This window comes from Euleptes europaea, chromosome 12 (genome assembly GCF_029931775.1).
Source record: "Euleptes europaea isolate rEulEur1 chromosome 12, rEulEur1.hap1, whole genome shotgun sequence".
NCBI classification, from domain to species: domain Eukaryota; kingdom Metazoa; phylum Chordata; class Lepidosauria; order Squamata; family Sphaerodactylidae; genus Euleptes; species Euleptes europaea.
The window spans coordinates 62,069,680-62,181,629 of record NC_079323.1 but is presented as its reverse complement, the minus strand read 5'-3'; the positions used below and the strand labels follow the sequence as shown (position 1 = coordinate 62,181,629).

Genomic DNA, 111,950 nt, shown 5'->3' with positions numbered 1-111,950 from the left:
AATCCTGCCAATCCACCGGGCTGCCCGGTGGATTGAGGGCCGGCAGGCAACGCGTGCACGCACGCCTGCCTGATGCGCTCATGTCACTTCTGGTTTTACCCGGAAGTGACACGGACGCTCTAGCAACCTTCACCGGAACTCTATGGAAACCATAGAGTTTCGGCAGAGATTGATAGAGCGTCTGCGTAACTTCCGAGTAAATACGGAAGTGACGTAGGCGCGTTGCATGGGTCGCATGCGCGTTGCGCAAGGCAGTCACACACATCGCGTGCTGCTGAAGAGCTCCCGCTGGTGGAGCAAAGGTACCTGGTAAACCTATTCTCAAGCTATGCAATATCCTTTTTTAGGTGTGGTGACCAGAACTGTACATAGTATTCCAAGTGTGGTCTCACCATATATTTGTACTAGGGCAGTATGATAACAGCAGTTTTATTCTCTAGTCCTTGTCTAATTATGGCCAGCATGGAATTTGCCTTTTTCATAGCAGCCGCACAATGGGTTGACATCTTCATCGAGTGATCCACTACCACCCCAAGATCCCTTTCTTGGTCTGTCGCTGCCAGCACAGATTCCATCAGTGTATATGTGAAGTTGGGATTTTTTGCCCAATATGCATCACTTTGCACTTGCTCACATTGAATCTCATTTGCCATTTTAATGGCCATTTTTCCAGTTTGAAGAGATCTTTTTGGAGCTCTTCACAGTCCAATTTTGTTTTAAGCACCCTAAATAATTTGGTGTCATCTGCAAACTTGGTCACCTCGCTGTTCACCACCAACTCCAAGTCATTGATGAACAGGATGAAAAGCCCCGGTCCCAACACAGATTCCTGAGGGACCCCCCAGCTCACATTCCTCCATTGGGAGAACTGACCATTGATGTGTTTAGTGATATGTCCCTCAAAATCTTTTTTTTTTTGCATTTCTAATTGTTTCCTTGCATTTCCTTTGGGCAAGTTTGTGTTTGCTTTTGTTTGCCTTGTTTGAACAATATTTCCAGTTTCTGAAGGAAGCCTTTTTTCCCCTCTAATAGCTTCCTTCACCTTACCCTTTAGCCATGGTGGTGACCTCTTGGACTTATTACCACCTTTCCTGACCTGCGGTATACAATCTAGCTCAGCCTCTAGTAATGTGGACTTGAATAACCCCCAGGCCCTTTCCAGAGATTTAACCTTCCTGACTGTTCTTTTCAACTTTTCTTTCTTTTCAACTGTTCTTTTCTTTACCAGGTTTCTCATTTTAGAGAAGTTCCCTCTTTTAAAGTCAAAGATAATTATGTGAGATTTCCCAGGCACTTTCCCACATACATATAAATTAAATTTGATGCCATCGTGGTCACTATTGCCAACTGGCTCAACCACATCCCGCACTAAGTCACTGGCAGCTCCACAGAGTATTAAGTCCAGGATTGCCTCCCTTCTGGTTGGGTCCACAAGCAACTGTTTGAGGGCACAGTCATTCAGGATGTCTAATTTTTTTATCTCTTTGGCTTGACTGGAGCATGCATCTATCCATTCAATATGACGGCAGTTAAAATCTCTCATTATTACTACTTCATCACCTTTGGATGCTTTCCTGATTTCATTCTCCATCTCTTGATCACCCTGAGCCTTTTGGTCAGGGGGCTAATAGAACGTCCCCAATACTAAATTACCTTTGGAGCCTGGAATTGTCACCCACAAGGATTCTGTGGCCCTTTTTATTGTTTATTGTTTAGTAGATACTATGCCTTCCGTGATATACATAGCAACACACCCTTCCCTGTCATTTAAAGTTTGTAAGCAGGGATGACTGTATTCCACTTGTTCTCTCCCCTCCACCAGGTTTCTGTAATGCTCACTATATCTATATTTCCCTTAAAATCATGCACTCTAACTCCCCCATTTTCGCTTGGAGGCTTCTAGCATTAGCATAGAAACACCTCCACACTGTCTCTCTCTTTCAACTTGACTAGCATATGCCCTTGGGCATCTTTAAGTGGCTATCCTGCTTTATTTTACCATCCCCTTTCATGTCTATGCCATTCCTGTGTGGGCAATCAGAAGCAATTTTCCCTTTGTCCATTTGCATTGAGTCTGCCCAAACTGGATGCTTCTCAGCTCCAGCCGGCTTTCCCCCACGGTTCAGTTTATAAGCTGCTCTGCCACCTTTTTTATGTTACGTGCCAGCAATCTGGTTCCATCCTGGTTCAAGTGGAGCACATCTCTTTTGTATAGGCCTGGCTAGTACCAAAATGTTGCCCAGTTCCTAACAAATCTAAAACCCTCCTCCCTACACCACCGTCTCATCCATGCATTGAGACTCCCCAACTGTGCCTGTCTAGCTGGTCCTGCGTGTGGAGCAGGTAGCATTTCAGAGAAAGCTACCTTGGAGGTCCTGGCTTTTAGCCTCCTGCCTAGCAACCTAAATTTAAAATATTGTCGAAGGCTTTCACGGCCAGAGTTCGTTGGTTCTTGTAGGTTATCCGGGCTGTGTAACCGTGGTCTTGGAATTTTCTTTCCTGACGTTTCGCCAGCAACTGTGGCAGGCATCTTCAGAGTAGTAACACTAAAGGACAGTGTCTCTCAGTGTCAAGTGTGTAGGAAGAGTAACAAGAGTAACAACCTAAATTTAGTTTCCAAGACCTCCAGACTATACCAACGTGCACCACGACCACTGGCCACCACTGTGAGGACCTGTCAGCTTTTGCTCTGTGTGCTCCCGCCTGGGCTCGTAAAAGCAGTCCAGGCCTTTTGACTTTCTTTGGTTCAGGCGCTGCTTCCAGCAGGCCCCAGGTTGGAATGTCTCTACCCGCCACCCTCCTCTCTTGCTCTCCCTTGCTCTCCCCGACCTCCTCCCACCAGCTATGGCCTTGGCGTGTAGATAGCAGTAACGAGCTTCCTGAGATCTTTGATGTTCCTGTGCCATGCACAATTATCTTGTAGTTCCCATAACATGTATTTGACATCTGCTTTCCTGTAGGGGTTATAATTCTGCCTTTGTGCAATTGCTAGCACTTGCAACTTTGGAACTGTAGGGCCTAGTCAAACCTGAAGCTTTCAATAAAGTACCTTGTTTCTGCATGACCGTCTGAGCAAGTGATTTTATGGAAACTGCACAGGGAGGTTGGGAACCCTCACATTAAGTTGCAAGTCTCTGCCTCGTATTCCTGCTCCTGTACCGTCACCGGACAGCTATGGCAGGCAACGGGGATGACGACGATAAGGGTGACAGCACCGTACCCAAAGAGCCCGACCAGGGTCCCTCGGAAGGGAAGTCGACTAGGAAGACGCCCAGTGGAACCGATTCGGGCTCGGACCGGGTTACCAAACCTAAGTCCACCCGGTTGAATACCTGGCTGGAGTCCCCCCGAGGATGGTCGCTCCCGCAGAGCGAGGCGCGGGCACGACGGACCAAGGTCCCCAGGAGTGGGTTTGAGGACGACCCGGCCCGCAAGGAAGCCCTTCTACTCCACCAGATGGATGAGGAGCAGCAACGCTGGCAGGAAGAGCGCCAGGACCTCCTAGACCGGATGGATGCCATGAATGCAGTGATTCTCAACATGGCCCAAGCTATGGACGAACTGAAGGTTCCGTCGCCGCCCATGGCCCCGGCGGACGGGGGACAACAACCAGGTCCACCTGTGGTGCCCGCGCCTCCCATCCGCCCCGCTCCGCCGGCCCGCCGAGACTTAAAAATTACGTATGATGGGTCGAGTGACCAACTAACGTTTTTTATGGTTCAAGTGGACATTTTTATGCGGGAACAGGCCAGGACCTTCACCTCGGATGAATCCCGGGTCCAATATGTGGCGTCTCTTCTGCAGGGTGAGGCAGCCGCCTGGATGGTGCTGCAGTATGAACTCCGCTCTCCCGTCTTGCGAAGTCTCGATGACTTCATGATAGCCCTTCGGCACCGTTTTGAGGACCCGCACTTGGGTGAGAGAGCCAAAACCGCCTTATTACAGCTGCGTCAAGGGACTAAATCGGTCACGCAGTATGCAAGCAAATTTCAGTCGCTTTCGAGTAAAATTTTGGACTGGAGTGAAGCTACCAAGGTGCAATATTTCCACAAAGGTTTGAATCCGGAATTGCAACACTGGGCTTTCATGCAAGGTAACCCTCCCGATGTTGAAGGGTGGGGTCGGCACGCCGCTGCCATCGAGAACCAAAAGCAGCTGCTGCTTCTGTCCAGGCAACGCACCGGGCGAGAGACCAAGACCCGCGGAGACAAACCCGGCGGTCCAAAAGACTCTCGTCCCCCTTCGGGGGGAGGGCCCTCGTTGGCCGAACGCCGCAAACGCTTTGAGAGTGGGGCCTGTCTCGTTTGCGGAGGAAGGGGACACTTTACCTCACAGTGCCCTTCCCGGCCCGGACGTCCGGGACCGTCTCGTCCGGCAACGACCGAACCCGAGACCCCCCCCCCGAGGGGCAACCTCGCCGCCGGAGCGGCGCACCAAGCCGACGGAGCGCACCCTCGGCCTTACACACGCGCTCCGAGGTCGAAACCTCGGGAACTTCCGGCCCATCGGGGCCTCGGATTACAAATGAAACCTTTGACTCACCGGAGTCACGGATTACAATTACCGAGTCTGCCTCCTCCAGTGAGGAGGACTGGGACATGCCGGCAAAAAACTCCGTCGGTCTGCTGTAAAGGGGGCTCCTCAGCAGACCGCCCCGAACATTGTGCAGGGAGCTCCGCTTATGGTAAGCGATCAAGAAGACAATGTGTATGTAAAAGTCCGTCTCTCGTTACCCAAAGGGGGGCCAATGTTAGAATTTTCGGCCCTAGTTGACTCGGGGTGTGCTCGCACCCTGATAAGTGAAAAGGCCGCCCAACAACTGCGGGTTAAGCGAAGGCGACTACCCGAACCCATTCGCTTTTCCCAGATGGATGGTAGTGACTTTAAAAAGGGTCCTGTAACTCACCGCACCGCAGCGGTTGTTATGGGCATAGGGGAACATTGGGAACGGCTTTATTTCACCATCGCTCCCATTGCAGCCTCCGTTGTTTTAGGAATGAACTGGTTGCTGGGTCACAATCCCTCCATAGACTGGATTGAGCGGACGGTCACCTTTCCCCGCAACTTGTGTGAATTCCATGATAGAGACCGAGCACTCAAACCTCCCGCCGCCACCCTCATGGGGACCCTTTCTACCGAGGCTTCACTGCCCCAACTCCCCAGCGAATACTCCCATTTTGCCGATGTGTTTGATGTCCGGGAATGCGACAAGTTGCCCCCTCACTGGGAAACGGACTGTGCCATCGAAGTCGTGGGGGATGGCAAATTATCCAAAGGGAAGGTCTACTCCATGAGCCCAAATGAAAAGGCTGTGTTGCGGGAGTATCTGGACACCAATTTAGCACGGGGCTTTATCCGCCCGTCAAAAGCACCGTACTCGGCCCCCGCCTTCTTTGTCAAAAAGAAAACGGGAGACCTAAGACTGTGTATTGATTACCGTAGACTGAACGCAGTCACTCAGTCTAATGCATACCCCCTCCCTCTCATTCCAGACCTCCTCGCACAATTGAAGGAAGGCCGGATCTTCACCAAATTGGATTTGGTGGAGGCTTACCACCGTATCCGCATACGAGAAGGGGACGAACCAAAGACTGCCTTCTCAAGTTGCTTTGGAATGTCTGAGTATTTAGTAATGATGTTCGGACTTTCGGGGGCTCCGAGTGTGTTCATGCAATTGATTAATGAAGTACTTCATGATTTGTTGTTCCGTGGGGTGGTGGTTTTCTTGGACGATATCCTCATTTATACGAAAACCATGAAGGAGCATGTCCAACTGGTGCGCGAGGGCTGCAGCGGTTGCGCGAGCACAAACTGTTTGCCAAAGTTTCCAAATGTGAATTCCATCAACCCTCCATCACTTTTCTGGGGTATGTAATTTCCCACCAGGGCTTGGAGATGGATCCCGAGAAGGTCCGGGCGGTACTGGAGTGGGACCCCCCCACCACGTGTAGGCATTTGCAGCAGTTTTTGGGTTTTGCAAACTTTTACCGAAACTTTATTCCTAACTTTGCCCAGGTAGCGCTCCCTCTCACTTCGCTCCTGCGTACAAAGGGGAAGGGGGCGGGAGCCACCTTACCCTCTGCTAGATTGCAATGGACTTTGGACTGCCAGCAGGCTTTCGATACGCTCAAGCGGTTATTCTCGTCCGAACCCGTTCTCGCTCACCCTGATCGTGAAAAGCCTTTTGTGGTCCAGGTCGATGCTTCAGACGTTGCCATGGGGGGGGGGCTTTTGCAACGGGACGGGAACAGACAGCTGAAACCTTGTGCCTATTTTTCAAAGATATTCTCCCAATCTGAAATCAACTGGGCCATTTGGGAGAAGGAAGCCGCGGCAGTTAAACATGCCCTCACCATTTGGAGGCATTTCTTGGAAGGGGCAGAAACTCCTTTTGAGGTTTGCAGCGATCACAAGAACCTGGAGGCCCTGAAGGGGTTTAGAAAGCTTACCGCGAAACAAGTTCGTTGGGCACAATTCTTCGCCAAATTCCGCTTTGTCCTGAAACATGTACCAGGGAAGGACAATTCATTAGCGGATGCTCTCTCTAGGCTTCCCCAATACCGCAATGACTATGACCGGCCGGTAGATTCCTTATTTACCCCGGAACAGAGAGGGGAAGTTTCGGGGCTTTCAGTAACCCCCCGGTCCCAGTCCCGCCGCCAAGATTTACCTCCCCTCAAAGGTGTTCCGGAGGCTTTCCAACAGCGGCTTCAGGACGCCTCTCAGAAGGAGGCGGACCAGCAAATCCTCCCCGCAAACCTCAACCGACAAGGTCCCTTTTGGTTTCAGGGGGGTAGGCTTTATGTCCCTGAGGTACTCCGAAAGGAAGTGTTGGTGATGGTCCACGGGGCCAAACTTGCAGGACATTTCAGATTTGTCAAATCTCTGCATTTACTGCGGCATCAATTTTGGTGGCCAGGTATGAGAGCGGATGTTGAGTTGTTTGTGCGCAGCTGCCCCATTTGCGCCACTGCCAAAAAACGGATGGGAAAACCCCCAGGGCTCTTAAAGCCTCTGGAAACCCCGACCATGCCCTGGGAAGTGATCGCCATGGATTTCATCAGTGATCTGCCCCCAAGTCGGGGGAAAACTGTACTGTGGGTGATAACGGACTTGTTCTCTAAACAGGTTCACTTTGTTCCTTGTGCGGGGCTACCGTCGGCCCAGAAACTAGCGAAACTGTTTGTAAATCACGTGGTGAAGCATCATTCGATCCCGAGGAAGGTCCTCTCTGACAGAGGGGCCCAATTTGTTGCCAAATTCTGGAGGGCTTTCTTAAAGGTCATGGGGGTGGAAGAACAAGGACTCTCTTCAGCCTACCACCCCCAGACTGATGGTCAAACCGAACGTGTCAATGCTGTGGTAGAATGTTACTTAAGGTGTTATGTTAATTACCACCAGGACGATTGGGTAGACCTGCTGCCTTTTGCTGAATATGCCTATAACAATGCCCCCCATTCCTCCACAGGTTTTAGTCCGTTTCATGTGGTCTATGGAAAAGACTTTGGGCCCTTTGGTTCTCCTACCATTTCTCCTGAGCTTGAAGGGGTCCAGGAGGTCCAGGATTGGGTACAGGTGGTACAGACCACTTGGCCCGGGCTACAGAAAAACCTGGAAAGGGCCAAGTGCAAGTACAAGGATCAGGCCGATAAACATCGGTCCCCGGGATGGGAACTCAAGGTGGGAGGGCAGGTTTACCTTTCCACAAAAAATCTACCTAGCAAGAAACTTAGCGACAAATATGTGGGTCCTTTTCCCATCACCCGGGTCATCAACGATGTCACGGTGGAGTTGGAACTCCCCATGTCCCTCCGAGGAGTGCATCCGGTGTTCCATATCAGCCTGCTTAAACCGTACGTAGCTGCCCCTCAATTTCATCCCCTCCCTAAGTCCAAGATTCCTACGGTTGTGGGGGGGGAGTCGCACCTTGAGGTTTCTAAAGTGTTGGACTCTAAGCTGAAAAAGGGGAAATTGTTCTATTTGATCCGCTGGAAACACCTGGGGCCCGCTCATGACGAATGGGTGGCAGCCCCCCATGTTGCTGCCCCCCGCCTGGTTAGAGAGTTTCACTCCGCCTATCCTGACAAGCCTCGTCCAGCTGAACTCGGGGGAGGGGGGCCTTAAGGGGGGCAGAATGTGAGGACCTGTCAGCTTTTGCTCTGTGTGCTCCCGCCTGGGCTCGTAAAAGCAGTCCAGGCCTTTTGACTTTCTTTGGTTCAGGCGCTGCTTCCAGCAGGCCCCAGGTTGGAATGTCTCTACCCGCCATCCTCCTCCCTTGCTCTCCCTTGCTCTCCCCGACCCCCTCCCACCAGCTATGGCCTTGGCGTGTAGATAGCAGTAACGAGCTTCCTGAGATCTTTGATGTTCCTGTGCCATGCACAATTATCTTGTAGTTCCCATAACATGTATTTGACATCTGCTTTCCTGTAGGGGTTATAATTCTGCCTTTGTGCAATTGCTAGCACTTGCAACTTTGGAACTGTAGGGCCTAGTCAAACCTGAAGCTTTCAATAAAGTACCTTGTTTCTGCATGACCGTCTGAGCAAGTGATTTTATGGAAACTGCACAGGGAGGTTGGGAACCCTCACAACCACGACCTCAGCACTATCTACCAGACTACCTAAATTATGGGTAATGTCCACAACCTTTGCACCAGGCAGGCAAGTCACCATGCAATTCATGCGCCCGCCAGAAACCCAGCTATCTACATTTCTAAGGATTTAATCTCCCACTTCAAGAAGCCCCCCGCCCCTCCGAGGCATACCCTCAGTACGAGAGAATATCTGTTCATCCACCAAGGAAGGGGTCCCTTCTAAGATACCACATCCCCTTACCTCAGAGAGATGACTGCCTTCCCCATGAACTCCATCATCCGTGACCGACAGGGAGCCATCACCCTGGGACTGGTGTTTTAACCCTGGAAAAGCAAGTGACCTGCCCTCTATACCCTGCTCTCTTCCTGTACCAAATAAGAAGCGAGTGCCCTGGCTTCCTTGCCCTGCTGCTAACTCACACTGACGCTTAACTCACTCGGTATTCCTGCAGGGCACACAGATCTACTCTGTCCCGATAACAGGATTCTTTCCCCACCCTATAGGGTCGCCAGGCACGATTCCCAGGCTAAGAGCGAGGGGCATTTGCAGTTTAAATGCTCACAGCCCCCAGTTCTCACACACAAGCTCCACCCAGCACTAATCAAAAACAATCAGGCTACAGTCACCCACTCTCCCTCAATCACAGTCCTCTCCCAGCAACCTCAGTTAATTAATTCTCCCCAGCAGTTTCAGGAAAGGTAAAAATCCCGCTCACCTCAGCTTGCCAGCACCTCTGCCTTTATCTCCCATTCCAGCTGATTCACATGCAGAGAGTCCACCAATTGGGCAAGGCTTTAAACATTTCTGGGGAATCAAGACTTTCCCCAGGAGATTTTCCAGAAACTAACATAGAAATTAAACCATTTACCTCTGATTTTGTGACTGGGGGCCAATCTGGTAAACTTTGGGAATCAAAGGGAAGACCTTGTCCCCTTGGTTCGACGGCCAATAGTGCAAAGGAAGAGGCTCTGAATATATTGTTATAGTATGTATACCAGTCATTGCCTGATATTTGCGCTTCCCAAGTTCCAAGATAGGAGATTAACAGCCCATTCCTGACCTCCAAGGACGAAAGTCCTTTGGAGGCCAGAAAGGGGCTGCACTGGCGTTCGGGCCCCCTGCGCCGATGTCGGCATTACTTATGTCATCCAGGATGGGCCCAACGCTGGCGGGGACACCCAGACGCTGTCCTCCTGGCACTGCCGCAGCAGTGCCATTGTAAGCTCTATGCTCGTTGACAGCCTTCCCCAGACTCCATAGACAGGAAATCCTAAGAAAGCTGGTTTATTTGGAAATATACAACAATTTGCAGAAGCCAGAAAACTAGAAGGACTCTAATGGGGGTGCAGTCTACAGAGGATCGTATATATAGAAGAAAGGCTACAAAGTCAGGCCACCTCTGGTTGCTAGGGCAACCCTTCAGTTCCCACAGAAGTTAAGACTACACATACAACTCTCAAAACATTAGAATGACAGCATAACAGTTGCGACCTTGGGTAAGCACCTGGCTAAACCACAGTACTCCGTTGTCACGCCAGGACGGTCCTGACAGCCGCCCAAGGAGGCCAGCTGGGCTTTCCACCGGCATCCCACCAGTAAAAAGGCCCATGCCAAATTCCCAGGGGCATTCCAGGGGCGTGCTGGGCATTCCAGGGGCACGCTGGCAGGGAAAACAGCATTGCTGTGCCTGCTTTTTTGCAGGAGCAGCCTCGCTGTTCTCTATGGGGCAAAATGCCCCATTTAAAATTTAAAAAGCTGGTGAAAGGCTTTTTAAAGCCTTTCGGCAGTTGGGAAATGAGTTTGTAGGTGCTGCTGTGGCACCTCGGCCACGCCGTCCCTGGCCACCGAAAGCTGAGGAATGGGCTGTTAATTGTCATTCAGAGCTGATTATTTTGTTCAGTTCACCCTCAGAGCCCCCAAAAAGCATCCATTTTTGGAAGCGGTCATACAGGAAGTTGAAGTTAAAATGTCATTTTCAGGCCATGTAGATGCACAAGATGTTTCCCACTCCAACATCTTCTTATAACATGTAGACGGATCGTCTTAGTAATCCTAGAATTCTCAGGGCTGGTTGCAGTAGATAATAACGAAGTTAGATCAGGTAAATGTAAGAACATGGATATTTCAAGTGCCGCTATCTCTGGAACATTTGGTTGGAGGGTTTTTTTAAAGTTTAAATCTTAAATCTTCTAGTCTGTTTGTAATTTTTGATTGTTCCATGGTTGGCAGCGTGGAGAAAGTGTTAATCTAATCTTCTCCAATAGAGTTTTCCAGAAAAAAGTAATTTGCATTAAAACCATGTTTTCCAATCAGCTGAGCCCAACTAATTAAATTATGTGGGATGTTGTCTATCTGTACTCTTTCAGTAGGGCTATCAGTAGATGTTGAGACTTTCATCTGTTGAGGCCTTGAAATCAAAGGAGTTAAAATTGTATTACCAAAAACGTGAAAAATCCCTTTTGTGTGCATGAAAGATTTCCTTCATAGCAAAAGAGAGGGCATTCTGGGGCTATTTGAAGGTAAGTAAAATTCTCTGCACCTGGTTTGAACTATTGAGTGTCTCTACCAAGGATAAATCAATTGGGTTAATATGCGTACCAAATATGAATGTCAAATGACTATTGATCTGTCGATGAGACCTCCAAGAGGGATATTGTCGAAGGCTTTCACGGTCAGAGTTCATTGGTTCTTGCAGGTTATCCGGGCTGTGTGACCGTGGTCTTGGTATTTTCTTTCCTGACGTTTCGCCCGCAGCTGTGGCCGGCATCTTCAGAGGAGTAACACTGAAGGACAGTGTCTCTCAGTGTCAAGTGTGTAGGAAGAGTAATATATAGTCCAAGAGGGAATTTGCCCATTATAACGAGAGATGGTCGTGCAAATTTTACATGTCTGCAGAACCAACTAGTATCGTGTCCCCTCTTGTTTATGCTGCCTCATAATTATACTGTTCCAGATCTTCGGGGCATGAAGCATAAAAGAGGTCTACTAAGTCGGCTGCGACTTGACGGCACTTTACACACACACACAGAGAGTGTCAGACTGGGAGATGAAGGTTGAAAACCCCACTCGGCCATGAAACCAACTGGGTAACGAGCTCTCTCTCTCTGTTTAACGTACTTCACAAGGTTACCGTGAACATAAAATGGAGGGAGGAAAAGATATTGCCGGAAGAAGAACAGTATACAAATGTGACAGATTGTCTTCTCCTCAGTCACAACAGACTCCAGACCTCCTCACCTCTGCCTCCCTTTCCCAAATGCCAACCGTCACTAACATCGAAATCATATATCCTTCCGCGATTGAGCCGTTCGTTCGGCAACAGTCACTGACACAGAAACAATATATCCTTCCGCGGTTGAGCCGTTTCGGTTCCTCCTCAGAAGCCATCAACGAGCGCTCGATTCTATATTAAAAATGGCATCGCACTCACGACACGACATAAAACAGCTCCAACTCGATCGTGGGTGGGTTACACGGCAGTTCCTTCTCTCCTGTCGCGTCGCTCGCTGTATAGGGGACTACTTTTTTTGGGGGGGGCGCCTCTCACTCGCCAATCCCGTCGTAGCGAGGAGACGTCAGGGCCGCGTCAGGTGGCGCGGCGATAATGGCGGCCGCGGCGAAAGATTAGCCGGCGCGCGGGCGTCAGGGTGGCGCGCGCGCGCGCGCTCCCCTCAGGACTTCTTTCTCGTACACGGAGGGGGAGGGGGGAGCGCCGTCAGGGGGATGTCGAGCCCGGCCGGGCCCGCCGCGCCAGGCAGAGAGCGCCTCAGTCTCGTCCTGGCGACGGCGGAGGCCGCGGCCATGGCCCAGTCCTCGCCAGCCTCCGGTTCTGCCCTCGGCGCCGGCGGCGTCTCCCTGCCCCTCATTGAATCAGGTAATACGAGAGAGAGAGAGACTCTGACAGGAGAGAGAGGCGAGGGCGTGGGAGCGAGCCGGGCGAGAGGACGCCGCGCGGGACTTCCCGCGCCGCCATCTTTCCTGTGCTCGGTTGTGAATTAAAGTCGCCTAATTGGGGGGGGGGGCCCGCACTCACCGCCTCCCCCCACCCCCCGACATAGCCCAGCCCCAGAATTAACCGCTCTTTCTCTCTCTCTGTGTGTGTGTTTCTCTCTCTCTCGAAGAACTGTACTTCCTCATCGCTCGCTTCTTGACCACGGGGCCTTGCAGGAGAGCGGCGGAGGTGAGTCCTCCGCTTGAAGCGGCAGCCCCGCTCACCCCCCCCCAACCCACCCCCCCCCCTGCTCGCACGGAAGGGGCTCCTAGCGCCCCCCGCGCCTCAGCCAAAAAAGGCGCTTTGTGAAACCTCCCCCTTCCCTAAATATGTACTGCTTTTTTTTTTTTTCCCCGCTGCAGGCGCTGGTGCAGGAGCTGGAGCAGCACCAGGTCGGTGCCACTTTGTTTCGTTTGGGGGTTTCCTCTCTCCTTTTGCGCCTCAGTGTTACCTCTCCGCTTCCTGGTTTTAGAAAAGGGCCAGAGTCCTGTAGCCCCTTAAAGACTAACAAAAATATTTTCTGGTAGGGTTTTTGTTAGTCAGAAAATGTTTTTGTTAGTCTTTAAGGGGCGACTGGACTCTTGGCCTTTTTGACTACTGCAAACAGACTAACACGGCTACCCACTGGGAATTACCTACCAGAAAATGTTTTTGTTAGTCTTTAAGGGGCAACTGGACTCTTGTCCTTTTCTACTACTGCAGACAGACTTAACACTGGGAATTAAAGACAGATGGATTCACATTCTAGCTGTATCTGAAGAAGTGAGCTGTGGCTCACGAAAGCTCACACCCTACCAGAAAATGTTTTTGTTAGTCTTTAAGGGGCAACTGGACTCTTGTCCTTTTCTACTACTGCAGACAGACTTAACACTGGGAATTAAAGACAGATGGATTCACATTCTAGCTGTATCTGAAGAAGTGAGCTGCGGCTCATGAAAGCTCCTACCCTACCAGAAAATGTTTTTGTTAGTCTTTAAGGGGCGACTGGACTCTTGTCCTTTTCTACTACTGCAGACAGACTTAACACTGGGAATTAAAGACAGATGGATTCGCATTCTAGTTGTATCTGAAGAAGTGAGCTGTGGCTCACGAAAGCTCACACCCTACCAGAAAATGTTTTTGTTAGTCTTTAAGGGGCGACTGGACTCTGGCCCTTTTCTACCACTGTAGACAGACTTAACATGGCTACCCACTGAATTAAAGACAAATGGATTCACATTCTAACTGAAGAAGTGAGCTGCGGCTCATGAAAGCTCCTACCCTACCAGAAAATGTTTTTGTTAGTCTTTAAGGGGCTACTGGACTCTTGCCCTTTTCTACTACTGCAGGCAGACTAACACAGCTACCCACTGGGAATTACCTACCAGAAAATGTTTTTGTTAGTCTTTAAGGGGCGACTGGACTCTTGCCCTTTTCTACTACTGCAGACAGACTTAACACGGCTACCCACTGTGAATTAAATGTTTTTGTTAGTCTTTAAGGGGCTACTGGACTCTTGCCCTTTTCTACCACTGCAGACAGACTTAACAGGGCTACCCATTGGAATTAAAGACAGATGGATTCGCATTCTAGCTGTATCTGAAGAAGTGAGCTGTGGCTCACGAAAGCTCACACCCTGCCGGAAAATGTTTTTGTTAGTCTTTCAGGGGCTACTAGACTCTTGCCCTTTTCTACTACTGCAGACAGACTTAACACGGCTACCCACTGAATTAAAGACAAATGGATTCACATCCTAGCTGTATCTGAAGAAGTGAGCTGTGGCTCACGAAAGCTCCTACCCTGCCAGAAAATGTTTTTGTTAGTCTTTAAGGGGCGACTGGACTCTTGCCCTTTTCTACTACTGCAGACAGACTTAACACGGCTACCCACTGGGAATTAAAGACAGATGGATTCGCATTCTAGCTGTATCTGAAGAAGTGAGCTGTGACTCACGAAAGCTGCTACCCTGCCAGAAAATGTTTTTGTTAGTCTTTAAGGGGCGACTGGACCCTTGCCCTTTTCTACTACTGCAGACAGACTAACACGGCTACCCACTGGGAATTAAAGACAGATGGATTCACATCCTAGCTGTATCTGAAGAAGTGAGCTGTGGCTCACGAAAGCTCATACCCTACCAGAAAATATTTTTGTTAGTCTTTAAAGTGCTCCTGGACTCTTGCCCTTTTCTACTACTGCAGACAGACTAACACGGCTACCCACTGTGAATTATCTTCCTGGTTTTGTTTTGACACTTTAACAAGCCCAGCAGAAGTTCGATGCTGCTGTGCAAACGTTTGTAATGGCTTTCTCTCGTGATGCCTTCTCCTCTCACTGCCCCCCTCCCAAATTCTTATTTGCTCTCTTTTCTTTACATTTTAGTTACTTCCCACACGTTTGGATTGGAAAGGCAAAGAGCATTGTAGAAGTTACGAAGACTTGGTGAGATTTTCTTGTTTCAGGAAATAATAAAAGTTTATTTGTGGGGAAAATAATATTTTTCATTTCATTGCTTAACTGTGCATTGTTGGAAAGGGCTTATGAGTAAACTAGTCAACAGAAGCTGTAAATGGGACTCTGCAGACGGAAGATGCTGTCATCCCAGTGAGGAGGTGGGGCATGAGAAAGTATCACCAGTGTTTGTTTTTGCCTGTGATTTAGGATGAGGCAGCCTGAAAATGGCTTTATTTCTTAAATTCTGAAGGTTTGCTTTTAAAAAAATACTTTTGCTTCAAAGTGTTTTGTTAATAGTATCTGATATTTATTTTTATTCAGAAAATAGAGGGAGTCATTTTCATTAGAGGCTTGGATTGGTTCTGGATTTGCATTGAACAGTTTAATCTGAGATTTTTTATTCTGAAGACTCATTGTGTATTTAAGGATGCATTCTTGTAAAAAAAACCCACACAATCATGTCAAACCCTTCTTGAGGACTGTGAGGTTTATGGAGGCAGAGAGGAATTACCTGCTGTGTTGCAGTGCTGATTTAGAATCCTTCAACTGCTTTGTCTTTCACTTTTCCCCTTCAGATGTTACAGCTAGTTGAAGTTACATTATTCTCCTGTTTTTAATGCATTTTTAAAGTAAGCACAGTTGATCATTAGGGGTTTCCCTTTCATATCATATACTTAGGGTGGTACCCAGTTTGTATTTTTGCTTCTGCTTTTAAACTTGTAGACTGAATTATGGAAAGTTACTTTAAAAAATTACATTGTGGCAGCAGTAAGTCTACATTAACTTGCTTAAGAATCCCCATTGAACTTTGTGGGACTGGTTTTTGAATAGATGGATAAGATTGGGCTCCAAGTAACTTCAGTTAGTGCGGCTAACTTCTGAAAGTATTATATTAGAACTGTGATTTTGAACTTTATACTGTCACAACTTCTTCTGACAACATTTGTATTTGTTACGGTACAAAAGTGCAGTACTCAGTATTGTTCATTCTAAGCAATTATGTGCCTGAGCAACAGGAAAGGCCCTAGTATGTGGTGGTTAGAGTTAAGATTATTTGATTATGCTTAAAATGTTGTTTTGGCTGATATGAAGCTGTATTGTTCTCAGTGGTATATCAGGATGATAATCTGAAATACTAGGATGCCAGTGTTGAATTTGTATCCTCTGCATTGAATTTTAATTTCATTACTAACTAGTGAAATGTTCTGAATTATCAAAGAAAAAGGAGAAGTGTATTTTTTAATTCTTGGGTATCAGTTTGGGAATCCCTGGGAAGCGTGGTCCAACTTCCTTGGATACTAATGAATATTTTGACATTTGAGCTGTGTAGATTGTGGCATTGTTGGCTGTGCCATGTGTATTCTTCAGAAATGCATTGACTTGAATGGTAATAAACAAGATGACATATTAATTGCTGAGACTTTAGTTACCAGCATTAGCTTGTAGGTTAGGACTTGATAACTTGGGGGTAGGTGGGCGTTAATTATACTTACAGTTTTTTGGATACTAGCACATTACATTGTAATGCTTACTTGTATGGCTGGCAGTCAGAGTGGTGCAAGACAGCATCTCTTTCTGCTATGTACTTTGTCTTTATTACTAGCAGACTGCTCAGTGGATCTGATAAACGTATAGAATGGAGTGTAAAAGGAGCCTTATGCAGAGTGGCTATGCTGTAGTTGAGCATGGGTTTGCTGCTGGTAGTGGTTTGACTGTATGTTTTCATATTACATTAGTGGTTCTTCATGTAGTCTAAATCCTATTTGTGTGTAGGTCTTATCTAACAAACATGTGGCTCCAGATCACTTGCTGCATATCTGTAAACGGATCGGCCCTATACTGGATAAGGAGATTCCACCCAGCATTCCGAGAGTGAACTCCTTGCTGGGTGCAGGGAAGCAGTCCTTACTGCGCACAGCAAAAGGTACATTCTGATGTTATAGTATGTTAAACTTTAGTCAAAGGAATATGAACTTTGCATATGTTAACGTACATAGCTGGCTTTCAAACCAGGTTGTGAACATTTCTTATTCACAGATTGATGCCTTCAGGATGCATTCACTTTTGAACATATGGTTGCCTTCTGTAGAAACCTACATTAATGCTAGGTTTCAATATACTGGTTTAGACTGCTAATTTTAGGATTGCTGAACAAAAATGTCACGTGTTCTGTATGGTGCTTGACCATGACTGATTTTTGTCTGAGTACAGCCCCACCTATTGTTTGGAGTTTTTTTGTCATCAAGTCACAGCCGACTTATTGTGGACCCATAGGGTTGTCAAGGCAAAAGATGAACAGAAGTGGCTTGCTATTACCTGCCTCTGTGACCTCCCCCCTGAAATGCAGTAATAGTTGTTGGAATAATCTGTATTGTATGAGAAGACCTTTAGGTGTAAACATCGATATGATTGGCCAAGGAACCAACGAAGTGAGGCTGGTATTTTGGCAATTAATGGACCAGGGCAGATGTTCTGTTTATTAAAACATTTTTACTGCCTTTTTATCTAAGGCTAAGAGCCCAGTGGCACAGAGTGGTAAGCTGTAGTACTGCAGTCCAAGCTCTGCTCACGACCTGAGTTTGATCCCGACGGAAGTCGGTTTCAGGTAGTCATCTCAAGGTCGACTCAGCCTTCCATCCTTCCGAGGTCGGTCAAATGAGTACCCAGCTTGCTGGGGGTAAAGGGAAGATGACTGGGGAAGGCCCTGGCAAACCACCCCGTAAACAAAGTCTGCCTTGGAAACATCGGGATGTGATGTCCCCCATGGGTCAGGGATGACCCGGTGCTTGCACAGGGGACCTTTACCTTTACCTTAATTATCCTGAAAACATGGTGAAGGAATTGGGATCAGGCCCTGGGATTGTGTGCTCTTTTTTCTCACGTGATGGCATGTCTGTCATCTTCATATATAATGAATTAGACTAATTTTGAATTAATATTACATAAGGAATGGTTATAAAAAGAGAAACAAGGAATATTACTGCAAGGAATCAAGAGTAACTTGCATACAACTGAAACTTCCTTTCTAGATAGCAGAAATGCAGTTTGGAAAAGCTCTTTTGTTGCTGCCCTTCATAGAGGAAGACCCCCTGAAATAGCTGTTAACTGTGTTCAACAATCAAATCTTGGTAAGTACACTAGCTATTGATAAATATACTGCAAAACAATAGATGGAGGGAGGAAGCTAATACAGTTAGAACATAATATATCTGGCGTGAACAATTATGACTGAAGAATTAAGAATGACTTCATCAAAACATTCTGTTTGTTATATTGACTGAAGTGTTACTGATGATACCTTCCTCAGATACATTGTAAAAACCACTGTATCGGGGCTGGGCTCAGATAATTATATTTTGTTTTCTACGTCTCATTGTCCTTTGTTATATATTGCGTTGGCTAGTCCTGGTTACTTCTTATTCAAATGATAAAGGGTGTGATTTTGAGGAGCCACTGTGCTCTTCCTCTTATGTACTAAAAGCACTTAATGTCTGCCCTACCAAAGTAGGAGTAAGAGAACTGAGAAGATAGTGTGAGGTAAGAATTTCCGCTGTATGAGAGATGTTGACAAGCTGTTAATACGTTTTATAACAAGGATTAGATATAATAAATTCTTGCCTATTTTAGACAGGTCAGATTTTGTTTTACTGGTATGCCATCTTGTTCAAGCACAGAGAGACTAATTGTAGCAGCCTGTGCTTGTGTATTTTCTTGTTGCTTGCTGCAAGACCTGAAACAGCAGTTGTTCTGTTCCAATTTGTTTGCAAGCTTAATTCTCTTTACCATAAGTATAGGTTGTTTTGCTCCTACTGCTGCAGTGCCAGATGGTCATTCAAGAGGGTATTTGCTTGATTTTATAGAAGGCCATGATAAGTCTCTCTGTTCCCCAAGTCTATATGTCTGAAACATTAACTAATGATGCTAAAACCCAGGTATGAGTGCTGGGAGAAGTGGATGAAGTTGTGCATTATTTTGTAGTTAATTTGTTGCTACTAGTTTTGTCCATTTTAAATGTTACTCTATAGGCAAATAAATAGTTGGGGCTACTAGTGGGATGCAGTAAGCAAACAAATGTTGAGGGGTGACCTTCTACAAAGTTAAAATGTTTCATGATACTGCCCTTGATAGGACTTCTGAATAAGGAGGGTGTACTTTAAAAAAACACATAAGGTCAGAAATAACCACTGACTATTACTCTTAAATGTTTTAAAAGAAAAACCAAACTTGTTAGCACTAATGTAATTTTTAATTTTTCTTCTAGTGGAAGTAAATTATGCAAAACAATTGAACGGTTGGACAAGATCCAGTTCTTCATTTCCAGGAAGCATGTATCAGCATATAAAGATGCACAGGCGTATACTTGGTCATCTCTCTGCAGTTTATTGTGTAGCATTTGATAGGACTGGACACAGAATATTTACTGTGAGTTAATGTTATTCATTTTTGTCAAGCACAGGGAAAGTAACTTGTAGTTACCACACATGCCTAATGTTTAAGGCTTGATCTTTAGAGAGGTCTCAAAATTCTGTTCAATCAGAATTTTACAGTGATTTATGATTCAGACTACAGGGGGACCACAGAATGGACCAGGGGGGCAACAGTCTGCTAGATTTTGTCACATGTCTGGAAGAGTTAAGTGAAATGACAGGCTTTGTTGTGCTTATAGAGAAGTCTCCTGAGCCACTTGAGTTTCTAGAGTCACTGACAGCGCATCCCTGAACGGAATGGCTGGGCCGGGCTTAGGAGGCAATGCAGTGGTGATGCCTCCGCCCGCCGCCAAAAATCCGTGCAACCCTCATAGGTGGCATATCTCGGCCAAAATAGAAGGGGGCGTTCCTGAGCCGAAACGGCTCAGGAGGCCTTCTAATGGCAGCCCCACCCCCTGACCGACACCGTAACACCCTGGGAACGGCTCCCAGGATGCCGTTACGCCCCTGGGTCGCATCTGTGGCCTTTGCTGGCGTCCGGACGGCGGCGACAGGCTCCGGTGGCAGGTGGAGACCGTCGGGCGGCCCTGCCCTCTGGGGCCATAAATGACGGCGTGCACCTCCCAGACGCTAGTGCTGTGGGCCCTTGCGCCAGCATGGGCCGTCCCCAGCCTCCAAAGGCCTTTGGGCACGGGAGCCAGCTCAAGTCAGGAATGCGCTGTGAATTAACATATATTTGCTGCAAAAAATGAGATTACCTGGAATCTAAATTAATTCTGGAAGGGGCATCAGAAATTCAATAGATATCCTATTAGAAAATCCAGACCAACAAACCTTTATATGTGTTTTATTTGGAATGGGGTGTAAAGAGTTACTTTCTGAAATAGCTGTGAGCTTATTTTGGTTGTTGCTTTCAATGTAATTGTGTTAATTTTTATTGTACTTTTTGAGAAAGTCATAGCTACAGTTTGCTTTTATGCATGTAAAATTAATTAGTTTTTTGGTGTGTATATGCACAATTCTACTTTTGTGCAAAAATACTGCTCTTAAGAAGTGGCTTTGCTTCTGAGTCCAGTGCTTTAATTTGGCATTTATGATAAGAACTTAATGCAGAGAATGGGACTGCAAATGTTTGTGTTCCTTAATAAAATGTGTTAAAATTTGGGTCTTATTGGTAACATAACATTATAGTGTTTGTTGTGTGAGATAGCCGTATTTCTGTCCACTAGAGCAGTATACCAGTATAGTAAGTTTCATGAAATAATAGAAAGCTACAGTTTGACAAAGGAGTTTTCAGCACAAATGACTTTTTCCAGCTTTTCCACATGACCTTTTCCAGCTAGCAGTCAGTCTTCTAGCATCAGAATCACATTAAGCATGGGTGCTCCTCACATCTCTCCCTTCACATTTTGCCAGTTGCTTCATTGGTTTATTGTCTTACAGGTGTGCCTGAAAAAATCAGGATTTTTGAATGAGGGTGCTGTTGTCATTGGTCTCATCACAGCGACCCCCCTTCCTTTTTGTTGCACATGTGCAAGAAGTGAGGATTGGCCTGCTCATGCATGAGAAACACCATATTGTTCCTGTGGAAAAATGCTCTCCCCTCAAACGTTCACCCAAATATTTGGACCTTAAGAGCTGCAAACTGGTTTTTAAAAAAATCCTGTCATCAGGCAAACAGAGGAGTCATTTGGTCCCAGTCCCCCATCTAGTCAATTGCTTTCAAGCAGCTTTAGTCATTTAAATGTCTGGCAGGTTGAGAACTATGAAGCAGGCCAGACAAGCCTCTCTGCTACAGTCCGCACCAGAATCGGAAGAGATAACAAATACCCCTAAACCCCATAAAAACTAAATTCCCATGAAAAATATAGTAAAGGAGGGAGGCACTGGATATCAAGGCACAGGCATATCTTACAGCACTGTACTGCTTTTGGTGAACTTAATCAGATGCCTATGCAAGTAAAAGGTTCCTTCTTTCCATTGGGTGTAAAGGGAGGAGTCAGGGTATATCAGCAGAGCAAAGCACAAAAAGGAAAGGCTGAGTGGCCAGAAAGAGCAAGCAGCGCTCCTGTCTTGTGAAAGTGCAAGGAAGCTAAATGGCCACAGTACACACACAAAAGATAATTCGAGGAGCAAAGGAGGAAAAAGGAACCAATTGCTGCAAGCACACAGGAAGAACAGTGATCGCTCATGTGTCTTATAGCAGTACAGAGATTTCAAGTGAGTGTGTTTAAACAAAAACTTGAAAATTTGCTGACATAAGGTAAAAATTCCTCATTTCAGAGGTGTGGGGGTGTGACGAGCACAGGGTAGGGCAGTCCCATAGTCACAGTCCAGTCAGTGGGGAATGGGAGGAAACAAGAAAAACCTCAGGCAATATTTTACACATGAACAAATGCAACTAAAGTTTACTTGGTGGAAAAAGATCAGAGTACAAGTGATCCCAAAGAACGGGGGGGGGGGGGGGATGGGGAAAATGTGAGGTGAAAGCTAATGACTCCAAAGATCATGTGAAAGATGGGATAAACTAAAGTAGCAAGGTGCCAGAACCAACACAATAACGCCATTCAGAAAACCCCAAATGTTGTTCTCTCTCCCATCAACCTTTGATTCATCTGGACATTGTGATAATCCGTAGAAGAATTGCTACTGACTATTCCTGGGCTGCATTTTAGAATAGTTTGTTCTTGCTGTTTCTCCTAACTTGCTTGTGATTTTTAATGTGTTAACTCTTAAGCTTCCTTGAGGGCTTGATTTGATTTGAAAGATTGATTAGAAATTAATTTTTTAAATATATACCCTCAGGGGTCAGATGATTGTTTGGTGAAGATCTGGTCGACTCACAATGGACGGTTATTTGCTACACTTAGAGGACATTCAGCAGAAATTTCTGATATGGCTGTGAATTATGAAAACACAATGATTGCTGCTGGCAGTTGTGATAAAATTATCAGAGTTTGGTGCCTCAGAACGTGTGCTCCAGTTGCTGTTCTACAAGGACACACAGGATCCATTACATCTTTACAAGTATGTTCTACTGTATATTTGTTTAAAATGTGTAGCTATTTGTATTCAGTTCAGTCTATTTGTTTCAAACCATAAATAGGCCATTACAAAACAATATTTCTAGCAAAAGTATACACATGTTTCCTTACTGCTACAAAGCTTTGAACATATCTAGAACTGGCTAATTACAGTTGTTAAATGTAGAACCCAGAATTGCAACAGACCATCTCAAATATACATATCAAGCTTGTTACGGCATACGTAAATAGGTAATCACCTTCATAAGAAAAGGCAATGGATTGTCCAGACTTAATTGATTCTTAGCTCAAGGTAAAAATACACTTTGTTTTCTTTCTCCTGTTTTTTTGTTTAGGCCTGTTTGGAGCTAATGATTTTCCATTGTAAAGAAATGAAGTTGTGAATAATCACTCACTTAGAGCCTTCTTTACATTATTTTTATGCATTATTTTCACATGTAATTTTATTTACTTATTTTTAATGTAATTTATAGTCCACCTTTCTCGCAGGGACTCAAGGTAGTTTACACATAGTCAGTACAGTCAACAAAATGGGACATTCAGTAACCAGTACGTTAGGATTTTAGAAGTCTGGAACCATGAGAAAGAACTGCAGCATAGCATAGGTATTCACATGACACATTAAGTGGTACAGAAATTACGTAAATAGAATTCTACTTATAATAAGCTATACACAGCAGTATAGACCACAGTCCATAATCATTTATCCAAGCAAGTTTGTAAAACAAATTGTACAGTGCAGCCCCATTACTTGTACAGAAAAGCCCTCTTGAATAGTTCAGTTTTGCATAGTTTGCAGAAAGCCAGGAGAGTGGGAGATTTCTTGACTTCCTTGGGCAGATCATTCCACAAGGCAGGAGCCACAACCGAGAAAGCACATGTAAGGGCAGTTGTTGATTTTGCCCATTTGCAGGTTGGCACCTGCAGAAGCTCCTACTGGTCCAAAATAGTCCTTGTGCAAGCGGCACTTCTTCTTGCAGAAGGATAAGAGATCTACTGTTTTGATGGATTTCCCTTGTGTGAAACAGCTTTTAGAGTGGCATGGAAGGTTGCAGAAGGTGGGGGTGGGACAGATCTAGTCCATCAACAGAACTGCAAGTGATTTTTTAAATTCAGTTCATAGTACATGCATGTGAATGCTTAATAAGGTAGCTCACAATATGCTTGTGCACCCATACCTGTGGTAGTCATGTGTGGCATGTTACCAGTCTGATGCGAGAAATAACATCAGTATTTCCCAGTTTGCAAATGCTTCTTTGTTTTGTTGCCTCAGGATGACTTATACTCATCACAGGTGAGTTGCTGTTTACAAGCCTGGGTAAATCTCTGCTTAGATTGATAATATGCTCACAAAAGAGAAGTTACTCATTTGATGTTTCAGTTAAAAGACCATTTGAAAACTATAAGATTTGGTTTTGTTTTATTTTAATTTTGTGGATGAGGGATGCAAAATAAATTTACTACAAACAGAAACAAAATTATTTAACACATCTAATTGTTTGAAGCAGTGAATGAAATCAGTCTTTTTCATGATGAACATACATAGAAATTCGCAGAATTTAAAAAATTGTAAGAAAATACCAAGAAATTCTCTTAGAACATTTATCTTCCTGTTTAAAGTACATACTGATGATTTATGGCTTTAACTTCTAGTTTAGCCCATTGGTGAAAGACTCCATGCGATACATGGCCTCCACAGGTGCGGATGGAACAATTTGCTTCTGGCAATGGGACACCAGTTCTATGAAGTTCAAGTACGTAACCACATTACTGCATGTGTCATTCGTCACTATAGTACATGAAACAGTTGGGGTCTTTTGGATATATTTATTTGTGTTGCTGCATAGAAAAAATGTGTGTAATTAGTAGTTGTTCATGATAATGAAGTTTGCTGTTGCAGAAACACAGCAAGAGAGTTGTGATTTTAATGTTGTAGCCTATTGGTGCATAAATATATTAGCTGCAGTTGTTATTAACATTAAAAAATTATTTCTGAAATTTTTTACTGTCATGTTGCATATTCATACTTTTCTTATTGTCTCTAAAGTAACCGGCCACTGAAGTTTATAGAAAAGCCTAGACCTGGAGTTCAAATGCTTTGTTCTTCATTTAGTGTTGGTAAGTATGCTCAGTCAGATGTTTTATGTTCACTTGGAGAGCCCATTTGCAGAGCCCATAAGGTTTCTATTGTATTTTAATTGAAAACATTAACTTTCCAGTTTTAATAATTGTGTTTGAGTAACTTATAACATTTTTATTTTTGGCTTTGTGCTATACACTCAGTTGTTATCCGCTATTGCAGCCCATTCCTGAGCTCAGAAGGCACACAAGTGGCTGAGCCGGTGTCCGGGCTGCTTGCGCCACCGAGAGAGGCAGGGATGTTGGTGTTGGGCCACGCTTGCTGGCCTCCCTGTGCTAGCGTGGCATTGGAACGCCAGCTTGGCCTCCCACCGGTCTCTTGCTGGTACAAATCCCTGCACTGTCATCCCAGGGGGGCATTCTGGGGGCAGAGCTGCCAGCAGGCAGCTTCCTGACCCCTTTCGGGCCAGGAACTCCCCCTCCAACAACAGCATTGCAGCACCAGGCTTTTCCTGGCACAGCCTCGCTGTTTTCAATGGAGGAAATGCCCCATTTTCTGCAAAAAAAATATATATTAAAAAATTAAAAGACTGTTTTAAGCCTTTCGGCAGCCAGGGAACAGCTTTGGAGGCGCTGCAGCGGTGCCTCGGCCGTGCTATTCCCGGCCACTGAATGGCTCAGGAATGAGCTGGAAATGTTCTTGCCTCCAAACAATTGGGACCTCCTTTCTATTCAGATGTAACATGGTACTTTATTAAATTCATCATACTTCCCTATCTTCAAATTATGCTTCAGTGGCGGAAACATGTCATGAGCTCATTCCCTGATGTCCTCTTGTGCAGATATTCTCATCTATATTTTAGAGCCATGATGTCTAAAACTGAATTTATGAGGGATTTTTAATAAGTGGTATAGTTTGCTTTCACAAGTAATGAGAGAGCAACTGTGGCCTTAGAATAGAAGACTAGAATTCAACTCCACTGTGAGTTTTTACTTCAGCAGATTTCAACCTCTGTTCTATCGTGACCTCTGTAACATACCTCACAGGGCTATTATGGAGATTAACAGATTAAATATTGTAATATAGTTCTCAAATTACAAATTTTGCATGTTCTTTATAACTTTCATTCTAGATCTAAGCATAGACAAATTTTTAAAAATAAAATAGACACCTGTCTACCCTGATAGAATCTAAGGCCGCAGTATATATCAACACCTCTGGCACATAAAACAAAGGAAACTGGTGTAGATTAAAAAACAGATTAAACTCCATACCAAAAAAACTCAACTACCAAAAGCTTGGAGAAGCAGAGCAAACTTTGTCCAGTGCCTAAAAGATGACAGCACCATGTGAACATCCTGAAAGGATGATTTCTACCAATGGGGTGTGATGTTCACAGAAAAGACCCCCTCTCCAGTAAGGTCTGCCCCACTTCAGAAGGTGAAGGAATCTGGATTGCAAATCAATATTTCTGATTTTCAGTATCTGTGGGTATGTAAACCCAGAGGCTGGAGTTATGAACAAGCAAGATACCTCTTTCTACATACCAAAGAAAAGTCCCAGACTTACAGAAAAATGTGAAATCTTAACAAAAAGAATTAGGTGGTCAAAACCCTCCAAAATAATAGAAATGGCCTTATTTATGCCCTCAGTGGCTGTTGCTAGGCAACCACAACACTAATGCTACTGTTCAAGCCTTGATTTATGTCAATAAAAGGCAGGGAGGATGAGGCACGTCCCTTTCCATGGCTGTTTTGGCCTCTGAGGGAAGACTTTTCAGGGCTAGAACTGGCAGCAACCACTGGGTGACTTGCTACCACCCAACTTACATGACTCACAAAGGCCCAACTGCTTGCTTCTGATAAGCAGCAACCACCAGTGTTGTGTAGTGGATAGAGTTTCAGACTAGGACCTGGAAGACCTAGGTTTGAATCTTCTCTCTGCCATAAAATTTTGCTGGGTGAGCTTGGACCACTCACACATTGTCAGCCTAAGCTACCTTGCATGTCTGCTGTGATAAAAAGTAGATGAGAATGATATGAGTTGCTTTGGGTCCCCATTGTGGAGAAAGGCAGGGTTTAAAATGCAACAACTAAATAATAAATATAAGCGGTGATAGGGACAGGTAAAAGACAAATTGTCTGGTGGGTGGTAAGGAGAGAAGGAAAGCGGATAGGAGCGGAGAGGCTATGGGGATTTTCAGAAAAAGAAATGACGAAATAGTGAGGGATGGGGAAATGAGCCCTCCCACAAGTCCTTGCAGGTTTCCTCCCCCTTGTACTTTATAACACTTGTTAATGTGCTAAAGTATTATTTAAATTTTCAGGTGGGATGTTTTTAGCTACTGGCAGTACCGATCATGTTATCAGAATGTATTACTTCGGTTCTGAAATTCCTGAAAAAATTGCAGAGCTGGAAAGCCATGCGGTAAGTAATAAAACACTAAAGATAGAAGCAGCCTGTACTGAAGTAGGATTACGTGTTCAGACTGTAACATGGATAGAAGATTTAGTTACTGCTCATTAAAGTTTGCTTCAGTCCCAGTATACCCCCACACTCACACACACACCGGGGCAATTAGGGGATAAGCTTGGATTTTGTTAAAGTTGTTTCTTTTTCTGTTCAGCAAACTGTGGAGATAATGCACCAAAAAGCATGGACATTGTAAATTAAGGCTTCCAGTTTAACTGTTGTGCCATGTTAATGGAACCTGCCCTCATGGTTCTTGGCTTTAGTATTTATTGTTGATTAGTCCACTCCTGCAAGGTATTAAATATAATCTAAAAGATTCACTTACATTGTTCACATGCAGTTCAACACCTTTCTTGTTCTTTTGCAGGACAAAGTTGACAGCATTCAGTTTTCTAATACCGACGATAGGTACGTTCATAAGGCTGAGAATTTTTTTTTAATATTTGATCAGAGGGCTTAGTGGTGAACCTTCACTGTCACAAGCATTTTCTGTAAACAATATCTATGCATGAGGCAATAGAAAAAGAAAGATGAGAGAAGATGAGGCAGAGGCCAATTTGGGTTCATATCACTGCTTTTCCCTCTGAAAACACACACAAGGTGCATTCATTCTTATGTATCTGCTTTTACAGAGACCTTAAGAACATAATAAGAGCCCTGCTGGATCAAACCAGTGGCACATCTAGTCCAGCATCCTGTCCCACAGTGTGGTCAGTTCCTCTGGATGTCCAACAAACAGGGCATAGAGACCGAGGCCTTCCCCTGATGTTACCTCCTGGCACTGGTATTTAGAGGTTGCCTGCCCCTGAATGTGGAGGTTCCCTTCAATCACCATGATTCAATCACCACTGATAGACCTGTCCTCCAGGAATCTGTGGCCATCACTGCATCCTTTGGCAGCAAATTCCACATTTTAAGAACTCGCTGAGTAAAGAAGTATTTCCTTCTGTCCATCCTGAATCTACTACCAATCAGTTTCATTAGATGCCCTCGAGTTCTAGTATTTTGGAGAAGGAGAAAAGGTTCTCTTTGTCAACTCTCTCCATCTCATGAATAATTTTATAAACCTCTATCGTATCCCCCCTTAGTCATCTCTTTTCTCAACTGAAAAGTCCCAGACTTTTCAGCCTTTTCTCATATGGAAGGTGCTCAATCCCCATAATCATCTTCATTGCCCTCTGCTGCACTTTTTCCAGCTCTGCTTTTTGAGATATTGGCAGGGAGGGGGGAAGGCTAGAGCAGGATCTAGGAAGCGATCAAGCTTTCCAGTTACCTTGGTTGCCAGCCTTTAGCTCACCAGGAAAGGGGATAAATTGCTTAATAGGATTATTCTCCTACAGAGGATCCAAAGCATTGCATCCTATGTGATTTTTTACATTATAAAAATATTTTTATAATAGGTAGCAGGTTTTAAGGAACAAGCATAAATATGATTTTTCTTACCCTCTTAACTTAATAAACATAATAAACACTCTCAAACTGAAGCTCTTTTAACAAAAAAGACAAAAGCCTCTCCCTCCCAGTATTCACAAACAGTTCTTGGAATCCGTATTTCGATATTAGGCTGAAACTTTTCTTTTTAGGTCTGTGTTGCAGACCATGTATTTGCTCTATTTTCTTGTAATAGTTGGCTCGTGGGAAAATTATAACACTTGAAGTAAAAATTAAAAGCTAAACCATCTCTTTCAGGGATAAAATCTCTTCCCTTATTTTATCTAGGACACAATTCTTATGGTTTTAGAAACATTAAAAGCCAAAATCTGAAAGAGGTTCTAAACCCAACCCTGTACTTTAAACAAAAATGCCAGTTTATTGCTGACAAAGGCTATATTGCCTGTACATATCTGCACCCTTTCTTTGGCTGTGTTCAGTGCCATCAAGATAATTCATCTAAGAGGCTCCTTGTGTCAGTAGATTAGCAGTTACCAACCAGATTCTAGGCACCACAGCATTATTACTATGATACTGGCAACAGCCTTATAAGGAGATATTTTTCAATGACCTACCTAATTATTAAAATGTAGGGGGCAATGTTTATCTTGCTAAAAAACTTGCCACTGCCCATCCTTCCCTTGTTTAAAAAGGGAGGAAGCTTTAACTTAAGTTCTCATTAATTCTGACACATTTAAATAATAATTTACTTTTAAGGAAGTCTTCTGTGCTTAAGGTAACCACAACTTATTTGCTTACCATATCATAAGCAATTATAATAGAAATACCCAGCATTTGATTCTTTCTGCTAAAAATTTGATGAAGTTTCTACTTTCAATTTGCTGTCTAACATTTTATAATTCATAAAATTTAAATTAATTTTTAAATGAACTTTATATAGTCCAGGTTATTTCTTATTTACTGTTTCCATTCTTGCGGGGTGGGGTGGGGGGAGTCTATTAACTCACAACTAAGATGTGAAGTTTCTCATGTGGATCTTTCTCTGTCCTGTAGATAGTTGGCTATAGTTTTCTGTAATTTCTGTCTCCCAGCTGAGTTGTGTCAGATGCTTGTCAACCAATTGAAGCTCCTAAAAATTCTGACTTTTCTTGTCCATAACAGTCTGATCTTGCATAAAGTTCTTATTGTGTATCTTTAGAGAAATGGTGCAAAGCCTTTATTTCTTCCTCACAAGAGGAGGCTTTTTGCCACCGCATGCCCTGAGACCATTCCACATTATCTAAGTCCAAAATGCCATAGACACGAATCACAATATTTTCAGATTAATTTATGGCGGCTACTGGCTAGGGCGGGAGGGAAGGCAGCATGCTATAGCCCAGTCTTGTCAGATCTCAGAAGCTAAGCAGAGTCAGTACTCAAAAGGGAAACCTCCAAGGAAGGCTGTGCAGAGGAAGTCAATGGCCAACCACCTCTGCTTCGCATATGTCTTGAAAGCCCCTTGCTGGGGTCGCCATAAGTTGCCTGCAATGTGATGACACTTTACACACCGACACACTGGCTAGGGCATTGTGTACAGTCTCTAATTGGAGAAAAAACCCTGCAGGTTGACTTCATCTGTGGCTTCATAGTGCTAAAGAACAATTAATGAAAAAACGCATTATCTTTCTAAGGGCAGTAATTACCCAATGGGAATAGGTCAAATCCTACTATGTTTGTCAGATTGGCCTGAACCACTTAGACCATAAGTTTTAATTAAATAGTTACCCTGACAGAATTCCAACTTTTGTGTTTTTTTTGCCGCTTACTCAGGCATTAAGGTATTCATAACTCACTTTGATCTGTGGAGTAAGAACGATCATTGCTCCCATTGTTGCCAAAAAAAAAAAAAAGCTGTTTAACTGTATAACGGCTGTCTGGGGGAAAGGGTGTTCTACTTTCCTCTGTTCAAGTTAGCTAGGTTTATGCCCCTCCATAGTTTCCCCCATAAGACTTTAAGTCCTAATGAGGTATTCCGCCCAGGTGTTGTTTTAGACTTACATATTTTAAATATTTCTTCTCTGGTTGCAACCAGGGCTGTTATGTTGTCCATGTTATCTATTTCTCTGGTGGCGAAGAAATAATACAGCAGTCTTTCTTTTTTCCTTTAGCATAGTTGACTGGAATAGGAGCAGTTGATCCCTGTCTACTAATTCACCCAGCTAGCGGGATTAGTTGTCTAAATGTAACATTTTCTACTTGAATCACTGATATATCAATCAAGTCAGGGTGGACATTTTTTGTTGTCTTTGCAACTGGAATAATTAAATCAAGAGGTACTCCATCTGTATTTTGTAGCTGAAAATGTGCCACCAGGGATTTGGCCCTGGCATTTTCCACAGTCCATGCTTTAGTTCCATATCACAGTATGATTGTCAATTTATACTTGCCTGAAGAGCTGCTACTGTGTCTCCAGTATATCCATTTTCATACATAGTCTCAGGATTTTAAGGGTTCTGTACCCCAGAATATAGTTGTAGACCACAACAGTTCCACTCAGGATCATGTGCCTTGAGGAATATTAGCAAAGGATGTTTATAGTCCATGAAAGGAAAAACTACAGAATCATAAACTAAAGTAGCCTTGTTTCTAGTCTCTTATTTACTTCCAAAGGAAAAACTATTCTCATATCTCTCTGTCTGAGTTTTTAGTCCACTAGATTAGAATAAAATCCTCAGGTTCTCCAGCCTTAATCCCTTAATAAGATTATTCTCCCGCAAAATAAAAACGAGGATCCAAAGCACTGCATACTTTTTGTGGGTTTTTTTAAAATTATAAAAGCATATATATTATAGGGTTGTGCAAAAAAAAATTTTGGGTAAATGTTGGGTTTGGGTTTATTGGGCCTGTTTTTTTTTTTTTTTTTTTTTGGTAAACCTGAAATAAGCCAAATACCCATACCAGTAAATTTCCGTATTCGGCTTATTTTCAGGTTTCCTGAAAAATTGGTGGCAAATGACATCCTGTGAAAAGTCCTTTATTGTGGTAATGAAAAATCTTTTTTAAAATATATTTTATTATATATTTTGTAAAACAAACAAAACAATTACAGACATACACATTCACACAGGTTTTTTTCACCCTTTTCGGGGTTCTGGTAAATAATTGCTTTTTCAAAAACTTGCATTTTATATCATTAAAAAAACAATCTGCCTTAATGTACAGTTCTGTAATCATGGCCATTATATCTACTTTTGTTATAATTACATTCCTAGCTATTTACACTACTTCCCATTCTCCACTTTAAAATTGTACAATATTTATTATAGCTATTCTTAATTGTGTTTATTCTCCCCTTCTAGTTTTACAGAACTCTCTATTTCTACTTTTTGTTACATATGAGTCAGTTATCTAATCATTTCAACTTGAGCCATTTAGGGTATACATATTACTATACACCTAAATACTATTCTCTGCTAACTTCTACTTTACTGTATTACACCTTAAGTTTTGCATATTCATAATAAAACACCCATTTCTTCTGAAATTCTTCCATCGATTCTCCTTTTAACAAATTGGATAGTTTAGCCATCACTGCGTATTCAGCCATTTTTTATTTGCCATCTTTCCAGTCCCAGAATATCTTCTTGTTTCCACATCATTGCCAATGTCACTCTTGCAGCAGTAATCATGTATTGAAATAATTCTCTATGCTGCTTCTCTAAGTTTTCAGGTTCTATTCCCAGTAGCACCGTTTCAAGTTCCACAGGGAACTCCCTGTGGCAATGAAAAATCTGATTCCAAGAGATGGTCACGGTGCGGGGAAACGAAGCCTGTACTCGGGGCAACCTTCTTTTGGAAAGCAGGTTTTAAGGAGGGTGGTTGTGAGATCGGAGCCAGCCAAAGCCTTGACCATGGGGGCTGTCTGATGGAGATTGCTCATCCAAGTGGATGAAGAAATCTCCTTTGGAAGCCTGGTGGTAGCAGCTGTTGAAGCTGGCTCTCTTTAGTTGGAAGGTATATCCCTCTGGATGGGACTAGGTGAGCTCCATCTTTTAAATGACTCTTCTGCTATGGAGACTAGTTTTCTGTTGGGTGATATACCTGGAAAGTTGATTAGACCAAGCTGGCTCCGATTACACGATCCCCATCTTAAAAGGGCCCCAACTATGGAGCCCTAACAAGAGCAGTCCCCCAAAAAAAGAAAGGAAAAGGGGAGAAAGCACAGAGCCATGCCTCTGAGTAAAGGCGAATAGCCAAACCCAAAAAGCCGAATATCTGTTCAGCTTTTTCAGGAATCGCTGCTTTGGCATCTGGTAAACCCAAATTCTAAAATTTACTGAAACGGCTAATTTGGGGTTTATTTTCGGTTCAGGTTTATCGATATGCACAACCCTAATATGTATCTATAAAAATAGGTATCAGGTATCAAGGCACAAGCATGAATACAGCAGACACTTTGGCATCATTTCAGGCTCTCTATCTTCCTCCCAAAAAACACACCCTTTTCTACACCAAAGCAAACTTTTTATGTCTTCTGAACTGGCAAAAATAATGTTTTAAAAAAATTTCCAAACAGAAAACCACCACCCAAACAAACAGCAATAACAACAAACCTTTTTTAAAAAAGCATAGTAACAGTATAATAAAAAAAACAAAAAAAAACCCACATAAAGTTGAATCAGATTATTGGCAGGGCTTAGTATTTAACGCATTTTCCAATTTAGCTCACAATTACAGATAAAAAGGAATTCATTAATGGCATTGCGGATTTAAAAAATATTTGGGACTTAATTCCTTTTCCATAATCTGAGAAAGGGCTTAGATAGATGCTGAGTACCTTTCTGATTTGTATATGAAAAACATGCCATGTTTCATAGAAATCTTGACATTGTAGCTTTACCTTTGACTACTCTTAAGTTGGTGTATCAATTTTGCCACTGTTCAGAATACCAAGAATGTAATGTTAAAAGTTCTGCGGTTTTCCAACATTTTGCTATTACCCAACGGGCTGCCATTAATGTAAACACTATTAATCCATTGTAAGCCACTCTTCCATTTTGTTCTCCACAGAATGTTAACAGAGCCAATACTGGTGTAGCATGGATGGTTTAATGCATAATATTTGTTATTTCTATGAATATTTTCCCCCAAACTGTGACACTACAAGCCATGACCACCAAATGTGGATATAGTCGCCTTTCTGTTTGCAATTTCTCCAACATTTTGTATTATTTGTATTACTTATTCTTGCAAGACTCACTGGAGTAATATACCATCAGTGTAGTAGTTTCAAAGAATTCCCCCTAAGGACTGCCAAACTGGCAAAAACAACTTTGAGCCATAAAGCCAGTTTTCACAAAAGTGACCCTACACGATATACAGATATCTGTTTTTAAGAAGTACAGGTATATTTCATCAAGCTGAAGTGAATCTGTCAAAGTTCAATCTGGGAATCTTTCAAGGCCTAGAAAGCCAGTGACCAGAACGACACACCAAATGAGGCCACATCATAGATCTATACAGGAGCATTATAATATTGGCTGTTCTATTTTCAGTCAGTTTCCTAATAATAGATGACGATGGGTAGCCATCTGTATTTAGCAGTAGAAAAGAGCAAGAGTCTAGTAGCACCTGAAAGACACAAAAATGTATGATTGGGTATGAGCTTTTGTGAGTCACAGCTTACTTCTGGACTCTTGCTCTTTCCTAATAATGCCCAACAAAGAGCTTGCCTTTTTTACCGCTGCAGACACTGGGTTGACACTGTTGTTGAGCTATCTACTACTACCCTGAGATCTGTTTCTCAGTCTCAGCAAGTTCAGACTATATTAGCCTTTACTTGAAGTTGGAATTTCTTGTTCCAAAGTGCATCACCTTACACTTACCAACTTTGAACTTAATCTACCACATTGTTGCCCCCTTACCCAATTTGTTGAGATCCTCTTCAAGCTCTTTACAGTCATCCTTAGTTTTCACCACCCTAAATAATTTTGTGCCATCTGCAAACCCGTCCACTACACTACTCACCCCTACTAACCTTGCTCATGAAATTTCTCAAAGAAACCAGGCCACCATGAGATTGAGTGTACACATTCTTTGAAATGCCTGATGAAAGGCAGGAGTTCCTCCCTACTCCAATATGCCAGGCCTGTCTATGTGAACCATTGTACTAAGACAGAGGGCTGAGAAGGTGGGAAGGAGAGAGACAGCATGCATCGAGCAGTGGCGTGGAAGAGACGTTATTTCAGTGTCTGTTGACTAGGATGGAAATATGTATGCAGTGGGACTGACCCACCAAAATATTGTCAGCAGGCTTCTAGTCTGGAGTGTGGTGTACATCTCTTTACTTACTGTTGTGTTAAGTGCCGTTACATCGCTTCCGATTTATAACGACCCTATGAATTAATATCCTCCAAAACATCCTATCATTAGCAGTCTTGCAAAGTGAGGGTTGTGGCTTCCTTTATAGAGTCAATCCATCTCATGTTGGGTCTTCCTCTTTTCCTGCTGTCCTTCAACTTTTCCTAGTGTTATTGTCTTTTCCAATGACTCTTGTCTGCTCATAATGTGACCAAAGTATGGTAGCCTCATTGGTTCTTGTAGGTTATCCGGGCTGTGTAACCGTGGTCTTGGTATTTTCTTTCCTGACGTTTCGCCAGCAGCTGTGTCAGGCATCTTCAGAGGAGTAACACTGAAGGACAGTGTCCTTCAAGAACCAATGAACTCTGACCGTGAAAGCCTTCGACAATATTATGGTAGCCTTAGTTTAGTTATTCTAGTTTCTGGGGAGAGTTCAGGCTTGATTTGATCTAAAAAACCCTGATTTGTCTTTTTGGCAGTCCACGGTATCTGTAAACTTTACTCCAGCACCACACATGGTTACTTTAACTGCCTTTATTCCCCGTTTCAGCCAGGATCAAATTTTTCATTATGCACGATCTCACAGTCCTTGGAAGCTCAACGCTGTTTTGACACAAAATGAACCCTGCTTTCCCCATTCCTCTTCTGGCCTGAATTAAGCCGTTCATCTTGGCTCATTCCAGAGTCACAGAGCGTGCATACTGTGTTCTCATGTTGAACTTCCCCACGCCATCACACCCCACCCTTTTCCAACCCCCTCCTCAAAGCAACATGCCGATGGTTAAACGGGGAAACAGAAGATTGGCTTCTCTCACAGCCAATCACAAAGCAGGGTGTAAAGAGGCGGGATTCAAGTGCTTCCTGCTACCTCGGAGCTCTTTCTGAGCAAAAAAAAGGCTTTTTAAAAACGAGGCTTGGATTCCCCCTGCTGTGCCGGCGTAGGTCAAGGGCTGGGCGGTGCCCGCAGTCCTCAGACGTGCGGGGGGGTATCTAGCCCCTTTCGGAGCAGGCAACAAAGATTCTGCTATCTCCCAAGGTCAGTATTCAGAGGCGTCGGAAAGATCAATCATAGCAGTAGCAAGAAGGCAGGGAAATTGCACGGTTGCTTCCGCAAAGTGAAAGCGTGCCTGCACTGCCTTTATCAGTCAGTGCACTTCCAAGCTAGGCTTCATCCTGCAACGACTCAGCACCAGTTCTCTGTCTGCTTAGGCTTTCCAGGCGAGCACTCCTTCGCCTACCCTGCAAAACTATACACTGGCGAGTCCTGATATGCCTATCAGGTTCAGGTGAGCTTGGAGGGCTGCCATTCTCAGCTTCCACTGCAGGAGTTGGGGGACGAGTAGCTTCTGTCTGCCTTTGTTCCATCTCTCTGCCCAGCTGTGGTTCCTGCTGAGTTGTTTCAGGCTCCTGTACTACTGACTGCAATGGAGGTACTGAAGGCCCAGAGGCAACCTGTTCCTCCACTTCAGCTTCAGAGTCCTCCGGGTCCTCAGCTCCGAAGGCAGGGCCCATGACACCCGCCTTCTTTCAGATTGCTCTAGTTTTTGTTTTTGTTCTTAAAATGCTTTTTTATGCGGCAACAGGGTTTGGGGGGAAGGAAATCTGTCATGGGGAGTACTGTGAAGTAAGCCAATTACAGAGCAGCATTTAAAGGGGTGGGACTTGATTTGAGCTTGGGAGACTGTTTTTCTGTATTCATGGTTCGATAAGCACATAGTTTCGTCCCGGATCGTTCAAGCCAATCCATACAGTTTCCCCCAACCCGGGTTGCTTTAATGTACAATGAACCCAGGTCCAAGCAGGGAGATCCAACCCATGCATAAAAGACCTTTCTTTTTGTCAACTTTCTTCATTGTCCAACTTTCACACACATACATAGTAATGGGGAATGCTGTCGTATGAATTAACTTGACCTTAGTCGCCAGCAACACATCCTTACATTTAAGCATCTTTTCTAGCTCCTTCAAGGCTGCCCTTCCCAGTCTCAATCACTTTCTTAGTTGCAATCTCTCTGTCAGGCTGCAGCCTAATGCTGGCCCTTCTCCCCCGAAGCCCCAGCAGCCCTCCCTGCCTTGCTGGCCCCAGATTTACTAGAAGCAGGAGCATCGGGCCAGCAAGGCACTTCCCTGTGCTCCTGGGTGTTTTTCTTCAGTTTCGTTCTAATTTTCTGTATAACAGTTCATGGTCTGTACCACAATCAGCTCCTGGTCTTGTTTTAACAGAGAATAGAACTTCTCCATTTTCTGCTTCCAACTATGTAAAGTATTTGATTTCTATATTTGCCATCTGGTGATGTCCATGTATATAATTGTCTGTTTGGTTGCCTGAAATGTTTTTGCAGTGAAGACATTGCTGTCTTCAGAGAATTCTATGAATTTTTTTCCTGCTTCATTTTGTGCTCCTAACCCAAATCTGCCAACAATATTTGATTCTGCTTTGTTTCCTACTTTTGCGTTCTGGTCACCTATAATTATCAGCACATCTTGTTTAGGCACGCGATCAGTTTCTTCCTGGACACTTGCATAAAAGCTTTCAATTTCTTCCTCATCAGCATCCGTACTTGAGGCATAAACTTGAATGATAGTTATGCTGATAGGCTTACTACTACAAGGGTTTATGAAACATGGTCTTGTACAGTGGTTCTCCTCCTGTGTGTTTGAGCACAGTTAGAACTTCTTCACTCTAATTTTTATATATATGCTGTGTGCAAGAGCTCTTGAGCACCATTCTTTTTATATCTCACCTAGTATCTTTTTTATACCAAGGTTCATAAGTGGCAGTAGAGATGGTACAGCCAGAATCTGGCGATTCCAGCAAACTGAGTGGAAGAGCATTTTGTTGGACATGTCTGACAAATTACCTGGGTAGGTATAGTATGTTTCATTTGTATGTAGCACTGGTAGTAAATGATATAAATGCTTCATCTTTGTAGGCTGTAGAAATGTTTTTAGTGTTGTGGCCAAAGAAAAGGCCATTTCATCCAAAAAATGTGTACAGAGTTGCATGGGTCATAAGGTTGTTAACATGCTTTTGCTTTGTTTGAAACAGTGATTTATGTTCAGAAGAAGATAAATTTATGAAGCCCAAGGTGACCATGATAGCTTGGAGTCAAAATGATAAGTTGGTGGTTACTGCTGTGAACAATCATCTGCTCAAAGTATGGAATTCTTATACTGGGCAGTTGCTTCATGATCTCACGGTATGTAACAGTTGCTGTGTTTTCTTGAAAGTAGGGTGTGTGTTTAAAAAATTACTATTTAATATATACAGATTTGTTAAATTGTTTTCATTGTTATACAATGCTGTATTCAACATAGTCATTTAAATTAGAATTCTATTTCCATTTAATACTGTAATATTGTTTTTGCATCTACTCTTGTTTTCAAAAAGGGTCATACAGATGAAGTATTTGTTTTGGAACCTCACCCATTTGATTCCAAGATCATGCTTTCTGCAGGCCATGATGGCAATATTTTTATTTGGGATCTAACAAAAGGCATCCAAATGAAACATTATTTTAATATGGTAAGTATAATTCACTTGAATCAAGTCTCTCTTTTTCTCCAGTGTTTGTTCTCATTTTCCTCTTACATTCAGTATCTTATTTATCTACCTGTTTGAACTACTGTAGTCAGGAAAGAACTACCAGACTGTTTGTTCTACATAGTGAATTGGATTCTCTTGAAGTGTTCATAGAAGGAGTTCGTGGAGCAGATCTTCCTTGTTTTGCAAGCAGCCTGCCATTTGTCCCGAAGCTCCTCTCTGAGGATCAGAAGGGCCTCACAAACAAAATGCACCGCAGGGCAGGGTGCTGCAACTATGAGGAGAACTGAGTAAAATCAGCTTTTTCACCTGCTTCTGCTCTTGGCTTGTGTCAGCAGAGGAGGAGTGGGGGTGGGTTTAACCAGCTTTCCCCTCATTTCCATAGTACCGCCACACCCTGTGAAACATTTTGCTTACGAGGCTTCTAAATCTTCAGAGAAGATTTTGGGAAAACTGCAGACTGGTGGGGGAAAGTGGAGAAAGATCTGCTTTACCCGGTCCTTCCATTAACTTTTCTGCTTAAACCAACCCAGTAGATTCATCTGATTTTCATATGCTTGTTGTGCAAAACTTCATTTAAACAGTTGCATCAAAAGGCCCTTGAAACATTGCTTCCTTCCTTCCAAGTGATGTCATTTTATATAGTGTTATTTCTGTGTCCACGTGAAATTATAGAATTAAGTCCTTAATATAATGGATGGCCAGTGGTATAAACTTAAAGAAGAGAGAACTGTTAACTCATAATAAAATACATGGGTAAGGATATACAGGGAATATTTGTTGAATTTTAAAATATTTACAGAATGTTAAGGGATTTTTTTGAAATGCAGATTGAAGGACAAGGACATGGCGCCGTATTTGACTGCAAGTTTTCATCAGATGGGCAGCACTTTGCCTGTACAGATTCTCATGGACACCTCTTAATATTTGGCTTTGGTTGCAGCAAACCGTATGAAAAGGTATTCTTAACTTTCCATTTAAAACATTAGCACTTTATTGCCAGTAATATTAGCAGCACTGATAAACACCTTTAAAACTAAGTTTGTATTTTCCCAGAGCCTCATGAATGCTTTAGTTCGGGGCTTCTTAAACTTTTTCCACTTGCAACCACTTTTCGCCCGAGAAATTTTTACACGACCCCGGGTATATGGCTATATAAAATAGGTATACAAATCAAACATGTACTGATAATAAATCATAAAGAAATTTATTTTAAAACAATTCTTTGGTATACATATAATTTTACCATTTATTAAAGATATAAGCAATTTTGCATACTAACGAGATGGATATGCTTGTTTTCACGACCCCCACATTCAGTTACACGACCCCATATGGGGTCGCGACCCCCAGTTTAAAAAGCTTTGCTTTAGTTGATCCATAAACTGAGACACTTTAATTGACTGAGGCTGAAGGGTAGACAAGTTTTTTTTTCCTTAAAGCTTTTTTGTTGAAGTGTGCTGCTGTAATTGGTACTTTCATACACAATATTGGATAGTTCTTCTAACAAGTGGGTTTTTAATGTATGTTCTATCACACTTTTAGATGACATAAAGACTTTTGTGATAAGTATATTTAAACTAATATTTAAATTGAACTTCTTTAAGAACTGCTGTTCCATGAATGTTAAGTTTAAAACACAGAGTTAACACTTCAGCGATTTACAAAACCCACAACTTGTAAATATTCTTATACCTGTATAACAAAACAGAATTCAGGTTATTAATGACCCAAATAAGCGATCCCATCTATGTATGTATATGTATAAGAACACACAGCAGCAAAAATATTCTGTAGAAAATGTTGTTCAAGAAAAATGTTGCTTTTCATAGTTGTTAAAGCTAAATGTAGGTTAATAAGTTTTCAAGTCTTTTATTTCCAAATTGATTATATGCAAGCTTCATTTCTTTCTAGATTCCCGATCAGATGTTCTTCCACACTGATTACCGACCACTGATTCGAGATTCTAACAATTATGTCCTAGATGAGCAGACTCAGCAGGCTCCTCATCTCATGCCTCCACCATTCTTGGTTGATGTGGATGGAAACCCTCATCCAACAAAGTACCAGCGGTTGGTACCGGGACGAGAGAATTGTGCAGATGAGCATCTGATTCCTCAGCTGGGATATGTAGCAACAAGTACGAGTGGCAGTTTTCAACCTCTGGCTCTTGGTCTAACTTTGGTATCATGAAAACACAACGCAATGCAAGAATTACATTAATCCATAGTTTCTTTAAAGTAATTGAGTCATCTTAGACTTATATGATTGGAGTGAGTAATGTAAGTTATTACTTGCTGCTTTAATACAAGCATACGTTGGATACCATTTGTTGCTCTGCAACTTGCTGACTGACAATATTGTTCATTAATGCTGAGTGCTTTAGAAATTCAGCTCAAGTTTTAAAAAAAACCCCAACAAAAGCTATTGTCAAAGTAGGCAATCAATGTTATGAGCTAGGATTTGGAGTGGTTCCCAATATATTCTCTGTTTACATTTCCATATCCAATCTAGGCTGTCCTAAGAACAAAAACCAGTTTAAGGATTGGATGTAAAAATAGTTTAAAGGACTCAGAACAGTTTTATGTAGGAGTTACTTTTAAATTTTTTAAAGGAAAGCTTAAGAGGGTAAAAGTTGTGAAGCAGGCTTTGGAAACTTTCAGGGAGGAAATAGTGGGGAAGGAGAAAATAGTGGGGAGGGCTTCCCTCTCTGTCTTCTTGTTTTCTGCTCAACTGTGGACAAGGGTGGAGGCGGGGTTTCTGAAAGGATTGCCACTTCTATCCCTGCACAAAGTCCCCCAATCTCTGTCTTCATGGCTGTTTCAAGGTGGAAATCATTTGCCAACCACAAGCCCCACTGGGTAGTGGCCATACATACTTCCCTGCAACGTTGTGTGGGTGATGTATTGGGAAGCAATGCCTAGAAGAGCCACAGGTGGTGTCAAGAACCATATATGGCTCCCAAGCCACTGAATGAGTATCACTGTATTAGAGCAAACAAAAAGATTTTAAGAATGTACATTGAATGATGTATGTGTTAATAATACATTATTAGCAGTTTGTGGTGAGATTTAGATCAAAATGCTAACTATTTTTCCATAACTCTTTATTAAACATGCTTTCTTTGCATTTATATTTGCAAGGTGATGGAGAGGTGGTGGAGCAAGTAATAGGTCAACAAACTGCTGATCAGGATGAGCAAGGTCTGGAGCCTAGCATACTTGATGGCATAATCAGACAGTTGCAACAGCAACAAGACCAAAGACATGGCACAGATCAAGACATCCTTCCACATGGGCCACAGAATGGAGAAGAAACTCCTAGAAGAGGTCAGTGTTTATTTCTAAGAAAGGGAAAATGTTAACTTCCTTTTTTTTTAGCTCTCAAGAGCTAAAAATTGTGGTGTTGTATTAGTCCAGGATCTGAGATGCTCACATCCCCACTCTGCCATGGACTCTTGCTAGGTGATGTTGGGCCAGTCACACACACTCAGCCTAACCTAACAGAGTTGTTGTGAGGACAAAATAGAGGAGAAGAGAACAATGTTGGCCAATTTAGGTCCCCATTGGGGAGAAAATACTCAAAGTAAGTATTGTTTCCTAAGAAGGAAACAAGGTGTGTACTGGAATGTTTTAATGAGACTGGAATGCCCTATAACTTAGAGGTATAAAAGCTTGTTATCTTTCCATTTAGTATCCCAAAACTGTTTCCCTCACTTTTATGGTGTGAGGATCCGTCCCTTCGGGCCCCGCCTCTTAGCCCCGCGGCCTGGCCGGCTTGACTTGGAGAGGGCTTCCTTTGGCCTCAGAATGGGCCTCCTGAGAGGATTTCCTTTCCTCCTCTTCAGCCCACGGTCCGTTCCTGCTCCTCTGAGCCACCCCAGCTCCAAGGACGCCCGGCACCGCTTCCTCCCTGGCCTTCCACCCCCTCCCCGTCATATAGCCAGCCAGGCCCTCCAAGGTTCCACCCCTTTCCCATCTCCCCTCCTGTCTGACAGGGGCTCCACCAATCAGCCCCTGGCAGCTCCGTCCCTTCGCCCTCCCCTTCAGGAGGGCTGCGGCCCCGCCCCAGCTGATCGGCGGCTCGTGTTCTGCCGCTTCCTCTCCCGTCCCTTCACCCCTCCGGCCCTTCCCCGACCGGCTCCTCCTCTGCCGGGGGACTTCGCCCCAGCGCCTGGGCCGGCGGAGGCGTCGCCCCGCAAACCCTGCCAATGCCGGGCGGCGTTGCCGAGTCGCTCGGCCCCATCCCTCCCGGCCAGGCCGGCAGTTCTCCCGGGGCTCCCGCAGGCTGTGGCACTGTCGGCCCTGCCCCCTTTTCCTCCTCCGGCTTCGCCTCCTCCTGCCCGGTAAATGCTCCGCCGGGCAGTCCCGCGCTCGGGGCTAGCCTAGGCGTGGGACATATGGGAAAAACAAACATACAAACCATTTTTGGGATGTAAATCTGAAGGCCACTTTGGTCACTTACATAGGACAGAAGTATGTAGGGAGCACCCTGAGTTCATGAACTCTGATGCTTTGTCGAACATTACAATATAGGCAGAATGTTTGGGGAAGATATGTTATTAGGAAAGATGCATGATGCTGTTAGATAGAAATTCAAAGTTGTTATACAGATGGATCATATAAGCTTTCTGCTCGTACAAGAGAGAGGTGGCAATTTCACCCGATTCTTCTCCTTTGTTGCAGCCCTTCATGCCATGTAGCATGTTGTCCATAAGGCTCTCCCAGCATTGACCTTTTGTAGGGGTGGGGGAGAGTCCACCTCTGCGAGTAGAAAGTGCATAGAATTGAATCCATAGAAAACAACTAGATCATATAATGATAGTTCAGATGGAATTCATCTGGATAATAGGCCTTTATGTAACTTTTTTGTGGTAAATGCCACATCTACATGATCATCTCTGTATTCTATATTCGTTTTGTAAACGTTCAGGTCCAGAGAGGTATGTTCATCTGCTTCAGCTGAAATTACAAAATATTAATATCACAATAAATGTATTCATCTTTAGACTGCTAAAAGACTCTTTAGAGAGCCAGTGTGGCGTAGTGGTTAGAGTGTTAGACTAGGAACCAGGAGAGCAAGGTTTGAATCTCTGCTCAGACATGGAAGCCTGCTGGGTGGCCTTGGGACAGTCACACACTCTCAGCCTAACCTACTTCACAGGGTTGTTCTGAAAATAAAAATGGAGGGGAGAACAGTTTAAGCCGCTTTGAATCCCATTGAGGAGAAAGGTGGTATATAAAGAATAAAATAAATGAATTAGTATTGGGAAACCTTCAGCACAACCTGCACAGGGTTAAAAGTTGAGCCTAAAACTGGCTAAGTTCTGCTGCGTTTGTTTCAAATAGTATATTGTATGGCTTTCATCTTCTGCCACCTAGTTCAGTTTAAAATCTTTTTTTTCAGAATTGTTGAGTTGTTTATGCAACATAAACTGTGAAGAAGTCAAAAGATGCAGTTTTTTCATCCCGTCTTAAATGTTCTAGGCAATGAAATCCTTTGTGTTAGAACTTGGAAGAAAACCATGAGACAGGCTCCCCTTAGTAAAGTGGGTGGGGGTGTTCTGACGAAGAGACTGAACATACCAGGTTTTATACTCTGCTTAACTATGGCGAGATTACCCAGAGTTCTGCAACTATAATGCTGGGTAACTCTTACAAAGTAGCCAAATTGTTATCTGTTACAAAAAAAATTAGTCAGGTGGAATGCCACTTGGTTTCTATTGTTGCGGCTGAAATTTTTGTGCTATCTTTTGGTATTGCTTGTCCATGCATCATTTAAACTCTTCTGGCACCCGGAAATCTAGGCTAGGTGCTAGGACACACTCATTAAAATATGAAAAAAGTATTGTGTGTTGTACCGCTGAGTGTGTGCAAAACGTGTATGCTACCGTTGTGTCAATAACGTTTGACTTTCTGCAGATATGCTAGTCAGGTTTAAGAGGATGGTAGCCCTGGAGAAAAATTCCAGAACAAAATCACATTCTACAATGTAAACTGAGCCTAACAGTGAATGCTCTAGGTGACCCAAAACATTTACCCAGTAGTGAATAATCCAGGAAAGACAAGATGCCTAGCTATTCTAGATTGTTCATTTATTGTATGCTATCAAAATGTGTTCTAGTCTATCGGATGCTTAGCTCGGATATCCAGTCCCCACCTAATATTGGCTTGCGGCGTAGTGGTCAAGTTGAAGGAGTGCGCCAGATGCATCAGAATGCTCCAAGGAGTCAGATTGCCACAGAGAGAGATCTCCAGGCATGGAGACGGAGAGTCGTAGTTCCAGAAGTAACATCAAGCATATTCAGGTGTGCAGGTCTACCAACACAAAACATTCTTGTTTTGTTTTATTGTCAAACATTTGTATTTTGAGTTTATTCTTGAGATCCCAAGATGACTGAAAGAAAGATAAAAGTATTTGCTCATTTGCCATTTCTCGTCTAAAATTGTTTCTTAAAACAACTTATTTATTAGAGACATTCCTGGACCCCCATAATCTTACTGATCAGGGCTGTTTGTTGTCAGATTATGCTTCTTTGGCCCACCTCATGACTTCAGACTCCACCCTCTTTGCACCCTTCATCTTCATATTACCTTTCTGGGCAGATAATATTAATACTGTTGTTTTTGTATACCACTTAATTTTGTTTTATCCTGCCTTTCAGCCTGATAAATTTTCAAAGTGGCTAAAATGCTGGTACCAAAGAGTAACGATAGTTGAATGCTACTGAGCCTAAATTTGAGGCATCTTCTTTTTGCATAGGGTGAAATTGGTAAATAGTTGTTTAACTTCTTCCAAGTAGACAATGGTGACAAATGATAAACTGTAAACAGTTAATGTTCCACAGTAGTGTCTGACAAGTTTTCAAAAATTGTTTTTTTAGAAATCAGGAAGAATACAGGATTGCAAAAGGTGAAGAAGAGAAGTGGCTGTATACAGCAGAACAGAAAAAGAAGTTACTCCTGTCTTCAGAAAAGGTAGGAAATATCTGCACTATGGTGTTTTTCATGGCTGTAAATAACACGTAGAGGGCACACAAGCTGTGCTTCAAAGAATTCACTTATTTGAATGTTTGAGAGCTGTGCACAACACTTGTTTGGGACCGATAATAATGAGATATACTGATACTCCAACTGTCTGCTGTCTGTTTCACATATTAAATTGATTTCTTTGTGTATCAGAGAAGGAAAGTGTCTGTGGCTTGGATATAAACTTTCTGTTCTGCAAACTGTGGAACTCTTCCTCTAATTCAAGGAGCGTTCTACCAGTGCAAGGGAAAAAGCAGCTCTGCATGGGGCGAAGGCTCTACCAATAACAGAACGGAATCTTTTGATCCAACTCTTGGAAATCATGATATAAGCATGAGTTTTTGTCAGCAAAGAAGAGAATCCAGGCCAGCTTGCTCTTTTCATTTACTCCACAGGATCATGAAAATCAGATGTCTTTGTCCTTGGACCTCCCAGTTTTAGTCTTAGTGTTGTTCAGCTCTACCTTTCTTGAATCATCTACTGTTCTTTTGTCTGGGCTGTACTTCAGAATGTTTGTAGTTAGCCTTTCCATTGTCCTTAATTTTTTGGCCAATGTTGCATGGTTTTATTTCACTAGCCACCTCTACCCATTAGGAGAGATTTGATTTGAATTATGTCATAGGCCTGGCTCACTCCTTAAGCCACGCAGATCAGGGGTGGGCCAGAAAGGCAAGCAGATACTATTGGCTAAGCCTAAAAGCTCCATTGCTGTTCTCCGTTTTTCCTTACCTTATTGTTGAGGCTGGGAGATTTGTTTGTATCAAAAGGGTTTTTTTTGTTATCAGTGGTCATTCTAGTGAGGAATAAACTACATTTAGAGAAGAAATGTTTCTGGATTTCCACTTTGTCATTATGTCTTGAAAAAGGGCCTTCTCTGGATTCTGCTGACTGTAGCTTTAAAATAGTGCTGATAAATGCCCGTTCTGACAAAGTTGGTCCTGATAATTCAGTAATGCATATTTCTCATCCTGACTCGATTATTCTTATATATCTAATTTAGAGTGACTCTGAAGATTCACTGATACAGTCCAAGAGGAGACTTTATAGACGTAAATATGCAAGGTATCAAGCGCGGAATAATATTGAGCAGTCTGATTCTTCTAGTGAAGAAGCCGATGACTGTTCTGGATTTATAGAACAGGTAAACTTCTGTTTCATTTAGTAGTTGGAAGTAGCAGAAACTTTCATCTGTACACTTCTATTAGAAATTAGTGGTTTGTGTTTGTGGAACCCATTGCACAATGGTGGCTTGAGCACAGATAGTTATGTTATGTTGGGTCCATTGGGTGGCTGGCTGAGAATAACAAATTTATACATTGACTTTTTCCTTCATGGAACTCAAGGTGGTGTTCGTATGTCCTAGGACAGTGATGGCAAACCTTTTAGAGACTGAGTGCCCAAACTGCAACCCAAAACCCACTTATTTATCGCAAAGTGCCAACACGGCAATTTAACCTGAATACTGGGGTTTTAGTTTAGAAAAAAACAACTCATATGTTAACATCTTTTGCCTTAAAAGAAAAACACAATAACAGAGCTTTCAATGATACAAACAACTTTTTATTGAAAGGCATGCTTTTGAACAATTACTGTGATTTTTGCTGTTGTGTGCATGCTGATAATTTGTCTACCCTTGGCTCATACTTTGTAAGTTTGAGAGCAACACATGCAGCACTCAGGTCATCTGTTAGTCTGTTTCTGGTGTCAGATTTGATATAATTCAAAGCTGAAAACAGCTGCTCACAAGCATAAGATGATCCAAAGAAAGTAAGGAAAGCAATCCCAAGTGCTTTCACTGACTTAAAATTATTTGGCAGAGAATTCCACACTTTAAGGATTTCATTTTCAGAACTAACTGTGCTATCCTTTGTCATCCATAAAATTAAATCATGACAATGACTGACAAACACTGTACATTTTCCCCATCTGCATTCTCAAAACTCTGCAGGGGGGCTTATTGTTGAGTTGTGCATCTGAGTGGCAAATCCAAGGCAAAACCTCAATGGCCAATAACCCCCCATGCAGAGTTTTGAGAATCTGGATGGGGAAAATGTGCATCTGAGTGGCAAATCCAAGGCAAAACCTCCCATTCACAAATGGCCAATAACCCCCCCAAACCCGGCAGCGCTGTGAGGGGAGGGAAACGGGGGGAGGAGGAGGGTGCTTTACCTCACACACTGTCCTGCAACCGGCCCTTCCCGGGGTGGCGCAGGCTTTTCCCCGGTCCCACCTCTCACCTGGAAACCGGGAGAACCAGGTGGCGGACGCAACGACTCGCAAGGAGGGAACGGGGGCGGGGTCCGGCCGGACTATCCAGACAGCGGGGCGGCCAGGAGGGCGGTGGCGAAAGAAAAGGGCGGCACCGTAAGCCCACGGGAGCCAGGTCAGCGCACCTCCTCCTCAGGGGACCCTCCTCTTCCCTCCGCAGGCTGGTGACCGGACCTGGGATCGGGCGGAGGTCCTGGTCCTGCCCAGGGCCCAACAGCCCCCAAGAACGCAGCGGACCACTGCAGGGGCGGACGCCAGAAACCACGCGCCGAGGGGGACGAGCGAGGGGAGGCAGAGACACGCGCTGCCAGCTTCTGAGTGGCCAGCTGGGCGTCGGACGAGTGCTGGGGGGGCGGAAGGCGAAGTGTCGGACCTCCGCCCCGCCCGCACTCGTCCGACGCCCAGCTGGCCGCTCAGAAACTGGCGGCGTGTGTCTCCACCTCCCCTCGCCTCCCCCTCGCTCGTCCTCCTGTCTCCCGGCCGTTTGTGGGGAGGTCCCTCGCTGTGCTCCTCTCTTGTGCCGGCCGCAGCTCAGCTGAGAGAGAGGGAGAGAGCTGCGTGCTGGCAGAGAGGGCTACACGTGCCGGAGTCTGCACGCTTGCCGTAGGTTCGCCAACACGGTCCTAGGAGGTCTCCCATCCAGGCACTTGACCATACCCATTCCCACTTAGCTTTAGCAAGGTTGTTGTATTTTATGTCTTCTATCTAAAGTCAGGCCATCTTCCAATCACTCAAAGGGTTAAACATTGAACTTGAAAAATGCACAAGGAAAACTACAGAGAGGCCTGGTTGTGAACACATGAAGCTGCCTTATACTGAATCACGCCCTTGGCCCATTGCGGTCAGACTGGCAGCAGCTCTCGAAGGACTCGGGTAGCGATCTTTCACACCACCTTCCACCTGACCTGTTCAACTGGAGATGCCGGGGATTGAACCTGGGACCTTCTGCATGCCAAGCAGATGCTCTACCCCTGAACCACAGCCCCTCCCATCATGAGCAAGCACTTAATGTTATTTTACAGATGGGAGATATAAAGGTTTAGGAGACATTCATTTCTAGAAGAAACAATTTTAGAGGAGAAATTAATAAGCATAATAGTTGGACTGTGATTCTGGTTGACTGGGGAGAGCCTGCTGTAATATCAACTGTTTCAGACTGCTTGTTGAACCCACATAAGTGCTATTGAGCTAGATAGTAGAAATATACATTTTATTCAACAAATGTTGAAAACGGAGTGGTGGTTAAACTTTGCAAGCTGCTTATTGGCTGAGTTATTTCACATGCACAGTGGGAACTGTTGCTAATCCCATTGACCACAAACATGGTGCTCATTGTTGTTCAAGATGCTGTGGAAAAGGGGCATGAGAAGCCATACATAGACTTCCATTTGGGATTTGTTACAATTCTCTTTGAGGCATCGGGGAAACCCCATCAGTGTTTTATTAGAATCCTTTTCTCGTCTCTACAAGTGCCTCTATTGTGTATCTAGTTGAAGCAGCGTCCACTACAGATACAAACTGCATTTTTTCTCATGTCTACAGATGGGTAGCTTCTTTTTTAACCAATGTCTTGAATAATTGGTGTCATACCAGTATTGATCTTTTTTCACTGTAAAATTGCATCCCAACTCATGGAACAGGTGCCTGGAGCCCAGCCTATTTAGATTCCATAGACAGCCAGTATGGCATAATGGTTTGAATGTTGCACTAGGATCTGGGAGACTCTACCATGAAGCTTGCTAGATGACCTTGGGCTGGTCGCATAGTTAAAGCCTAGCCCACCTCACATGGTTGTGAGGATAAAATGGAGGAAGGGAGAGCCATGGATATACTTTTTAAATTTTAACATAAGGTTTTACTCTTAATAATAAACAAGAATGAGACACAGCGTAAAAAGTCATCTAATCCTGTTTATAGTTTAGGAGTCTTAGCTAATTTATTTTCTTCTAGGAAGTAGAAGTAAGTGAAGGCTTGAGTTTGACTTCTCATGAAAAAGAATGGGAGAGTGACAAGAGAACCAATAGTAATAGTTCCAGGTAAAATCAATTTCATTATGTCTTATTTCTGAGGCTTTGTAATACTGTCTTTTGATTTCAGCATGTGACCCTTTTGAATATTAATAACCTATTATTTAGTTAGGTATTTTATTGTATCATGGTGTAGAAAAGAACTTCTGTTTTACATCTCCCATGATCTAGCCTAACTGAGCCTCAGGAAAGATAACTTTGTCCAAGTTAAAAAAAAGAAAGAAAGAAACTCTGAAGGATCAGTTCAAATGACAGCAGTTATGAACCAATAAATGTATTGGATCTCTAACTTCCACTGTTGTTGCTTTGGTCTGGAATGGTTCTTCAGTAGTGACTCCTCAAGCAGATATTCTGACTGGATTGCTGATGCAGGGATTAATCTACAACCTCCTGTACGAACTTCTCGGCGCAAAGCTGTTAGATACTGTAGTAGTTCTGAAGATGAAGTATCGTTGGAACTATTATCTCCACCAAGAAGGAGGAAAAAAAGACGGAAAAAATACAAACCAAAAAAGCACGAGGAGGTATTTCATCATTTTTCATTTACTTAAATATGCCTGATTGGTTAATTGGGATTAAAAAGGTAAAGGTGCAAGCATCGGTTCATAACTGACGCATGGGGTGATGTCACATCACAATGTTTACTAAGCAAACTATGTTTGTGGGAGGTTTGCCATTGCCTTCCCCAGTCATCTACATTTTACCCCTCAAGCTGGGTACTCATTTTACCAACCTTGGAAGGATGGAAGGCTGGGTCAACCTTGACCTGGCAACCTGAAATCGACTTCCGTCGGGATCAAACTTAGGTCGTGAGCAGAGCTTTGACTGCAGTACTGCAGTTTACCACTCTGCGCCACAGGGCTCTTAATTTGGGTTAGGATTTTTCAGTATTAGTCAGCATTAATCGCGTCTACTGTCTTCAAGGTTACTAATCTTTCTGTAAATAAGTACTGATGTGGAATATTGTTGTGGGTTAAATTATGCAGCTGATGGCAAAGGTATATATAGCTAATATATTGCTTTAAATAATAAGGGTTTTTTAAAATTAAGGAGTAGTTAGTGGAGCTGATAAGATTCTTGTAGAGTTAATAAACACAATTTGAGGGTTTATAAAAATATTTATGCTGAACATCAGGGAGGGGTATCTTCAGATCATTAGTGTAAGTTATGAAGCAAGTGTTTTTTATGCAGAATTGAATAATCAGTGGTGTTTTAATATACATGTTGATGGTTCCAATTTTTTAAAAAGGAAGATTTAGGCAGCCTTTGGCACCCCCTCGCCAATGATTATGAGATGAACACCATTGTCATCAAAGTTTGGGTCCGGGTCTTAATAATTTATCTAGCACTATCACAGGTCTCTGCCAGCTTTCCCTCCCATTTACCTGGAAGCAATGGGAAGGACTTCCTGGAGGGCTTTTGAGGAAGCCTCCATTCCTTTCCTCCATGCTTTGTGATGCCTTGAATGCTACAGTAAAAGCATCTCAGTCATCAGGGGCCTTTAGAGTCATGCTGTTGTTGGACACTCAAATCTTTAATTGAGTATATCAGGTCCCTTGGAAATGACATGTTGCTGGTGATTGAACTTTGGCAATGTTCAGCCTGCCAGGGAGGAAGGCAAGTCTCATAGGAAAGGAGGTTTCTTGACATTGCCATCACTGTATAAGCAAAGAAAATGATAGAGCAGAGTTCATGAGGAGGGTTGTGGGGAGACTTTTTGACTTGTCGTGCTCCTGATCATGTTAGGTTAGGAAGAGTGTGACAGTCCAGATTTTGGGGTGTTAGGCACAGAAAAAGTTATTGTCTGTTTTATTTTACATAACATGTTTCAACTGAACCCATTCTATAATGAGCCAAGGGGAATTAATCCTTCACCAATGAATATAAATGTACTACAGAAAGATGCATCACTTCATTTTCAGGCTTTCCCCCCCTTTATGGTAAACTTATATAAATAGTTTAACTTTTTTTTAATCAAATGACAAAACAACTTATGGTCTTCAAGTCTTCTTTCTAGAGCAGTGGTTCTTAAAGTGGGCAGTACCACCCCCTCGGGGGCAGTGGGATTACCTAGGGGGATACTAAGAGGCGGGGGGCGCTAGAGGTGGGCCCCTTCAACTGTGTTGTTCACTAATTTACAACAGATCAAGCTATGGTGCCATGCTGGCAAATTTGGTGGAAACATATCAGGTTTTTTTCCCAGACTTTGAAGAGCTGGTACCACTGGAGCCCCATGGCGCAGAGTGGTAAGCTGCAGTACTGCAGTCCAAGCTCTGCTCACGACCTGAGTTCGATCCCAACAGAAGTTGGTTTCAGGTAGCCGGCACAAGGTTGACTCAGCCTTCCATCCTTCCCAGGTCGGTAAAATGAGTACCCAGCTTGCTGGGAGTAAAGGGAAGATGACTGGGGAAGGCACTGGCAAACCACCCCGTAAACAAAGTCTGCCTAGTAAACGTCGGGATGTGACATCACCCCATGGGTCAGGAATGACCCGGTGCTTGCACAGGGGACCTTTACCTTTATACCACTGGATCAAGTTCATCAGTTTTGTTGAATAAATTTCAACTAAAAAGTATTGATTTTGAATAGATGTGCAATTAATTGAAATTTTATTGTTATTATTTTCTTTAGAGAGTCATACAAACCCCTATTTTGAATAATGCTTTTTATAGGATAGGGTAGGGGGGTTCTGGGGTTAAATTTGTGGAACCAAGGGGGCGGGGGCCTGAAAAGTTTGGGAACCACTGTTCTAGAGGCTATCTTAATGAGTCAATACATATATACAAAATGCATGGGTGGATACACTACAAATTAAGTGTTGTGTTGTAACAGGAAAAATCAATGTTATCTATAGAAAAAGTGCATGGATAATAGTCTTAACACTTGTAGAAGGTTGTATGCTAATTTGAGAAATATTTTACTAGGAAGCACAAGAAAATGCTCCAGCCCAATCAGTCAGCCTACAATCGCCAAATGATTTTCACCCTCCTGATTGGATTACAGACACAAGACTCCGAAGATCTCCCTTTGTCCCTCAGATGGGTGATGAGGTGAGAATTAAAGAATTCTACCTGATTCGTTTTACCTAAAGTCTTTTTAAAGTGGCATTTTGTCTTGTAACTTGCACCATATCACAGGAAAGTAACAGTTCTCATGTGTTTACACTTGAGATCAAACTATGCTTTGTTGTTACTCTTGTAGCCTTAAAGAACTTCTATCCCGTTTAAGGCTTCAAAAAGGATAAGTCAAGTTGCAATGGTAGGGCAATCTGGAATTAATTACTGGTATGAGAGTCTGCATGCATTGCTCACACTTCTATCTTTAAGGACTACTGAGCCTTGAGGCAGAACTTAGTGATTGTTTACTCATGCAGTTTGATGTGGTAGCCTGGGAGTGTGGTAAATTTTATCACTGTGTTCTGTTTCCCCTGTGGCATAGCATAGGAACATTGCTCTTGTGGCTGCTCCATTCAACCTGGCTAATTATGCAGTGGTTAGAGGAAGGGCTGCTAAATGGAGCACGCAGTGGCACCTTCCTAACTAGTTAATGTAAAAGCTGGCAAAGCTTGATTTGGGGAGGGGAGGGGGCTAAATCTAAATTCTTTATTAATTTTTTTAGTCTGTTGGGTGATTTTTATTCATTATTAACTTGTTTTATTAGGTAATATATTTTCGACAAGGTCATGAAGCTTATATTGAAGCGGTAAGAAAAAACAATATCTATGAGTTGAATCCTCACAAGGAGCCATGGCGAAAACTGGTTCTTAGGGTAAGACTAGTTCTGCATTAGTGGTTGTCTATTCTCTGGCTATAAAGTACATTACAGTTCTTAATTCATTGGATCTGTCAAAAAAAAGGGGGGGAGCATGCAAAACCAGCCAAACTAGGAAGGTAGATAAGGATGTAGTTTCAACTTTGTGGTGTAGTGGAGTGGGAGTTTGAATCTGAGCCTCCTGCATAACTACCATGTTTGTGTATATAAATGAGTGTAGTAAATGATTTAGTCTCAATTGTAATAATGTCCATCTATTGTTTAGCTGCATTGTGCTCCATTTTGATATTTACAATGAAGGTAACAAGTTGTGTTTTCTGAAAGTCACAATAAACATATAGCTGTCAGTATGCTTTCTCACTGTTCTAGCATTTAAAGTGATAGAGAATTTGTTAGAATTATCTATTCATTGTCATGCCAGCTGCAGAGGAAAGATTTCCAAGCTCAAAGTTTCAGAGTGCTTGGAGCGCTCCCCCTCCCCTCTGTCTCGCACTGAGAGCGGGCATTTTTCCCGCCCAAACGGTCATGTGGCGGAGGGGGGGCAAGCACTCCTTCCCTCAGTTCTCCTTTCGCTGTCGTGGAGAGAGGACGTGATCTCGATCAGAGCAAACTTACCTCACGTCTATTCAATTGTTGACGGAGGTTCTATTCAAAGCGAATGGCTTTGTTCCACAAGTGTACAAAGTGTGGAATGAAGACAGCCGCCAACGACAAACATTTGGAGCGTCTCTTCTGTTTAGGAGAGTCACATGTTGTAGATTCCTGTTCTTTTTGCCGCCTCTTGACACCTAAGGCTCAGCATCAGAGGGCTTCTCACCTGAAGGCTTCTCTGTGGGAACAGGCCCTCTTCCATGGATTCTTCTAATAAAAAGAATAAAACGCCTTCAGTGGGGTCTGCACCTTCAGCACCCTCGACTTCTCAGGTTGTTGAACCTCCTTGATCCGTTTCGGAACCTCCGAAGGAGAAAAAAAAATCGGAGGGTGAGAAGACTTCCAAGAAGTCAAAAGATAAAAGTGAGTCCCTGTTCCTCAAAAAAATGCCAGACAATACTCACTGTATTGATATCGAGGCTCGGCACCGATCTTCGACACCAACCGAGCGATCTTCTCCTCCGTCTCGATCGCCTCAGCGCCACATGTCACATTCCCCCTCTATCCTCTCATCTGCAATATGAGAAAGGGGAAGAAGCCCAACTGTGGCTCGACATTGACAATCCCAATCGCCTCGACTCCATACATCCCCAATGCCAGTGAGGGCTGCTCAGCACCCTGGACTCGGTTATGGGAACTTCTACTCAGTCACCTCAGGGGAGGGATAGATCCTCTTTGTCTTATTGGGATGTGGTAGATAACTCTGCTCCACCAGCGAAACATCATAAATCTCTCTACTCCGACTATAATGATCCTTATCCTTATCCTTGGCATGCTGCTTGGCCTTACTATCCGCCTTCCTTCATGCTGTACTGGGAACCCCCAGCTGACTGTCATTCTCATTGATGCCAGGATGCATCTGTGATACCACCTTCAACATCAACTCGACATCGACAAGATTCCGGTCAATCCTATGATGACTCTTTAGCTCACAGTGCTGGTGATTCTTAATTCTGACAATGACTCTAAGTCATCAATGCCTTCTCCTGAAGAGAGGGTCAAGGATCCATCTCCAGTATCACCCCCAATTGACTTGAAGCTGTACTCAGACCAGCTCATACACATGGCTAAGGCTCTGGACATTCCATATTCACAACCAGACTCCAGAGCATCTGACCCCATCATGGGGGTTCTTTTTGGGACTGATACGGGACCAATTGCATTACCTTTTATACAGGGTTTCCGAGACATGGCAATAGCGGTTTGGGCAAGACCCCTCCACTTCTCGTGCCTCCACTAAAAAAATGGAAAATTTATATAAGATTATGCCAGAGGGTTCTGTTTTTTTTATTTCATCACCCCAACTCCATGGTGACTGAAGTGCTGCCTTCTCATTTCATAGGGGGTACCCATTCCTCTCCCAGTGACAATTAGGGGAGAAAGTTGGATATTTTAGGCAGAAAAATGTTCTCTTCTGGTGCATTGACTCCTCGTGTGTCAAATTTTATGGCAGTAATGAGTCACTACCAAGTTTATCTCTGGGACAAAGTTTCCAGTGTCTGGAATTCCTCCCAGAGGGAAAAAAAAAGGCAAGGGTCTGCTTTCTGAGGGCTCTAGATTTAGGCAGGCAACAACTAGTTGCTGCCCATCACACAGTGCCAATCGTACCATTGCATCTGCAGTGGTGCTTCGCCGCCACACCTGGCTCCGCAACTTAGCATTACCGGCTGATACCAGAGCAGGCATAGAAGATTTGCCCTTTGAGGGGAAATATCTGTTTAGCGAGGAGACTGACCCTATCCTTGACAGGCTCAGATAGAGCAAGTTGATTGCCAAATCTTTGGGTCTCACTGTCCAGTCTACTGGCACGTGTAAGCAGAGGTATTTCCCTCATCACTTTCACCTGTATGGTAAACCTTATTGTTACCAATCTGCTTTTCCCCAACAGGGTTTTAAAACCCCGTATGTGCCTCAGCAACAATGGAGGCATTCATTGTTTAAACAGAAGGGGAGGCAGGGTGGGCAATTGCCCAGAGGTCCTCCAGGCGGGGCAAAAACTCTTCATGACTACATGGTGTTTTGTTGTTCTTTGGCCGGTTATCTGCTTTTATTGAAAATTGGTCAACTATTACTGATGACTCTTGGGCCCTCTCTATAATAAAGTTCAGATACAGGTTACACTTCAGATCATTGCCTCCATGCTTAAGTCTTCTTCCTCCTTCATCAGGGGGTTCTCCCTTGTTGGCTGAGGAGATACAAACTTTGTTACAGAAAGGGTCCATTTTCAGATTAGAATCCCCTGTGACAAATCTGGGGTTTTACTCCAGGTACTTCTTAGTTGAAAAAAAGGGAGGTTGACAGTGTCCAATTCTGGATCTTTGTGCCCTTAATAAGTTTCTGCACATTCCCAAATTCCGTATGCTATCTTCAACGGACATCCTCCCACTGCTGTCAGGGAACCTTTGGTTCACCCTCCTGGATCTCCAGGGCATGTATTTTCATGTGGCCATCCATCCTGCTCACAGGAAATACCTTCATTTTGAAAGTCAGGGCAATAACTACCAATATAACAGCCTGCCTTTTGGGTTGGCCATGGTGCTACTCATGTTCACAAAGTGCATATCTTACTACTAATGGATGTGCGGTTTACCCGTACCTCAATGGCTGGTTGTTTGTGGCCCCAGCTGCCCAACAGTTGGAAACCAGTTTGTCTTTCGCTTGCCACACTCTACAAAATCTGGGTTTACTCATTAACACAACCCCCCCCCAGACTAACTCCTGTGCAATCTATTGAATTTATAGGAGCGGTGTTAGATGCTACCACTCAGAGTTTTTCTGTCTGTTCAATGTGTCAAAGGTATACATGCACTGGTGCACAAGTTCTCCTCCCATAGGTTTCCAAGGGCGGTCTTGATCCAGAAACTGTTTGGTTTAATGGCCTCGACTACTGCGGGAATCCAGCATGTCAGACTCCACATGTGAACCCTGCAAAACTGGTTTTTGAGGCATTTTCAACTAAATATTGACCCCCAGAGCCGAAAGTTGTCCATTCCTTGATCTGTTCTGTGTACGCTTCGTTGGTGGACGATTTCGGAAATTATTTAATAATTTTTTTATTATTTTCACAATTTTTTACTGTTGGGTATCTTTTCAGCAACACATTCATTTCATAGATAATACAAAAGAAAAGTAACAGCTTCGTCGAAAAGCATTTTCATCTAATAATAAAAAGATGTTAAAATAAAAGACTTCCCCCTCATCTTCCTCCATCTTGCTATAAATTTATCTACTCTTTTGTGTAGAAGTTCTAATCTAAGAAAATACATCAAACTTAGTTACTAAATTAATTCTAAGTTTTCTAGTTCATTACAATTAATACGTGTTTATTGTTAATTTAATATATAGTAACAAATTTTTATTTCAGAAATATTCTTAAAATAAAAGGATTAGATCAATAGTAGCAAAATTCACTAGTCATCATTTAATTCCCTATTTAGCCCTCCGTGTCTCTCTGTCACCCATGAACTGCATGCTTCTTTTTAATTCTTGCTGTGAGTTTTTGTTTTTCCAACACTTCTGATACTTTTAGAGTCCAGTCTTTTTTGTTCAAGTGTCAAGGCCAACTCCTTTTTCTCCTCTTGTTGTTGCTCATGGTTAAGACCAGCTAGATCTTTTTCATGGTTTTTCAAAAAAATTTCCACATCCTCCTGTGAAGTGATAGTAAATCTGACCTCTTTGTAGGTAAAAATAAGTCCCTGTGAAAAGATCCAGCAAAATCTTATTCCATTCTTCTTCAATGTCCCAGTAAATTCTTTGTAGATGTTTCTCTTCATCATCAAATGTTGTGGGATATCCTTAAGAATTATGAGTGGGTTTCCTTTCACTGTCAAAGGGTTGTCATAAAAAGTTTGCATAATATAATCTTTCATCCTGATGTCATAAAAGGAGATCATAATGTCCCTGGCCTTTGTCTTCTCCAATCTAGTGGGTAAAGGAATTCTGTATATTTTGTTTATTGCATAGTCCAGATCTTGTTCATTTATATGAATCAGGTCAGCCAATGCTTTTTTAATGGTTGTTCTGGTACTTCCCAGTTCTTCTGGAAAATTACGAAGACGTATGTTTGATTGTCTTAGTTTCATCTCCGTCATAGCTAGTTGGTCCTTGGCATTTTCTTGTTGAAAATGCATAGTTTGGATTTGTTTATCTTGAATTATCTGTTTGTTTTTGATATCTTTCTGTTCTTCAGCTGCCTTTTTAATTGAGATGTCCATTTTTCCCATATCGGTTTTCATTGTAGAGACTTGAGATATCATATTTTTAATATCACTTGTCATAATGTCCAATTTCTGACTTTGAGTTAGACTAGACAATATGCTGGTTAGGTGAGCCAGTTGTTGAGATACTTGCTCATATTGTTTGGTAAAGACACCAGTGTGTTTTGCTAGCATTTCCTGTATCTTTTCGTCGACCTTTTCCATGTTTATTTCTGAAAATAATTCCAAAAATTCACTAGTATCAAAGGAGTGTTGTTTTAAGTATGTTGGCAGGAGGATTTCGGAAAATTTATTAAAGGGAACACTCTTGGGGACCTCCCTCGCAGACTCCACATTTTACATGGATGCTTCCTGCAGTTCCATGCAGGTTTGGGGACATTGATCTTCAGCAGAGTCTACACTCCATATCAACCTGCTGGAAATCAGAGTACTGGACAAGGACATTTGAAATCCCATGGAGTCAACGCCTGTACTACGCTTTCCCCCCAGTTCCCTTGCTAGGAAGAACCATAGCCATGGCCAGGGCAGAGGGGCTCACATCATCCTCGTAGCCCCATTCAAGCCCAAGAGGTTTTGGTTTCCGTCCCTGTTTCAGATGTCCAAGGGTAAGTTCCAGAAACTACCTCTGGAGGACGACCTATTATGCGGAGACCTTCGTCATCACAACCTGTCCTCCTTGCATCTAGCAATCTGATTGATTCTCCCATAGGGGAAGGGTTGACTCAGGTGGATGAAATACGGTTGACTGCCAGACCTTCTACTGGAAGGCCCTATCGCCAGAAATGGTCCTTATTTGTTACCTTCACTTCTGCTAGGGGCATTTCCCCATCCTCTTTCCCTCCCTGTGATGTTTTCACTTATTCGTTAGAGTTGAAGGATTGGGGTCTAGCCACGACATCTATAAAAGGTGCATTTGGCTGCTTTATCCTCCTATCATGATAGAGTGGAGGGATTAACCTTGTTTTCTTACCCGGAATTTAAATGTTTTTTGAAGGGTCTGTACAGTCTTTTCCTTGTTGTAAAACCCCTTTTACCAACTTGGAGCCTTTCCCTGGTTTTGTCCAAATTGATCCATAAACCGTATAAGCCCCTAGCCATGTGTCATCTCTCATTTCTTTCATTTAAAGTCGCTTTCCTAGTAGCCATCACCTCAGCCAGGAGAGTGGGGGAACTGTCAGCTCTCTGTTCTGAACCCCCATTTACTAGGTTCCACCCAGATAAGGTAGTGTCACCTTAAGAGCGGTGGTTTGGAGCATTGGATTCTGATCTGGAAAACCGGCTTTGATTCCCCACTCCTCCACTTAAGTGGTGGATGCTAATCTGGTTAACTGGATTTGTTTCCCCGCTCCTACACACGAAGCCAGCTGGGTGACCTTGAGCTAGTCACAGTTCTATTAAGAGCTCTCTCAGCCCTACCTATCTCACAGGGTGTCTGTTGTGGGAGGGGAAGGTGATTGTAAGCTGGTTTGATTCTGCCTTTGGTAGAGAAAGTCGGCATATAAAAACCAACTCTTCTTCTTCATCTTCTTTGTCTTTGTCGTCATCTTCTTCATCTTTCCCAAGACATAGTTCTGCTTGTGTTTTACCCAACACCAGAATCCTAAGCGGAACAATCACTGCACAAACTTGACGTTCACAGGGCACTTCAATTTTATCTGGGTAGGATTAATTCCTTCAGGTCACACAGCAGACTGTCTGTCTGTTTTAAATGCCCAAAAAAGGGGCAAGTTGCCACCTCTCAAACCATCTCCAGGTGGGTGGTGTCCGTTATCAGGGTGGCATATAAATCCGCTGGGGTCCCATGTCCTTTGCCACTTAAGGCCCATTCGACCAGGGCCCAGGCTTCGTCGGCTGCTTTTCTTGGCAGGGGGGATCTACGGGACATCTGCAAGGCATTCTGGTCCACTCCATCCACGTTCCTGTGACACTACTCCATCGATGTCAATTCCAGGAGCAATGCAGCTGTGGGGAGAGCAGTGCTATAGTTGTTATTTTGTTGAGGCGCCCACACCCGCCTCCTTAAGGTGTGTAGCTTGCTATTCTCCCATTAGAGACTGCACTTAAGACGCAACAATGAAAACAAAGTTGCACTTACCTGTAACTGCTGTTCATCGAGTGTCTTCTGTGCAGGCACACATCCCTCCCTCCTTTCCCCACTGTGGGCTTCTTGGTGACTGTTCTTGTTTGCTCCAGAGACTAGGACACGGAGTAATGGATTTAAACTAATAGAAAAGTGATTCCACCTAAACATTAGGAAGAACTTTCTGACGATGAGGGCTGTTTGACGGTGGAATGTGCTGCCTTGGAGGGTGATGGAGTCCCCGTCTTTGGAGGTCTTTAAGCAGAGGCTAGATGGCCATCTGTCAGAAGTGCTTTGATTGTGGGATCCTGCATGGCGGGGGGAGGGTTGGGGTCATTGGGGATGTGGGGGGAGGTAGTTGTTAGTTTCTTGCATTGTGCAGGGGGTTGGACTAGATGACCCTTGTGGTCCCTTCCAACTCTATGATTCTATGGTCTTACCTATTACTGGTCCCCCTCCACGGCGGCAAAGGGAGAACTGAGGGAAGGAGCGCTTCCCCCTTTGTTACATGACCATTAGGATGGGAAAAATGCCCACTCTCGACACGAGACAAAGGGGAAGGGGAGCACTCCAAGTTGTCTGAAGCTTTGAGAAGCTTGGAAATCTTACCTCTGTGGCCGGCCTGCACAGTCCCATGCGTGCCTGCACAGAAGACACTTGATGAACAGCAGTTACAGGTTAGTGCAACCCTGTTTTTCTGCTGACACACACAGCCATGAACAAGCAGTTGAAGTACATGTTCATCTTCCATCTTCTGTGCAGTCCCACATTGGGATGTGCATGAACAGGCCAAATGTGTGCCTGCACAGAAGATCCATCGATGAACAACAGTTACAGGTAAATGCAACCCTGTTTCTCTTTTAATATGAATGAGTAATTAATCTTTAGAGCCTCTGTAGTCTCACACATGGCATGTTAACTGTCTCTGGCTAACACTGTGGTATGTCAAGAGATTGGGGCTAGCACTTTACTATAGGTTGAGGAGCTCTTGGATTATTGAAGTTATTTTGAACTATAACTTTCTTTTGAAGCTTTTTACCAATCGGTGACTTTCTGATTATCCCGACTGTGTTTATGGTGTGCATATAGCCTTTAAGATGCAAGCAGTATAGAGACAAGATTGCACAATCTGATCAGTGTTTCTTTCATAGAATGTACTTGGTTGAAGGTTATTTGTTTCTTGCTTGGCTTGTCAAACATTTACAGAGTCTGAACCATCTGAGAATCTATCATCCATTTATTGTGTAGTACTCTAGGGGTAAGATAAAAAGGTGCCCTTTTATGGAGAGAGGAGGGTGTCATTGGATGCAGCCCCACCTGTCTTCTGTTGTGCCCTGAAATACTAGTAACACTTATTTGACCCATTTCTTTGTAGACTATAAATGTGAATACTACTTATTAGCTATTATAATACAAGTGACTTGCTGGAATTATTATTAATGTGGATGTTAAAGCAGATTATGATGGGTTTAGGTTTTAAGGATAATTTAAGTAACTGTAGATTTGGGTTTTGATTTTTTAGCAGGATCCCTTCTCCCTGTATTGATGGTCCACGATTGTTTCTCCACTGTTGAAAGCCTAGTAAATATGCAAAAGAAACTAAACTTTTTTGTTTTGTTTTTGTAAGGTGAAATGCTAACTTTTGTTTAAGATTGTTGTAGGCCTCTGTTATTCCCAGTATTTTCCTGATTTGCTGTTGCTTGGTTTCTGACAAAACTATGAATAATTTACTTGACCATTATGCAAATATTAATGAGAATCTCTATTATATATGAATCTGTTAGGAACAAGAATTGGTAAAAATTGTTGGGATACATTATGAAGTTGGCCCTCCTACGCTGTGTTGTCTCAAGCTTACTCTTATGGATCATGTTAACGGGCAGCTTCTGGATAAATCCTTTTCTCTCAAGTACGTATTTTTCCCCCATATGTAGTTTTTTTTTAATTTAGAGATAATGTGGGTAGTTTGTACACATTTGAGGACTAACTGGCCTGAATCTTCTGTCTAGATACCATGATATGCCAGATGTTATTGACTTCCTTGTATTACGTCAGTTCTTCAATGAAGCACGACAAAGAAACTGGCAGCCTTGTAAGTTTTATTTATCCTTTCAAAGTGTTTGGAAAAATACTTCTTTTTGATTGTATGTGGTAGTTTACAGTAGCAAATCTGTGTTAAAGGATTTCAAACCTAAAACTAAACTATTGGAATGGAACTTCAAACTCCTTGGTAAATGATTGCTATTACTTTACTATGATTTAGTAGATTCTTGTATATTTTCAGATTCTAGAGTTGTCTACACCAAACTGGATATTAAAATGTGTATATTAGAACTCAAAGGTGAATGCTTTTTTTCTGCCTGTAAAGTTCAGTTTTTTATATATTTTTAATATAAACTATATATATAAACTAAAATCAGGGAAACCAAATCCTCCTTCATTAAATGGAAGTTTCATCCTCTTTAAAGAAATCTGAGGCGGTGAGGAACCCCACATAAATTTCCAAAACAAAGTATTCATTTTATTAATATATCTATGAATCCGACTACGAAAGCCTTTATTGGCATTAAAAGGGAAATTGTACCTATTAATATATCTGCAAGGTATATAGAAAGTAATTGCACGTAAAATATAAATAATCCTAGGTGTAATATTCATTTTGAGTATATTTACTTTGCCCCATAGAGACAAGTTTAAAGTTGCCCATCTGTCTAAATCCAAAGATATATCAGCAATTTGCTTGTTAAAATTTAGCATAATTGTGCGCAATATCTCTATGAATCAGTATTCCAAGATAAGTAATGACATCTGGGCACCAATGTCCATAGACAGATACATTCTGTGATATATTGTCTTCCAGTGGCATCAACTCACTTTGTCCAATTGATTAAATATCCAGACAAGTCTCCAAGGGTATTAATCATATTCATTAAAGCAGGAATGGAAGAATGAGGTTCCGAAATAAATAATAACAGATCATCTGCATAAAGAATCATTTTAAATTCCAAGGAGTTATGTATAAATCCATGAATATTATTATTTTGTCTAATAGACAAGCCAGAGGTTCCAAACATAAATCAAAAATAAGAGGAGAAAGAGGACTACCTTATCTAGTACCTCTCAATCGGAATGGAACAGAAAATATGCTGTTAGTAAGCACCCATGGCGCAGAGTGCTAAGCTGCAGTACTGCAGTCAAAAGCTCTGCTCACGACAATCCCAACAGAAGTCGGTTTCAGGTAGCTGGCTCAAGGTTGACTCAGCCTTCCATCCTTCCTAGGTCGGTGAAATGAGTACCCAGCTTGCTGGGGGTAAAGGGAAGATGACTGGGGAAGGCACTGGCAAACCACCCCGCAAACAAAGTCTGCCTTGGAAACGTCCGGATGTGACGTCACCCCATGGGTTAGGAATGACCCTGTGCTTGCACGGGGGACCGTTACCTTTTTAAGCACCCTGGATCTAAGCACCCTGGATCTAAGAAATTAATAAATCTATTCCAAGTTCAGTGGTGGATACTATCCACAGGGTGGATCCTGTTGAGTTTGTGGAGTGAGTTTGTAGAATTTTTTGCTACTTACCATTACCCCCCACCTGAAAAGCTGGGGGGCACCCTTGGGAATAATGTGAGCTGCAGTGCAGGAGAGTGCAGCCAGAAGTGGGGACTGGCAGAAATCTCTCTCACACCCTCCCCCACACACACAATTTGTACACAATTTTCAGAAGAACTCATGTGTTGGGCCAAGGGGCATTTTCTTCCCTTTCATTTCCAAAGGTACCCTACAGTTGAGGCAGTTTTTCAGGGCTCAGGGAACTGCAGCAGGAAGAGTCAGGTGGTAAAAATCCCATTAACTTGTTCTATTTGGGACAGGATAGCATCCAGTTCGTAATCGGCAATGTATGTGTTGAACTATGAAACTGCAATGTGTGCCAGTCAGCTGTGAAATATCTGCTCTTATTTTCCATGTGATCTGGACAGAAAGAAGTTGGTTTCAGAGAACTGTATAATACCTTTTTTCCCTTACAGATGATCGCTTTCGTTCAATTATCGACGATGCTTGGTGGTTTGGAACTGTTTTAAGCCAAGAACCGTATCAGCCACAATATCCAGACAGCCCTTTTCAGTGTTACAGTGTTAAGTATGTTCATATTTTTTACATTATTTATCAGCAGTACTTATGGATGATAACAACAATAACAGTCCATTATAGAGGACATGAATAAAATAGTTATTAACTATGAAGGATTAACAATAACAATCAGTGGTGTTCCAAAATAGACACATTTGAATTAGTGAGCATTTATGTAATCGCCTCATAGAATTTGGGTGATGGTGAAAATACTCTAAATTTAACTACTGAATAAATCAGAATGAAGCTATACTTCAAAGACTTTACTTGCTTCAGTTGTTTAAAGTTGTTCCACCTGGGGAACAAGGAGGCGGAAAAACTTGTTGTTTCAGTCTTGGCTTTTCCGTATGTTTTCCAATGTTTTATGTTGAGCAGGAATATAGATATATTAAAACACAGTTTTGGAGGCTCAGGATTTAAAAAACAAGCATATGATCAGATAGAAGTTTCCACAAGTCACTCCTTGACTTCAGTAAGGCTTAAAACAACTTTGAATGCAGAACTGCTGGCTTGGTTATCCTACGTTCAAAGTGTTATTTATTTATTATTTCCAGGAAGAGTCAGGTGGCAAAGCGGCTTACAAAATATAAATGTCCCATTAAATCAGTAAAAGCATTAAAATTTTAAAACAGCCGTATAAAATCACATAAATAATATAGTTTACCTAAGGTGCCTCTAGAGTGTAACACAAAAACACAAACTTCAGCTAGGCAAGCAGATGGAATAAATACAGATTGAATAAAAAGATACTACCTCAGCGGGGAAGTTAGGGAGGCCAGCATTTATATATAGGCCTGGTGGAATAGCTCTGTTTTACAAGCACTGCAGAACTCTTTAAGGTCCCGCAGGGCCCTGGTCTCACTAGAGAAGCTTTTCCACCTGGCAGGGGCCAGGGCAGAAAAAGCCCTGGCCCTGGTCGAGGCCAGCCAGACACTCCTAGGGCCGGGGGCCACCAAAAGATTGTTATTAGCTGAATGAAGAGTCCCCTGGGTAACATACCAGGAGAGGCGGTCCTGCAGATATGAAGGTCTCAGACTGTGTAAGGCTTTAAAGGTAAGAACCAGCACTTTGAATCTGACCTGATAATCCAGCTGGAGCTAGTGCAGTTGTTTAAGTGCTGGCATAATATGAGACCATGACGAGAACCCCATAAGAAGCCTCACTGCGGCATTTTGTACCAGCTGGAGCTTTTGAGTCAGCCTCAAAGGCAGCCGTATATAGAGTGAGTTACAGTAGTCTAGCCTGGAGGTGACCGTCATGTGGATCATGGTAGCTAAGTCAGGGCTGGAGAGGTAAGGCATCAACTGCCGGGCCTGGCAGAGATGGAAAAAAGCCGACCGGGCCGCTGCTGTGACCTGGGCTTCCATAGATAAGGAGGCATCCAAGGTCACACCCAGGCTCCTGACAGCGGGCATAGGTGTTAACTGTATGCCGTCAAAATCCGGGAGTTGGCAACCCGCCCCAAGGCCGTCCTGGCTGAGCCACAGGACCTTTGTCTTCGATTGATTAAGCTTCAGCCAGCTTTGCCTCAACTACCCAGTCATGGCATCCAAGCACCTGGCCAGTGTGTCCAGGGCAGAGGCTGAATGGCCGTCCATTAACAAATAAAGCTGGCTGATGACATCCCCGCCCAAAACTCTGGACAAGCTGGGCAAGAGGACCTATATTGGGGAGAGGATTGCACCTTGCGGCACCACACACACCAAAGGGCGCCGCTGTGACACCTCCTCCCCTAGCGTCATTCTCTGTCCTCGACCACGGAGAAAAGAACTCCAGTTCCCTTACTGTATCAGTTTGCTGGGAGATTATGGCGGAGCGACAAGACTTTATCCACAAAAAAGCTTGAAAAAGCCTCACAGCTGTGGGTTGAATTTTGATTTAAATTTGACTGTCCTCCTGTTAGGGACGCTAATTAACTAATAACTCTAAATAATTGTGCCAGGTGAGAGCTAGCGGATGCAATTTCAGCTGCATAGTATTCGTTTTAGCAGCTTTCATTGCCACTTCATAGGCTTTCATAAGCATCCTATAAGGTGTTTGCAGCGGCGTCACAAGTTCTCTGCCATACTCGCTCTAGCCTTCTAAACTCTCGCTTCATACTCCTACCCCCTCAGTGAACCAGGGGCCCAAGTTTCTGCGGGGGTGAAGAGGGCGTCGGGGAGCGATCTCATCAATGGCCGTAGAGAGTCGCTATGCCAGTACTCCACAAGCACATCGAGAGAATCACCAGGAGGAACAGGATCTCACAGAGCCCTCTGGAATCCAGTCGGATCCATGAGTCTCTGTGGCCGAGCATAAATCAGCTCGCTTCCCAAACAGGGAGGGGGTGGAGGTCAATCCGAGCCTTCAGGACTAGGTGGTCTGACCATGGAACTTCCTCTTTCGGCATCAGACCCACACCTACCCAAGACCTGAAGATGAAATCAAGTGTGTGCCCTGCTTGGTGCTTGGTACCTGAAACAAATTGGGAGAACCCCAGTGCCGTTATGGCCAACACCAGGTCCAGAGCCTGCAATGAAGGGGTGGCATCCGCATGGACGTTGAAGTCCCCCAGGACTATTAGCCTGGGAAACTCCAAGGCCCGGCTAGCCACCGCCTCTAACAAACTCGGCTGGGTATCTGGTAGTGCATTAGGTGGCCGATACACCAACCAGGTAGCCAAGCTCTCCTTGGCTTCCCACACCAGGCCCACACAGTCAATGCCTGGAATCTCCAGATCGGGAAGGGCCCTGAAGGAGTAAGCCTCCTGCATGCACAACCCACACACCCAGTCCATTGTTCGAGACTGGTGGAGGACTGAGAAACCTGGAGGAGCAAGTTCTTTCAGGGTGACTGTCTCGCCCTCTCCACCCAGGTCTCGGTCACACAAGCCAGGTCCACACCCTGGTCCACACCCTGACAAAAAGTCTTGCAGGCTGGTGGTCTTATTGCTAATGGACTTGTCATTGCACAACACAGTGTCAGAGGTGGGTAATTTCTGGTCCTCCTAGCGTTGTTTCTTGGGATGGGACGCAGATCGGTAGGGGTCCGAGCTTGTGCACATCTCCAACACCTTCCCTTAAACCATCTGCTCCTACCACCATACCTCCTACATCCCCAGAGGACTGGGATCCCCGACCCCCTGCTGGCCTCCCCGTTTAACCCACTCCCTTGCATTCAACTCAAGCCTGTACTGCAGCAAAGTATACACAAAACTAATAAATAGCAAATTACAATAGAAAAACCAACTCCGCTTTCCCACAGACCCACTATAACAATACAACACTGACTATAAGGAATTGGGACAACAGAACGCTATAGACTAAGTCTAACAATAGTTAATCATTTTGGGGTTAAGGTCACTAAAATCCTAGGAGCCCCAGGTGGAGGAGCAAAATTGCACCAGGTCAATGTAGGTGGCCACATTTGGAATACGGGCAGATGAAAAGCACAGATCTTCAGCTCTGAGGTAAAGACTGCCCCCAAAAAACAAAAGTTCCAGCAGGCAGTGATGCTCTTTGATCTCTTGGGCCACTTTACATATATAAAGGACCCAAGCATCCCTACCAGCCACCGCTTGGTCCTCTCTGATCTTCTTTAGCCAGCTGCATAAAGACCGCTCCAATTCCGATGGAATAGTTGAACTAGGAATGAGCACAAAAGCACTCACAAGTAGGCAGTTTCCAAAGCTCCAGGAGGCTTTTGAAGTGCATGGGCCTCTGATCTCTTCCGAAGTCAGTTTAGAGCAGCCCGGGAATTCCCGAGGGAGCCCAAAGTTTCCCGAAGATAATCGGGATGACTCCAGCAACCTCCTGAGGTCCCCGGCTGCAGGCAATGACACGGCTACGACTACTCCGGCGGCTAGAGTTTTTTCCGTCAAGGAAGAGCTTCGCAGTGGGAAATCCAGCCCAGGCACCCCACAGTAACTTGATAACACTCCTGGGGGCCCTTGCTTCACACCATGGCTCTCATCCACAGACCAAGTGTCACCTCCATAAATGCCGAGAGGGCCTGGATGTAGACGTCAAGCCCTGATCTCTAGTAAGCTGCCTCTTCTGTGTGCAGATGGAATAGCGGCCAGCGAGCTCTAAGTGGAATGGTGGCGGGCGAGCAAATTCCAGAGCTGTAAAAACACCGAGAGCTCCTGAGCCTCCCACATGGCTCAACACTCAACACCAAAAGTCCAATTTGACTGCAGACCAATAAAAACTTACTCAAAGACAGGAGCTTGGGCTAAAGCTTCCTACATAGGCACCATCTTCTTCCAGAATAAAGGCTCATGAAGTCTGGTTTGTTTAAAGCCTTCTATTTAGGGTGAGAGAAATTAAAGCTATGGTAGCCTTGGGTTTGGATCCTGCATTTACCTTGATGAATTCTAAAACTGACACTTTTTTTGTGAAAAACTAGAATCTGTATTAAATTTTCCACAGATACACTGGGTTAGATCCCAGTGCTTTCCTTTAGCATAAGAAATCTTCCCCTGATGCAAGAGTAAAGGAGATAGAATCATAGAGTTGGAAGGGACTACCAGGGTCAGTCATCAAGTTCAACCCCCTGCACAATGCAGGAAATTCACAACTACCTCCCCCGCCCACACACACACCTAGTGACCAAAAAATGGCCAAGATGCCCTCCCTCTCATCATCTGCCTAAGGTCACAGAATCAGCATTGCTGACAGATGGCCATCTAACCTCTTCTTAAAAACCTCCATGGAAGGAGAGCTTACCACCTCCCCAGGAAGCCTGTTCCACTGAGGAACCGCTCTAACTGTTAGAAAATTCTTCCTAGTGTCTAGACGGAAACTCTTTTAATTTAATTTCAACCCATTAATTCTGGTCCCACCTTCTTGGGCAACAGAAAACAACTCGGCACCATCCTCTATATGACATCCCCTCAAGTACTTGAACATGGCTATCATATCCCCTCCCAGTCCTCTCCTCTTCAGGCTAAACATACCCAGCTCCTTCACCTTTCCTCATAGGACTTGGTCTCCAGACCCCTCACCATATTTGTTGCCCTCCTCTGGACACGTTCCAGCTTATCTACATCTTTCTTAAATTGTGGTGCCCAAAACTGAACACAGTACTCTAGTTGAGGTCTAACCAGAGCAGAGTAAAGCGATACCATCACTTTGCGTGAGCTGGACACGATACTTCTGTTGATGCAGGCCAAGACCGCATTTGCCATTTTAGCTACCGCATCACACTGCTGACTCATGTTCAGTGTTTGGTCTATTAAGACCCCAAGATCCTTTTCACACACACTACTGCTCAGACAAGTCTCCCCCATCCTATAATTATGCATTTGATTTTTCCTACCTAAATACATTTGTCTTTGTTGAAGTGCATTTTATTAGTCCTAGCCCACTTCTCCAGCCTGGCTCTGTCTTCTACCGTATTTGCTAGCCCTCCCAATTTAGTATCATCTGCAGATTTAATAACCATCCCATCTATTCCTTCATCCAAATCATTTATAAAGATGTTGAACAACACAGGGCCCAGCACAGATCCCTGAGAAACTCCACTAGTCACTTCTCTCCAAGTGGCTGAGGAACCATTAACTAGCACTCTTTGGGTGCGATCTGTCAACCAGTTGCAGATCCACCTAACAATAATAGGATCTGAACCACATTTTCCCAATTTGTCAACTAGAATACTATGTGGAACTTTATCAAAAGCCTTACTGAAATCAAGATAAACTATGTCTACAGCATTCCCCTGATCCAGCAAGGTAGTAATTTTCTCAAAAAAGGAGATAAGATTAGTCTGACATGAGTTATTCTTGAGAAACCCGTGCTGGCTCTTAGTGATCAGATCTAAATGCTCAAGGACGGACTGTTTGATGATTTGTTCAAAAACTTTTCCCGGTATAGATGTCAAGCTGATGGGTCGGTAGTTCCCGGATCCTCCTTTTTTCCCTTCTTGAAGATGGGGACAACATTTGCCCTCCTCCAATCTTCTGGCACCTCACCTGTTTGCCAAGACTTTTCAAAAATAATGGTCAGAGGTTCCGAAATTACATCTGCAAGTTCTTTGAGTATCCTTGGGTGCAATTCATCTGGCCCAGAAGATTTTGTTTCATTTAAAGAAACCAGGTGTTTGTGCACTACCCCAATGCCAATTCTAGGCTGCAAATCCCTTCCCTCCTCATGTGTTCTGTTTATGCCATGTTGAGCACCATTTCCGTCACGAGAAAAGACTGAGAAAAAGTAGGAATTGAGGAGTTCTGCTGTCTCTTCATCTCCTGTTACAATTTCACTTTCCGGTCCACACAATGGGCTTATCTTGTCCTTGTTCTTACTCTTATTCTGTACATAGGAAAAGCACCCTTTTTTGTTGTGTTTAGCAGCTCTTGCTAGCCTAAGCTCATACTGAGTTTTAGCTTTCCTAACACTCTCCCCACAAGCACTAGTTATTTGTTTATTTTCCTCTTTCGTTATAAGGCCCTCCTTCCACTTCCTAAATAAGTCTTTTTTATTTCTCAAATCTTTAAAAAGCTGTTTATGAAGATCATGTTGTATGATAAGACATATAATTTATAATGGAGAATAGTGATTTGGAGAGGAATAATTATTTGGAGAGAAACATGTACATGGAGAATGAACACCACATGGCAAAATGACGACCCACTAAGAGGTTGTGAAATGCTGAACTGTCAGAAAGTTTACTGGCCATAGCCAGAATATTGTCATTCTCGAATTTGCAGAATTTCAGAATGCTAAATCTTCTGTTGATACCAAACTGCATGTGTACATGGAGGGCAATACAGAAACGTTTATCGTTCATTTGTTTTGCCTATTGTTAAATCTGAAGAATGTGTGAGGAAGAAATATTAATGTCTCATTAAATGTATAGGTGAGAAAAACATTACTTGTTCATTCTGTTTGGCTTTATATTTGCTTTGCCCCTTCTTATCTATACTTCTCGTATCATTAGCAAACCTCCCTGAAATACTTTAAAATATCTCTTAAATCTTGACAGTATTAAGGATGATATTTTATGATAACTGAATTGTCTTCTTTTTTGCTTATTTTATTAAATAGGTGGGACAATGGCGAAACAGAAAGACTTAGTCCATGGGATATGGAACCAGTTCCTGAGAATGGTATGCATAAATAATTCATTAACAGTTTTACTTGAAACAGACTTGCACATAGGTAAAGGAAAAATTAAGATGGCTTCATACATTCTAGAGAAACAGTAGTAGCATAAAAGGGTTGCTTTATATTCTCCCCAAAGTCACTGTTGCACAGATCAATATGTGATGCATACTGTCATGGTAACTGGAAGGAAGAAAAGTGGAAGGTGGACAATCCTGAGCTGAAACATGGTCTAATGGTTAAGCATTCTCTCTTTTCTCCTTCACCCACCCCCTCAGTTCTTTTTCTTTTTTCTTTTCAAAACAACAGTCTTCCAGAATCTCTTGGGCTTGGTTGAGTTGTATATGTTTGAAAACAGCCCATGGAAGTATGCACAAAACTGCATGTCTCCTCTAGTTTAGACATATGATAGAATGCATTGTATAAAAACTGGGGAAGACTATTGAAAAGCTGCAAGATTAATTAGTGAAGTAGTTTTGTATTCAAGAATTCATACTCTTCATTTTCCCCCCTTCCCTTCATTGTACTACATTACTGAGCAATGGATCTTAATTCCAGCAGGGTACCTGTGTTAGTCTGTTGCAACAAAATTAAGCAGAAGTCCAGAAAGACAACAAAATGTATAATATCTTAAGCATTCATGAGTTAGAGCTTTCTTTATCAGAAACATGGCATATTACCTCTATAAGAAATAAATTTATACTTAAATGGTTTAAAGCAACTGAAAGGTGGGAGTGGGTAAATAAAGTTAGACTGAATTTTCTTGGTCCATTGTTGTTTCTATTTAAAACAGGTGAGTAACACTACCAATTGTAGGCATCTACCTACAGTTGGCAGTAGGATAAACATAAAATCAGATCTAACCCAAGAAAGGTGCAGTGTGACACATGGCAAGCAGAACTAATTAACATCTGTAAAGTCTTGTTCATGCTGAGCTATTGGCACCTATGGTGAGTAAGCAAACTGGCCTGATCAGACTAGGATTGGACATAGGAACTGGCAGCCCAAACATTGCCTACCCTCGGCACCCGCCTTCCCCAGTTGCCTTTTTCTTTTTCCTTCCTATAACTCCACTGAAGCAGCTGAGATCTCCTTGTCTCAGCTATCACTTGCCTGCCTTCTCTCCTGCATAGGGACAGGAGTTTGGGAAAGCTTCCTCTGTGCCTTCACCTCACCACCATCAGCATTCACACTGGATATTGTCTGCACTTACACAGACAGTGTTTCTCCAGTTTTTGGCTTCTTGTGAGTCCTCCATTTTTAAAATGTATGTGATTCTTTGGACAAACCTGGGGGTTTCCCCACACCTGTGGAAAAATAATCCTTGACTATACCTGGCCCCATTCTCTGGGGGTTTTAAAATGTCGGGGCCAGATTCAGATTTAGGTATATGATTATTCCTGAATGTGTGGTTGTCTTTGATTTTAATATTTTGTTGAACAAGTGCATAGTTGACATTGACTGCATTTGGTTTTGTTCTCCTAATACCATTTTATTGTTTGTTGTAAATAAGTAGTTGATCAGCCTGAAGAATTAGGAGCTAGTGTTTCTGTGACTGCACAAGAAATGGCAAAACTACTGTACAAACCTCAAAAAGGGGAGTGGCAGGGAAAATCCCAAAGTGAAGAATGTGGACGGATTATTTGTGGAATTGATCAACTTCTGACACTTGGTAAGGATATAGAAATCTGATTACTGTCTCTGTAAATATTTCTGTATTTGATAGGTTGAAGATTTAGGACGATAAACTGCAAGTTTATTCAGTTTACTCTTCCACTTTTTCTAAAACAAGATTTAATGCCTGTTTTTTTGTGAATGAAGTGTAATCAATACTGGGGTAATCAGTGTGCTAATTTAGCTGAAATCACTGTTTTGACAGATATTTCAGCAGCATTTGCCGGTCCAGTTGATCTGAACACATATCCTAAGTACAGTACAGTAGTAGCTTATCCAACAGACCTTTGGACTATTCGGACAAGACTAGTCAACCAATTTTACAGGTTAGTCTGATTTAGTAGCAAAGGGAAGAAAGCATGTGTGGCTTGTAGAATTTCTGCAACGTTAAGCCAACTATAAATATGTGCATACAGAATCATTGGAAAATCTTCACAATATGTTTGACTAATTGGTACTTTCCCAGCTCCCTTTAACTTTAGTGGATATCCAAAATACTTAAAGTGCAATCCTTTTGATTTTAGTGAACTTAGACTGGAATAACCATATAGTATTGCACTATGAACAAGGATATATAGAAAAGTCTAGTTCATGTGCTGGTTTACTGTGTGCCTCGTATCTTGCATCTGCCTTCGTTTGGATGTTCTCAAAGGCCCTTTTCTTAGCATCTAATAAGTCTTTAGAGACGGTTTAGATACAGTTCCTTGGTTTACCACAGCATCTGAGGGTTTTCATAGTCCAAATTATTTTTGGTTAATCAGCATCATAGAGGGCCTACTGTCATCACATCTTGCACTCCCATGGTTGTTGTATGCTATCAAAATCTCTAAATGGGGTAGTTTTCTAGTGGTTTGGCGGTATAGGGCCACATCTGTGCTATCCACAATTATGAAATACTAAATATTTCACCCGCAATTTAACATGAGAAAAATAAATTCAGGGTGGCAGGTGAGTGGAATATGAAGAATAAGGATTTCAAGAAGCCAAAGTGTGAAGAATGCTGATGTACTTCAGCTTCTGTTCAGCAATACGGTTTTATCAAAAGAAAACATGAAGGGAAAACTGGGATCCTTTCACTTACTAGAAATCTCTAGTTTTTATGCTGAGGGCTTTTGTCATGTTTGTTTCCCATGGCTGTTAAACTATTCTTTTTACTTACTGTTGAATATAGGAGGCTCTCTGCTCTGATTTGGGAAGTCAGGTGTATTGAGAGCAATGCCAGGACTTTTAATGAGCCCAACAGTGCCATCACTAGATCTGCTCAGAAGATCACAGATCAGCTCGTAGAATTCATACGGTAAGAAATATTTCAGGCTAAAACATAAAATGTAGTAAACTTGCTGCTTTATAATTGCTCTACTACTGTAATTAATCATGCCTTCTGTTTGCTATTGAGAGTAGCTACAGGTTTTAAGCAAACAGTAACTTATAAATAGGTATACTTCTAAAATATTGATTGTTGATAGTCAAAGTGACAAAATGAGGAACGAAACATACTTTGAGTTTTCTGTAGCACTGACTATGTTGTTGTATCCACTGAACCATTAGAGGAGCTACATTCACAGGGTGGACTTCCTTGCTGTCGCTGGAGTTTGGGGGACACCCCATAATAGTGCTGTGTATGATATGGTTGTGACTTAGCTTAACATAATATTTTTATTTTCCAGGAATCCTAACTGTACAGATATTTTCGAGCTGTCCATTGCAACAAACAATGTCGATAGCACTGATGCTGATGATCTGGTAATGATTCTTGTTTGTGCAGTCATCTGTTTAGTCTTCCTGTATTTACTGTTTCTTTATCAAAACATGTCTCCTCCCTTCACTTCAGTAGCATTAGTGTGTATTTAGTATTGTGAGTTTACCTATCATGATGTTTGCTGGCACAACTCTACATAAATGATGATTTTTAATGAGCTTATCTGGTCTGTGTTGCAGGAAGATGAAGAGGCCTACATACCAAGAACGCCTTCCAGAAAAGTAAGTGATTGTGCTGTAACCTCACCTTTTTCCTGATCTAGAAGATATTAGCAGGCTTGTAATAATACTACTGAAAGGATGTTTGATGGCTTGATAGGTAATTAGGAAACTTCCTTAAAATAGTCTTTAAGCTTAGGAGTATTATATTTCTATTTTTATAGAGATGGGCTTTGAAGAAGACCATGGTGAAACCTAGCTATGATGAAAATAGTTGGAAGACGCAATGTATGGAACTTGTAAATTTAATCTTCCAATGTGAGGATTGTGAGCCATTTAGACAACCTGTTGACCTGGATCAGTACCCTGTAAGTTACTGGTCATTAATATTAATTTTAACATGTTTCAGTTTATAGCTGTGTTTACATAGTGCTTTTCTGTTTCTTTTCACTGCAGTTATGATGTAGTTTGTTTACACTAAGAGCTTATTTGCCTTAGACTTTTGCATAAGCTTTGTAATTGAGTAGAAATGTACATATTCTCATAAAAGAAATATGACCATTTCTGTTTTCTAGGCTGAATGTGCTAATCAGAAAAGATTATCTCTTTGAATGCAAGACCAGCTAAATATTTTAAGGAGGGATACTTAATTTTGATTTAGGGACACTGAGTACATATCATACAACTTTATGAGAATAGAATTTCCCAGTAGCCACAAACACTAGAAACAGGAAATATAAAGACAAGATTTGTGGCAGTAGGGTGAATTCTAGCAGACTATCTCACACAAGTGTGTATCCATGGTTGATTCCTTTCAAATGCATTCACAAAAGAATGATGTTAGAAGAATATCCATGGGAGAAAAAAGTTACTCTGAAATTGGGAAATGTATGGAAATTTTGTAGAGCAGGAAAATCTTTGAGTAGGAATCAGTGATCTTAGCTTATGTTCATCTAAGAATATTTCCTCCATAATAAAGCAGCATGTTTCATCTTGATTAATATAGTGCTTTTGTTTAACCCTCTAGAGAAAAATGATTCTGAATCAATTTTGCATTCTGGTTTGAATTTGTTCTGAGGCTTATACTTCTAAGAAAACCCTCACTCTTAAAGTGCAAAAGGTTTCCCGAAACTCATAAGTAATGGAGTTATTTCTCATATGCCTCTTTGCGCAGGATTACAGAGAGATCATAGACACACCAATGGATTTGGGCACTGTGAAAGAGACATTAGAAGCTGGAAATTATGATACTCCGATGGAATTGTGCAAAGATATCAGATTAATATTTAGCAATGCTAAATCTTATTCCCCAAACAAAAGGTCCAAGGTAATGTTTTATATTGTTTACCATATTAGCCAACTGGCATCAATTCCAATTACGTAATGGTTAATAAAACAATAAAAGGTCAAAAGGTAAGCTGATGAACTGATGTCACAGCAGTACAAATTGTATTTCTGTAAAATATACTGATTTGTACCAAGAGTTATAGCTTGATTTCTAGTTGCAAAGTAACTTTAAAGAGACAATGGATAGTAATTTTAGAAAAAAACTAAGAAATTAGTCCAAGACTGATCACAAGCTTAATATGAAGCAACACATTTCCCATGGTAACCATGAAACTGCAAAATTTTACATTCATAGAGGATTAGTGCTTCTAGACTCTTATATTGTGGCCAAAGTAGATGTGGCTAGGCCATTAATGCATATTAATCCACAATAATCCTTTATATGCAGGGAGCAAACCCTGCCCATCACCACCTTACCTTGTTGTGGTCTAGTGTTTTCAACACTCTTCTTCCATCCCAGATCACTTCTGGTAGCAGAGCTGTGCTGGGAGAAAAATACTGGAAGTATCAGAACATAGTGAGGTAAGGTGAAAGGAGGGGCAGGGTTTAGCTTATCTCACTTCCACATTTTTTTTTTTAAAAAATTCCAAATAGACTTCCTACTTTTACATATGTATGAGTGGATACTTGAATAATCACTCTTAGAACAAAGAAATTATTTTCTTTTTTTGCTGTCAAGTCACAGCTGACTTATGGCGCCCCCTAGGGTTTTCAAGGCAGGAGATGTTCAGAGATAGTTTGCCATTGTCCGCCTCTGTGTCACACCCCTGGTATTCCTTAGAGGTCTCCCATCCAAATACTAGCCAGGGCCAACCCGAATTACCTTCCGAGATCTGCCGAGATCAGGCTACCCTGGGGCTATCCTGGTCAGGTGGTTGTAAATTGAAAGTGCTTTTATTGGGGGGAAAACACTACTGCTGGAAGAAATCTTGGTGATTAACTTTGAACACATACTGCTTTATACAGAGTCAGATCATTAGTCCATCCCATGATCAATATTGTTTATGGTGGCTTTTCAGGATCTCAGGTTAAAGGTCTTTAACATCACCTACTACCTGTTCTTTTTAACTGAAGATGCTAGGGATTGAATCTGGAACCTTCTCATTGCTAAGCAGATACTCTGTTACTCAGAGACAGTTTCACCCTTAAAGCTTTATGAACGTTTGGGTAGCTGTTGTTGGCCACTTGATGTGGGATGGATGTAGATTTGCACTACAAATAAAAGCTTCAGTAGCATTTTCATACTTGATTTAAGGAAAGCTCTAATAAAATCAGATTCCATAAGACTTTGAAAAAGCCTAAAGAAATACCTTGGATTTCATTAGCACTTCTTCTTCACATCTGGTGGGAAGTGGTTTTGATTAAAACTTTTCAGAAAGTTTTATATTCAATATAATTAAGAGATAATAGAATAACAGGTACAACTTCTTCCCACTCATAAAGGTTATCTTGTACGAGGTAGTAATTCAAAATAATTTTTCCTAGCTTGCTTAATTCAGTAAATGTGTTATGCAGAAGCAGAGGAGTGCCTAAAATACAAGGTACACATTTTGAGAAAAATAAATGCTCCGTGATTGCAAATTAAGCCACTGGGAGCTCTGTTTAAAAGAGTTTTGATTTAAGGGTTAACTCTTAATCTGTTGTCTTTAACCTAGATATATAGTATGACATTGAGGTTATCTGCATTGTTTGAAGAAAAAATAAGAAGAATCCTCTCTGACTTTAGAACTGGCCAAAAACACAATGAAAGATTGCAGAGAAGTCAGAAATACAATAAGAGGTGGCGAAGTCAGAGTAAATCTGCACAATATTCTATCAAAACACTCAGGTAAATAAACCATCAGTAGGAGCACTGTGAAAGAAACAGTCAAATTCTTCAGCAAATTTTCTTTTCTTTCAGGTGTAGTAATGTGTACTTACAAACGGGGGATCTATTAAAAGTTGGTGGGGGCAATGGAAAACTCATGTCTCCTCCACCCCCAGTTCTCTTGTTTCCCCTGTCTCTGTTTGCTTTGGTTCTCACTGCCTGCCCTTGCTGGCCCCCGTTCCCCCTTTTCCTGCTTTTTGTCTTCCCTCCTACCTATGTCTTCTGTTTTGTTTTCTGCTCACTTACTCCAGCTGCTGCTTTCTCTCTTGGGTGTCATTCCTTCCGACTTGTAACACCCATGGCTCAACCCCCTTCATCTCTACAGCCTTTGCTGGCCACCACATCTTGCTCTACTCATTAGCCCTTTCATTGCACACTTCCGCTGTCTTTCCCACTCTTTTAGTTTTGTGTTTCCCCCCCCCCCCTCAGCTGATCCTCACTTTAAAAATAGAAAGAAGCCTGGAAGCTGTTCAGTGTTCCTAGATAACCTGATAATGCCAACCCTGATTGTGGAATGTTTAACTTTGGAAGACTTTGGAAGTTTAACTCCCCCCCCCCCCCCTGCAAAAAAAGTTTCAAATTTTTCCACATACTTTAGTATTCCCATGAGTTTACAGAATCATCTACCCTATCCATTTGTGGTCCCGATATGTAGATTTTATGAATATAGAGTTACAAAGTCTAGGGAATTAGAGAGAGGCTTTATCTGTTTCTGTCCAGTACTGTTGCCTAACAGTAAACTATTTAGGATATGTTAAAAGTAAAACAGACACTTGTACACTCAGAAGTGCAGTTTAGATACAGGTTCTGAGTGGTGGCAGCAAAAAAGGAAGTAGAGGAGTGTGATATGATAGGAGATCAGTGAGGTGCCTATCCAAAAGACAAAACAGGCACTATCAGACTGAGGTGTTGCTTGCTGATTTAACCACAGTTGATCATCATAACAACCCTGTGACATAAGATGAGAAATGGCAACTGGCTCAAGATAACCGAGTAACTTTCATGGTTGAGAAAGGATTTGAACTTCCTATCCACTATCTATGAGTGGTTTTGGAGAAGCTCATACTTCATAGTTCCTTATAACATTGGTGCCCACTATCTCAGGCTGGTTTTCTGATTTACTTGTTTAAGGAGGCTAATCCTAATAAACCCTAAACTGTGGTCATTTATGCATGGGTACTTGGACTCACGTTCTACCCCTGTCTGACTCGGTTGTTCCTTGGAGTGCTGCAAGAGTTTTCTGCCCATTCAAAATGACTGCTGCAAGCCCTTGCAATGTCTGGTCTTCCCATTCCTCTGTTAACCCAACTCTTCCCTTTCCCCTGAGCTCAGCTCAGCTGAAATTGCTGTGCCGAAGGCAAAGTGCTGGTCACAGGAAGATTGCTTTCTCTCACAGCCAGTCACAAAGCAGCATGTAAAGAGGTGGGGATTCAAATACTTCCTGCTTTCTTGGAGCTTTCTTGGAGTAGAAGAAAGGCTTTTTAAAACCGAGGCTTGGATTTCTCCCCCCCCCCTTTCAGATTGCTCCTTTTTTTTGTTTTTTTATTCTTAATATGCTTTTTATGCGGCAATTGGGTTTTTTTGGGGGGGTCTTCTCTTACAGTGAATGCTGCGAAGTAAGCCAATTACAACGCAGCATTTAAAGGGGCGGAACTTGATTTGAGTTTGGAAGCTGCTGGTGCAGAGATTCCCAACTGGAAAGTGTGGGTCCAGCCAGCAACAAACCTTAGGTAAAACTCCCATGCATAAATGACCTGTGTAGATTTAATGGAAGCAAGTGGTGCTTGTATACTTGATCTGTCCAAAGGCACAATTGTTAAAGGTCAATGAAGACATATATATCCAGAGATATAATATTATGCTTAATAAACTCATATTGTGCTTAATATATTATGCTTAATAAACCCAGATTTTTTTCTTGATGTACCATATTTTTCGCTCCATAACACACACTTTTTTCCTCCTCAAAAGTGAGGGGAAATGTCTGTGCGTGTTATGGAGCGAATGTGCGCACAGAGCCGGCTGGGCGCGCTGGAACGACGCGAGCTGGCTTTCCCCACCCGCCTCCGACGCACAGAGCCGGCTGGGGCGGGTCGCACAGAGCCAGCTCGCGTCGTTCCAGCGCGAGCCAGCTTTCCCTGCCCCGACGGCCAGCTGGGGGGGGGGGGCGTATTATGGTCAGGTGAGTGCTATGGAGCGAAAAATACGGTATATGTTAAGTGCCATCAAGTCACTTCCGACTTATGGCGACCCTATGAAATAATTACCTCCAAAATGGCCTATTGTTAACAGCCCTGCTGCAGTGTTTGACATCCCTTTTTCGGAATTGGGGTGTAAATTGAACATTACTGGTCTGTGGACCATTGTTTTTCCCCATTTTTGTTGACATATTCTTGTTAAGATTTTGATGGAATACTATAGTATGAATTATCTTGAACTCGGTCGCCAGTGACACATTCTTACGTTTAAGAATCTTTTCTTGCTCCTTCATATCATAGGCTTTTAAAACGGGAGTCTTCACATAGCTGTATTTTGTGTAAACTGAAAGCTTTTAAATATCATTTTGTGCTGTTTTGCATCTTAAAATTCACTCTGTTGGCACAATCTTTGGAACATTTATCAAGCTTGAAAAATGCAATTGATATACAAAGGGGAACATTACTGCATTAAAATATGCCATTGTGATTTTATTAAATACATCCATACATGGATTGCAAACCATTTTCATTTTGCATTTGTCAAGAAATACAAAGCAGAAGCAAAGTAAATCTCACTCAAGAAGTCAGTCAGAGGCAGAAGACTCTTCTAACCAACATACGTCAAGCAGAGCGTTTTGTGTTACAAGCCATAAAACAAACGCTAGCAGCTCCAGCCGCAGCGTTCCTGGCGTATCTTCTGACTCTGCCTCTGCATTGTCCTTCGGGAAAAATGGACGAACAAGAAGTACAGCCAAAGCTCACAATTCCACGTTGTCATCAGGTAAGTAATGTATTTTGAAGAACTTATTAAAGGAAGCTTCTTACTCCTCCTCTGCCTTGCTGGTAATATTACTGAGTTCAAGCCTTTCTTTTAACAGTGTACATCTTACAGAACGAACCACGTCTTCCATGAAGGCACTGTACATCAGCTTTGCAAAACTGAATTTTCCTTCGTTGACTAAATTTCTAGCATGCTTCTTTTAAAGTGGTGGCAGTTTTCATTTCTAATTCCACAATCAGTTTACACTAAATAGTTATAAATCATAAATTCTGCCAACTGTTAATAACAAAATACATAATCTCCTGCTGTTTTTCCCTCCTGTTTTTCCCTCAGCATTCTGATCTTCTAAAGTACTGTCTGTCCTCAATGGCAGGTTTTTGGGTTTCTTTTTCTTTTGGTTACCTTATGAAGTCACATTTTTGTGCTTCTGTGGTGAGTCTAAAGTATGTAGAAATCCCAGCCTTGTCTATGGATGGGCAGATTTTGCTGTTTGATTGTCATGAGAGTCAGCCACTTTTACTATTAGGCTCCAACTCATAACCCATATCAGCTTTTCTGCTGGTGCAGGAGGGAAGAAATCTTGCCTGATTCTCTCCGTAGTGTAGCTGTATGCTTTGGCCATTTGTCTACAGGTATCCCACAATCCAAGAGCCAGCATGGTGTAGTGGTTAAGAGCAGTGGACTCTAATCTGGAAAACCAGGTTTGATTCCCCACTTCTCCACATGCAGCCTGCTGGGTGACCTTGGGCCAGTCACAGTTCTCACAGAACTCTCTCAGCCCTCACGGATACAAGCAATGGCAAACCACCTCTGAACATCTCTTGCCTTGAAAACCCTATGGGGTCACCATAAGTCAGCTGTGACTTGACAGTGCACACACTCAAACACACACACCACAATCCACAGTACAGCCATGGGGGCTGGGGGTTGTTCTTCACTTCTGCACCAACAGAAAAGCTGGCAGGAGCCAACCTTTAGTTAGTTCTTTTGTTCTTGTTGTGTTCTAGAGAAGCAAATGAAATTAGGATTATTCCTAAACAGTAGTATTTTCCAGATATAGTATTCTGTGTGAAACTGCATCTTTGGTGTCTGACTTCCTTGGAAATGAAGAAATTTGACATTTATTTATTTATTATATGCGTTGTTTATAGTCCGCCTTTCTCACTCGGACTCAAGGTGGATTACATGGAATGAGTCAATACAGTCTAAAAACAGAACTAAAGCAAAGCATAAATATTAACATGATACATAAGTAACTTTGTGAATCATTTGGTACAGTGCAAGTCTATTTATTGCCTGCGTAGAAAAGTCCTCTTGAATAATTCAGTTTTGCATAGTTTGTGGAAAGTCATGAGTACAAATGGGATTGTAGTGATTATTAAATCACTACAATCCCATTTGTACTCATGACTTTCCACAAACTATGCAAAACTGAATTATTCAAGAGGACTTTTCTACGCAGGCAATAAATTTTTGGTCTCTTTAGAAGCTTTTGAGAATTGAGAAACAGGGTCTGAATGAGCTACAAATATTTAAATGTGGTGTCTGATTAGTATTAAATTATCTAACTTTTTCCAGAAAGTGAATTAGAACATTCAATAGCTGCTTCGTCTTCAAGTAGTTCAGAGGAAAGCAAAGAAGAGCTCTCCTCTCCTATGTTACGCAATGGAATATCTGGGAAAAAGAACAACAACTTCAGAGTTACTAGAAATAGAGTATATCAGCAGAAACAAATGGGTAAGAGTAATACAGTGAATAGTAATTGCAGAACTGTTGCGCCCAAGTATGCAGCAGTGTCATTTTGAAATACATACCCCACTTTTTAATCCAGTGGGCTCTCAATACAGTTAATAGGCAACAGAAACAATTTAAAGTATAAAAGCAACATGTAACTCATGTTTCTTAATTGACTAAAATAATTATTTAACTATTAAAACCAGTAATCACTCAGCAAATGAAAATGCAAATGTCACATCACAGGATAAAACAATCCAACCAGTTCCCCTTTGTAGAAGGCTTGTGAAATACCGTTAAATGTCTTGGCCTCCTTTAAAAGCTGTGGGAGCATGAGCTTGGCAAGTCTCCCTGGAGAGGGAGCTTGATAAAAGAGCACATAACTAAAAATTTCCTGTTGCTTATGTTCATTGGCCTGATTTTCCATGGAGCAGGGTTCTGTCACATGACAGACAAAGGAGGGTCCATGCTGCTGGAAGAATTTTCAAAAGTAACCAAACTGGATGTGCATATTTAAGCTTTAACAGGCAAAGCCAGTAAAAATATTAAAGCCCTAGGTGCTTGCACAGGGGACCTTTACCTTTACCTTTAAAATGGGTGTGTTCTCAAGTGCAATTTCTGTGTCAAGCAACCAGGGGCTTAAGCAGACAAGGCAAAGATCAAATGTGTATAAAATGCAACTTAAAGGTTCACGAAGCTTCAGTATGCCCCAGAACAGTGCGGGAAAGAGGACAGGGTTTAAATCCTTCATCTTCCACTCAATTTTGCTATTTGAAAGCATCTTTCCCACTGTTAGCATTTTTAGGAAAATGTGTTTTAGAAGGCACTTGTGTTTATAGAAAGCACTAACGACAGAACAGAAAACTAGTTTTGTATAGCAAAGCTGAGAAAAAGCTGAAACCCTTTCCTGCCAAGTCCTAAGGCAATTTGAGGTTGTATAAGCTTGCAATTTGCATTTTGTAGACAGGCCAGGAGGCTGCTAATCCTCCTAAGACTACTTTAGCAGCTCACATCAGCATTCCCATTTCCACAGGGTATTCTCAGTTTTTTGTTCTGCACATGCTGTAATTAATCAACAGCTTTGCAATTGCAACCCTTATGTGTGAGAGCCTAAGAATGAGCAGGAGATTGCAGTCTTGTTTACAAGGGCGGAACTAAGCCACTTGAAATCAAGAAAACAATGAAAAAAGGGGTAATATGCTTATAAGAACAACTGGAGAAGGGACAGCGCCCCCCCCACATACTTGAAATTACCATTGCATGAGGTTACATTAGCAATAACAGAAAAATAATCTGTAAAGCATTAGAACATTAAATGCATACATATTGTTGTCAGCAGCTTGTATATCATTTACTTCATAGAGGTGGGAGCACATTTGTCATGGATGACCAAAAAGCTGAGTTGAATTAGCGCTGCTGCTTATAGACTTTCAATCATAAATTGTATGAATACAGAACTTATGGTATCCCTTTATTAAATGTACATTATTTTAGGATCTTGATCTATCTTTATTGAAAGTTTACCAAGGAAAATACTTCTCATAGTACATAGTACATAAAAGAGGACAAGAATGCCAGCACTAGAGTTATTAAGAGCTTGCCCCAGAGCTTTTGTTGACTGAAAACTTGGGGGTATGCAAGATATTGTGTTTTCAAGCAAGTCTATTGGCGCCATTTTTCCAATAGCGTGTGCTCACTTTGTGTCTCTGTGTCACATTTTGGTAATTCTTGCAATATTCCAAACTTTTTATTATTACAGTACATTTTTAGACAATGCTGTTGCACACTTAATATATTACAGTATAGCGTAAACATAATTTTTATATGGACTGGGAAGCCAAAAAATTCATGTGACTGACCTTATTGCAATATTCGCTTTATTGCGGTGGTGTTGAACCAAACCTGCAATATCTCTGAGGTATGCTTATACATTAAAAATGTTCAAGATTTGCAAACATATTTGCTTTTTTTTAATGCCCAGATTCTCAGGAGGCTGGAAATCTCCAAAGAGCTAATAGGAGAAGATTATATGAAAAAGACACTGAATGTTCAACAGAGCCTTGTGAAGCTTTGAGCAACAGACATCGAAGGCACAGAAAAATTCCACGCAGGAGTGCTACTGTGGCAGCTAATAAACTAAGACTGATGAGCGATGTAGAAGAGGAGCACTCTAGCTCAGAAAGTACTGGTATTGGGAGCAAAAACAGAAAACTGCCTCATCGCAGTGCTTCTGCAGCAGCGAGAAAAGTGTTGCTAAATGTTTCTTACAGTTCTATACAGAGTGAAAGTGATAAGGAAGTAAAAGAACAATATAGCCGAAGGAAAACCGTTGAAACTGATTCTGGTAGCGGTGCTGTTAAAAAAAGGCATATTAGTGAATCTGAAAGTGAAAGTTCAGATTCTGAAAGCGGAATGCAAAAAAAATTTAAGAGCTATCACATTAATGGCCATAAGCAGCCACACAGAGCTGCCTGCTGTACACCTCCCAAAATAAAGCCCACTGTAGAGTTTTCGGAAGATGACTCTAAAAATACTTCAGAAGATGGGAGCATTCAACGAGCTTCTGATTGTTCTGCATGCAAAAGTAAATCCAGGAGCAACTCTGAGGCTGATTCTGAATCAGACAAATGTAGTGGGTTACCAAAACAGACTCTTAAAAATGCATCGACTCGCTACAGGAAAGCAAAAGTTTTAAGTGACTCAGAGGAAACAGCAGAGTCTGTGGCAGAGGATGAGAAAATTACTCTTTTAGGGAGCAGAGGAACTGAAACTTTAAGACAATTAGATGATGGTGCCAAGTGCTCATCTAATCTGGAATCCGAAACATATTCTGATAGTAGTAACTACAGCAATGCGCCAAAAAGACAGAAAAGGAAAGCTGTCAGGAAAGGTGATGTATAAAACATTCAAATACAAGGTTTAAATTTTATATACATTGAAGATTAAAATGCATTTCCTTGTAGCCTCCTTCAATGTGAAAGCATTTCCCTGTATTCAGTAGATTTTCTTTATCAGAACAAAAACTCAATACCTGTGTACAACCTGTACAAACTAGCACCGTTTGTTAAACTTAAAATGTCTACCTAAAGTCCTCACTGCATTTGGGTAGATGAGAACCTGTCTTTTAGCATTGTGAACTGTATAATTAAAACCATTAGGCTTATCACAGTCAAAAAATGATATTTGTTTAAGACGTGTTAGCTACCTTTCCTCCACACGGAGTGCAAGACAACTTAAAATATAACTAAAATACATAAAATCCATTAAAAACAATTTTTTAATTTATATTTTAGATTTATATCCTGCCTGCCCCCTATTACAGCAAGGCTCAGGGTGGGTAACAACAAGTCAACAAACATTTAAAAACAGAAGAGTTAAAATAGAGTAAAATCCATAAAATAATATAAATAATAAAGATGGTGCCCTAAGCTCCAAACAGAGTTGACTCCTGATAACAACAAGCCCTCCACAAAGTAAGTAGGAGAGGGACAAAGGAGAGCATATAGAAGGCGGGGGCTCTGCCTGGTGAGTGGTGGATGAGATCAGCCAAAAATCCTGGTCTCTTTAGACGGACAGTTCCACCAGGCAGGGTGCACGGCCAAAAAGGCCCTGGCCCTGGTCGAAGACAATCAGACTGCTTTCTGGCCAGGGACTTCCAGTAGAATTTGAGAACAAGAATGAAGTATCCTTGAGGGGAACATAGAGGGAGAGGTGGTCCTGCAGGTATGATGGTCGCAGATCGGTAAGGGCTTTAAAGATTAACACCAGCACCTTGAGTCTAATCCGGAAGCATATCAGCAACCGATAGGTTGAACAGAAACTCTCCAAGGGGTCCTTGTTAGGACCTGCGCAGCTGCATTCTGTACCAATTGAAACTTCTAGAGTAGTCTCAGGGGCAACCCTACATAGAGTGAGTTACAGTAATCCAGCAGTCTGTGTTCCAAATCCCCACCTGAAGCTAGATTGAAATGGGCCCAGAAAATCAGTCTCTGGAGCTGAGAAGCAACAACCAGCTCAAGCACCTTGCCCACGAGTGGAAGATTAGAGACTGGCCAGAAATTCTCCAACATAGTAGGGCTTAGGGCTCCCCCCCCCCTTTCAGAACAGGTCTAATCACTACCTCTTTCAGCTTGGGTTGTACGACCTCTGCTGTCAAGAAAGCATTTACCACTCCTCTTATCTACTTAGCCAGCCAGCAGCTTTTATCAGCCAGGATGGGCACGGGTTAAGAACACAGGTGGGAGGTCTCACCTCTCCAAAGATCTTGTGCACTTCCTCAGGCTCCAGAAGCTGAAAAGTATCCATATAAATCAGACAAGCAGGTGCCAAAGGTTAATCATCTGAACATATATCCACACCTGCATCTAATCCAGAGTGGATCTGGGCGATTTTATCTGCAAAGCAAGTAGCAAATTGATCACAGCGGGCCATCATGTGGTCAGAATCCAATTCCCTGGGCTATGATGTAAATGCCCCCAAAACTACATGAAACAGTTCAGTTGGATGATTATGTGCAGATGCGATGGTGACAGAGAAATATTGCCTTTTCGCTGTCATCACCACTACAGAATAGGCTCTAATATAGGCTCTGTGCCATGTTTGATTAATCTCGCTCAAAATTGTCCACCAGAGGCACTCTATCTGTCATCCCTCCTGTTTTATCACCATCAATTCCCTGATGAACCAGGGAGGCTGCTTGGCTCTGTTTGGGGGGGGGGAGTTCTTAGGTGTGATTGTGTGAACAGCCCAAGTCATTCCCCTATTCCAGAGAGTAGTCAGGGCCCTATCAAAATCGTCAGCAAGCTGAAGTTGAAGAATCCCCAAGAGCTGATAGGAAACTATTGGGATCCATCAGACGCCTGGGGCAGACCGTTTTAACGGGCCCAGCACCACTGCGGAAAAAGGAGGAAGCAGTAAGTCTAAACTTATATTTATATTTATATGAAATATTTATAAATCCACTGCACTTTCTCCCAAACAACTGGAATCCAAAGCAGGTAATAATAAAACCAAGACATAAAACCATAAAAAGAATAATTAAAATATCCAGCACTAGCAATTGCCTAAAAATGCATGATACACTTCGTAGCTCTTGACTAAACTTATGATACACAAAAGTGATGAATAAGAGGGATTCTGCCTTAGTATCAGGGATGTCTGTATGTACTGCAATATCTTCAACTTTATTTAGCTATTAAATATGGTTACAGTTACTATAAACTTGTGCATTTTCAACAGTTTTTGTTAATGTCTAATACTGTGCTGTGTATTCTTTTTGTACACCTTTGTAGAATGTGTCATCCAGCAGAATGGTCATAACAGAAAGTCTGCCAGAAAGAGACCACATGAAAGTGATTCTCAGAAAGAAGAGGGAGCTTCTAAAATAAAACATAGTGAGCATCACAGTTGCAAAAGATTACCACGCAGAAATCCTACTGTGACAATTACTAAATTGAGGCTCTTGAGTGAAGTGGAGGATCTTTCAAACTTGGAAGCTTGTGCAAGTAAGAACGGAGGACTTCCCTATCAGAGTGTTGCTTCTACAGCCAAAAAAAAGTGTGATAGCTCAGGGGATGGAGGTCAACAGTCTGATGAAGAAATAACTGGGTGCAATAACAGGAAAAAGCTTTCTGTGGCTAGTTCAACTGCTGTTTCTGGTTTACGGAGATATAATAGTGAATCTGAAAACAGTTCAGATTTTAAAAGCCCTGGAAGAAAGAACAGGGATGTTAAAACCCTTAAATATCAGCAAAGAACTGTGTGTGATAAATCTCTTAAAATAAAACCAAGAGTGGAATTTTCAGAGAGAAACTCCAACAGCCGTGTGTCAAAGGATAGAAGTCTTTCCCACCTTTTGGCTTTTACTCCTACACAGAATGCTATAAGTAGTTCTGAATCTGAAGTAGGTACTGAGTTGAAGAAATGCAGTGAAAAGGTTGAGAAGCAGCACAACCATAAAAAGATCCCAGCTTCGAATAAATCAAAAGTAAGAAATCACATTGAAGCAACAACAGAATCTGATGTAGAACATAAAGGAGATGGAATAGGCCCTCTGCAGGACAGCAACAAAACTTCAAGAAGACTAAAATATGGAGGCAAAGCATACTCAGAAACTGCTTCCTACTCAGATAGTAGCACCTGCAATGATGCCACAAAAGAAAAACACGCAAAAAAGAAGGGGAAAACTGAAAACATTAGGAAAGGTAATGTATTTAGAACTAATGTATTAACTTTGTCTAGATCAGGAACATGCAACTTTTTTTCCTGAGTTCATAAAAAAACCCTTAAAATCTACATAGGAAGATGTTGGCTTGCTGGCAAACAAGGGGGCATGGGACTGAGATGCAGGCTTTTTACTTAGCTAAACATACTGCATGTGTTGTATATAGAAGTTTGGTATAGAAGTAAGGGACTGAAGCAGGGGTGGGGAACCTTTTTTCCACCAAGGGCAATTTGGATATTTATAACATCATTTGCAGGCCATACAAAATTATCAACTTAAAAATTAGCCTACCAAGCCCCAAGGAGGCAGCTGCTGCAGATGACCCCCCCCCCCCGGGGCTCGGGCAAGCAGGCAGGCATCCAACCGGTGGCGCACTCGCCCACCTGGTGGCACAGGATGGTCTGTTGCACCAGCTGGGCGTAGCTGTCCAGCCGCACGCCAGAGTTGCTCCTGCTCTGCATGGGCGGGGCCGGATTCTACAGCCTGCTCCTGCTACCTCCGCCTGCAGGGTTGAAATGAGGACACACTGGCTAAGAAACCCCCCCCCCCTGTGCATTCTGCCCCTGTCCCCTTTAAACCCCTCCATTGTTGCCACTTCTGCCCCCAGCCCTGTTGTAGTACAGAGGGAATATGTTTCTCCATGGCCCAGGTGGGAAAGGGTTAACACAGTTTCTTGGGCGGTCCTAGCAGCTCCATAGCAAAGGACTCCTCTGCAAGGGGGGAAAAGGTTCCTTTTCTCAGCAAAACAAACACACATCCGCCTTGAATAGAGGCTTTTCCTGTCCGTCGGAGGGGGCAGATCACCAGTCTTAGATCCTTCTGAGCTAGAGATCTGCCAGGACCCACAAAGGGCCAGACCAAATGATTTTGCGGGCCTTAAACGGCCCCCGGGCCTGACATTCCCCATCCCTGGACTAAAGTAAGCCATCTCTACAAGTGTCAGTATGAAACATCAATGGTTTTGCTTAGGGTGTACGCAGGCATATAATTGCAATGGATGAAAATATTATCAGATCACCATCTAGTTCTACAAGTTGCTTTGTGAGCAGTTGTAGAGTTTCGGCTCCAACTTTCACTCTCAGAACCACCATACTCCAAATTCTGATGTTACATAATTGCTTCTCTGCTGAAACAGACAGGGTTAATTTTTTTCTCCAACATTTCTGATGAATAATACCAGAAGGATTAAGGGTTTAAGGGCAGTGGAACATGGCGACCCCCTAATCTGAGGCTTGGTTTAGCTGTCCTTCAAGAAGCCTGGCCTCAGAAGCAGCTGTACTTGAAGAGAATGGCAGTGGTTTCTGCTGTTCAGAGAGGCAGAAGTCTCACATGTGCTACTTGCAACTGCTCATGGCCATCTTACATCCTGAGCACACTGAACAGCAAAGTGGTGCTCTTCTACAGTGGAGCACTGACCATTGGAATGGGGCTGCTGGTACTAAGGGAAGGCCAGAAGAAGACTTCTTAGTCCCAGAGTTGCACTCTGAGCCCAGCCAAATGATCTGGCATTTTGTGGCTGCCCTGTTCCCTTGCCTACGCTGAGCCCATGCAAATGATGTGTTAACTGAAGAAGCAATACGTATTGTGGGATTTCTGGTTACACAAAAAACAATCAAGAATTTCATATTTTAAGATAAGAACTAGAGGGTGGAGAAAGAGGACTCTTAAGGTATGATGAGTGGTCAAGGACTAGAACTGTGAATGTGCAACTGCTAAAATGCTGTCATACAAAAAAAATTTATTAATTCCCGCTTCATATCACATACACATTTTTTAGATATATAAAATCAATTTAAATATCAAAAATATTTTAATGGTGTGTTTCAAATTTACTGTTCTGTTGCTGTTATATAATGTAGCTGGCTTCTCAGTATTACTTCATTATGTCATTTGTTTAAATAAACTAATTTCTGTTGGTAATGCAGCATTTTAAACTTAAAATCTTTGTTTTGCAGTATCAGCTTTTCAAGGAATAAGGCAAAGTCCTGTAGTACTCAGGAACAGGAAAAGCTTCAAAAACTATGTGGAATCAAATAGCAAACCAATGAATATCAATGTTGTGAATGGGAAAAAAAATCCACGCCATAGTGCTGCTGTGGCTGCTAGTAAAATTAAGTTAATTAGCGATACTAAGGAAAACATCTCAAGTCCAGAAGGTGGAGATGCTAAAAACACAGCCCGAAGATATCCATACCGCAGTGTGTCTGCTGCAGCCAGAAAGTTGATACTGGATATTCCACCTTCCCCCTCTGAAAGTGAAACAGAACTAAAAGAATGTGAGATTACAAGAAAAAAAATTCGGACCAGTGCTTGCATAGTTAGAAAATCTGCTGGAGAATCAAATGTGAAACATTTGGACTCTAAAAAAGAGCTCATAGTAAATCAGAAGAGCAGGCAAAGCACTAGCTCAAGACATCAGCCTCTCAGAACTGTGGGTCGTGTTTATCCTAAAAGAAAAAAGCTTGTAGAACCTTTGGAAGAAGGATCATCTAATAGTCTTTCATTTGCAAATCAGAGAAACTTAAGCCGATCATCATCTGCAGATAACCATAACATAGCAAGCAATTCTCTAGCAGATTCTGAATCTGAAAAAAAGTATGGTGGCAAAAATGCCAAATGTGTAACAGAGGCTGTAACAAAAGGGCAAAAGCAAAGAAGTTCTTTGTTAAAGATCAGGAAACCTGGAAAAAAATCTGAACCTGATGGCTGTTCCAATTACTCATCTGATTCAGAATCTCAAACAGAATCTAAGGATATTAACAATAGCAAGGATAGTACAACAGAAAAGAGAAAAAGGAGAGCCGCTGAAACAGGTAAAAATATAAGCAACGGTATCTCTGAACCTTCCAGAGCAAACCAGAGAAGGAAGCGGCCAAAAGTGAATGAAGAAAATGATTCTGAAGAACTGGATTACACAAAGTATAAAAGAGTGAATCGGCGTTCCAAAATAAAAACTAGAAATGGAGGTAGGAGGACTGTAAGGTATGCAGATGATGAAGATGATTGTGAAATGTAACCTGACAGTAATTCTTCAGTTCATGACGAGTGTTCTTCTCTTCCTATAATTCAGGGAATATATATGTATATTTTTCTATGAAAAAGTTAAATATGGAGACTCTCCTTTTCATATTGTGACTTTGCACTTGTCTGCCGGTATAGCAGCATTTAGCACATAAGCCAAAATGTGCCTCATTATAGGGGCAAAACCTATCTTTATTGGTATTTTGCTAAATATGTTAGTAATTTAGGAGTGTTTGTGTGGGGGAATATTAAACAACAACTTAAAAGTTGTATGTTTAGTATTATAGGTGCTGCACAGAGATACTAGCTGAGTCATTCTGTAATAGTGTGTTCAGAAACATAATTTGAACAGTTCTGTTTGAGACTGTTTAAATCAGTCATACTAGCATTTAATACTGTATATTATAAACAAGGTGGATACTGATTTAAGAATAACAGATACAAAATGGTTCTCACGCAAATAATGTAACAACTTTTTAATGAGCGGTGCTATCAATTTTCAAAATAAGCAGCTTGAACTAATTGGTAATAAAATACTTGCCAATTTATAAATATGTGGATAAAGGGTTTTGCTGTCAAATAACAATCTTTAAATATGTGGTTTCCACACTGTACATTTTGGATCATTGAATACAGATGATCACTTGAGCCTAAAAGTTTGTGTGTGTGTGTGTTTTGTTACAGAAAAAAAGCAAAATTATAAATAAAGCTTGTACTTTGTTGGGTTGTTTTCAAAAAGGATTAAAGCTTTCTAATGTTAAGAGTTCTAGTATTTAAGATGTTTTGCTAGAGCTTGATGCCTGATTCCTTAAGATTTAATTACTTTGTAATTTAAGATTGTTGGTGCACTGAAATTTCACTGCCTCCTGACTTGTCAAAGTGCAACACCTTCATGTTGGTGGTGTTTAGGCAGGCGTTGTAGAAAACAAATGTGATCTATCTTAATTGTTGCATATCAAGAATGGGAAGTACATGGCATTGTATAACTGTTTAATGGTGAAATGTGTGCAATTTCCTTTAGTAAAACCACTCCACTTAGGTATGTCTTCTTTGGCGGTGTAAGGTATTTAAACCTCCTCCTCCCTTTTTGTGGGGATTACCAATTTGTTTCTAGTGTGCCCCTATTTGTTTTAATTTTGTGAAAATTCCACACTTCTGCATTAAGCATAACAGGCATTTTAATTTATCCCTATGGGCCACCTGAGATTTTCTTCTGAGAATTAGTCCATTACAAACAAGTAACTGAAGTCTATTATGTTGGAAAGTTTGTTGTGTCTTCCATTTCTTGAGTTCTAAAGCAAAAACTCCCTAAATAAAACATATCTATTAAGAATGCTGGTTATCGCAGTGCTTTATTTTTCCACATTAACTTAAAAATGTATTTAACGTGAAGGTTGATTGAACTCTTTAGTTTGTTTTAGGTACTTTTGAAATTAAGCAAACTTTAAATGATAAAGGAAATCCCCAAACGCCTTGAATCTGAAATTCACTTTTGTGTAAAATGGACACTTACTTGCAACTTTAGAATAGCAAGTAGATTTTATTTGTTGGTCATATTATAGTAAATCAACATTAATTTATTCTTCTAAGTTTTCTGTTTTGAAATATGCACGTTACCTTTCCTCAGCCTTGAACCTTTCCAACCAGTCTGGGATTCTTATATAAATAAATTATCGTACCATGATCAGTATCCTAAAATATAAAGTTCATCTGCGTGTCTTCTGTACAGGCATGCGTGGGACTGCACAGGCCAGCCTCGGAGGAATTCTTGAAAGCTAGAAGCTTCAGAGCGCTTGGAGCGCTCCCCCCTCCCCTCGCCTGGAGCCGAGCATGGGCTTTCTTCTCGCCCAAATGGTCACATGACAAGGGGGCGCTCCTCCCTCAGTTCTCACCTCGCTATCGTGGAGGGAAGGCGTGTTCTCATGAGTGCTGAGGAAATTACCTCAGGTTTAATTAGCCAATGTAGGGGGCTTATTCCACTACGATGGCTCTCTTCGAAAATGTAGTAAATGTGGCTTTAAAATGGCTACCAACGACAAAAAGGGATGGGAAGGGTATGTGGCTGGACTCGTGGGGCGTTGCTGCCCCATTGGGCCCAGAAAGGGACAGGTGGGTTGCTGGCTGGGCACACGAGGCCGCTCGGAGGGGAAAGTATGGGGGGGTAGCAGGGAGGGCGTGTGAGCCCCAAGAGGTCTCGCTGTGCCTGAAAAGGGCAGTGTGGGGGGGAGAGAGATGGCTGGGCAAGTGAGACCGGGTTTCCAGCAACAGCCCGAGAGAACCGGAGGCTAGGTCTACCCATTGGGTTGCATGGTGGTAGACATGGCCTCCTGAGGGGGATCTTTTTTTCCCCTCCCACGGAGGCCAGGTCAACCCATTGGTGTCTATGGGTCATAGAAACCAATGGGTAGACCTGGCCTCCGTGGGGGGGGGAAGGTCCCCTTGGGAGGCCAGGTCTACTGCTATGCAAGCCAATGGATACACCTGGCCTCCAGATGAAGATGGTTTTTTCTCCCACGGAGGCCAGGTCTACCCATTGGCTTGCATGGCGGTAGACCTGGCCTCCCAATGGGGGCAGGGAGGGCATGCCTGGCCCCCGTGCGGGCCTGGCTACACCCAGGAAAGGATGGGGCCTGGCTGCACATGGGAAAGGATGGGGGTGGCAGGGGGGCACGGGCCTTGGCTCGCTGGCCGGATCCAGCCCTCCGGGGGCGGATCCAGCCCGCGGGCCGCCTGTTTGACACCACTGGTCTAGACCATCCACCATGCATGCATCAACAAAACGGGTGGTTTGAAAAAAACAAAAAAACAAAATGGGTGGAATCTCTGTATTATACCTGAGGGGTCCAAATTTCTGTTTTAACATCCAACCCCCAATTCAATTGTTGCTGATGCACTGCCCTCCTCCTTTAAGGGAGGTTCTCATTCCTTACCAGTTGACAGGGTAGAAAGTGCAATATTTTAGGGAGGCAAATGTACTCCTCTAGTGCGCTATCTGCGTATATGTAATTTCATGGCCATTATAGGCCGCTACCAGTTTTTTTTTGTGGGACCGTGTCTCCCAATATCTGGAATTTTTACCCGATGACAAGAAGCCTCTTGCTAAGAGCACTTTCACGGAAGGCTCTCGTCTGGGGCGCCAACAATTAGATGCTGCACGCCATGCGGCAGGCTGCGCTTGCTGATCTATGGCTTCGGCCGTAGTATTAAGGAGACATGTATGGCTTCGCAGCTTCATGTTACTTGCTGATATGAATGCCAGGATTGAGGACCTTCCAATTTGAAGGCAAATTCCTCTTCAGTCAGGAAACCGACACGATCCTGGATAAGATCAGAAAAAATAAGCAAAACACCAAATCGTTGGGCATTACAGCACAGTCTACTGGTGATTACAGACAGAGGTATTTTCTGCGCCAGTCTTTTTCCTACTCTAAGCCTTGCTGATACCAGCCATATCCAGCCCAACAGAATTCTAAAACCCCTTATGCCCCTGCCCAGCAAAGGATACGGGGGGGGGGATTTAAACGTAGGAACAGACAAGGGGGGCAGTGCCCTAGGGATCCACAACCCCGGTCAAAGCTCGTGGCATGACTAGACCTCAAATTTCTGTTCTTGGACAGGTTGTCCCATTTTTATGACCAATGGGCCTTGATCACAGATGTTGGTTGGATACAGGCCATAATAAAATATGGTTATCGTTTACATTTCTGTTCTTTGCCTCCTTGTTCTACTCCTCCTCCACCTTCCTCTGCCATTTCTCCTCTGCTTGAAGAGGAGATTACTAAATTGTTGTCTAAAGGGGCAATTTGAGATCATTGCTCCGGTGGGGGATCCTGGTTTCTATTCCAGGTATTTCCTTGTAGAGAAGAAGGGGGGCGGTCAGCATCCCATTCTTGACCTGAGAGCCCATAATAAATTCCTGCATGTCCCAAAGTTTAGGATGTTGTCTTTGAAGGACAGCCTCCCTTTATTATCTGCCAGGGATGGAAAACCTAGTGTGAATATATATGAATGTGAATATATATGTGCAGCATTGTACCTATCTCATAATAAAAAACAAGAGTGAGGCAGACTCAGAAGTAATGAGCCATGCCGTGAGAGTGGTGAACTTGTTCCTTTGTTGTTGGAGAAGAATATCCACCCTTGCTGACTCATGTTTTCTCCTCAGGCAGGGCCATGCAACTGTGCTGAGTATTTATCCTTGCCAGGGCAGGGGAGATTTTACAGTTCTGGTCCTTTCTGTTCCACTGCTTGACACTTGTGGGTTTTCTCTTCTATCTAGGTCCTTCTGTGTTTCTCATAATCTTTTTCTGCTCCCGTTATTTCCCTCCTCTTTCTTTCTAGGATGAATTATATAGTTAAGGGGAAGCAACATTGCTTGATATTAGCAAACTGCATGACTTATTCAGCTCCATGGGCCCTCAAAGTGGCTAAGATTTTGGGAGTAATGTCCCCCTTCCCCACCAGCTAGGGTGGCTATATTGTTTCAACAAAGCTACTGGACACAGTTGATAAACATATTTAAAATGCTGGGAGGTCGTTGATGTCCTGAAACTCTTCAAAGACTATGCATGAAGCAAAAAAAAAAACCCACCCTTTATTTTCCCCATACCTTTATGGGAAGGAATAAGTATAATTGTAGATTTGTATTACAGATGATATCAGGATTATAGGCTTGTAGGGCTTCCAGTAGTTCCAGGCTTAAAAACCTGACGGGACATGGTGGTCATGGGAGATTTTAATTACCCGGATATCTGTTGGAAGTCCAACGCTGCTAAAAATGTAAGATCCAATAAATTCCTGACTTGTCTTGCTGACAACTTCCTATTCCAGAAGGTGGACAGGGAAACAACGGGGTCTGCTATCTTAGACTTGATTCTGACCAACAGGGAAGAACTGGTCGATGAGGTTAAAGTAGTAGTGACCACGTACTCTTGGAATTTACAATCTTGGGGAGAGGAAAACCTGTACGTAGTCAGACATGTAGGTTGGACTTCAAAAGAGCAAATTTTAACAAACTTAAACTTATGCTAGGTAGAATCATGGTCAGAAATAGTTAAGGAGAAGGGAGTTCAAGAACGGTGGGCATTTCTTAAAAATAAAATACTGAAGGCGCAATCCCAAACCATTCCTATGAGAAGGAAAAATGGGAGGAGCCTAAAGAGGCCAGGGTGGCTCCATAAACAGCTTTTTAAAGAGTTGAGAAATAAAAAAGACTCATTTAGGAAGAGGAAGGAGGGCTTTATAACCAAAGAGGAATATAAGCAAATAACTAGTGCTTGTAGGGAGGGTGTTAGGAAACCTAAAGCTCAGTATGAACTTAGGCTAGTGAGAGGTGCTAAACGCAACAAAAAAGGGTTCTTTTCCTATGTACAGAGTAAGAGTAAGAACAAGGACAAGATAAGCCCATTGCGGAAAGTGAAATTGTAACAGGAGATGAAGAGAGAGCAGAACTCCTCAATTGCTACTTTTCCTCAGTTTTTTCTCGTGAGGGAAGTGGTGCTCAACATGGCATAAACAGAACACGTGATGAGGGAAGGGATTTGCAGCCTAGAATTGGCATTGGGGTAGTGCACAAACACCTGGTTTCTTTAAATGAAACAAAATCCTCTGGGCCAGATGAATTGCACCCAAGGGTACTCAAAGAACTTGCAGATGTAATTTCGGAACCTCTGACCATTATTTTTGAAAAGTCTTGGCAAACAGGTGAGGTGCCAGAAGATTGGAGGTGGGCAAATGTTGTCCCCATCTTCAAGAAGGGGGAAAAGGAGGATCCAGGTAACTACCGACCCATCAGCTTGACTTCTATACCAGGAAAAGTGTTCGAACAAATCATCAAACAGTCCGTCCTTGAGCATTTAGAAAGGATGGATCTGATCACTAAGAGCCAGCATGGGTTTCTCAAGAATAAGTCATGTCAGACTAATCTTACCTCTTTTTGATAAAGTTACTACCTTGCTGGATCAGGGGAATGCTGTAGACATAGTTTATCTAGATTTCAGTAAGGCTTTTGATAAGGTTCTACATAGTATTCTAGTTGACAAATTGGGAAAATGTGGGTTAGATCCTATTATTGTTAGATGGATCTGCAAATGGTTGACAGATCGTACTCAAAGAGTGCTAGTTGATGGTTCCTCGTCCACTTGGAGAGGAGTGACTAGTGGAGTTCCTAAGGGATCTGTGCTGGGCCCTGTGTTGTTCAACATCTTTATAAATGATTTGGATGAATAGAGGGGATGCTTATTAAATTTGCAGATGATACTAAATTGAGAGGGGTAGCAAATACGGTAGAAGACAGCCAAGATGCAGGATGATCTTGACAGGCTGGAGAAATGGGCTAGAACTAATAAAATGCACTTCAACAAAGACAAATGTAAAGTTCTGCATTTAGGGTAGGAAAAATAAAATGCATAATTATAGGATGGGGGAGACTTGTTTGAGCAGTAGTGTGTGCGAAAAGGATCTTGGGGTCTTAGTAGACCAAACACTGAACATGAGTCAGCAGTGTGATGCGGTAGCTAAAATGGAAAATGCGGTCTTGGCCTGCATCAACAGAAGTATAGTGTCCAGATCACGCGAAGTGATGGTATCGCTTTACTCTGCTCTGGTTAGACCTCAACTAGAGTACTGTGTTCAGTTTTGGGCACCACAATTTAAGAAAGATGTAGACAAGCTGGAACGGGTTCAGAGAAGGGCAACAAAGACGGTGAGGGGTCTGGACACCAAGTCCTATGAGGAAAGGTTGAAGGAGCTGGGTATGTTTAGCCTGAAGAGGAGAAGACTGAGAGGGGATATGATAACCATGTTCAAGTACCTGAAGGGCTGTCATAATAGAGGAGGGTGCCGAGTTGTTTTCTGTTGCTCAAGAAGGTTGGACCAGAACCAACGGGTTGAAATTAAATCAAAAGAGTTTCCGTCTAGACATTAGGAAGAATTTTCTAACAGAGCGGTTCCTCAGTGGAACAGGCTTCCTCGGGAGGTGGTAAGCTCTCCTTCCCTGGAGGTTTTAAAGAAGAGATTAGATGGCCATCTGTCAGCAATGCTGATTCTGTGAGTTTAGGCCAGGGGTGGGGAACCTTTTTCCTGCCAAGGGCCATTTGCACATTTATGACATCATTCAGGGGCCATACCAGGTGTAGATCTCCCGGTGGGGGGGGGGGAAGAGGCTAGGGTTGCCAGGTCTCCAGCCACCACCTGGAGGTTGGCAACCCCAGGGGAGGCCACACAGAGAATGCCTGCAGGGTGCCCCCACTCCCCCCTCCCAGGCGGAAGGGCAGCCAGCAGTGGGCCTGAGCAAACGAGGTGCCAGGGGGGTACAGCCCACAGTCAATCGCCAAGGGAGGAAGGAAAACAGAGAAAGAGGAAAAGGGTGGGAGGGATAAAGGGAGAGAAAGGGAGAAAGAAATGGAGAGAAAGGGAGAAACAAAGAAAAGGACGGAGGGAGACAAAGAAAAAGACAGAAAAAGAGGGAGACAAAGAAAAAGACAAAAAAAGAGGGAGAGAGGGAGAAAGGAGAAAGAGTGACAGAAAAAGGGGAAGAAAAGAGAGAAAAGCCTTCACACACACACACACACCCACACCCACCCAGGCCCCGCGCGACCGGGCCCCAGCCTCCCCTGCCCACACACACACCCGGCAGCGCACAGAGCCCCACGCAACCGGGCCCCAGTCTCCATGCCCTCTCCTCCCCAGAGTCCACAAAAGGCCCCCCCCCCGAAGCCCAATCGGCTCCTGCATGCATGTTCTGCCGCCGGGAGCCGCCAGCCTCTTTCCCCCTCCCTCTCACTGCTCAACAGCCGACAGTCGGCGAGAGGAGGTCCAAAGGGCGCCGCGGCGCCGCTGTAAGCCGTGGCACCAGGAACACCCTCTGGGAGGGCCGCCCTGCGCCCCGCCTCTGCAGCAGGGCCCCGGAGCTTCCGAGGGCCACAAAAAATGTCCTCGGGGGGCGCATACGGCCCCCGGGCCTGAGGTTCCCCACCCCTGGTTTAGGCAGATGATGAGAGGGAGGGCATCTTGGCCATCTTCTGGTCACTAGGGGTGTGGAGGGGGGAGGTAGTTGTGAATTTCCTGCATTGTGCAGGGGGTTGGACTTGATGGCCCTGGTGGTCCCTTCCAACTCTATGATTCTAACCTTGTTGTCTTTCCCCATCCTTTTCCTTCATCTGCTCCTCTTGAAGGAACCTCAGGTGGACAACAACTCTTTGTTTCTGCTATCATTGATGCCCTGCTCCATTGTCTATTGGATTGTCCAAAATTTCATAGGTATAGAACTATGATTGTCTCTCCCTTTCTAAAGGATCTGGTTAGCATTCCAGCCCATTGTAAACTACAGACTTTTTTTTGCTGGAAGTGATCATACTATCACCATGGCAGTTGCCAAGTCCCCCCCCCCCCATGTAATCAAATCTAACAGTTAGATAGATCTGAGCAACCTGATGCCCTAGTTGTCATAGGCATATTTATTGTTATTATTGTTACTCTTTTGTTGTTATTCTGTTGTTGGAACTGTTTGTGCTTAAGACTGTTATAAGAGCAGAAAATTAGAAAACAAAAGAAAGATTGATGTGCTAATAACCTGTCAACAATCTTAGGTTGATGGAGCTGCAGTGGTGCTACTCACAATCCTCATGGATGAATTACCACATCTGTTTGTCATCTGTGAAAGGCATTGAGCTGCTGTGAAAACTGAGGAATATGCAATGGTTGTCATTAATATTTAGGATACAAGAGATCTATAATGGCTTGGATCCTAAGCTGTCCTCCTTGTATCATTCTTCCATGACAGAACATGTTCCTTTGGCATTGGGTGCTTCATGCTTGCTGAATGGCTCTGAAAGGTTTTGGGTGAGTGGAACAACCCAGCTGCAGAGGATTGCTTCTGCAATACAGCACTAGGTGAGTACAGCATAGGATCTAAGCCAATATCAATAAAATGAAAAGGGAGGGCTTTACAAGGTCATCTACTCCTGCGAATCTCCCCTGTTGAATAGGATGTTAAAGTGGGGCCCATCTTCAAGAGCAGCCTTTCATGTTTGAAAGTGGACCTAATTCTTTCATCCACATGTGGTTGCCAGACTGCTACATAGTGGCCATAATATATTTAAAATTGAATTTGTAACAAAAATGTACTTACTGAATTCAATGCATACTTAATAATTTTGCCACCTGAACTGTATCGTAATGGTCTTAAAATAGCCAGCTTAAGATCCTCTATGTATTTATTTGGAGCAGATGTTTAAAAAAAAAATGTTTAGCATGTCTGACACATTTACACACCAGTGAACTCTTATTAAATGTAATCCTTACCCAAATAGCTTGGAGCCTTTATTTAATATAAATATAAATTTATTTAATATAATCCACTTCTATAAAATGGGAAATAGATAAGGGAATCAGCATCCTTTATAAGAGTTACCCTTCCCCCCTCACAACGCTTACTACAATCAGGATTACTTTAATATTTAATAGATAAAAGCTGTTTTTAAAACTTCTGGCTTAATCATCCATGGCTCTTTGGGCCCCTGAGTGCGGCTCTTCCCACGTGCGGAAGCAGCGCCCTAGGCCGGCCGAAGCAGCGGGAGGGTCTCCGAGAGAGGAAGGAGTGGCCCTTCCTCCTTCTCACCCCAGTGCCTTCCCCACCTCCCACCATTGCGGTGGCGGCCGGAGAACGACAAGAGCCCCTCAGCTGCCACCCCCCCGTCTTTTCTTGCTGCCAGGCTGCGCGCCTTGGTTTGGCAGAGAGGGGGCTCCTCCCTCCCTCCCTCCTCCCTTCCTTCTCTCCACCGTGAGGAGTGAGGCATGGCTGTCCAGTCCTCGTTTCGGCCGCCGCCACCTTCCCTCCTCTATCTCTATGGGCGAGCGGAGCTGAGCGACCTCTCACCCCCCACCACCACCTCCTCCTGTTGGCTCTGCCTGGCCCCGGGCGGGGAAGGCGATGATGCTTCCTGGGTCAGGACCGAGCTCGCTTCACCCTCCCCGCGCCTCAGACTGAGAGTTTGGAGCCGGTCCGGCGCATCGCCTTCCCGCCCCCCGCGCAGGCCGCGTCTTGCCCGGCTGGGATCTTGTGGGGGAACTTCCAGGGCGGGGGGCGGATTTCGCACCTTAATCACCGGCCCACTTGGAAGGGGTAAACTCTCCTCCTCGCCGCCTTCCTCCTCCTCATCCCCCTCAGGCGGCTCCCAAAAGTCCAGCTCCAGGCTGCCTTTCTTCCCCAGTTCCTTCCTTCTCTTTCCTTTCCCAGTTCCTTCCTTTCTTTCTGTCCCTCCCCCACCCTTCCTTCCTTCCTTCCTTCCTTCCTTCCTTCCTTCCTCCCTTTCATCCTTTCTTCCCCAGTTCCTTCCTTCTCTTTCCTTTCCCTCTTCCTTCCTCTTTCTTTCTCTCTGTCCCTCCCCCACCCTTCCTTCCTTCCTTCCTTCCTTCCTTCCTTCCTTCCTTCCTTCCTTCCTTCTTCCCTTTCATCCTTTCTTCCCCAGTTCCTTCCTTCTCTTTCCTTTCCCAGTTCCTTCCTTTCTTTCTGTCCCTCCCCCACTCTTCCTTCCTTCCATCCTTCCTTCCTCCCTTTCATCCTTTCTTCCCCAGTGCCTTCCTTCTCTTTCTTTTCCCCTTCCTTCCTCTTTCTTTCTGTCCCTCCCCCACTCTTCCTTCCTTCCATCCTTCCTTCCTCCCTTTCATCCTTTCTTCCCCAGTGCCTTCCTTCTCTTTCTTTTCCCCTTCCTTCCTCTTTCTTTCTCTCCCTCCCCCCACTCTTCCTTCCTTCCTTCCTTCCTTTCCTTCCTTCCTTCCTTCCTTCCTTCCTTCCTTCCTTCCTTCCTTCCTTCCCCAGTTCCTTCCTTCACTTTCCTTTCCCAGTTCCTTCCTTCCTTCCTCTTTCTTTCTCCATCCCTCCCCCTTCTTTCTTTCTTCCTTTCCTTTCCCAGTTCCTTCCTTCCTTTCTCCATTCCTCCCCCCTCCCTTCCTCTACTAGCATTTGCTGTTCTTTCCCTTTTCGGTTCTACATATTCATGCAAACAATCTTTTTCAAGCATGAACCTTATCAAGAGTAAATTGAGAAGTTGTCTTATTGATGAGAACCTGGAATCATGCCTAAAATTAAAAACAACAACATACAAACCTGATTTACCCAAACTTTCCAAGGAGATGCAAGGCCATTGTTCACATTAAGTGTTTGTCAGTGATTGTCATGATTTAATTTTATGGATACCTTACTTACAATTTAATTTTTATCAATAAATAAGATCATTATTAAGTATGATATCAAGTTTTATTCAGTGTACCTATAGTTTAATTAAGACTTAAAACTTTAATTAAAGTTTATTAAGTTAATAAACAGTGTACCTACCTATATAGTTTAAGAAATTTGGCTCTCAAAAGAAATCTCAATGGTTGTACTGTTGATATTTGGCTCTCTTGACTAATGAGTTTGCCGACCACTGCCATAGTACATTAGAAGCACATCTTTCCAAAGTGTATGATTTGGAATAACAAGAATTTTGAGGAGAAGGAACTGATCCCAAACCCAAAGGTCCTGGAAAGTTCTTACCTGCTGTTGTGAACTGTGTGCTTGTGGATTTCTCTACCAATCAAATGCACTTCAGGGGAAAGGAAGAGCGTTTGATACCACTTTGACAGTGACCAATTCCAGTCATCCCAACTTCTTGAATAGGATAGTAGGGCTCATAAGATCAACGTTTTTGTGGACTATGTTCATGATGCTATCAAATTCATCATATATGTAGTAAGTGGAAAGTTGAAGGAAAAAAGGTACATGGCACCAGAAGTTGCAAGACATTTATATAACCATCTGCATTCAAAAATGAACAGTATAGTTATAACAGCAAGAAATGCAAAATCAAACACATAATATGAACATTAAAATTTTCAAATGGCTAGCCAAAAATTACAAAAACTCATAGTATAAACTGTTATTGTAAGTAATAACAATTGTAAACCATGTAATACAATTGTAATGAACAAAAACCAAGCATTAGTTGTAGCATAAAAAACCACAACGTACAGTGATGGTATGCCGGCTAATTTCCCGTTTCAATGTCTCTTCTTCAAACTATGACCTTGTGATTCTACAACAACAAGAATATAACAAGTACAGCTATCAAACAAAATAAACATATTGCTAATTACCAGCCAGGTTATACAGAATTTACTGTAGCTAACAGCCAAATTGAAGAAATTATCCTGTGTGATAATTTATTTTACTGTAATAAGTAAAATAAAGTACATACTTAGGCTAACACACATCTACGCACAAATGAAAAATCTCTCAAACCCAGTTAAACCCTCAGTAATTGTAAGGTCTGAGTCCACCTGTCAAATCCCAAACAACAGAACATCCAAACAGAGTTGTCTAAGAAGCCATTTATTTGGGAAGCATAAGGTGAAAGGCAGCAACTTACAGAAAAAGGGACGAGGACTCAAGTGGGGAAAGGCGGGCAGGTTGAAACATATACATCAGAAGGGCACCGTTATACATCAGAAAGGCACCGTTAGATACCAGGCTGACTCTGGTTCCCATGATAGATTACAGCTATCGGCCGGGGCGCAGGCCGTCATTACAAACTGCTGAGCTACTTGACCTTGACTCCAGCTGCGCTCCAGCTTGGAGCTCACATTCTGCCCCCCTTAGAGCTTCCTCCTCCTCACGTCAGTCGACGGGGCGGGCTTATCTGGATACATAGCATGGAATTGACGTAGCAGGTGAGGGGCGGAGATGTGACGATGTTTAACCCATTCGTCATGGGCGGGACTGAAATGCTTCCACCGGACTAGGTATTCCAAGCCCCCCCCCCCAATGAATGCGGGAATCAAGGATTTTGGAAACTTCACAGTACTCCTGCCCTCCCACCATTTCAGGGACCTCTGGGGGGTTCTCTGGATGCCACTGGGACATGGGTATGTACTGTTTCAATAAACTAACATGGAAAACTGGATGGACCCTTTTTAATTTTTTGGGGAGTTGTAGCTCCACCGTGACTTCATTAAGCACTCGGGTGACAGGGAAAGGGCCAATTGCGAGCTCTAATCTGAATTTGTGGCATCATTGACACACTGATTTTTTTAAGCTGGGTTTGAGAGATTTTTCATTTGTGTATAGATATGTGTTGCAGAGTCTGGCAGTTCCCCAGAACCACCAGGTTCACCTGAATACAAAGCACTGGTGTGCTGGACAAAGGAAGGGCCAGTGTTCACTCATAGTCCTCAGGCCCAAACAACTGCACACCTTCACTCTAGTGGGGCAGGGGGGATCTTGCTCCAGAGGAAATTTTCTACCCCAGCACAATTCCAACTTCCAGAGCAAGACCCCCAATTTGTGAGTGGGAGTTATATGTATTATTTTTGGTTACCTTATTTCAAAAAAGATTATAGGGATGGAAAAGGTACCAGATAAGACAGCCATTGTCATGAAAAGGTTAAAGCAGGGGTGTCAAACTCATTTGTGAGGAGGGCCGCATATAACATAAATGTCACTTGATTGGGCCGACTATGTGTACCAAATAAATAAATGCATACAAACCATAAAATGCCTGGGTCTTCTTAGGCTCTCTAATCCCTCGCATTAATTTTTTTCACATTTTAAATGAGGGGGGACTGCCTTGGCTGGTGAGCCCACAGCTGACTCGCCAGTCAGATCTGGGCTGGGGAAGGTGGCTGCCTTGGCTGGCCCTCGCTGCGCCTGGAAAAGGCAAGGCAGGGTGGGGAACATAAGAAAAGCCATGCTGGATGAGACCAAGGCCCATCAAGTCCAGCCGTCTGTTCACACAGTGGCCAACCAGGTGCCTCTAGGAAGCCCACAAACAAGACAACTGCACCAGCACCATCCTGCCTGTGTTCCACCGCACCTAATATAATAGGCCTGCTCCTCTGATCCTAGAGAGAATAGGTATGCGTCATGACTAGTATCCATTTTAACTAGTAGCCACGAATACCCCTCTCCTCCATGAGCATGTCCACTCCCCTCTTAAAGCCTTCCAAGTTGGCAGCCATCACCACATCCTGGGGCAGGGAGTTCCACTATTTAACTATGCGTTGTGTGAAAAAATACTTCCTTTTATCTGTTTTTAATCTCTCTCTCTCCAGCTTCAGCAAATGACCCCGCATACTGGTATTATGAGAGAGGGAGAAAAGTTTCTCCCTGTCCACTCTCTCCAAATCATGCATAATTTTATACTCTATCATGTCTTCCCTTAGCCTCCTTCTTTCCAAGCTAAACAGCCCTAAGCATTTTAACCACTCCTCATTGGGTAGCCCTACCTGTTGTGACTCGATGGAAGTATTTCTGACCAAATAATTTTTTTTTTACTAGAAAGCTTTTGAATATTAATGTGTATTTTTTCCCCACGACCTCTCAGTGGGCAAAAACTTATATATATATGCAAAGGTAGGATAGGTGTAGCAGTTTGCAGCACTTTGTCAAGTTTGGGTGGATTTGCAATTCTGCTTATACAAAACGGAAGTGTTTGTGTTCCATAAATAATGCTAGCTGGTGCTGTTTTTGTTTTATAGGGTAAAGTTATTAGTGACCTGTTCTCTGTTGTTAAAGCAGCAAAGTATGTTTCGGTTGATCGGAAAGGAAGTATTGTGGGTTGTTTGTGGGGGGGATCATAGAATTGGAAGGGACCACCAGGGTCATCTAGTCCAACCCCCTGCACAATGCAGGAAATTCACAGCTACTTCCCCCACTCCACCCCCAGCTACCCCAACTCCATGCCCAGAAGATGGGCATCTAAAATCCCCCCATGGCTTCACATTTGTCAGAAATGTGACATCTCTAGTACTAAATTTCTACTACTGCTACTTTCATTTGGACATTATTGGGACAATTCCCCCCCCCCCCCAGCCAATGCTGCCCTGTTGGGTATGCCAGGGGGTCTGCACTGCATCTCTGGGTCCAACCATCACCCCACCCCTCTCCCTTCGGCAGGAGGAAGGATTAGGCCACTTTAGGGGGCTGCTCTACCAAAGTCCACCTTCTCCCAGCCACCCTTCTGCGCCCCTCTCAAGTGACTCTGTGGTAGGCAAGGGGGTCAAGCAGAGGGGGTGGCTCTCCCTCGCTCTGGGGGGGGGTCAGCTGTGCCCCTGCTCTTGGCCCCTCCTTGTTGTGATGTGACTTGGGGTGATTCTTCCACACTTTCCCCTCCCAGCAGCCTCAAAGAGTTACTGCGCACCTTTTCCTTTTTTAAAATAACCCCCCTCCCCAGCCACGGTCCCCTCTGCTCCTGGAGACTTTGCTCCTGAGCTTCAGCCCCTGAGGTCTGGCCCAAGGTGGAATGCAGAAACCAGCATGCTGCACATGTGAAAGGAGCAAGGCGCATATGCCCCCCCACTCCCCCATGCTCTGGGGCAGCTTCCTCAACGGGGGTAACTTTCCAGCCTGGGCAACTTTCAAGCAGCTGATAAAGCTTAAAAGCAAAACCTGCCAAGCACCGAAGACCCAGCCAGGCGCCCGGGCAGAGGGAGTTGGATGGGGGTCAGTGGAGGGTTTTGTGTCTAGCCAGGGTTGCCCAGCGCCCAGAAGCCGCACCCGGTTCTGCAACAGGGAGCCCGCCGAGCAACCCGGGGGCTTCTTTCCCTCCGTCCCTGGGAGATCTCCTTGGGAAGAATCCTGCGCTGCAGGCCCCTGCTCCCAGCGGGGAGGGGGGTCCCGACTCCCCAGGCGGCACATCCATGCGGTGCCAGAAGCAGAGCAGCCGCTCCTCCTGCCCCGGCTCGTCCTCCTCTGCCGCCATTGCCTCACCCAGCCGCTCCAGCTCCTGCAGGGTGGGTGATGGCCCCACCGACGCTGGCCACCTCGGTCTCCACCGAGGCAGGCAGGCTCTGCATTGCCCTGGCCTTTGCTGCCATGGAGGAAAGCAGTATTCATGGCTGTTAGTTAGAATGGATACTAGTCATGCTGCATACCTATTCTCTCTAGTATCAGAGGAGCAGGCCTATTATTTTGGGTGCTGTGGAACACAGGGAGGATGGTGCTGCTGCACTCGTCTTGTTAGTGGCTTCCTAGAGGCACCTGGTTGGCCACTGTGTGAACAGACTGCTGGACTTGATAGGCCTTTTCTGATCCAGCAGGGCCGTTCTTATGCCCCCTGGGGCTGCACCGCCCAGCCGCCCAGGCGCCGCTTTATATCTCCTGGGGGTGAGCCACATCTTGATCAGTCCAGAGAGGAGGGACCCGCTCTGCTCCCAGGGCGATGGGAACCCCCCCCCCATCCCACTGAAACTTGATCCAGTTCTTAGTTGAACTCCCTGCGGAAGGGCCGGTGGACTGGGCTGGGCTGCTCGGCCCTCACTGCGCCTTGGAAAGACAGGGTGGGGTGGAGCCGCTCGGGCTGGAAAGGATGGGAGGAGGCTAGGAACCCCATAAAGGGAGGGGGAATGGAGGCTGGCTGCCTCAGCTCGCAGGCCAGAGAAGAGCCCTCCGGGGGCCGGATCCAGCCCATGGGCCGCATGTTTGACACCCCTGGGTTAAAGCTCTTCTGAGGAAAGGCCAAAGTGTATGAAGATTTTTAGTTTAAAGAAAACAGAAGTTTAGAATAGAATAGAATAGAATAGAATAGAATAGAATAGAATAGAATAGAATAGAATAGAATAGAATAGAATAGAATAGAATAGAATAGAATAGAGGTTTATGAAGAGGATAGGAAGGATTTTTTCTGATTAAAGAACAGATGGACTCTGTTAAAATTTTAGATTAGTATTTTAGCACAAGAGGGCAGCATTGTTTTTAAAAGCAAGAATTTTGGTGTGTGCCATGTGGCAGTTCAGAATTGTTTAGATGCTCCCATATGATCCACATCACAAATTATTTTGTCCTGTTTTGCCTGTATGATTATCCCATCCAAGTAAATCCCAAAAGCAATATATGTATATGCTTCTGCAAATAATTTAAATATGTAACAATAAGAGAACATTGTTTAATCTTTGGCTGAATTTCTTTTGTTCTGTTTTGCAAAAGGTGCCTTTCAATCATTTAAGCAAATATTGCAATGTCCTCTGTCCTTTTTAATGCTTTGATATCTGCCTCTCCATTAAGTGCTCCTAACAAGCGTGTTCATTTGGAGCTTCTTATGTAGTTCTCTTTAAATATAATGTTAAATCTTATTCTTAACATCTAAATATTGAATTTGAATCTGCAAACATGCAATCAACTTTGCAAATGCTCCATATTCATTGTGTACCCAGTTTGTAGAACCCAGCCAACAAAATCTTATGAAAACATTAACCATGTTTGTTGTTCAGAAAGCTGAACTGAACCCTAAACCAAGGATTGAGACCCAAACTTCAGAGTCTTGGATCCATTGTAATATTTCTAGATACTCTGTATAACTATACTTCCTTGTGACCTCAGGATGTGTCTATCACACATTTTTAAGACATTTTGATACTTTATCATGAAAAGAAAGCAAAGTATAACTGGATATTGTCTCAAACTGCAATCCTTGCAAATAATGTGCTCAAAAATTGAGTTTACCCATTTACCATGTCCATTATCTTTCAGACTGATCATCCACAAGCTCAAGCTGATGACTTGTTTGCGGTTTAAAGTGAGCTTCAGTTTGAGTGTATTTGCACCTGAACACTTGGTAGCATTTGCCATTGCATGGGTAACTGGCCAGTAAGTAGTTGTTGCTGGCACATGCTGAGGATGTATTGCCTTGCAGGGATTGATGGGAATTGTAGTGTTATCAGTATTCCATTTCAATGTGGCAGATCATGAACATTTCAGTTCCCATCAACCTCAGCAGGAAGTGATCCTGAGGAAATCTGGAAAATAGTAGTTTAGTGGCAAGATAGGCCTTGGTAAGAGTTTATCCTCTATTTCAAGAGTCATTCTCCAAGGCAAGTTACCCCTCCCCCCTTTCCACAGGTAAGATTTATGACTTATGGAAGAAGGGGTTGTTGGGGAAGGAGAGGGCAAGTGTGTGTGAGCATGCACATTTTGTGAGCAAATGTTCCATCAAATACAAATGCCCATCCAGCATTTTTTAGTGTGCAACAGCAGTGTTTGTGAACATGTGAGTCTTTCAAGTTTGGGATGTTCCACCCATCACTTGGATACAAGTCTTCCATATGCTTCTTCCATACATTTCACCTTGGTATTTCAGAGTTCATTCTATTATTTATGGAGGTATCTTCTATCAATGTATGAAGCAGAACTTTCTCAGGTGTGGCATCCAGCTATATTATCAAACAGTTTTCCCACAAAGGTTTGCCTTCACTACTTCACTATTCACTACCTTTACTACTCTGATTTCACCAGTGGGTCAAAAAAGCCCAAACAATTTCCAAATCTTTCTTCGTTTAGGCTTCTGCTGAATTGTAATAACTCCAGCTTTCAACAGTTTTATTGTTCATCCTGTTTTGTTGTTGGGTAGGTTCTTATAGTGCCATCTGAAGCCAGCTGTCCCCATCTATGGGATAAACTTTGATGAAAAGAACAAAACCCATGAGAAGATGGGGTCCCTGTGGGTAGGGTTGCCAACCTCCATGTACTACCTGGAGATCTCTTGCTACTACAACTGATCTCCAGCTGATAGAGATCAGTTCACCTGGAGAAAATGGCCGCTTTGGCAATTGGACTCTATGGCATTGAAATCTCTCCCCTCCCCAAACCCCGCCCTCCCCAAACCCCGCCCTCCCCAAACCCTGCCCTCCTCAGGCTCCACCCCAAAAATCTCCCTCCTCAGGCTCCACCCCAAAAATCTCCCGCTGGCAACCCAACCTGTGGGTCATGTACAGCTTACCATGCTGGGGGAGCAAAGGGGCAGAGAGATGAGACACAGGAAAGGGTCAAGACAGGGTAGGGTTGCAAGCCTCCGGGTGGGACCTGGAGATCTCCCAGAATTAAGGTGCTGGTTATGACCTTTAAAGCCTTGCACGGTCTGGGACCTTCGTATCTACAGGACTACCTCTCCTGGTATGCTCCCCAGAAAATGTTGAGATCTTCAAATACTGATTTACTGATGTTTCCCAAACAGTGTCTGGCTGGCCTCAACCAGGGCCAGGGCTTTTTCTGCCCCGGTCCCTGCCTGGTGGAATAGTCTCTCTAATGAAACCAGGGCCTTGTGGGACCTTATGCAGTTCTGCAGGGCCTGTAAGACAGAACTATTCCACCAGGCATATAGTTGAGGCCAGCTACAGTTTCCTTCATCAGTGCTGGCCTCCCTACCCTACTCCACCCTGCCTGAATGCTTCCACCTCATCTGCAGGCTCTGCAACTTATGTGAGCTACCTACAGGCACTACTGTGGCTTATGTCACAATCCAAGCATCATTGGAAATATGCGATTTTTACTGTTTTATAGGGCTATTTTTAATTCATTGGTTTTATAAGTTTATGAAGTTTTATTGTATATTTATTCCTTATTTGTCCTGTTTGTATTTTGCCCAAACCAGTAAGGAAGATTTCCATGCAGATTTTAATTGTGCAAATACAGCCAATATATAAACTGTAAATGTGGATCCTGGACGTGTACTGCCATCGGCATTGCATCTGGTTCCCACTGAAATGGCTGGATGCACCCTTTGGTTCAGATGAAGATGTGTATTTCCATCCAGGGCTACTAGCTGTTGTACACCATTAATTGCATGTGGCTAAAGATGGACAGAGCCCATAAATATGCCA

At 43.1% G+C, this 111,950-nt stretch overlaps 1 protein-coding gene across 1 annotated transcript; it reads left to right on the top strand.

Annotated features, from left to right (window-relative positions):
• Window positions 1-12,708: 12,708 nt before the first annotated feature.
• Window positions 12,709-92,344, top strand: BRWD1 (bromodomain and WD repeat domain containing 1). Its single transcript, XM_056858914.1, has 41 exons — window positions 12,709-12,774; window positions 12,948-12,977; window positions 14,944-15,003; window positions 16,789-16,939; window positions 18,045-18,143; window positions 19,277-19,437; window positions 22,248-22,469; window positions 24,140-24,240; window positions 24,534-24,604; window positions 26,893-26,993; window positions 27,406-27,446; window positions 37,535-37,633; window positions 37,818-37,968; window positions 38,160-38,294; window positions 39,143-39,271; window positions 40,227-40,452; window positions 41,456-41,641; window positions 44,436-44,619; window positions 45,196-45,289; window positions 46,341-46,481; window positions 49,559-49,644; window positions 49,964-50,159; window positions 52,560-52,685; window positions 53,296-53,403; window positions 62,139-62,263; window positions 62,364-62,446; window positions 64,378-64,489; window positions 71,503-71,564; window positions 73,073-73,231; window positions 73,439-73,559; window positions 74,405-74,530; window positions 74,901-74,976; window positions 75,172-75,213; window positions 75,375-75,518; window positions 76,325-76,477; window positions 78,153-78,325; window positions 81,108-81,343; window positions 82,922-83,080; window positions 85,059-85,967; window positions 88,369-88,470; window positions 91,256-92,344. Exons 6-41 carry the CDS (start codon window positions 19,342-19,344, stop codon window positions 92,314-92,316), a joined length of 6,336 nt encoding a protein of 2,111 aa, XP_056714892.1. The 5' UTR covers window positions 12,709-12,774; window positions 12,948-12,977; window positions 14,944-15,003; window positions 16,789-16,939; window positions 18,045-18,143; window positions 19,277-19,341; the 3' UTR covers window positions 92,317-92,344.
• The last annotated feature ends 19,606 nt before the right edge of the window (window positions 92,345-111,950 follow it).

What these genes read in the sequence shown, in the direction of transcription:
- BRWD1 (XM_056858914.1), top strand. Translation starts at nt 19,342, where the DNA reads ATGTATCAGCATATAAAGATGCACAGGCGTATACTTGGTCATCTCTCT. An exon ending in TTTCAGTGTTACAGTGTTAA is followed by an intron (nt 64,490 to 71,502) that starts GTATGTTCATAT and finishes TTTATTAAATAG; the next exon opens with GTGGGACAATGGCGAAACAG. An exon ending in AGCTTCTAAAATAAAACATA is followed by an intron (nt 88,471 to 91,255) that starts GTGAGCATCACA and finishes TTTGTTTTGCAG; the next exon opens with TATCAGCTTTTCAAGGAATA.